At 42.4% G+C, this 121,354-nt stretch overlaps 3 protein-coding genes across 6 annotated transcripts; 2 read left to right on the top strand and 1 right to left on the bottom strand.

Moving 5' to 3' along the window:
- The first annotated feature begins 2,202 nt into the window (after positions 1-2,202).
- On the top strand, positions 2,203-51,655 carry DCP1A (decapping mRNA 1A). 3 transcript variants are annotated; one of them, XM_084840001.1, is made up of 11 exons: positions 2,203-2,344; positions 5,786-5,826; positions 7,314-7,359; positions 8,734-8,861; positions 15,443-15,509; positions 20,832-20,955; positions 31,118-31,228; positions 33,368-34,120; positions 35,097-35,162; positions 36,054-36,272; positions 47,453-51,655. In XM_084840001.1, the coding sequence occupies exons 4-11, from the start codon at positions 8,780-8,782 to the stop codon at positions 47,531-47,533; spliced, it is 1,503 nt and encodes a 500-aa protein (XP_084696127.1). In that variant the 5' UTR covers positions 2,203-2,344; positions 5,786-5,826; positions 7,314-7,359; positions 8,734-8,779; the 3' UTR covers positions 47,534-51,655. The 3 variants fall into 3 exon arrangements, with proteins under 3 accessions (XP_084696127.1, XP_084696126.1, XP_084696128.1); XM_084840000.1 differs by lacking the exon at positions 7,314-7,359; XM_084840002.1 differs by lacking the exon at positions 7,314-7,359 and having other exon boundaries at positions 33,368-33,856; positions 47,453-51,649.
- A 5,138-nt stretch (positions 51,656-56,793) lies between these two features.
- TKT (transketolase) lies at positions 56,794-98,866 on the top strand. The gene is made up of 14 exons (XM_084839999.1): positions 56,794-57,005; positions 67,141-67,258; positions 68,360-68,473; positions 69,455-69,552; positions 75,815-76,006; positions 77,521-77,639; positions 80,547-80,740; positions 83,037-83,201; positions 85,136-85,292; positions 91,159-91,289; positions 93,101-93,184; positions 93,351-93,444; positions 97,653-97,775; positions 98,395-98,866. Exons 1-14 carry the CDS (start codon positions 56,899-56,901, stop codon positions 98,580-98,582), a joined length of 1,884 nt encoding a protein of 627 aa, XP_084696125.1. The 5' UTR covers positions 56,794-56,898; the 3' UTR covers positions 98,583-98,866.
- Positions 98,867-99,727: 861 nt separating this feature from the next.
- On the bottom strand, positions 99,728-120,312 carry LOC146354863 (transmembrane protein 40-like). 2 transcript variants are annotated; one of them, XM_084840003.1, is made up of 11 exons: positions 120,062-120,312; positions 112,080-112,162; positions 109,507-109,563; positions 108,853-108,948; positions 107,588-107,623; positions 104,346-104,378; positions 103,243-103,311; positions 102,328-102,399; positions 102,168-102,242; positions 101,848-101,910; positions 100,551-101,003 (listed from the first exon to the last, which is right to left on the bottom strand). In XM_084840003.1, exons 2-11 carry the CDS (start codon positions 112,099-112,101, stop codon positions 100,984-100,986), a joined length of 543 nt encoding a protein of 180 aa, XP_084696129.1. In that variant the 5' UTR covers positions 112,102-112,162; positions 120,062-120,312; the 3' UTR covers positions 100,551-100,983. The 2 variants fall into 2 exon arrangements, with proteins under 2 accessions (XP_084696130.1, XP_084696129.1); XM_084840004.1 differs by lacking the exon at positions 108,853-108,948 and having other exon boundaries at positions 99,728-101,003; positions 120,062-120,293.
- Between the last annotated feature and the right edge of the window lie 1,042 nt (positions 120,313-121,354).

The following is a 121,354-nucleotide window of genomic DNA, read 5'->3' as shown; positions in this document are numbered from 1 at the left end:
CCCATCAGCCCTGGCTAGGATACCCAATGGTGAGGATGACAGAACTGTAGGCCAAACTATCTGGAGAGCCACAAGTTGCCCACCCTGGGAAGGTAAGTCATTGAAGTAAATGTGGCTTTCTTCTGAATAGATATGTATAGGCTTGTATTATTAGTTGGTCTTGAGCAGGTCACAACAGAGGTGTCAAGTGAGCAGAAAACAAACAGCAGAGGGCACAATCCTATTGGGATAGGCGGCTGCCCCCAAACTCGGAAGCAACCGCCTATCCAATGCGGGGCAGGAGAAGCATGGAGGGGATCATCCCCTCCACGCTTCAGCTGCCCTGCCTTTGCGGCTAGATAGCCAATTTTGGTAGAGCAGGGGAAGCAGCTGCTGGATGACACACAGGATGTGTCATACCGGCATTTCCTCCTTCTTCACCCCGGAATGCGCCCAAGAACACCCCATTTTCACCGTGTCACGCTCCTCTTCCAAGCGCAGAGTGTGGGCCCATTCCAAGCTGCCTGCGAGGCAGCGCAGGAGTGGGGGGAAGGTCGGTTCCCAGAAACTGATGTATCCTATGATCCCGCGCTCCGAGGTTGGTTCCTGGAGAACCGACCTCCCCCCACTTCTGTGCTGCCTCAGAGGCAGAGCGGAACAGCCTCATCCTCCACACTTGCAAAAGAAGCGCGGAGCAGCCAAAAAGGGGCATTCTGGGGCAGGCGGAAATGCCTGTACGACACATCCAATGTGTCATACAGCAGCCTCCTCCCCCGCTCAGCCCTCCCGTGGCTAGACAGCCACAATCAGCTGTCTAGCCGAAAATGCAGGGCAGGATAAGCGTGGAGGGAACTACCGAGTTCGGAGGCAGCTGCCTATCTGAATAGGATTGCGCCTTTAGTTGATTATATTGTATTTTTTGCTTTGGGAGAAGTTGCCAGAAAAGGGGGAAAGGCTATCCCCTGCTGTAATTTTTATGCTTTTCTTCAGGAATCACAGATCCACACCTGGGATGCTTCCCGATGGAGGTCTCCTATGGGAAGACATTGTGTAGCCTTTTCTTTCTTAATGGATTTTCTCTGTAAGAGGAAAGATGGAAACAGCAGTGGGAAAACATGAGAGGTTTACAAGCTGATGACGATGTTGTCTGGATCCCCTTCCTCCCGGGTAAAAGTTTGTAAATAAGGCAAGGTGATGGTGCCATAAAAGCCTTGTCTAGAAGTGCTCTGAGATCTGTTAAGGGCTCTACCCCAGACTTACTCTGGCTTCCTCCCTAAAACCAGAGGGCTGTCCTCCAGCTTCATCAGTCTTTGGTTTCATGCGCTAGCGATCTTATTAGCCTAGCCTACTTTACAGAGTTGTTATAAATCTAAAAATGCAGCTCTCAGCCTCTTGAAGGGAGAAATGTTAATATGACTAATAACTAAATGGAGGGAAAGTCTGAAAACGTCTTTTCACGTGCTTCCAAGCACACTATGCACAAAAACCCAATGTAACACCTGTGGATCCCCCAAATATTTTCATATTTGAAGGTTTTAATCAGTTTTTAAATACTAAAAGTAACAACGCTTAAAACAAACATCCATCCCAATTGTGAGCAGTTCCAAAATACTGAATGACATAAAGCTGCTGCTTCTTTTTTTTACAATATCTCCTGCTTCCTATGCTTGCAACCATCCCCATCATTCATATCCAGTACTTGGGATTCGCAGCTTACCTTTGCTGCTTGTATAGTTGGCAATGTACAGAAGGAGCACCAAATGTAAAAATGGCAGCTTAAGTTGTTATATTTTCTTAAAATACACACAAACGGAACCGCGGAACCACTTTAAAAATAAACTTGGTTCTGCCCTCATAGAAAACTTGTGAAATCTACAACATAACGAACTTAAAAAAAAAATTAATAAACGGGACAGGTTCGGCGCTTCAGGAGAAGCTGATGTTATCGCCGGCAGGGCTGTGGGGCGAAGCTTCTATTTTGGGGTGGCCCATTCGTCTCTGCGACTGGCAAACATCAAAGAGTGAGACCAAAAGCAGAGAAGAGACCAGGCGGGAGCAGCGGACCTTTCGGATCCCTGAAATCCCGCGCGGCGAGGGCGGAACGAAGAGCGCGGGGTGGCCGTTTCCGGCCGGAGGAGGGGGAGCGCTGCACCACGGACTTGCCGCTGTTGGCTCTCCCAGCTCTTTTCTTCCTCTCCGTCGCCGCTGCCGCCGAGATCCCGCATCCAAGATGGAGTCTCTGAGTAAAGCGGGGCAGGAGATGAGCTTGGCGGCCTTAAAGCAGCACGACCCCTACATCACCAGCATCGCCGACGTGACCGGACAGGTGGCCCTGTACCGCTTCAACCCCAAGGCCAACGAGTGGGTGAGTGGCCGGAGCAGGGGAGCCCTTCCACGCCGAGGCGGGCCCCTCGCAGCGCCGTCCGTGTGCCTCCCTCCCGCCCCTTCTCCCAGTTCTCGCACAGCTGCCCCCGCGCCGAAGCCTCCCCTCCGAGGCAGCCGCGCCGCGCCTCTCGCCTCGCCGGGAACAGGCGCACAAACAGACCCCTCCGTGGAGCGCGGGTGCAGGGGGAGGGGCGCTCGTCCCCCCCCCCCCCCAGGACTTGCATCCCTGGCGACCTCCACAGAAATGTTCCGCGGGGAGAAGAAATTGGTCTCAGCCCCGTTGGCGGCCCTGCTCAGAAACACGCCCACCTCCCTTGACTCTCAAGCGGGCAGCTAGCTAGGTACTGTGGGATTATAGTCCGTGTAGATTAGTTTTAGCCTGTAACGCATGTAAACCACTCATAGTAAGTGTTTCTAAAATGGGGGGGGGGGCGCGGCGGTGGTAACTAATAACGAACTTTTCGAAGCCCTGTCATCAGTGCTTTTTTTCAAGCCCAGGAGTGGCTATGGTTGGCCAGTTCACAGATACTGCTCACTGAATGGCCGCTGTTTTAACTTAAATGGACACATGCGCTACTAAGAATGCATGCCAAATAACACTTCATTTAGCATAAAAAGATGACTGGTTTATGCAGATAGTATTACTAAAGTTATTAGCATGTGTGTCTGTCTCTTCACAGACATCACAGAAAATGGTCTTAAAATACACTGCTGTTAATCTTGCTTGCATCTTAGAGTGGGTCTTAATACCTTACTGAAGCTTGCTGTCATCTCCCCCATCCACCCCCTTCCCCATCTGAAATGGCATTCCTGGCAGGAGTTCAGATCTGCATTAGTCATTGCAAGTATGGAATCGGAGAATGGTGGCTAATGTGCTGTTGAAGTTGGTGGGACAATGCTCTTCAGCTACAGGGGTTATAATTATATCCTGCAGGATCATGAAAGCTGAATCAGAAGTTCTTTGGAACCACGTAGGGTTCCAGTCCAACTTGTGCATAAACCTCACCTTCCCCCTCATAGGTCAGACCTGGCCCAATTTTATGGTTTTCCCTCAATTTTTTTGTTTGTGGAATTAGATGTGCATTAGTGTGCGGTAGCTCAAGAGAAACTCAGGTTGTGATTCCCACTCAGCCATAAAGCTTGCTGAGCGACTTTGGTTTCAGTGTAGCCTAACTCACAATCTTCTTGTGGAGATAAAATAGATGGTTTGGGGAAGATGCTGTCCTAAACCAGTGTGGTGGAGTGGTTAGAGTGTTGAACTGGGACTTGGGAGACCCGGGTTCTATTCCCCATGAAGCTCACAGGGTGGCTTTGGGCCAGTGACTGACTCTCAGCCTAACCTACCTCACAGGGTTGTTGTGAGAATAAAATGTAGAGGAGGAGGATTATGTGTACACCACCTTGGGGCAGGATATAAATAATATTATAATAAATGTAAATATAAATGTAACAGATAAATAAGCTCCTTGAAGAAAAGATGGGAATGTTTACTAAACAGAGGGCCTCAACCTACACTGCTTCCTGCTAATCCACATATTTAAGAGGGGCCACTGATGGGCTGGTGAAGGTTATGGAGTCTGCACCTGTTCCCACTTAGGCATGAAATGTATCTTGGGGTGTGTGTGTGGGGGGGGGGTATTTTTTGCTCCCAGGGACACTTCGCACACTTTTGGTTGCAAGTAGCAACACCCAGAACAGGAGTGTGACAAGTTGTCATGCTAAAGTCCATTACTTTGTTCAAGAAGAATGGCAGACTTTTGCCATTCATAGTATATTTCTATTGCCTGTTTCCTGTTCATCTGTTTATCACCAAATCAGAAGTTGATGTACTATCTATTTCAGGAGACAGCATGGCTTAGGCCAGGTGTAGGCAGCTACAAGTCCCATCAGCCCCAGCCAGCATGGCCAGTGGTCAGCAATTATGGGAGGTGTCATTCAAAACATCTGGAGGGCACCAAGTTGCTTACCCTGGCATAGGCAAACTCTGCTCTGACTGTGCAGATAGGATAGACTGGGCTAGTGCTGCTGCTGCTGCTCTCTCCACCTGCCCTTTGCAGGGCACCTTTGCAAACACGTCCTGCAGGAAGGCACCATCCCAGCTGTATTCCCCCCCTCCCTCCCAGTTAATACTGCTGTTCTCAACATTAGCAAGGGAATAAAATGGATATGTAAGAGAGAACTTATTAAAGTATGAAACAATTGTGTTAACTGCCTGCACCACATATTTTAGGGTTCTGTCATTAGAAGCACATTGAGTGAGATTGTAGGCACTTCTCTTCCTAAATGGCTTAGCTGGGACTATAAACCTATCCCCTATAAATCTATTTACTCTCTTGGATCTTCACTGGAGGCTCTACTCTGCATCTCCTTTTCAGAAACTAGGAGGGAGTTATATGGGCCAGGGCCTTTTCTGCTGTCATGTCCAGGCTTTGAGGCTCTCTCCCCCAGGATGCCCCCACCCTCACTTCTTTCCTGTGTAGTGAAAACTTTTTTGTTGTGGGGAGTCTGGGGGGCCGGGTTGGTACTTGTTCCTTGATCTTCCTGCAGATTTATTTTAATTTGTCTCCAGTGATCTGATATTTTGATTTTATTATATTTTGTTTGATTGTTTATTGTAAGCTGTTTGGGATGCTTGTTGCAAGCAGAAAAGGCAGTCTACAAATTCCTAAAATTTTCATGCATGAGCTTTCAGTCCTACACTTTATATTTTTTGAAACTGTCTACCTTTTGATTATTGCATCTCCTGCCTCTCAAATGTACATTGTCCCTACAATGAAATATATCTGAGAGATATATTGTGCTCTCTCAGTTTTGCCAGTATACGCACTTGCTTCTATTTCAGACTTTGATATTAAAGTTTATAGCTTGGGGGCAGAGTCCTGTATGGTAGAGAAGTCCGTAGGCTTTAAAATCAGAGTTGGCAACTTTACAATGACTTTGGCCTGGAATAAAACAGGTTTTCTATATTTATCCTATTTATCAATTGTATGATGTGATGAACACTAAAAGGTCACTTTATCTCTTCCTCGTATGTCTGAAGAAGACTTTAGAAACAGAATTGTGGCTTCAATTTTTTAAATGGCTTTAACATAACTACTATGGTGCAAGTGACTTCAAAGTACATGCAGTTTAACATCCGAATTATGAATATTAATGTTGATGTAGTTTCCTAGACTACTGGCATAATATCAATCTTTTTGACATTCTGGTACAGATGTTAGTATGTTCAATGCAAGCACTTACTTGTTAGCACAACAGGACTTACGAATGAGTGATAACAGTTCTATCCTTTCCTATTCAAATAAATAGGACCTATTAACTGCGCTGTAGCTAGAATATCATTTAAAATGTGAAAAATTATGCTGCAAAGGCTTTAATGCCTAAACTAATTTATTGCTGTAATTTCCTATTGTCTGAATAGGAGAAGACTGACATAGAAGGTACCTTATTTGTCTATAAAAGGTAAGTTTGAGTTAATCTTATTCCGGGGGTCATCTTTGTATTATAGTATTATGTACTGCGAACCCATCTGCTGTTTGAATAAAAGCCTTTCTTTAAGGTGTGTGTTTTTTAAAAAAAGCATAATACTATATTTTCATACATGCATTTCTAAGAAAACAAATCTGGGGTTTCTTTTGAGAAGCAAGCTTTACAGAAAAGGGCTTAAGAGTAACTTTGAATTCCAGGTACAGTTAGTTTCGTATTAACAACCATGTATGTAATTATTTTTTAAACTTTCTTGCCATATTCAAACTAAAAAAACCATCAAACTCTTAGTCTTTTTTTTTTTTAAAAGGAAGATGATCCAGCCCCTCAGTCACTTTAGATTATTCTCTCTGCGCTTTCTCCAGAGATACGATATCCTTCTTGAGATGTGGCAACTAGTACTGTACACTTGAGTCTAAATGGTTTTAATATCTTGCTGTTTTGTTTTATTCTTTTCCAAGTAATCTTTTTTCACGCTAACCTTGCCTCTTCCTTAACTTTAGCGCTCTGTGCTACCCCCTTTCTTTTTATCCTTATTTTCCATTATATACCTGCCTGTGACTTCTTCTCCTCCAAATTTATCTTCCCCAGCTGGCTAAACACTTTCTGTTGTGCATTCTCCCTTGTTGGCGAATTGCCTAGAATTCTCTTCTCCTACAAATCCTTCCTCAAACACAACATTTTCAGTGAAACTTTTTGCTTTTCCTTGGTCCTTAACCCCACCTTAAATATAGCGTATTTGTAATTGCATCTACTTATATTCTTCCCCTGTTGCCAATTCCCCTGCCCCTGTCCCTGTCCCCCTTCCCCTGGTGAGTAGCCAGGGGAGTGCTGTTTAGCATGGGAGTAGTGATAGCAGCAGCTATCATTGTACTTGCTGATAGGCCTTGCTGGAAGTAAACTGCCTGACATATTTTTATGGAATAGTTTAGTGAGACTAGAGTTTGAGCTTAAATCAAATATTTTAAATTATGTAGTTGGTAAACAATAGAGATAATAATCTTGAAACAGGACTTGTAGGAGTTGTTTGAGTGATACAATCGTCTTTAACTTTGGGGAAAACGTTTAGGGGATGGGTTTGTGGTGTTGCTAAGATGCAGGCATTGAAAGTTTAGTTTTAGACAGCAAAATAGACACTTGTGGTCACCAGGTATTGTGACCTGTGGGAGGAGCATTTAGTAAATGCTCCCATCACTGAAGAAGCAGAGTCACTTGTTGTTTACTTAGGCCTATAATACAGAGATATACCTACATCCATTCTTATAGCTGGATCTATTGCAAACAGCAAAGGTTATGATTTAATATGCATGCTTTTTAATCATTCTATCTGATGTTTGAGAGTCTCACCCCGTTTTTCCATTTCTGAACTTGCTAGTCTCTTAATGTACTTGTTGGACATCTAAAGAGGACTCTGGGCTGTCCTTGTATACTTTATTATTTTATTTGTTTAATCAATTTCTTAGCCACCTTTCAAGACCATAGTTTCCCCAAGGCGGCTTACATTTCTTGGTGAGTATAGCCCCCATTTCTGATATGCTGGATTGTTAGTAGAAGACTAGATGGGTGCTTTGTGGTCTATACTGGTTTTGTGTAGCCTTCCAAGCATATTTCTTTGTAGTTAAATTTGATTTCCATGGGACTACATAGATGTATACAATTGTAGGATTCAACTATAACCAAACAGTTTTGTTACACTTTTAAGCTAGCTATGCTTTTAAAACAGTGTTGTAAAACATGTGTTATCTTTTAGGCAACATGAAAAGTATCAATACTTCATCGCAACCTTTTTATAGTTTAGAGAAAATAAATCAAAAACCAAAATCTCTTCATCCTTGTTTACACTGTTACAGTGCCTTTGGGCCTTCTATGCATGCTATTTAATGCTTTAATCATTATTTCAGTTGAATTTTAATTATTTTTGACATGCTAGCTCAGGCTGTTAGTCCATCTGTTATAATATATGCAAAAAACAAAGATGAAATGAATTGAAGTGACCTCTACTGTTTCAGGGCCATAATCAAATGTATTGTCATCACTTAAGTCCTGTTAACTTTATGTTAACTTAATAGGGTAGCATGCTTAAAAGTGTACTATAGTGTAGCCCGAGTCATTTGTCCATTAAATTCCCAAGAAATTCCTTGAATATAATTGCATTCACTGGGGGTGGGTAAACTGTATTACATTACTGAAAAGTAGACATATTGTTGCTATGTTTTTGGTATTTAGATGCAGAGGTACAATAAGATATATTGGGTTGGATCAGAGGTGCTCTTCTGCAAATGGCAGACTTCTTTTTGCATGTAGAAGGGCATTTTTTGACTTTGTAGAAGATCTTCGCACAAGAAAAGAGAATGAAATCCGAAGAATGCTTCTGTTGTGCAAGATGTTGCCAGTGTGGTGTAGTGGCTAGAGTGCTGGACTGGGTGTCAGGAGATCCGGGTTTTAGTCCCCCTCGGCCATGGAAGCTCACTGGATGACTTTGGGCCAGTCACAGACTCTTAGCCCAACCCACTTCACAGGGTTGTTGTTGTGAGGATAAAATGGAGAGGAGGAGGAGGATTATGTACACAGCCTTGGGTTCATTGGAGGAAAAAAAGGCAGGATATAAATGCAATAAAAAAATAAGGTCTCAAAATGTGTACTAACCCATGGCATTGGAAAATCTCTTGCCCAAGGTTTTGTACTAGCCCTTGAACAGCACAAGACTTCCTTCCGCTTGCGCACTTCTGGATTCAATCCCTTGTGTTTTAATTTCAGGCATTGCATGACATTCTGATTCCCCCAAGTTATCATTATGAGTTTGCTATTGATTTTTCTTAAAGCAGGTTGTTATTCATAATATACAGGTACTCAGTTGTCTTGGTTTTTCCCTTGAAATAACAGGTCTGCTTCACCTTATCATGGCTTTACAATTGTGAATCGACTGAACATGCACAACTTGGTTGAGCCTGTAAACAAAGACTTAGAATTTCAACTGCATGAACCCTTTCTTCTGTATAGAAATGTTAATTGTGAGTATAAACTTTAATGTATTATTTCAGAGACACCACTTTTTGAACTGTGCTGCTTAAGCAGTATATGTGCGACATAGCTGTCGCTGTTAAGACTCTGACCATCAGTTTCAGTTCATAGGGTGCCATCCTTCAAGCTGTGTTCTGTTCATACTTACACTGTTAAACAATGTGAATTCCATCTAATATAGTCCAGTTATGATTCTGTTTGAATATCTCCCCTGATCTCTCTGCACCTCTATCTCCATAATCCTAATTGATTGGCTAACAGGAAATAATAGTTGTTGTCTGGTGTGTTGGAATGAGATGATGTCAAAAGCTAGTGAGGTGGGAAAGATGGTTAATCAGTGGAGAGGCAGTGGTGCATGCTCTGCATTCTTTAGAAATGTGTCCTTCAATACACTGCTGTCCAGGACCAATTAGGGCTGGCATGCCAGTCAATTGGCTGGTCAAATTTTGTCAAATATGCAAAGAAGCCATGATGTAGATTATGCTTGAAGAACTGGCCTGCTGCTTATTTAGCACAGGTGCCTTTAAAATCTGACATTCATTTTTTAGTGGTTGCTGTTAGTTTGCTTTATTTCTGTTTTAATTACCAAAAAAAGGGGGGGGGGGAATCTGGGCTAACCCTAGTGTTCCAGAATAAAAGTCAAAAGTTTGGTTCCAACTTTAGTCATACTTGAGTATAGCCAGCAAAATCAATGGGAGTTATGTTAGTCATGACTAGAAGTGATAGGAAAAACTCTTCAGTAAACATTCACATTTATACAAACCTTACCTAACATTGGCTGCTATCATGTGCATGCTTACCTGGGAGTAAACCTTGCTGAACACAGTGGGATTTACTTCTGAGTGAACTTGCATACATAGGATTTATTTAGCTTTCCTTCCAACATTTCTATTCTAGCTTTCTATAAAAATATATTAAAAGTGGGAAAGGGATAACAGCAAATTATAAAACAGTATATACAAAATGATCAAATTTTAATAACTCTTGGATCACAGAGGATTGCACTGTTGCATCATCCAGGCCTGTTTCTTTTCATTCAAGACTTGGATGTGAGACTGAACAAAGGCCAGATTCACACGACCATTTTCTTGCCATCAGTGGTAATGTTTGCGAATGTCTGGCAATGAATTCCAAGCAGAGGGTGATCTTATGAATGGGTGCGGTGTGTATTTGGGTCATCTATCAACATGAACATAGCAAGTCTGATCAGTCACTGTTCTCTCCTTGTCCCAGCGTAGCTGAGAGAGTCAGGCATGTACATTTTTTAGCTACCTTGTTACTTGTTTTAGCAAAATTGGTGTTTTGCTTGATAGCAGTAACAGTAAAATTATTCTTTAAATCTTTTAAAAATCCATTTTAATTATCCAATATGTCAGCCAAGTACTCATTAATGTGCAGTGAGAAAGGTATTTAGGGTGCAATCCTCTACATGTCTATTCAGAAGTAAGCCCCATTGAGTTAATGGGGCTTACGTTCAGGTAAGTGAGTATATGATTGCAGCCTAAGTTAACTTCAAAAGTGCTGGAGAATGCTGGTATGAAATTCCCATGTTTTTGTTAATAATGTAGTGAATATTTTTGTAATACACCAACAATAAGGTTTAGAAGTATTTCTTTGACAATTATGCTAATTAAGGTGATATTTTGTAGTTATGAAGCTACATAATAGGAAGCAATATAAAGCATCTCAATAAAAAATAAGTGACTGCAGGTAAAACGTTTTCTAGTGTCCTATACAGTTGTTAACCACTCCAGAAAGGTTAAAATCTAAGCATCCTGTGTTGAATCATTATAACAAATTCATACATGCTAATGTGATCTAAATAACATCAGAGCTCAGCTTAAAAAAAAAAAAGAATGTGGAACTTACCTCTAAAGGTCTTTAAGAAGTATGCTTCCAAATCCGTTTCACTCACAACTTTCCCTTTGTATCTGATATCTCTGTCTTGATGTATAGAACTAATTTCCATGGTGTTAAATGATGGATGTGGTACACAACTCTGAATTCTGAAATGGGGATAAGGCCTGCACTGTTCCCCGTTCTTTTTGTTTGAGTTCTATTTGCCTTTTTTCCAGTTGAAATGCAGCAACAAAGATTTAGTCCTGCAAGAATCCATGTGAAATGTTGTTACCTTTGTTACAGCAGATTACATCCTAAATATACATCTTTGTAGCCAGGCAGTCTTATTTCTTTATAAAAAAAAAAAATCAAAGTGGGTTCAGCAAATTGAACAAGAGCCACCTGTGGATATCAGCAGTGTTGTCAGAATGGCATGTGTTTGATCGTGGAAGGGGAATGGGTCTTTAGTAACTGCCTTAACACAGCCTTCTCAACCAAGATAAGAAGTGAGACTGTTGTTGCTATTTCTGTAGGGAGAAATGGTAAAATTGCATTTAGGATTTTTATAATGGAGTTTAAGTTGAGGGCAGCCAAACGTGTAGAATAGTGTGGTGCACTGAGCTAATATGTCAGCAGAAGCCCCTTGTTCTGTATTCTGTTGCAAAGTAGTTATCTCTGTTCTGTCTTCGATAGCTAGGTTTGTTTAGGACAAATCCATTAGTAGTTGGCTTTGATATCCACTTTAGACGTATGTTGTCTTTCACCGTGCTGCTAATTCCAGAGTAAAACAAAGGCTTTGCTGCCCTATAGGATAATCAGTTTTTGTATCTCATTGTCCAGCACTCCTTTTTTCCCTTTTAGTAATTACATTAAATTGTCAAGAGCTATCATTATATGCTATACTGCTGTTGATAGTTTTAGCAACCTAGCAATAGATTCAGCACATTTTATTCTTCTTGGAAGTTTTTCCTTGAGCAAGAAAATGTTTGAGGGAATCCCATTTTCTAAATGGCTAATATATATCTTGTTTTGGGGGGCACACCTCTGAACCAGTTTCCTTAATAGACATACTTTTATATTGCAAGGCTCCAACTTGTAATGGCCACATGCTCCAACCTGTAATACTTCACAGTGCATAGGGCAGTATCCTGTTCTACACTACTGCTAATGTAAATTATGTTGCGCTAGCCTAAATGAGCTATAGCACAACACCAATAATGCTTGCTGGCCCAAAGGGTTTTCAGAGTCTGAACATAAGAGCAAGGAGGGAACAGCCTGGCAATGTGAGTTTCTGTGCCATTTACAGTATAATATAACTGTAGTATATAAGGTAAAAGTAAAGGTGTCCCCAGCCAGTCGTGTCCGACTCTAGGGGGGTGGTGCTCATCTCCATTTCTAAGCTGAAGAGCCAGCGCTGTCCGAAGATGCTTCCATGGTCATGTGGCCGGCATGACTGAAGACCGAGGTGCACGGAACGCTGTTACCTTTCCCGCTGAAGCGGTACCTATTTATCTACTTGCAATTTCTTGCTTTCGAACTGCTAGGTTGGCAGGAGCTGGGACTGAAGACGGGAGCTCACTCTGTCATGCGGCACTCAGGCCTCGACCTCCTGTCCTGCCGACCTTCCAGTCTGCAGTTCAGCGTCTTAACCACTAAGCCACCGCGGTCCCTTCATGGTCTAGTATATAGTGATCTGTAATTTCCTTAGTGTCCATGGTCTGGTTATTTCAAATCAATATACTATATTAATCTCCTTTCTGTGTCAGCTCCTTGGCCTATGCGCCTTCTGTCTCTCTAATTTGTCTCTGTACCAGCAGAATCACTGCTTCTGCTGTTCCCAGGTGGTATTTTTCTTAGTCTTTCTTCCTAGTCCCATCAGCCCCTTTGCTCCCTTCACCCATATTCCCTTCAGTCCCCGCATTTTGGCCTACTACCTTCTTTGTCCTCCTTCCTCCAACTGCCCTGTCTTCTGATCCCCGATCTTGTTCATCCTAGGTCTTTTTGCCACTGGACAAGAGGTAGAATGGATGTGTATAGTTAGGAAGATGACAAAGGAATGATTCTAACCATCAGAATAAAAGGGTCAAGAAGCAGCAGTAAGAACCAGACATGGAACAACCGAGTGGTTCAAAATTGGGAAAGGAGTACGACAAGGCTGCATATTGTCGCCCTGCTTAATTAACTTATATGCAGAGTACAAATGCCGGGTTGGATGAATCAGAGGTCGGAATTAAGATTGCTGGGAGAATTATCAACAACCTCCGATATGCAGACGATACCACCCTAATGGCAGAAAGCGAAGAGGATCTAAAGAGCCTCTTGTTGAGAGTGAAAGAGGAGAGTGCAAAAGCTGGTTTGAAACTCAACATTAAAAAAACTAAGATCATGGCATCTGGCCCTATCACTTCCTGGCATATAGAAGGGGAAGAAATGGAAGCAGTGACAGATTTTACTTTCTTGGGCTCCAAGATCACCGCAGACGGTGACTGTAGCCCTGAAATTAAAAGACGCTTGCTCCTTGGGAGGAAAGCTATGGCAAACCTAGACAGCATAGTAAGAAGCAGAGACATCACCTTGCTGACAAAGGTCCGTCTAATCAAAGCTATGGTTTTCCCAGTAGTAATGTATGGCTGTGAGAGCTGGACTATAAGGAAGGCTGAGCGCCGAAGAATTTATGTTTTCGAACTGTGGTGCTGGAGAAGACTCTTACGAGTCCCCTGGACTGCAAAGAGGTCAAATCAGTCCATCCTAAAGGAAATCAACCCTGAGTGCTCATTGGAAGGACAGATACTGAAGCTGAAGCTCAAATATTTTGGCCACCTAATGCGAAGAGAAAACTCCCTGGAAAAGACCCTGATGCTGGGAAAGACTGAAGGCAAAAGGAGAAGGGGACGGCAGAGGATGAGAGGGCTAGATAGCATCACCGATGCAATGAATATGAACTTGAGCACACTCCGGGAGAGAGCGGAGGACAGGAAGGCCTGGCATGCTATGGTCCATGGGGTCACGAAGAGTCGGACACGACTGAACAACAAAATAGATTCCAGGAAAAACTCACAATCTGCCAAACTTCTTGTTTCTTTAGACCCTTTCTTTTTTTCCCCCATGGTGAAATGTAAAGTATACATTTTAAATGTTCATTCACAACTCTTATACAAAATTGCCCTTTTGTGTTCATGTTGTTAACCTCTGAGAGATCATTTTAACACTTTAATCCTCTAAACTGTTAACTGGCTCCTAAGCAATAAAGTGTTTTATAATTATAATGGATGCATAACTGGACTGAGGTTTATGTTTTGGCACTGCTTTTAAGGCTCTGTACTCATTTAAGTGCTCATTTATCTGATTTGCCTGTAATTAATGTGTTAGATTTGGAGCTTTGTACATACAACTGTTTAAGACTAATGTCACGATTGATACTGAGCATATGGAGATAGTTAGCAGTTCAGATTCAGAAGGGGAACAGCCAGAACCGGGGGAGCCATCTTCCTGAGTACTGGCAACATCATAGCTCCCATTTGGATCCCGTGTTGTCATTCCTTTGTAGCCTGAGAGTCGAGATTTGCATCTGTAATGAACCTGTTGATAGTGAATTAAAGGTGTGAGACTGAAGCCTCTCTTCTTGTGTGTGTGCATGAGGAAGGAGGGGGGCCAAGGCAATGTGGCAGCTTGCCAGGAATTTGAAACAAGTCTTGCTGGCTAGCATAACTTAGGGAGGGATGCCCCTCCCTTCCAGTGATGCGGCCCTACATTGACCCTCATGCATCACCAACCGGGTCGACTGTCTGAGCTCCGCCTCTAACTTTTCCCTCTTAGCTCTGCACCTCAGTCTAGCATCCCTCAGGTCACACTCCGCACTCTCCTCCTGGGTTCTCATGGAGGAGGGAAAGCGGGCGGCTTCAGGCCCAACCATCTGGCTGTTAGCATCCTGAGAAGCACGCCTATCCATATCTGAACTCGCTCGGGAAGATGCCTCCCCTGATTCTGGCTGTTCCCCTTCTGAATCTGAACTGCTAACTATCTCCATGTGCTCAGAATCCTGACAACTAAAGCTTTTGCTTGGGAATGTGTTTTTAATATGGTTTGTACATATTAAACTCTTCACCAGCAAGTACAATTCCATAACCAAACATCTGTTTTATTATTTGCTACTCTTCCATGAGTATTGACAATCACCTTCTAGTATTACTCATTCTTGCATAAGTGATTAAGGGAGCAATCCTGTCAAGATCAACAGTCGCCTCCGACCCCAGGAGCAACTGCCTATCCAGTCCAGGGCGGGAGGAGTGGTGAGGATCAGATCTCCTCCTTGCTCCCCCAACCCTGCTTTCGCTGCTAGACAGCCAATTTCGAGCGTGGGAAGTGGCAGCTGGACAACAGATAGGATGTGTCGTACCAGATTTCTGATTTCTCTGCCCTGGAAACGCCCCATTTTCACTGCTTTGCACTGCTCTTACAAGCACGGGGCTGATCCGTGCTGCCTGTGACATGGCACGGGAGGGGGTGGAGGTTGGTTCTCTGCGAACCGACCTTGGACTGCAGGCTCCGAGGTTGGTTCTCGGGGACTGACTTATCCTATGGCTGTCTAGCCACTGACTGGTGGGCATAGGATTGCGCCCTTAAAGTAGTCAATGTATAATTATTGGTTTAAGCTTCAAGTTTCCATTGGTAATTATTTCAATTTTTAAAAATAATCTTGTATTAACCAGTTCCTTTTTTTAATATTTTCAAGTGTCAATTTACAGTATCTGGTTCTATGACAAGAATGACTGTCATCGAATAGCAAAACTCATGGCTAAGTAAGTACCACAGTTTTATCACAACTTTTGTTATTTGTTACTTGGTTTTATAGAAACTCAGGGCAAAACCATGCCTTTTTAGTAATCACACACACGCTTCTTGTGAAAGTACTTGATAACATTTTTTAGCAAACTGTTTAATTTTGTGTTTGGAGCAAAAATGCACAGGCTGCAGTCCTGTACCCACTTTCCTGGAAGAAAGTCCCATTAAACTCGGCAGGGCTTCTTATTGCATGCATATTGGATTTTGCTATTAATGTCATAGGAGTTCTCTTGCAATGCATTATTTTTAAAAAGCATGCTAAAAATCTTAATTTATACATAACTAGTTCACAAACCAAGGGTTTACCGTAAACTGATAATGCTTTTACAGTACTCTAGTTACATAAAACTCTTAAACAGGTGCAATTAGTTACTCAAAATGTGTGATGAGCTTGAAAACTACTGTCTGTCAAGATATAGAATTGCAGTAACACAAGCAACACTCCTGATTCTGTAACGAGCTTTTGACTCTGGTTAAAATTCTGGTTAAGTGCAAACCTAGTTAAAACTGGCAGTAAAGAGTGTGGGGCACATAAGAGGAGCTGTGCTGGATCAGAAGAAAGGCCTATCTAGTCAAGCATCCTGTTTTCACACTGGCCAACCAGAAGCCTATGGGAAGTCCACAAGCAGAACATGGGCACAATAGCATCCTTCTGCTCATGTTCCTGATCATCTGATATTCCAAAATACTACCTCTGATACTGGAGGTAATATATAGCCCTCATAACTAGTAGGCATTTGGTGATAGTTAACTTTCAATTTGTCACCACTATTTGCCTCAGTTCCTCGGACTCCTTTCCTGAAGATATCAATTCAGGCATGGGTATTTGCCCTACGTCTTCTGCGGTGAAGTCAGATGAAAAGAAGGCATTCCACTTTCTGCAGTCTCCTTATCTTCCTTTAGTACCCTTTAACTCCCTTATCATCCAGTAGTTCAACTCTTCCCTAGCTCGTTTCCTGCCTCTGATGTGTTCAAAGATTTTTTTGTTGTTGGTCTTAATATTAGCAATATGCTCCTCAAAATCCTTTTCCAATCCCTATTATCTGCTTGCACAAACTTTTGTGCAAGTTTGTGTTCCTTTTTGTTCTTGTTTGGGCAGGACTTCCATTTTCTGAAGAAAACTTTCTTGTAGGGCTTCCTTGGCAAATGTCCATTTAATCTAATTAGATTTGATAGCACTGTGGTCACTAAGCACTAGCTAAGGATGCCTGTGTACCAGCAAGACTCACTGCTAGTGTGATGGGGAGCTAGTGGTTCTAAAAGCAGCCTCGGAAACAAGCAGAAATACTCGTTTTCAGAACGGGTCGGGTTAGCGGAGCTTGCAGAAGAAACCTCAGCTGACCTGTCTTGATCCAGAAAGAACATTTCTGCTTGTTTCCACGGTTGCTTTTGGAATCGCTAGCTTTCTGTTGGTCGAGTGGTGGGTCCTGCTGGCACAACACATCGAGCTGCTGCATAGTATATTTCCACTCAGTTCAACAACACTGACATTTTGCACTAATTCTTGGGCACCACTTACTCTAGGGCACAGTGTAGGATATCTAGAAATTTTACCTCTTTGTCTTGATGAAACATGCATTTATCCAGTCTGTGTGAGGATAATTGAAGTCACCCATTGCTACAGCACTTTCTCCTTTGGATGCCTGCCTGATTTCATTTTCCATCTCAAGATTGCCCTGAGCCTCCTGATGACTGGGATGGAGGGCATCTTGAGCAACATTTTTTTTTTGGTGTAAAAGCAGAGTATAAATCTAATAATAATAATAATGGTCCTGGTATGGTCACCCACGGTGATTCTTTGGCAGAGTCTGCCCCTTTTGATACTTGTGGCTTTTGACATACAGAGTGGTGCTACCCCAATACATGTGCTGGAGAGAGGATGGGTTGGTGGAAAGGAGTGTATGATCTCATGACTGACTCCCAATCCCTTAACCACAGTAACGATGTTAAGAGCATTATCTGCACTGATCCAGTGATACAGAATCAAAGTAATATACAAGTGATACGAATTAAGAACCTCCGTGCAATCCTTTAACAAAAGTTTGCATCTCTTGATGCAGAAATTGGTGGCTTTATTGCAGAGTATGCACAGCAGCCCCGCTATACCTAGTGTAAATAAGGTTAAATCTCTGAAGATAAAACACAGTTGGGTTTGGCCTCAAACAGCTGAATCAGCAAAGCTCTTAGACTTTTGAGGGTGGCCCGCTCTTTCCCCTCTCCAGGGAATTTAATGTTTTTTGTGGTTTTCAGTTTCTGTGAGCTTTTTATTCTAGACTGGGAAAACATTAATGAAATTATGGAGCTAAGCAATACATACTATGAGGAGTTAATTAGTCCTGGCATCCTTTAAAAAGTAAAGATATGAAATGATTGACATCTTCTGTGATGGTTATGATACCACCTTTTGGCTTTTCCATCAGCTATCTGTTACATAGCTTGATGATTTTGACATGACGTTTCCTGTTCTTAAGGCTCAACTGTGCTTTCACAGCAGTCTTTTAAGACTGCAGCCTCTCCTCATCAATATTATTGAATGTTAGTGTGTGTTAATTCAAGCAGCTTTGAACCTATTTGTTTTGCGTCAGTAGAAATGCTCCGAAGCAATGAGAGGTTAAGGTAAAATAACAGGTCTCCTTTTTATTATTTATTAGCGAACACACCCAGCCTCGCAGGGGTTGGAATACCCCTTAGTTTGATACAGCGAAGTGTTCAAGCAAAGTTACACAGCAGTCAGAGTAGGACATATTGTGCCTGCCCTGTCTGAGTGAAGCCACAGTTGCTGATACCCTAGGCACAGCCCCTGCCATGGTGCCCCCCTGTAGCAAATCTTTCAAGCAAAGCTATCTAGATGGCAGACTTGGACATATTCTGTCCGCCTTGTCTGAGTGAAGCCATGGCATCCCTAGGCATGGCCTCTGTGGTGGTGTACTCATATAGCCCCCTGAGGGATGGGTCCTTTCTTTCCATTCGCCTAAGGGGGTGCAGACGCACAGCAGTAGGGAGAGGGCAGCTGTATAAAGCTGGCCCTTGGAAACTCCCTCCTGGCTTCAAATTGGGTCAACTGCAAAGTATGTCCTGGTTAGGGAACTCTGCCCCTAGTGCCTGAAGATGTTACTGCAGCTTTTCAACCACGTGAACACATTTAAATTAATGAAAATTAATTAATGTGTTTTAACAAGAAAATAAGCATGTGGTGCACACCCCTAGGGTTGCCTTCGTATGCATGCCAAGTTCTACATGTCTAGGTTTCACATTCTTGATGCTATTGTGCTGACAGACACATACATCTTTTATTATTATAGATTTCTTTTAAACTGTATATCCCACCTTTCTATGGAAGCACATACTTAAAGTTATTTTGTTTCAAAACAAAACCAGTATAACAATACAGTCACCTAAAATCTAATACCAGTAGGTAAAAAAAGAAACAGTAAAAAGAAACTAAAAGAATGCACATTGAAATAAAAAAGTCTTAAGTGTGCACTTGAAAGTGGGCCATGAAGAGACCAGACGCACCTCTTGTAATGACTAACCTGTAGTCTCCATATTTCTGCTTCTCTTATCTTGTTCTTACATGCTCTCTCACCCCACCCCCCATGAGAATCATGCTATTCCAGTTATATTTCTGGATCTCCTTGTTGTAATTTATGCAAAAACTTTTCTTCATGTAAAAATACGATTGAAGTTCTGTTCATTCTGGACAAACAATGCATTCTGCCCCTCTGTTCATTGCACTTTGATAAAACATTTTTCCACTGATGGGTAATAAAAGATATTATAGAGGAATCTCCTGCCTTCATTCATTGATGACCCACTTAGGTACTTCTGCACAAATGCAGGGTGCACAGGAAAAGTGACCTGGGTGGCTGAGTGGGTATACCAGCAGCCAAGTGTTAATGAAGGATTCTGTATATTGATTTCAGATTTCTTCAGTATTTGTAAAGCTTGCTATCTTTTGTTAGCGAACTGCTCCTTACCCCTTTCACCATCCTGATTTGGTCATTTCATGGCCTGACTTGGTCACAACGTACAGAACTTAAGGAATAATAAGTCTACAGTATAATATATTCTACATGCTTTTGCAGTTAAGTTGTCTAAAGACTCTACGTAGCGCACATGTTTTTGTGAGGCAAAAAACAGCAATAAATTATTTAAAAATTCAGTTGGATAATGTATAGATCTGTAAGGTGAAACCATGCACAGTATTCATCAATCATGTACTCAATTCAGAAAAATGCTTCTATAGTGATTTTTTCCAGAGAGTTAGCTGCATTAGCCTGTTGCAGAAAAACAACAAAGAGTAGTCATGTGGTACCATTAAAGATGAACAAATATATGATGGCCATGAAAGCCAGTGATGTGGATTTTCTGGAAAAAATTTCCTATCCAAATTAGCGTAACACGCATCAGAAAATGCCCATTTTGCATTGAAAATTCTGATGCCATAAAGAGTGATCTAATTTAGTATGTTTACTAAATACAAGTCAAATAAACAAAACTTAAAAGTACTCATTGGGACTTTTTTGTCCCAATACATCACAAGTATTTGACCTGAAATATTTGCTGAAAAAATTGAAGCACACCTACTATGATTTAAGTGTTATATTATACAGAATTTTTTTCTTGGAATACTTGTAAAAATTAAAAGACAACAGCATGTACTTCTCTTACATTGTTTAAATCTTAAGAAAAAAGCAAAGGTGCTAAAAATTGACACTCCTGGAGGACTCTAAGATTTGTTCAACTACATCCTCAGCCATGCTGACTGGGGATGCTAGGAGTTGTAGTCCAACAGATCTGGAGGGCATCAGGTTGGGGAAGGTACACTAATTAATTTTAGCAACCCAAAGAACTGTGCATGATATGTCGACAATCACTCATTCATTTCAACAGAGTTCAACTTTCTTCCACTAAAGTTGTTTTGGGGTCCTTCAATTTTGCTATCCCTACTTAATTGTTCCGTCTCATGCTGAAACATATATGTATTTCAGTGAGATATATCTATTCTCTCACATACTTGTTAGGGATAATCACCTGAAAAACATTAATTACAACTTTGAAACTGCCAAGCTTGCCTAATATTGTATTTGCTATTGGCATCCATTCATTGTTACTAATAAATTTACAAAATGGAAAAATTTCCACCCTACATCACTGATGAAGCTTATTCCAAAATAAAATGTGTGAGTCTTTAAGGTGCCGCTGTGTTGGATGATGTATGTTGCTACACTGTATAATACATTCTAACCATGTGCATTTTTTCTTCTACTCTGCAATAGAGTGGTGCAAGAAGAAACGCAGAGGTCCCAGCAACTGTTGCAGGATAGAAGAAGTATCAGCAAGATTAATGGTTGCACTGATATCCTAGAGATGCTGAGCAAAGCCAAAGTTGAATACGAACGGGTAAGGAAAGTGTGATTGTGTATTACAAATCTGAGATTGGGCTGTCATTGCATATTTTTCTATGTATTTTAATGGGAGCCAAACTAACTTACACATTTTTAGTTTGTTTAGAAGTGTGTAGGATGGTTATTCCTCAGTGATTCCTTGCTCAATACATTCATTCTCTTTCCAGCATATGAGGTCCTTTTTCTAACAGTAACCACTTGCAAAATGGGGCTGTTTCTTTCTTGTTTCTCTGAGAATAAATGATATCCAGATTTCCATCAGTGTACTGTTTTGTGCTACTGTACATACTTAGGCTTTTAAAAAATAATTTTAATATCGGGTGCTGTCTTTCTGGAAGTTATAAAGGTCAATAGATGTGTTATTTGTGCTGCATACTGTTACTCAAGTTTTGTGTTTCTTCTTTATGAACTTGATCATATTGCTAATAGTCCAGGAGAAGTGGGCAACAATTTGTTGTTGTTCAGTCGTTCAGTTGTGTCCGACTCTTCGTGACCCCATGGACCATAGCACGCCAGGCCTTCCTGTCCTGCGCTCTCTCCTGGAGCGTGCTCAAATTCATATTCATTGCATCCGTGATGCTATCTAGCCCTCTCATCCTCTGCCGTCCCCTTCTCCTTTTGCCTTCAGTCTTTCTCAGCATCAGGGTCTTTTCCAGAGAGTTTTCTCTTCGCATTAGGTGGCCAAAATATTGGAGCTTCAGCTTCATTATCTGTCCTTCCAATGAGCACTCAGGGTTGATTTCCTTCAGGATTGACTGATTTGACCTCCTTGCAGTCCAGGGGACTCCTAAGAGGGACTCCAGCACCACAGTGCGAACGCATCAATTCTTCGGTGCTCAGCCTTCCTTATAGTCCAGCTCTCACAGCCATACATTACTACTGGGAAAACCATAGCTTTGATTAGACGGACCTTTGTCAGCAAGGTGATGTCTCTGCTTCTTACTATGCTGTCTAGGTTTGCCATAGCTTTCCTCCCAAGGAGCAAGCATCTTTTAATTTCATGGCTACAGTCACCGTCTGCGGTGATCTTGGAGCCCAAGAAAATAAAATCTGTCATTGCTTCCATTTCTTCCCCTTCTGTATGCCAGGAAGTGATGGGGCCAGATGCCATTATCTTAGTTTTTTTAATGTTGAGTTTCAAACCAGCTTTTGCACTCTCCTCTTTCACCCTCAACAAGAAGCTCTTTAGATCCTCTTCGCTTTCTGCCATTAGGGTGGTATCATCTGCATATCGGAGGTTGTTGATCTTTCTCCCAGCAATCTTAATTCCGACCTGTGATTCATCCAACCTGGAGTTTCTCATGATGTACTTTGCATATAAGTTAAATAAGCAGGGTGACAATATGCAGCCTTGTCATACTCCTTTCCCAATTTTGAACCAATTGGTTGTTCCATGTCTGGTTCTTACTGTTGCTTCTTGACCCTGGTACAGGTTTCTCAGGAGACAGGTAAGGTGGTCTGGTACTCCCATCACTTTCAGAATTTGCCACAGTTTGTTGTGATCCACACAATCAAAGGCTTTAGTTTAGTCAATGAAGCAGAAATAGACGTTTTTCTGGAATTCTCTTGCTTTCTCCATGATCCAGCGAATGTTGGCGATTTGATCTCTAGTTCCTCTGCCTCTTTGAAACCCAGCTTGTACTTCCGGTAGTTCTCGGTTCGCATACTGCTGAAGCCTAGCTTGTAGGATTTTGACCATCACCTTGCTGGCATGTGAAATGAGCGCAATTGTGCGGTAGTTTGAACACTCTTCGGCATTGCCCTTCTTTGGAATTGGATTGTAAACTGACCTTTTCCAGTCTTGTGGCCACTGTTGAGTGTTCCAAATTTGCTGGTATATTGAGTGCAGAAATTTAACAGCATCATCTTTTAGGATTTTAAATAGCTCAGCTGGAATACTGTCATCTCCGCTAGCTTTGTGGTTACTAATGCTTCCTAAGGCCCACTTGACTTCACTCTCTAGGATGTCCGGCTCAAGTTCAGTGACCACACTATCATGGCTATCAGGGACATTAAGATCTTTTCTGTATAGTTCTTCTGTGTATTCTTTCCACCTCTTCTTAATCTCATCTGCTTCTGTTAGGTCCCTGCCTTCTTTGTCCTTTATCATGCCCGTCTTTGCACAAAACGTTCCCTTGAGATCTCCAATTTTCTTGAAGAGATCTCTAGTCTTTCCCATTCTGTTGTTTTCCTCGATTTCTTTGCATTGTTCATTTAAGAAGGCCTTCTTGTCTCTCCTTGCTATTCTCCAGAACTCTGCATTCAGTTGGATATGTCTTCCCCTTTCTCCCTTGCTTTTCGCTTCCCTTCTTTCGTCAGCTACTTGTAAAGCCTCATCAGACAGCCACTTTGCGTTCTTGCATTTCTTTTTCTTTGGGATGGATTTCATTGCTGCCTCCTGAACAATGTTACGGACCTCCGTCCATAGTTCCTCAGGCACCCTGTCTATCAGGTCTAATCCCTTAAATCTATTCCTCACCTCCACTGTATATTCATCAGGGATATGATTTAGGCCATACCTGAACGGTTTAGAGGTTTTCCCTACGTTCTTCAATTTAAGCCGAAATTTTGCAACAAGAAGCTTATGATCTGAGCCACAGTCAGCTCCAGGTCTTGTTTTTACTGACTGTATGGAGCTTCTCCATCTTTGTCTGCAAAGGACATAATCAATCTGATTTCGATGTTGACCATCTGGTGATGTCCATGTGTAGAGTCGCCTCTTGTGCTGTTGGAAAAGAGTGTTTGCTATGATCAGCGTGTTCTCTTCGCAAAATTCAATTAGCTTTTGTTCTGCTTTATTTTGTACACCAAGGCCATGCCTGCCTGTTATCCCAGTTATTTCTTGACTTCCTACTTTAGCATTCCAATCCCCTATGATAAAGAGGACATCTTTTTTTGGTGTTAGTTCTAGAAGGTGTTGTAGGTCTTCATAGAACCGATCAACCTCAGCTTCTTCGGCCTCAGTGGTTGGGGCATGGACTTGAATTACTGTGATGTTGAATGGTTTGCCTTGGATTCGTACTGAGATCATTTTGTCGTGTTTGAAATTGTACCCCAGTACTGTTTTTCCCACCCTTTTATTGACTATGAGTGCTACTCCATGTCTTCTAAAGGATTTTTGCCCACAGTAATAGATATGATGGTCACCTGAATTAAATTCGCCCATGCCTGCCCATTTTAGTTCGCTGATTCCCAAGATGTCGATGTTCAGTCTTGCCATCTCGTGTTTGACCACCTCCAGCTTACCTTGATTCATTGATCTGACATTCCAGGTTCCTAAACAATATTGTTCTTTACATCATCGGACTTTCTTTTCACCACCAGACACATCCACAGCTGAGTGTCCTTTCGGCTTTGGCCCAGCCGCTTCACTCTTTCTGGCGCTACTTGGAAATACCCTCTGCTCTTCCCCAGTAGTATATTGGACACCTTCCGACCTGAGCACTCATCTTCCGGTGTCATCTCTTTTAGCCTTGTGTTATGTTCCATTGGGTTTTCTTGGCAAGAATACTGGAGTGGGTTTCCATTTCCTTCTCCAGTGGACCACATTTTGTCAGAACTCTCTGTCATGACCTGTCCGTCTTGGGTGGCCCTGCACGGCATAGCTTATGGCTTCACTGAGTTACGCAAGCCCCTTCGCCACAACAAGGCAGTGATCCATGAAGGGGGGGCAACAATTAAGTTCTCAATATTTCTCTGTTCCCTACTGAGTATAGCACAACTTCACATTCTGAAGAAGCTTTCTTACAAACTTTTATGCTACAATGTGGTCTGTTTTCTTTCTCCTTACCCAAACTCACTGAGTGAAATACAATGAGCAGTGAATCATCATCATCAGGGAATGCACTGCAGTCTTAAAATGCTTGAGGGGATGTTGAATCATGAGGCAAACGGCTAAGGGCCTTCAACTACCCTAAACTTTCAACAGCAGTTTTAGGCACACTGATGTTTATCCAACCTAGAATGCCTTTCTGCAACTTAAAAACAAAAAACCCACTATGGCTTGTAAAATGTTGAGATCGGGTGCAATCTGTTTTAGCTCTAATAGTATTGGCTGAAAATCTCACTGTTCTCCTTACAATTATTTTGCCAGTTTGTTTTCCTAGCGAAGTGGGGACATAGTTTATGTGAATATAACATACAGGTGTGTGTTACCCTCAGTGTTTTATGTCTAATAGGTTTAAACTTCCTCATTTTAATACCTATCCCCCATGGTAAGATGTCCAAATAATGTAAAGTTGTCAAATTTTTCCTGTGCCTATTTAAACCCTGCATAGCAAGAAGAAATCCATTACTACCTAAGTTCTTCAACTGTTCAGCAATACCCGCCCCCCCCTCCCAAAGGCATAAGTCACCCATGGTGGGATATCCAGTTCTTAAGAAATGTGAGCATTGTTAACTTGTTGGCTTGGATCCAGTGGCGTTCTGTGGAATGGAACCCCCTGGCAGAACAGATTTTCTCTCCCCCTCCATGCCCCCAGTTTGCTCTGGAGTTCCATTGCGCAAGTGGACATTGGATCCAAGCCTATGCCTGGCAGTACTGCCAGCTCTTGCCTGTCTTTTCCCCCTCTTCCTCCTAAGGTAGACTTACTAAATAAACTAATAGAACTGGAGTCAGATAGAACTAGAGCAGCTTTCCCCAAACTTGTGCCCTCCTGATGTTTTGAACTTCAACTCCCATTAGCCCCAGCCAGCATGACCAGTGGTCAGGAATGCTGGAAGTTATAGTCCAAAACATCTGGAGAGCACCAGATTGGGGAAGGCTGGACTAGAGGTATTGAGCAGGAAAGAATAAGATATATGAAAGAATAAGCACAAATGGTGCTTGCTCACAGCCTTTCCTGTTACAGAGAGGTACATGACAAGGATTTCGCTTCCCCTGTTCCCTTTTTCAGCCTGCGTCTGGAGCCACTGGTTTATGCCTTCCAAAATTTGATACAATAAAAGGCTTAAATTTTGGTGGGATGGATCACAAATTGGCCTTATACATGGATCATAGAATAGTAGGGTTGGAAGGGGCCTATAAGACTGTTGAGTCCAACCCCCTGCTCAGTGCAGGAATCTAAGTCAAAGCATCCCTGACAGATGGCTCTCCAGCTTCATCTTGAATGCCTCCAGTGTGGGAGAGCCCACCACCTCCCCAGGTAATTGGTTCCATTGTTGTATTGCTCTAACAGTCAGGAAGTTTTTCCTGATGTTCAGCTGGAATCTGGCTTCCTATAACTTGAGCCCATTATTCCATGTCCTGCAATCTGGGTTTGATTGAGAAGAGATCCTGCCCTTCCTCTCTGTAACAAATGTGCACATTCTTGATGTGTACCTTTTTGTCTTGAATCCAACCAAAACACCTCCTGCTTTGATAGACCTGATCCAAGAATTTAGCCATATATCAGGCTATTCTATCAAATCAGATTTCATGCTATTGAACCTAAACTCCCCTGGAGACTGTTTTAAAAGCGCCATTGAACTGTGTCCCAAGACCCTTACTTATCTAGGAATTATGGTACCAAAAAGCTTCCTAACAATGGTTTAACAGAACCTCGACTGACTCTACAATGTTAAGGTAAACTTAGATAGGTAGTCTTCCCTTCCCTCAAAACCTCTGGGGTAAAATAGATGTGATTGGAAACATACTACAAGGGTGGCAAATACCTGGGTCCACCTATCTTGGGTTCCTGCTTCTAAATTGCTTATTATTAGGGCCACGTAATCTCCAAGGGCTTCATTGTAGGGACTAGAGTTGATCCGTATGAACATGCCAAACTAACTTTGTGGCATAACCCAAACTTGAGAATAAGTGGAAAGATTTTTATGTGGAAGGACTGGGCAGCTTTTCAGGTTATGACTTTGGACTAACTTCTGGTTAGGGAAGGTGAATTCAAATCATTTCATAATCTGCAAGAGGACTTTGGCTGACCAAACAAGTTGCCTTGTCAGTTTCTGCAACTTAAACATCTGCTGACATCTGTTTTTGGACCAGCTGCTTGTGCAGCATCTGTACCCCCAAACCTCCTGGAAGACTTAGTTGGCTTTCTGGGCCTGCTGAAACTGACAGCCTGTTTGTATCAGTGGTTCTCACATAGATTTAAGGAAGACATATCTCTGTGAGGAGTGGAATAGGGAACTGGAATGTCCCATTCTGTCTAACCAATGGTCTGTGGCATTCCTGGCTCTCAAAAACTCTTCCCTTAACCTGACGATGTGTTTCATTCAACAGAAGTGAATATTCTGGACTTATTGGATGCCATAATGGCTCTACTGCAAATTGTTATCCCTCAATGTGGGGTGGAAATCGGGTCCCTCATTCATATGATGTGGAGATGACCATTTATAAGCTCCTTTTGGGTTGAAGTTTTTGTAACAATTTATTATTGAAAACCGCACTGTATTGTAAAGACAGGCATGTTTTATTAAAACATGTGGAACCCACCACCAGGCCATGAACTATTGTCCATGTGTGCAATAGGAATGGGTAAATGACTCCTACATTAGAAGGAGTATTCAGTGTTTTCCACACAACAATGGATTAATGATTTGTATTCCTTGTCCCTATTTGAGCTGGCTGTGCACTGATGTCAGCGTAAAGGGAACAATGACTGTAGACTAACTGGAAAGCATCCGCCACAGATATACAGAAAGAGAATGCATCTCAAGATGATGGAAAATGTAACTTTCCATGTAAATCTTCCATGTAAATGTAAATCTTCACCAAGGTTGGCCGTAGAATCCCTGTCCAAATGTCTGGAGACGGTGAGTGGCTGGATGGGGAGGAATAAGCTGAAGCTGAACCCTGACAACACCGAGGTACTTTTGGTGGGAGACAAGAGGAGGCTGGGGGATGTTGCCCTGGTGTTGAATGGGGTACGGCTACCTTTGAAAGACCAGGTCCGCAGCTTGGGGGTCATTTTGGACTCCCAGCTGTCCATGGAGGCTCAGATGTCAGCTGTGAGCCGGACAGCGCTGTATCAACTCCATCTGATACGGCGGCTGTGCCCCTTCCTTCCTGACCATCTGCTCCCATCGGTAGTACATGCCCTGGTCTCCTCTCGTTTAGACTACTGTAATGTGCTCTATGTGGGGTTACTCTTGAAGACAGTTCGGAAGCTGCAGCTGGTACAGAACATGGCGGCTCGCCTGATTAAAGGCAGCCGCCGGCGAGATCACATCACTCCAGTGCTGAAGGAGTTGCACTGGTTACCAGTTGTTTTCTGGGCCAAATTCAAGGTGTTGGTTTTGACCTTTAAAACCCTATATGGTTCCAGCCCAGCCTATCTTAAGGAGCGCCTCCAGCAACACCACACAGGCCGCTTAACAAGATCAGCCTTGGATGGCCTTCTCTCTGTCCCATCAGCCAGGACAGCTAGACTGGTGGGGACGAGGGAGAGGGCCTTTTCTGTGGTGGCCCCCACTCTGTGGAACTCCCTCCCTAGGGAACTCCGCCATGCCCCCTCTTTAATGAGCTTCCGCCGTGCATTAAAAACGTGGTTGTTCAGGCAGGCATTTGGGATGGGTTAGGGTATTTTAGAAAACGTTTTTATTGTAGAATTTTTTTGTTTTAAACTGTTTTATTATATGTTGTACATTGCCCAGAGTGGCTGGGTGACTGACCAGATGGGCAATTAATAAATTTAATAAATAAATAAATAAATAAATAAATAAATAAATGTGTTTTCAGTAAAGCCCAACATGTTTTGGCCTTACTGTTTTTAGGGGCCTTGTTCAAGGGTAGGTTTAAAATTGCCTCCTGAGATCTCAGAATGATATATCCCTTCAGCTCAATAGCTGGCAGGTTTCCCTCCTTTTTTGTGTATGTTATTTTATTCATATGGGGATTTGTGAATTTATCACAAATTCAATTTAATTTGTGATTAATTTAAACATTAAACACTGTATGTGTATGAGGAATAAACTGCGGGGAGGTGGAGGGAAGCAGTGGCTTGAATCCGAAGTAGCCCATCTCTGAATGGAAGGGCTTCTTCCATTTGTGGGAATGCCTTCGATCCAGTGGAGGATCCTGATCATGAGATTTTTCATGATTTTCCCCATAGCCTCCTTTGAAACAGTGTGGTAGGTGGCAGAGAGTCATTGCACCCTCTGGAGAAGATTTTCAGGGGGCTTCATGGGAGAGCGATAATCAGTGAAAATTCATGAGTAGGAGTGTTCCATGAGCAGAACTCTGCTCATGGGATTTCTCTATCCAATTTAATAACTTTGAGAAGAAGTACATTATTGCTGCCTCTGCATATTAGGAACAGAGAAAAGCTTCCCCTTCTAAATGTCTTCCTGCCGTACTGGTAAAAACACAGGAGCTGCCTTAAAATTATTTGACAACCTTAAAAATATGACCCACTCTAGAAAATCTGCCTGCTTGTCTGTCGTGTAAAGTCCTCATAAGCCAGGGTTCTGTCTAAATCTGCTTGCCCTCTTGTCCTTTCTCTAGAGGGCTAATATAAATAGTCAGGACAGGTTGAATTAAATCAACTGATTAAAATTTATACACCATTCTATTCACTCAGGGCAGCTTGCATTTATTATACTGCTTCTGCAGCCTGTGGGAGGCAAAGGCTCATACTCCACATGTCTCCCATATTTTGCATAACTCCTCCAGCTATGAAAATATTATCTAAACCACAGTTATCCCCCTTGGTTGTCAAAGATGATGCTCAGTTTCTAAACACGCAGACCTGAAATATAAAGGAAGCAATGTCTGTCTAATCAAGGGTGAATTTTAAAGGCAAGTTTTAGCAATAAACTATTTCTGGTATAGATTTTTGGTGCTCGATATTATTTAACTGTAGATGCTTCCTGCTCTTGCATCATGTTGCCTCTCTTATTCATTCCTCTGTCAATTATCTTGGGCCACTTCACTTAATAATTATAGATGAATTTGCATTTTAGTATTTAATAAAAGAATCTGCCTAGTACATTCCAGATGGATCATAAAGTAATCCTGCTGTGCAGCCCAGATGAGATTACCAGAGTCAGCATGAGAGGGGGCAGAGTGGGAGTGAGAAAAGAGATTTGTAAAGGCCTGAGTGATTTAATCTAGGATTCTAAATCAGCTTAATCCTTCAAGTAGTCTCCATATCCAGTCCATATGTGGAAATGAATGAATTTGGTTATATATTTTTTATGATTAGCAGGTGGATTTTTGTTACAGTTAACTTTTTTCTCCTCTTCAAAAAGAATATAATGCTATCGTAGCCTGGCATTACACAAAATCAAGATATTTTAAGTTTACATTTGTAAACAACAAAATTGTTAGGAATTTAAACCCAAACTGTTAACCACATTGAAAGCTCTGGAAACAGGAGAAGTAGGGGAAATGCTTAAGAGTGAGTGTGGGTGTCAATCCATATGCCGTGCATTTTAAATCTGTAAATGAAAATAAAGCAAAGGCTCTGCTTTATCCACATATTCAGAAAGCACATGAACATATATTTAGAAAGCACATAAAATAGTAATATGGTGACTTGATTTGCTGGTGAACTCTATCTACAGTTGTTGCAGTTGACTTAGTTTCCTTGCATTGATTGATAGCTGTTGATGCTCATACTTGGGATATCTGTGCATAAGGTGGTGTATAGAATTATGGTTCTCCCATTTATGATGAATATATCATAAATGTCACACTCAGAAGATTTAAAGTGGCTGCTCTCTTTAACCATGAAGTTGAATCATCATTTTATCTTAATGCTGTTAGTACATTTGCCTAATGCCTGGAAACACACTGGGCACAAGCTAATTTTATAACTGTTCTATGCATACCTTGGCATGTCGATTGCACATAGGTTCTGTCTCTTCTCCATTCATTAGAGTAACAAATGGCATGGATCATGCATTCTTGTTTAGCAGGTAACAGCTGTATCACTTGAAGCTGGGTAATGCTAGCCATGATCTTTACCCAGCTTTTCATTAAGTCATGCCTCCAGCTTGGCACTATTGTGTCTTATGACATGAACAGGACTATCAAATGATTGTACAGTGTGACAGCATGACATTGTATTGGTGGTGCTGTATGAAAAGCTTGGTGTGGTGAGAATAAGGCAGAGAGCTTGCTGGAGGCTTCTAGAGAGTTGTGAAAGTGTTACAGAAATCCTAACAAGCTCATCCAGTCTGAACTGGAATTAGAGGTATTAATACATTTTATTTTCTAGAATCAGAAGAGCGACTTAATCTGTGGGACACAACAAAGTGCAAATCCTACAAGGACTGAAAATACAGAGACTTCAGAGCATGGATCATCAGCGTTACAAATGCAAGATCATGTATGTCTAACTAAAGCCGAAGTATTACGACATTGATTCACAGTTTTGTTATCTTCATAGCATGTTCTTACAATTGGGACATCATGTTTCCGTTTTCATTCTAAATGTGTAGATCAGCTCTGTGTTGAACCACAAAATGATCTACACCTGCAGAATAATCACATGCCACATCTCTGTTGGGACAGTGCATGTTTACCCTGCTGCTTTGTGTTTTTAATCCCCCCCCCCCCCCCGGTCATTAAACAACAAATCCATTTGGGATAGGGCTAGACTGGAATCTTTCTCTTCAATAGTGCTTTAGCCATACATGCAGCTTCCATTGCTCTGTTGTACGCTTAAACATGGGAAATCTATGTGGGCTGCACAGGTGATTCTGTCCCTGCTGTTAGTTGCCCTTCTGATAATAGAGGGGACATCTGGGGACAACTGCAGGCCATCACCTGTGCAAAAACTGCATGTCTAGTTCAATAACATTCTTGGTGACTTGGGATCATTGATTTTACATGAAATCGTATAATGGACAGCATTGGCTGAGAAGGACATTTGATATTGTCTGGTTTATTAGCTAACTAAGCTAGACCTTGGTACAGAAACAAGACAGAGATCCAAGTAATAAATGATAAATTTAAAAAATGGGTAGCAGAAAATAATATGACGAGCATATCTTGTAGGATTACTGTGAGAACTTCCACCGGCTAGTAGTACCACCCAGTGGGAAAAAGGGAGTGGTGCACAAGTTAATCTTGGAAAATCACCTAGAAATAGGGCTTCAGGGCCAATTTGCCTTGCTTGAACCGCTTGAGAATTTTTTTTGAACAGATTTACACAGGGGGATGTCAGGTGCTTGAGTTTTAAAATTGTTGTGTTTAATCAGAAGTGGTCTCATCAGCCTTTTAGGCTCCTATTGTGGACTGGGAAGCATAGTCCCAGTCACTAGTCTTCAACTGGATATTGAAATGAAGTCAGCACTGCAGGATTCTAAAGTGTTATTCATTTCAGTTATAACAACACAGTTTTTCCAGTCCTGCATGTGACAGCGAACTAACATGCTGGTGTCTTGTGATGTTTGCAACTGCTACATTTGGAGAAGAATTGAAGGCAGATAGTCCCAAGCAGACAGGCAAAGCATTTTAGAGCAGAATGTGTTGAACTTTGTCCCTGATGCCTGCCCTCTGTGCACAAAAAAACCTTGCAGTAATGATGCACATCCCTGCTTCTTCTCCAGCAGGCTGAAGCCCTGCCAGATGTGCACCAAGCCAGGCACAATAACCAAAGACTCTTTCATTGAACATCCAGCAGCTCATTCCTTCCTAAGCCCTTTGTGCAGAGCTTACTCCTACTTCTGGTGTACGAGTTGCTGGCCTGTAAAATCCTGGATAGGAATGGGCCGTTGGAGCAACTTGGGTGGCCAGGACTGGTCTGCTCCTCTGCTGTGTGCCCAGCATGGCAGGGAAGGGCTGGTTAATGTTGTGCAGCATTGCTACATGTGGAGGAACAGGATCAAAGCCAGCATCTGGAACCCAGTGGCTTTTCTGCATACTAATTTGTGTAACATTTTCATTAGTATGATGAGCAGCTCAAGTAGCCAGGGCCATTAGTTGCAGTGTTGTGGACATCTAGGGTGAAGGAACACTTGAACTACTTTTCATTTAATATAACTTTTATTACTATAGCTGTGTTCCAGTTGGATCTTTTTCTATGGCTAACCTGATCATTTGGACTAACACATGGTAGGATGATATTGGTACAAAATGGGCGAAGGAGTATGACTAAAAATAATGAGCCTAAGTGGGCCTGTGGCTCCATCATTTTCTTAGTTTCTCTTTAAATGTATTTGCAGGTGGAAATGTCTTGCAGTTTTAAGCATACAGAGCAGAGAAGCAATATTTTATGGCTGGAATCCAAGAATTGGTTGTTAGTGAACACAATTCCACCATGGCTCACTAACTATGCTCCACATGAGTACAATAATACTATAGACAAAACCTATAGCCCCTTCATAGATAATGCAGTCTTCCGATGCCTCCAAAACTTTTTATTTTTTAGCTGTGCTCTTAACACTTGTTTGTAGAGAAGGTGTACAGGAGACATGTGTGAATATAATATTTTAAATGGAGCTTTTGATCTTTTCTTTTCTAGCCATGTCAATCTATACCTAAACATCTAACTGTGGAAGAATTATTTGGAACTTCGTTACCAAAGGAACACACTACAGTTCCCTATTCCAATCCAGAGAGAACAGAGAAAACTGACATCACGTGCAGGGAGCACAATTTACTCCTACCTTTTTCATTTGAGCAATCAACAGTGATCCATCAGCCTCTGGGAAAATTGGATGGTCCAAACTTCAAAAGTAATTCTTGTACCTTATTGCCACAGGAGTGTGTGCCGCCCTTACTAATTGCCTCTCCTTCAGTTTCACAATCTGAACTAAATAAAATTTCAAACTATACTGTGCCGTTAAGCCCTATCCTTAATTCAGCTATGGCAACAGAAACGCCCTGCGTGCAAATGCTTCAGAGTATGAATACAAACAATAACATAATGCAAGTTATGCAGCAGACTGCCAAGCAAATGTCTCCACTTGTGAATCATCCGTCATCTGATATGAGCCATGGTCCTCAAACTGTAAGTCCTGGTCAAAACCAGTTCTTAACATCTTTGGCTGCAACAAATACAGGAGATGCTTCAAATATACCACTTCCAAATATGGATCTTCTTCAAAAACTCAGGTTGACCCCACAACATGACCAAATGCAGCAGTCACTTAATAAGACCTCAATAGCACCAAACTCTACCCCTGCCATTAGCCAGCTGGCAACCCCAGCTTGTTTCAAGGAATCCCACATCAAGCAACCAGCTGTGACTGGTAAAATGATTCCACCTGTTCAGGTAATTTGTAGGTTACTATATTTGAGTTTCTTTAGCAAAATGAAAACGCTTTTGAAAAAAGTATCTTTAAACAATAAAATCTGCTTGTGGAAGCTTTTGTAGGTCATTGCTGATAAAAGTGGTTCTCATGTTACCACAGTTTGATCTTCCTTGAGTCTAAAAGAGCCAACATAACTTCTGTTTTGATATTGGATAAATGGGACATTTGTCTTAGAAACTGGCTTTGCAAAGGATGATAAGCACCCATACATTCAATGACTGGCATCATAATGCTATTCTGGGCTGGCCTGTTATGTAACTTTAAGGGGTTGGGCATTTGAAGTGTTTATTAAAAGTAATGAATTGATCAGAAATACATGGTCCAACACAAATTATAAAATGTTATGATTGGCTTTGTTACATCTCAAATTTTGTTATAGCCAGTGTTTAGTTCAGTTGATAGACAGCTAGACTCGAATCTAGGAGACCAAGTCCCACCTTTATTCTAGTTTATTTGTATGCTACTTTTCCATACATGCTCTAGCTATGCTCAAAGTGGATTCCAGCAATACAGAAAAAAATTACAGTTGCGAGTCATGGCTGGCTGAGGAATTCTGGGAGTTGTAGAACCTTTTTCTACCAAAGCATGCATGGGATTGTGCCCATTAATCATACACATAGGCTAATCAGAACATCTCACATTAATAAATATACACTAAGATTAAACATTCAAATCGCACTAAGGCCAACAAAGGAGAAATTAAAACATAAAATAAATAAAACTTTGGAAAGAGGAAGTAGAGCGGAGGAATCAAAGCAGTCTTCAGCCTTAACTGACAATTTTGTTTCAGATCCCTTACCATATGTATCTTATTTAGCAAATGAACCATATCATCAAAATGTGTATAAATTGAGTTGGAAAAATGTAAGATAAATGCTGCATACGGGGTGGGGACTCACGTTGATGGGGTGCTTTATTTCTATTTTTAATTCATAGGTTACACAGCAAAGCAAGGAGCCTGAAACATTTCCACATCCCAAAGTGTTGTCAAAGGCAAGCCAAGTATGTATTTAAATTCTCTCATCACTATACTACCTTCACGGAAAAACTGGAGTGTAACATACAGGTTTTTTTCCCCTCTTGGTCAACTTAATAAAAATTGTATTTGAATTTATTTATTTATTTATTGCAAACCTAGCTAAATCTATTCAAAGCAAAATCGAGTTCATCCGTGTTCAGTGCCGTATGTGTCCTAGGATGTTATATTATTATAATGTTAATATATATTGTTAGGATGGTGGTACCCTTCTCCAAATATGCTCATTCTGAAGTCTTCCAGGTCTTGCTAGAATTGAAATGTGTTTAATTGTCAACCTTTCATCCTGCAGCTCTGTAAGACAATATTACAGTTGGCTGTTGCCTATAAATACATTCTTCAAACTTCCTATCTTTTCCAGAGCACATCTTGGCAACTTCTCATTTCTTTACAAGACTTAGGGCTCAGTCCTATATAAGTTTAGACAGAAAAGAAGTCCTACAACTCCCAGCATTCCCTAGCCATGCATGGGAGTTGTAGGACTTTTTTTTCTGTCTAAACATGCATAGGATTGCACCTTAAGTTCATATGCCTTTTATAAGGAAGCCAAGAAGACATCATTTGTAATACCACCAATATTGGAAGCACCAGGTTACATGAGGGGAGCCAGTGAAGCAGCTGTTTTCTATGACAGTATGTCCCTTTCTACCTCAGGTAAAACTGATGTGAGAAGGACCTACATCACTGGTTTCTCCTATGTGACCTTGGACTTCTAATGTTACCATAAAGGGAAGGAGTGACTGCAGTGACTTCCATACTGCTGAAGCAATGTTAGAAGGGGCACTAATATATCTAGCTATTGCTAAAAAGAAATGGTAAAATAATCACTATCTCAATTGCTTCTTTTCCTTTTGTAGGTTGCTTCCCCACAGTTTGCTACAGCTACAACCACAATGGCACCGTCAGTCCTCTTGTCACCTAGTGTGTTCCAGCAGTCAGCTATGAAATCCTCTGAAATTGAAAACAAAGTTGGTTCCTCTTCTCCTCTCACACTTGGAGCAGTGGATGTTCAAACATTACCTCCTACAGTTCTCAGTAGATCTCAGCTTCAAGAAACTTTAATACATCTAATAAAGGTACAGTCAGTGACTTAAAATATGGGCACTTGGTTCAGAATACAGAATAAAAAGCCACCTGCAGTGCTGGTTAACAGGATCAGGTGTCATGAAGAGAGTTGATTATGAGGAACAGTAGATTAATATATCAGATTATGAGCAAATCCTTTTAGCAGTAAAAAGCATCAACTGGAGGACTATTAACAATATTTTTACAATAAAAATATTAATAGCATAAACAAATGTACATAAGAGAAGCTCTGCTGGATCAATTCCAGCTTTCTTTGCCTACAGTGGCCAACCAGATGTCTATGGGAAGCCCACAACTAGGACATGAGTACAATTGCACCTTCCCACACGTATTCCCCAGAGAACATACTGCCTCTGACACTGAGGGTAACACATAGCCATCATGTCTAGTTACCAATGATAGATTTTGTTGTTCAGTCGTTAAGTCGTGTCTGACTCTTTGTGACCCCATGGACCATAGCATGCCAGGCCTTCCTGTCCTCTGCTCTCTCCCCAAGTGTGCTCAAGTTCATATTCATTGCTATCTATGAATGCTATCTAGCCATCTCATCCTCTGCCGTCCCCTTCTCCTTTTGCCTTCAATCTTTCCCAGCATCCCAATCTTTTCCAGTAAGTTTTCTCTTCACATTAGGTGGCCAGAATATTTGAGCTTCAGCTGCAGTATTTGTCCTTTCAGTGAGCAGTCAGGGTTGATTTCCTTTAGGATGGACTGATTTGAGTCCAGGGGACTCGTAAGTGTCTTCTCCAGCACCACAGTTCGAAAGCATCAATTGTTCGGCGCTCAGCCTTCCTTATACTCCAGCTCTCACAGCCATATGTTACTACTGGGAAAACCATAGCTTTTATTAGACGAACCTTTGTCGGCAAGGTGATGTCTCTGCTTCTTACTATGCTGTCTAGGTTTGCCATAGCTTTCCTCCCAAGGAGCAAGCATCTTTTAATTTCATGGCTACAGTCACCATCTGCGGTGATCTTGGAGCCCAAGAAAATAAAATCTGTCACTGCTTCCATTTCTTCCCCTTCTATATGCCAGGAAGTGATGGGGCCAGTTTCACTCATATATATGTAATGGGACAGATATAGACCCAGATTCGAACTTATATACATATATTGGCCCAAGGGGCAGAAGTGTGATAGATTTTATGATCCTCTCACAATCGGCTGTATTCTTTTTCAACAATTTTAAAGTCCTTACTAGACCAGAGAGTGATCACATGCCAATTCACATGTGTCTTTCGTTACCAACTGGAAAAATTCCCCTTGTTTTCGCTTCTGCAAATAATTTAATAACCCAGGGAGAAAAAAGACTGTGTTGGAATGGGAAGCTGCAAGAAGAAATAAACTTATTTCTAGCAACCCCCAAGATGTTATCTTTGAGAGAAGAATTTTTTACTTCCCTGGGAACTTATGGGAAAATAGTGAAAGAACTTAGACCGTTTGTGGTCATCACTACTAAAGCTCCTTTTCCAGGCCTGCACGCTAGTCAAGGCTGGTTTGATAAACGGTGCACTGACCAGAAACATAGGCTGGCAGGAGCAATCAGGAGATTGAGGCAAGAAGACTCCTTAGAAAATTTTACTGTCTACATCAGCTTGCGCAAAGAGTATAAAAATCTCCTGTGCCAGAAAAAGAACGAGTATGTATGACAATCCTGGATGGAGCTAGGGCCGGCAATTCTAGAAAGAGATTCAGCTAGATTCTGGATGTTAGTGAGAAAAGGGACAAGGAAACATCATGGCTCTATTGGTAATCAAATTACTTCCTCACAGTGGCAAGCTCACTTTTCAGTCTTGTTTAGACAGTCTTTTGTTGGGACCCCATCTGATCCCCTTCATGGCAGGGATTTTTTATCTTTCTCTTCCTGCCCTGATTGGGAACCAGTAACCTGGGATGAAGTGCGTGATTTGATTGCCTCCCTGCCTCCTAAAAAGGCCCCTGGAGAGGATATGCTTTGTGGTGAATTTAGATCTAATTGTACTTGGTGGTGCCCAATTCTTGCTAAAATGTTTACTTATATAAACCAGCATGGAAAAATCCCCCAGGGCTGGGAAGTGAGCATTGTTGTTCCTATTCACAAGAGAGGCTCTAAAGCAGATCCAAATAATTTTAGACCAATCAGTCTGCTTAATGTTGTTTCAAAATTATATACTAAATATCTTTTACAAAAATTAGAGTCATGGGCAGCTGAAAACTTGATTTTAGCTGAAGAACAGGCTGGGTTTGCAGAGGGGAAATCTACAATAGACCAGTGTTTTGTTCTCCATCACCTAATACAGAAATATTCTCAGCATGATAGAAAAGAGTTATTTGTTACTTTTGTGGATTTTAGTTCAGCCTTTGACCTTGTAGACAGAGATCGTTTGTGGGGAAAGCTATCCACCACAAACATTGATAGAAGGCTGTTTCTTTTAATCCAGATGCTTCAGTCTGACATTACTCTTAGAGTTAGGCTGGGGGCAAATGGATTGCTATCAGAAAGCATTCCAACTGATAAAGGAGTGCGTCAGGGATGTTTATTGGCCCCTTTTTAATTTTTATATTAATAGCATTGTGCAAGAACTGAGTGATTTGGAATGCTTCCCAGCTTCTATTCAGGATGTTAAACTCTCAGTCCTCCTATATGCGGATGATATCGCAATGATTTCCACTACATTAATTGTTATGCGAAGGCTCTTGAGAAAGTTGAGTACATTTTGCACAAAAGAGCATTTGTGTATTAACTATGCTAAGACTAAAATTGTAGTATTTGGGAAGAAACGGAAAACACATATGTGGAAGTTGGACAATGAATCCATTGAACAAATGAACAACTTTAGATATTTGGGCCTTAATTTCAATGTCCGACTTTCGTGGAGACAACATCTAGATGTAATTAAGCTGAAATCATCCCAGTCTACTCAATCTCTCCTTCAGTTCTCTTGATCACAAGGGGGAAGTTTGGTTGCCCCTGCAGTTGAGATATTTCAGAAGAAGGTAGTTTCACAACTGACATATGGGGCTGAGGTATGGGGATACACGAATGCCTCTATTTTTGAGGTGGTTCAGAACTCTTTTATGAGATCTCTCTTAACTGTCCCCCGGAGCACACCTGGGGCCCTTCTAAGGGCAGAAGTAGGATTGATTTCAGTTAAAACATCTATTCACACTGCTCTCACTTTGTATTGGCTCAAGTTGACCCATATGAGCGATTCCCGCCTTCCAAAAAAATGCTTTCAAGAGCAACTTCAGACCCTATCCCAAAAGTCTTGGGTAAACCTGACCAAACCTATGTTGCAAGCTTATGGAATTGATACTGAGTCCTTTCCTTCTTTCCCTTCTGATAGAGTAAAGCAGAGGCTTAAAGAAAAAAATTATCTTCTAAGTGGATGGATTTGGTTACAATCTCACAAATGCCTTATTCTTGCTGGTACCCATTATATAAGACGTCATTTGGTCTGGAGAGTTACTTTACAACTCTGACTGTGCCTCACTTACGGAAATCATTTACAGCATTGTGTCTACAATGCATGCCTTCTGCCTTCTTGGAGGGAAGATGTGACAATACCCCAGTCCACCAGAGACTCTGTATCTGTGGGTCTGGAGAGGCTGAGGATGTCTCTCATTACTTATTAAGATGCCCTCTCTATGGCCATCCTAGGCATAAATTTCTTGCCATTATTTCCCAGAGCCTCCTAAATAGAACACCTTTAGAACAGATATGTGTCCTTCTTTCTGGCACTGATGCTTTCACCACTGCCCAGGTAGCAAAATTTGCCTTGGCAGCAAGGAAAATACATGCCAAAGCCCAAACAGCCTACTAGGGATGATTCGGTTGGATTTATGAATTTATGTATATATAAATATGTGACTGTACTGTTTTTTCTTTCTTTCTCTCTCTCTTTTTAATGTACATTGTGGTGGCCTATGGCTTTAAGCAATAAAGTATCGTATCAATGGGGTCAGATGCCATGATCTTCGTTTTTTTAATGTCGAGTTTCAAACCAGCTTTTGCACTCTCCACTTTCACCCTCAACAAGAGGCTCTTTAGATCCTCTTCACTTTCTGCCATTAGGGTGGTATCATCTGTGTATCTGAGGTTGTTGGTAATTCCCCCTGCAATCTTAATTCCGACCTGTGATTCATCCAACCCGGCGTTTCTCATGATGTACTCTGCATATAAGTTAAATAAGCAGGGTGACAATATGCAGCCTTGTCGTACTCCTTTCCCAATTTTGAACCAATTGGTTGTTCCATGTCTGGTTCTTACTGTTGCTTCTTGACCCTCGCACAGGTTTCTCAGGAGACAGGTAAGGTGGTCTGGTACTCCCATCACTTTCAGAATTTGCCACAGTTTGTTGTGATCTACACAATCAAAGGCTTTAGCGTAGTCAATGAAGCAGAAATAGACGTTTTTCTGGAATTCTCTTGCTTTCTCCATGATCCAGCGAATGTTGGCGATTTGATCTCTAGTTCTTCTGCCTCTTCGAAACCCAGCTTGTACTTCCGGTAGTTCTCGGTTCACATACTGCTGAAGCCTAGCTTGTAGGATTTTGAGCATCACCTTGCTGGCATGTGAAATGAGCGCAATTGGATGGTAGTTTGAACACTCTTTGGCATTGCCCTTCTTTGGAATTGGAGTGTAAACTGACCTTTTCCAGTCTTGTGGCCACTGTTGAGTGTTCCAAATTTGTTGGCATATTGAGTGCAGCACTTTAACAGCATCATCTTTTAGGATTTTAAATAGCTCAGCTGGAAGACTGTCATCTCCACTAGCTTTGTTGTTAGTAATGCTTCCTAAGGCCCACTTGACTTCACTCTCTAGCATATCCGGCTCAAGTTCAGTGAGCGCACTATCATGGCTAACAGGGACATTCAGATCTTTCCTGTATAGTTCTTCTGTGTATTCTTTCCACCTCTTCTTAATCTCATCTGCTTCTGTTAGGTCCCTGCCTTCTTTGTCCTTTATCATGCCCGTCTTTGCACAAAACGTTCCCTTGAGATCTCCGATTTTCTTGAAAAGGTCTCTAGTCTTTCCCATTCTATTGTTTTCCTTGATTTCTTTGCATTGCTCATTTAAGAAGGCCTTTTTGTCTCTCCTTGCTATTCTCTGGAACTCTGCATTCAGTTGGATATATCTTCCCCTTTCTCCATTGCTTTTTGCTTCCCTTCTTTCCTCAGCTACTTGTAAAGCCTCATCAGACAGCCACTTGGCTTTCTTGCATTTCTTTTTCTTTGGGATGGATTGAGTTGCTGCCTCCTGAACAATGTTACAGACCTCTGTCCATAGTTCCTCAGGCGCTCTGTCTATCAGATCTAATCCCTTAAATCTATTCCTCACCTCCACTGTATATCCATAAGGGATATGATTTAGGTCATACCTGAATGGTTTAGTGGTTTTCCCTACATTCTTCAATTTCAGCCGAAATTTTGCAAGAAGCAGCTCATGATCTGAGCCACAGTCAGCTCCAGGTCTTGTTTTTACTGACTGTATAGAGCTTCTCCATCTTTGGCTCCAAAGTACATAATCAATCTGATTTCGATGTTGACCATCTGGTGATGTCCATGTGTAGAGTCGCCTTTTGTGCTGTTGGAAAAGAGTGTTTGCTATGATCAGTGTGTTCTCTTGGCAGAACTCTATTAGCCTTTGTCCTGCTTCATTTTGTACACCAAGGCCATGCTTGCCTGTTATCCCAGTTATTTCTTGACTTCCTACTTTAGCATTCCAATCCCCTATGATGAAAAGGACATCTTTTTTTGGTGTTAGTTCTAGAAAGTGTTGTAGGTCTTCATAGAATCGATCAACCTCAGCTTCTTCGGCCTCAGTGGTTGGGACATAGACTTGAATTACTGTGATGTTGAATGGTTTGCCTTGGATTCGTACTGAGATCATTCTGTCGTGTTTGAAATTGTACCCCAGTACTGTTTTTCCCACCCTTTTATTGACTATGAGTGCTACTCCATGTCTTCTAAGGGATTCTTGCCCACAGTAATAGATATGATGGTCAACTGAATTAAATTCGCCCATGCCTGCCCATTTTAGTTCGCTGATTCCCAAGATGTCGATGTTCAATCTTGCCATCTCGTGTTTGACCACCTCCAGCTTACCTTGATGCATTGATCTGACATTCCAGGTTCCTAAACAATATTGTTCTTTACATCATCGGATTTTCTTTTCACCACCAGACACATCCACAGCTGAGTGTCCTTTTGGCTTTGGCCCAGCCGCTTCACTCTTTCTGGCGCTACTTGGAAATTCCCTCTGCTCTTCCCCAGAAGTATATTGGACACCTTCTGACCTGAGGGGCTCATCTTCCAGCATCATCTCTTTTAGCCTTGTGTTACGTTCCATTGGGTTTTCTTGGCAAGAATACTGGAGTGGGTTGCCATTCCCTTCTCCAGTGGACCACATTTTGTCAGAAATCTCTGCCATGACCTGTCTATCTTGGGTGGCCCTGCACGGCATAGCTTATGGCTTCACTGAGTTACACAAGCCCCTTCGCCTCAACAAGGCAGTGATCCATGAAGGGGAATGATAGCTTTATCTGCCATAAATTTGTCTAATCCCTTTTTAAAGCTGTCTTAAGTCATTAGCCATCACTACAACTTGTGGTAGCAAATTCTATTCTCTGACTACGTGCTATGTGAAGAAGTACTGTTGCCTGTCCTGAATCTCCCACTATTCAACTTCATTGAATGACCCAGGTTCTAGTATTATGAGAGAAGTAGAAAATTCTCCCTGTCCACTTTTTCCATACCATGAATAATTTTATACACATCTATCATTTGTCCCCTCCCCCTTCTTACTTGCCTTTTTCCTAAGCTTAAAAGCCCAAATGTTGTAATCCTCACAGGGGATAATTTTGGTTGCCCTTTTCTGCACCTCTTCCAGTTCTACAATATCCTTTAAGTGGTGTGACCAGAACAGTGCAGAGTATCCAAGTGTGGTCACACTGTAGTATTATAGCAAGGCACTATGATACTGGCAGTTTTATTTTTCTATTACTTTCATGATCATCTCCAGTGTGGAGTCTGCCTTTTTCACAGCAGTTGAACACTGGGTCAACATTTTCATCGAACTATGCACCACAACCACGCGATCCCTTTCCTGGTCAGTCATCACTAGCTCAGATCCCATATGGATATAGGGATAGCTAGGATTGTTTTCCTCAGTGTGCATCACTTTACATGCGTGTACATTGAAATGCATTTGCTAGTTTAATGTCCATTTCTCTCAGTCTGGAAGAGATCCTTTTGTAGCGCTTTGATACCGCTTTTTGTTTAAACTATCTTAAACAATTTGGTGTCATCACCAAACTTGACCACCTCACCCCAACTCCAGGTTATTTATGAACAAGTTAAAAAGCACTGGTCCCAATACAGATCCTTGGGGGACCGTACTGTTTGTATCCCTCCATTGCAAAACTGTTCATTTATTCCTATTCTTTGCTCCCTGTTCTTTAGCCAGTTACCAATCCATAAGATGACCTCTCCTCTTATTCCATGATTGCCAAGTTTACTCAGGAATCTTTGGGTGAGGGACTCTGTCAAAAGCCCTTTGAAAGTCCAACTATAAAACATCTACTAGATCACCCCTCTCCACATGCATGTTGACATTCTCAAAGTACTCTAAAAAGTTAGTGAGACAGGACATACCTTTACAGAAGCCACATTGATCCTTGTTCAGTATGGGTATCTGCCCTACATCTTCTGCAATGAAGACAGGCATAAAGAATTCATTCAGCTTCTCTGCAATCTCCATATCTTCTTTTAGTACTCCTAAATGGGAGTATTCATAATTTTTTCCTAAACGGAAGTGCTAACTTCAGTGCCCTCTGTCGTGGACAATACTGCAAGTAGCCTGACTTGTGGTTTAGCCATCTCCTATTGGAGATCGAATAGCTCATGATGCAGTCAGTGATGGAAATTAGCTGATGATTAGCCAGTCTTGGGCATGAATGAGAGGTAGTGAACTGATGATATTCCAAGCAAGAATGCCTTGCTGACAGCCTAGTTATACTCCAAGTATATTCAGCTTGGAGTGGGTGTTTTTATCAAATTATACACTAGGAGATTCTGTTGGTGTTCTGGCCATACTGCTGCACAACAGATTGTCCTGCTTAGCTGGTCTTGTAAGGTGGCCAAGTATTTAGGATATATGTTACAAACATGCACTTCAGGAATTCTTAAGACTCCATTACAACCAGGGGTCCGCTGAGCTGATAATGGCTGAAGTGGAACAGTTGATGTCCAAAACCCTTGATCATACTTGTGAATGTTAGCCCAAGCCAGTTGTAATGCAGATCTTATTTAAAAGTATTTGCTGCACGGCCAGTCCTCCCATGAGGTGGGGTGAATCCCCCTCCTTAGGCAGCAGAGCGAGAGGAGCGGCAAATTGTGCACTCCCCATGCATACACCATGAGGGCGGATGCGGCTGGGTGTGTGAGTGATCCGAGGAGCCTCGCTGGCCACTCTCCTGTTGTGGCATTTGTCACAGCGAGAGAGTGGAGCCAGCGGGGCTCTCCAATGCTGCCACTCACCCGGAGATACTATAGTAGGTGCTCTAGAAAGCCCTGCTGGCTCTGCTCTCCCACTGTGGCAACTGTCAGCCACAGCGGGAGAGCGATCACTTTAGCTCTCCAGAGCAGCCACCTGTCCTTTGGCTCGCTCTGAGGATTCTCTCAGAGCGAGCCAGAGGGCAGGCAAGCTTCTTAACGAGCCGTGCCAGCCAGAGAAAACAGCCAGCATGGTTCTGCAGAGGGCTGGCCAGGCCCAAATGTTCTGTGGGGGTCTTTTCTCAGAGCCAGGTATTGTGGGAGGGGTGTCCCTAGATATCGCCTCCATTGAGGGTGGCCAGTGATAGTGGGTGCATAGGGGAGGCACAGCAGCATGTGTGTGTGCTCTCCCACCTCTGGTAATAGGAAAGCTTGCTCTGGCCCTGCTTTGCTGTGGCCATAGTATCTGGACAATGTTGTGTAATCAGGTGGTTCTGACTTGTGAATGCTCCAGACCATTTACATGCAGAGGCGGAATGAAATACTGTCCATGTTCTTAAGAGCTGCTCTGCACCACTGTAACTCTGTCCCTCTCTTGAGAGTGAATTTAATGTGCAAGTTACAAACAGGAAAGGTCAGGTTGGAAGAGCAACAAAAGTATCTGTTCCCTGTACATGAAAATCTCTAGCAAAAGTGGAGATCATAAATCCCCCACCCACACCTTACCATCTTTTCCTCAAGAGTCTGTTCATAAGAAGTTTCAAATATCTTGTCCATCCCCAGTTTATTCTGTTATGGAATATTTGATAGTGCACTTAGCTCAAGCTTCTTAGTCTTTCATATTTGGAAGTTGAAAGCAAGCTGGCTGACTTGGAAAAAAAATTAAGAATGTTTTTGAAATACATCTTCAGCTGCAAGGCTGCTTTGTACATATGTCAATAAATCTAATGAATCACCAAGAGAAATATTACACCTAGAATAGGATTGCATTAGGAGGATTGTTCTGTCCTCTGTGTCATCACCAGGGTCACAAACCTTTGTACTACATCAGTGCACTCTAGTTCTTTCTGCACTGATATCAAGTAAGTCTTGCATACAGAGTACAGATCTAAAAATAACAGGCCATAGAAATATAGTACCCTGGTAATAGAAGTGTTAGGACTAAAACAGACCCATGCTAGGTCATATAATCAGCTTTGTGGCCTGTGTTTTGTTTGTCTTTTTTTTTCTGCACAACCTGCTGTTTCTTTTTTCATGCCAGAACCACAAGTAGAACAAAGAAACTTGCTGACTGTGGAGGGAGAAAAAAAACCCTGTGAACAGAGCTGAGCTGTCAGCAATTTTACTTTGTAATGGAAGTCATGTCACAATTTCAGGTTCCGACATACCTGAGAATGCACTCCAGAATTGCCTTAAACCAAAATGTTTCAAACTTTAGCTTGCCCTCTGTTACCTGCATGTTTAATCTGACCAATGGTTGATCACAACTAGTCTCCCATCAAGAATATTAAAAAGAGTACCCCGGTGATACGTATGATGTATGGGAATCCAAAATGCAAAGGTTGTTGGGCAAAAAATGCACTTCTGAGTAGTGTAATCAGCAGCATGAGGCCCATAAACAACCAAAATAGCTTCTGCAGCTGTTATTTGGCTTAACTCTGATGAATATATTAGTTTAGAATTGGGCAGCCTAGGATATATCCTAGGTATCTTTGTCCAGTGGAGACTCAGCAATATGAATAATGGAGGATGTTATAGAGTTTAATTTGAGACCCAGCGCAACCCGGCAGACGTGGCAGGAACTTGAAAGGTACCCAGGGGTGAACAAGTGGATTGGTAGAGGTTGGGGAAACATTGTGATACCAGCCCAGCTGGGGGTGGAACCCAATGGGCCAGGGCAGAGTATAGAGAAAATGGTCTGCCTAACTCAATCCAGATTACAACTCAGAACACAGAGGCGGAACAGATAACTGAAATGAGCCAAGCCTCACATGTCAAGCCATATGTACACGTCTTGAGATACTGGCTTTTTGTTTCGTTACTTTGGTTTGCCAGGGTTTGTCTGGCAGGCAACTGAACACATAGTTTGTTTCCCTCCTCCTTTGCCCATTCCCTTCTTGTATCCCAAATGCCTTTGTGGTGCTGTAGTACTGACATGTAGAATGGCCGAGGTTTTTTTAATCACTCTTGCCCACTGCCTCTGTAGCCTGGCAAAACAACCCATCAACAAACCATGGGTTCTCTTTCTGGGATGTTTGTGGTTTACAAAGCATGGTTTGCTAGTGTGGCTGGGTTCACAGAATTCAGAACCATCTCACAATTCAACCCATCCCATGTTATGTGCAGACCCAGCTAATATGTGTTACCACAAAATGTGGTGTGCTTGCTTTGCTGCATTTGGGGGACCCTTCTGCTCTAGCTGAGTGGGGCCCTGGACCTCTGCCCCAAAGTCCTGATAGCACCACTGCTAGGCATCATTGGCATACATTTCATTAATCTTTCTCCTTCCTTCCCTTTCCTTCCTCCGCTCTCTCCCCTGCTTTCCCCATACACTCCTGAACTCAGTGATTCTTAGGAACTGTCTTCTTCATTTAACTTGTGCTTCTTATTTCTTGGTTGTAAGAATAGTAATTAAGCAAGAAAGTGATTATTAAGCATTTGTATCATTGGTTTGATTATGTTCTTTTCCCCCCCTTCAGAACGATGCAAAATTTCTTAATACTCTTCATGAAGTCTATTTACAAGTCTTGACCAAGAATACAGACAGCATCAAACTATAACTGAAGTGAATTCAATTCCACTGACCACCTATCTGCTTCAGAAACAATTATGCCTCTTCTGTAAAACTGTAGTATTTTTAAAATAGTTTTTAGTTCTTGAAATCTTAATTTTTAGCCTCCTAGGAGACATTGTTCCTTAGAAGAATTGTATAAATAATGTTCTCAGAAGTGATCTAGGTTTCACTGTGACCGATCACCAGCAGGCTTTTATTTCTGTATGGGGAAAATGGTCTTCATATTAAACAGCACATTATTTTTTTAGCAGTTTTGAATGGTGTAAAAGTGTTTGGTCTGGTTCTCCTCCCCACCCCACCCCACCCCCGCAGTACATACACACATGAAAAAATAGGGCAAATGTGGTTTAAGCTGTGTGTTTGGCAGTAGAGTAAAAATAACACGGATTTTGAAAACAGCTTCTAATTTAAAGGGACATGGAAGGATTGCAGAGAATAATTTTAGGACTTTGGGAGGAAATGAATATGCAGTGTAAAAATTCCGCTTTTAGCCTTACAACTGGATGGCCTTGGGGTGGTATTGACTAACAAATTGGCTCTCATAAATGTGCAGAGCTGATCTATGTGTTCCGTTTTACTAAGACAGAATCCTAACCTGGCTATCAAATATCTCTTTAATGATACCTTTCATGTGTTTTTTGTTTGTTTGTTTGTTAAAGGTACTATTTTTTAACAAAAAGTTTTTTAAACAGCAATGGATGGAACAACATTGTGGTTACTGTACTGTCCTATCCAGGTTAAATGCAAATTTTGGAAGAGGTTTTCCTGTAGAAAGGATCGGCTGGTTCCAGAGAAGTGTGTGTAACTTCATGTATGGTCTTGGCACATGAATAACAAATACAGTCTGACCTCCCCATATATTTTTTTATTTGCAGGGTTTTGTGAGTTATTCTGTGAGTTAAGATGTCATTATATACCTCTGTAAAGATCAAACTTATTCCCAAAGGAAGTCAGACTCTGATCTATTTGTTTGATGTGCTGCTATTGGTCTCTTCGTGACTTGTATTTATTTCATTATGGCATGTGATAGTAGCTAGCAATACTCTAGTGTAACATAAATCTCAATTTATTCAAGCAATAGTAATGTTTAAAGGATAGGTTTGGTTTTTTGTTTTAGTAAGAATGCCTTTGTTTTATATTGTCAAAAGTAATTTGTAATCAATTTAACCAGTGCACTGCTTATTCTTCAAAGCATTGTTAAAATATATGAAGAGCATTGTTTTGGCTCTACATATTACAATAAGTTTCCTGTGCAATCCATTGTGAAATGGGTAGGGTTTGCAAAAAAGCACAGTTGGGCTCTTGTACAAGCCCCATTCGTTCAGTAGAGTTTGCAGTGGAAAAGGTCCTGAAGTAGAATGTACCTGTTAACTCTTAACATTTAAATGTGATAATGATGACAGCATCAATGTCCAGATACTATTTCCAGTTTATCAACCAAGCTTTAATTATTATGACTCCACTACTAATCAGTGTTTTTGATATAAACAGTGTGTTGCTTTTTTAATCAATCAAAATATATACTTCAGTTCGAGTGATTTTTAAGTAGATGTTTTTACGTTTAGCAAACTCTGCCTTCTGAGAGAACCTTTTCAGCCTTTGAACTCAGTGTTTCTAGTTACAATCCTTGTATTTTATATTGGATAAGTGTGCAGAATTCAGGGAAATATGTTAGTAGTAACATGCACATTTGACTAACGTATTGGCTTTAATTGTGAAATTCCAATGCATCTTTTCAGGCTTTCTAGATTTTTGTAGGAAACATGAAAGCTCTCTACTTGTGCGCTGGACCTTTAATAGCACACCAGTGTATGTGTACCAACAAAAAAATGCTTGCTTATCTAAAACAGATATTTTTGGGGAAAGAAACCAAGCCAGTGCAGTACTCTTCAGTATATTTTAAGTGGCTATATTACCTGAACCAAATGTATATTATGCTGTGTTTATGGAAAACCAAGATGAGCAGCCATTAATTATTCTGCATGGAAAGAAGAAAGTCAACCATAAACATAAGATTGGTTATGATAATGCATGTTAGGCATAGTGGTAATGAGTTGAACTTGGTCACAACCTTTGAAGCAAGCATTATATCCAAAGAAAACTATAAAAGGTTCCCTGATATTGAATGTACTGTTAAGATCCTGTGTCTTCAAGCATTAATGAGGAAGGGAATATTGTGTTAAACAGCAGTGACATTTCCAAATATGTTTGTTGCAATACACTTTGTACTCCCATTTACTATTTTGCATTGTAATTCCCTGGAAACCTCAGTTGGTAGCTGGCAGCTTTGAGTTCTGTTGTTAGAAATATGTACAGCATCAAGAAATTATTCTCTCCTTCCAAAGAGAATGTCCTTAGCTAGAAGTTGTAATGAAAGTTTATCTGTTTTTTGACGATAGGTTTGCATTTAATCTTGAATCTTATGTGCATCAATGTTACAACATTTGCGTATGTAGCAGGCTCAAGCTGGGAGAATGGAGGTGCACTACACAGTACAAAGCACCGTTAGCAACGTTCAGCGTACCACGCTGGTGCTCTTATTGCTCGTTGTAATGTGATAAAAAAAAATAATGAAAAACTTTTGAAGAATTGCTTTGAAAAACAGACTTGGCTGCAAAATTAAATCACAGATGTTTACAGAATGTGGAAATCTCTAGACAGCTTTAGTCTGGTTATCCTGACATTTTTTAAAGGCCGAGTTTGGATTTATAGAACAGTTGATTCTTGTTACCTGCATGTGGCAGTAAAACATGCATAGTTAACCAACCTCAGCTATTCATTTGAGCTTTTACTTTGGCAAGGTATTCCCTCTTTCCTGAAAGTAGACCATGTTTTAGACTATATTCCCAAATGAATATCCACTATCTAAGCATGTATTTTTCTGTTGCCTATATGAAGCTTTTAAACAATGCTTAGTATTTGTCTACTCAAAAGTGGTTTTAAAACATGCAGCTTATTCAAGAACTGATTGCTGTTTTGTAGGTATTCACAACACAATATTATTTTAAAGATGTGCCTAATAGCTATATGTAACACACCTTAACAAAAGTTAAATAGTCTGCAAAGACCTAAGGCACAATGTGAAATGGAAGCAGTTTGTGTTAATTTCCTATTTTCACATGAAATTTAATCACGTTTCAAGCATAATGTTTTAATTTTTCCTAGACTTCTGTTTTGCTTGGATTTAGTGTGTTCCTGATACCTATGAATACTATACGTAGGCAAGGATATAATTATTGAAGAACTTTTCGGGAAACATACTTAATATGGAGTGTTCTTGCTGTATCTCCCCACACACACACACACAGCCACCTTTTGTTGGCTACTTGAGTTGCTTAAGCATATCTTAAAGAGGAATGTGTGCAATATATATTTCACCTGTTTTTGACATCTTCACAAAAATGTTAAGATGCAATATCTTCACTTTAAGTTGGAAAAAATTGCAATAATCTTCCCCCTTGTGGTTTGTTTTTGTACCAGTTTAACATTGTGGACACATTGTGGCTCTTTGTTAAAAATGCACACTATAATCAAATGTTTGGGTTTACTGTTTTAATTTGCACTCGCATGCATATTGAGAGTTTGAGGTGCTTCAGATGTTTTGAATTGTAAGTAGCTATGTTTGGGAAAACAATGGACATGATCCTGTCCCTCAGGTGCAGGACCCACCCATGAAGAATTCCCATAAGCTCAATAGAGCCCTGCTTTCCTATTTCTGTGGGCACATAGAAAGTGCAAGGGGCCATTAGGGTTGGACTGGAATGCTCCCATGTTCTCCAACTCTCCTTAACTGCTTAGTGCAAGTCATTTGTGCTCCTATGCACATGTATCGGTGGGACTGCTGGGAATAGGCTATTTTTTCCTGTTGTAATCCTCGATATGTTGATGCCACACCTGCGGTGGACTGGATTATGCTCAGTAGTTTTTGAGGAACTTTTTAACAGTCACCATAATGCATCATTCACATTTCAGTATATGGGTATGTAATTTGTGCCATCTTATTATGTTGGCAAATATTAAGTTATTGCATAAATGTTTAAGAATGAGCATTTTTCATTGAAAATTTTGTATGTTTGCAGATATATTTTTGTAATAAAACTTGAAAGACAAATTTTTCTGTCCTAAAATCTTCTTGGTGGCTGTCAACCTTCTGAAAGAGAGCTAGGAGAGGTATTGAAAATTTAAACATTGGCTTGATAAACACATGTTTAGAAACTGAACAGAACATTTTTGGCCTTTAACACACAACCCTGTCCCTTTTCTTCAGCTTAACCTAACATTTTTAACAAATGCTTTATGAACATAAATCTGTCCTACGCTAAGATAGGAGGAAACATCACTGGAGCTCTTGTGAAACATTCACCTGATAGGCCTTTTGCTTTCTAAAAAGACCATTTGTATTCAAGGCCAAGCAAATGAAGAGCATAATCCACCTGAAACTCAACTTATGCAGTCAGAACCAGGTGTTCTGGGCAAATGAGGCTCCATGGCAGAACCCCAGGTTCTGTGGTCACTACCAATGTCAAAATCATGCCTCTTAAAAAAGAGTAGAGCTAAGGGTATCTACACCTGTGGAGACCGAGTAACCGTTCCGTCTTTCCCAAAGTCAGACTTAATGTGGTAAGAGTAAAAGAAGCAGCATTGGGAAAGCATGGGAGGATTACAAATGGACGATGATGTATAGACCTCACATAAAATGATTGAATGAGCCATGGTGATTCTACAATAAATGTTTGTCTGGGAGCAGCCCTGGTGGTGACCTGAAATTGCAGTAGTGCTGCTTGCACTGTATAAACAAGCAGGCCCCCTTTGGAACTGAAATGCTGGAGAATATACAATACATAGGAAGAAGAGCCAAAACAAGAATACCTGTTATGTTCTTTATGGAAGAACCATTCTAGCCTGTACTTTATAAAAAAGACCATTCAACAGAAGGCCCATGGGTCTTATTTGTGTCCTCTAATGGCAATCTCAAACACATATTGTTTGATATGTGCCCCTGCCCCTCATAAGAACAGATGTGGCCTTACAGGCCTGTTAAAAGTTGGAATAGGAGAATGTTGCTCCTCTTTAAAGCACAAGATGAAGGTGATGCTAGTTTTTTCACCCTGCTGTATCTTAACCATCCATGTTACACAGTCAATATCATTAACGAACGCCCGCCCTGAATACGTGTAATAGTATGCAAGTTCAGAGATACACACATCTAAAGGATCTTTTAACACTGGTTGTAGCATGTCGTGGTACCAATGATGCACACAGACACACAAGTCAATTCCAAAAGAGGATTACTTTATTAAACGTAGAGGATTCAAAAATATGTTGGATCTGAGCCCAAATGGGCTGGACTGTGATTCCAGGAGAGCTGAAGGAGACTGTGGTGAAATGGTGAACTGTTATTTTTGTTATTGTTCAGATTATATTTGTTGCTGGGGTAAACTGTGCTGATGGTAGAAGTACATTGTGATTGGGTTTCTTTGCCGAGTTGGGATTAGTCAGTGGTGTTCTGAGTAGTTATCACAGTTGAAGTTCCAAGAGAGTTGAGTTGGAAGGTGGGCGAGAAAGGAGTTGGATATCTGTGTGTGTGCCGGTTTTATTTTTTTACTTGGCTTTGGTGAGAAAGTGAACCGTTACTGTTACTTAACAAGAAAAGAAACACATTGTTATTGATCCAATGTAACTTAGTGGAGGTCAACACCCACATGAACTGGAGCTGGCAGTTTATACAGCAGCAACATAGTTGCCCTGGTATTCTGGAGGGTACAGACTTAACGGAAAAGAAATACCTCAGTGTTAGACCTCTCACTTCCACAGGGTGAGGTGTCATAGATGGGATTAGGTAAATCAGGGTCCAAAGGCTTTCTGAGTGGAGAAGGAAAGAGGCAGGGAAGAGAACAATGGTGAAATCAAGGACAAAGAAAACCTGTAGCAGTTTGTCTCTTGTTGTTCAGTCGTTAAGTCGTGTCCGAGTCTTCGTGACCCCATGGACCATAGCACGCCAGGCCTTCCCGTCCTCCGCTCTCTCCCGGAGTGTGCTCAAGTTCATATTCATTGCATCGGTGATGCTATCTAGCCATCTCATCCTCTGCCGTCCCCTTCTCCTTTTGCCTTCAGTCTTTCCCAGCATCAGGGTCTTTTCCAGGGAGTTTTCTCTTCGCATTAGGTGGCCAAAATATTTGAGCTTCAGCTTCAAGATCTGTCCTTCCAATGAGCAGTCAAGGTTGATTTCCTTTAGGATGGTCTGATTTGACCTTGCAGTCCAGGGGACTTGTAAGAGAAAAGGGGAGGGCCAGTCCTATTTCCTCTTTGATATTTATTGTGCACAACTGGAATCAGACTTCAAATTACCTTGTGTGTTGCCCAAATCTAGGGGATTTCAGCAACCACAACGGGCGTGGGGCCTGAAGAGGAAACAAGGAGGACCACAGAAACGGAGCCTGGTTAACTAGGGCATGGCTGCACTAAAGTGGCAGGGCTTTCCACCCCAAAACTGGTTAAAAGATGGACCTTATTTCTGCACACACTCACACAATAGAGAAAAGCAGATACAGTGGTGGAGGCTATAGTTTGTATGGAAAAGACCTCTAGAAGATAGGTTAGGTCCTGAAATATGCCTTTCCTGGGATCCTGATGAATTGTCTTGAAGACGGAGCTGAGGTGCAGAGAACTCCAGTGACCGCAGAGGGAAGGACCCTTGAGAAAGGCTGTACGCTGGTCACTTCAATCTCCAAATGTGGAGATTTAGACAGCCAGCACTGGGTGTTCTGGAGAAAACGGTTGAGGAGGCTCCATGACTGAACCCCAGGTTCCCTGGCTTATGGTGCAATCCTATCGATTGCACCCTCAATGATCAGAAGCCCCCGAACTCAGAGGCTTCCGATCATCCAAGGCAGGAGGGACAGGCGGAGTCAATCTTCACCTCCCCAACTTCCTGCCCTGCATTTTTCAGTAAATGGGCTTTTTTGCCCGTCTGCTTCAGTGGTGAAGCAGGCTGGAACAGACTCAGGTTAACTCCTATCCTGGCCTCTCCAGTCCCCTCCTCATCCACCGAAATGTCCCCCTTTCCCCTCTCTCTGAGGTCACTTTTCCAACCTCTGAAGCCAGCAGGTGCAGTTCTTTCCATGCTGGCTGCAAGGGGGTGGGGTGGGGTCTGACTCCCCCTTCGGAGTTTCCTATAGGATACTGCTGTCCCCTCTATCCTCTCAATGTCTAGGGGCCATAGGATTGCTCCCTTAAAGTTATTTTAGCAAAGGAGTGGGAGCCAATGGCCGTAGCCAGGATTCTGGGCTTGTCCCACGCCAAAAGACTGGAGTGTTGCTGATGAACCTTTGGGAACTAACAGAGCTTGACAAGAACCGGGAGCATATGTTGCCAGGGGCTTTGGGAGGGCCAGGAATGTGATTTCAACCATGAAGTGAGGGTCCAAGAGACAATGGGACCAGTGGAGATCTGATGTCCAGGGTTCTTAGTGTTTTTAGACAAAGCCAAACAAAAGGGACAAATACTTTGGCCACCAGGGTGAATATCAGCCTTAGACAAAGTAGACAAAAGAGGAAGAGACAACACTGGCCAGAATGGACAATAGTCTCAATAGGGCAGATTCCTCTGCCCAAACCTACTCAGGACATACTAAGTGATCAAGAATAGAATCTTCCTGTAATTCCCAGAAGTGGGAATGTCTGCCCAACCATCACATTTACCACTAATTATGCAACACCTTGGAGGTATGTGAGTCTGTGCCTGGGGTTTATTCATGATTAATCCTGGTTAATATGCCTAATTAACTGTGAGATGCTCAATCTAGTGTGGCTGATTATATTGCTATAACTTGATCTGAGCACATGACCAGAAATTCCTGGCCTCATGGCATGATGGCTTCGGCCCCTTTAACCATTTCCACTATTAGCAGTATACATGCCCTCCAGGCTTATCTGCAGACAGGGTGCCAGGCTGAACTTCTTAAAATGGTAGCACATAATATCAAATACTGAGACAACATATCTCTCAGGCTTCTGTGCCAAGCAACCAGCCAACCACTTGTATCTGAGTCTGTCCTTGTGTTAATGGAGATGGAGGTGCAGACAGAACTGTGGTAGTGCAAAAAAGTGGGTGATCAGCTACAGTGAGTGGGGGTCTAAAAAGAACACGCTGAGCTACAAATGTAGCCACAATGCTTTTCTGCTGTTAATGTAGCAGTGCTTCTTTTTGAGTCAATAAAAATGTAAAAGTGATATAAACTGTACATCCTTGATCTATTTGCATACCGTAGTACACCGTTGGCGCATGTTGTCTCTGCCCCTCCAATTATTCTGGCAGTGAAAACAGTTTTACTTCCAGCAGCACTGGAGGGGAGGGGGGAGCCAATGTGTTCATAAATCCCCACTTCTAAACCTCTAATGGCCAAAGTTCGAAAGAGAAACATTAGGCAGCTACTGGAGTTTCCTTACAGCAGCTTGAACATTTCTTAAAATTCCAGCACCATAAAAATATAAATGGGGCCCTGCCCCCAAACATTGCGTAAGAGCGCTTCTGTCCAGGGTTCCATATCGCCATCCCATTCCCTCCTAGTCACACACACTTTCCCTCCCCCACATAGTCAGCATCCCATGCCCACTGAGCATGCTGCTTGGGCTGATTTTGTGGGGTGGGGGTCCTCTATTCTGGTTTGGGGGGTCGCGCCCTACCCCAGCTACATTCAATTATTTCATTTCTCCATTGATGTCCGAGTACCTTGGGGACAGTTAAAAACACTTCCCAGTATGAACCAGGACGACACCTCCCAGAATTCCTGACGATTGGCTATACTGGCTGAGGCTGATGGGGGCTGAAGTCCGAACCAGCTGGAGGGCAGGAAGTTGGAGAAGGCTGCACTGGAGCTTGATGTACTTCGTGCAGGCTGCTTCCCGGGCCGCGCCTTTTCTTCCCTTGCTGCCTGAGTGAACGTAGCTCCTCCTAGCTCCTCTCGGGCAAGGAGAGAGCAAAAGGATGCGGCTCCTAGGCCGAAGCGCTGCGCCTCCTTCTCTTCGCACGCCAGCCGGCCTTGGCAGCCGCCGGGCCGAGAGAGAGAGGCGGGAAGCGCGCACCTCCTGGCAGCGCCCGAAGGCGGGGACTTGGCCGGGCGAGCGAAGAGCTTCGCGCCCAGGCAGGCCTCGCCGCCCCTCGCTCCGCCCGCCGCCCGGAGGTAGCTCTGGCGCCTGGCCCCGCCTCGCCGGGCAGGACTTGGCCGAGCGGCTCCGCCCGCCCTCCCTCCGTCGCCGAGGCCAGGCCTGCTCAGTGCCTGCCGCTGCTGCGCCGCGCCGCCCGCTGCCTCCTGTAACGCGACGCCGCCGCCGGCCACGTTCCTGCTTCGCCATGGAGGATTATCACAAGCCCGACCAGCAGACGCTGCAGGCCCTGAAGGACACGGCTAATCGCCTCCGCATCAGCTCCATCAAGGCCACCACCGCGGCCGGCTCCGGGTGAGCCAAGGCGCGCGCGAGGAAGGGAGGCAGGCTCGGGTGGGGGCGAATTCTTCACTGGAGAGGTGCCGGGGCTCCCGCTTGCCGGGGCCACACCCTCTCCTCTGGGAGGCCTGGCATCCCAGATACGAGGGATCTGGCAGTCTTTACCTGGTAGTAAGGGGAAACGCTTTGCACATGCTTAGAAGCATTCGGGTCTCTCCCCCCCCCCCCCCCCCCAACACAGGCGCGCGTTCTGGAGAGGAAATTTGCCTTTGCAGAGAGATTGCGGAGCTGAGCTTTGGCTCAAATTAATTCATGGATGGATGGATGGATGGATGGATGGCGGAGGCAGCGGCAGCCTGTCTGACATGCTCACACCTCAGCCTTCCCCCCACTCCTGTCTGCACTCCATTCCCCCCCCCCCATACTCGGGGCTGGGCGGGGGGGGGCTCTTCTATCGCCTGACATAGTTGTTCCGTGCCGCCGCCACCCCTCCCCGGAGAGATCAAACCGCTTGTGTGGGGCGCTGGAACCTGCCGACCCGGGATCCTGGCCAGGTGATGAGCTGGTAGTCTCTACGTTCCTTGCTATCATCTCTGGCAGATCAAAGCTATATATCCAGGCACCTGAAGGTAGGAGCGCCAAGTTGCTGTCTTGACGAGCAAATGGGGCCCTTATCTGCATTTCGCCCCACTTCGTACACCTGCCTAAGACAGTTGACTAGTCCCCGCTAAAGTCTCCCCGTGATATGACACGAGGAGATGGTCGTGCTTTCACCACCTGGTCGTGCTACAGGCGAGCTGGAAGCTAATGTGTGGAGGAACCCTTGCCGCCCCTCACGTGTTCTTCTGAACTTCTGTGCCCCAGATGGAGCTTGCCCCTTAGCCTTCCGTGTGTGAGCAGCCGGCGAGACGGTTAAGTATTTCTGCAGCAAATCTGTCTGGTGCGTTGAGCCATGTGTCTGTCTTCAAGTTGAACGCCTCAGGGCTGTTGCTTAGACACACTGTGTTTGAGTTTAGTGGGGTGCGTCTCTTAAAGCAATCATTTTGCAGCTAAGCCCAATTACAACTTTTCCAGGGCTGGTGATCTCTCTGGTGAGTGTTAGACCTATATCTGCCACGATACCCATCAGCTATATCCCCTCCCCCCCCAAAGCAAATGAAAAATAGAGCTGAAAGTATGGTGATCTTGAATTGCAAAATGGATTCAAGGCTGCCTTTAGGGTTAAGGCTAGGTTTTGAAATGTCGTTTTGAAAGAACCTTTAGATGCCAAGTATTATGTTTCACAACACCTAGGATGAGCAAACCAGGTTTGGTAATAACCTTATTAAGCTGTCAATTTCAACGGTTTGAACAGATACCTGCTGGTTCCATGTAGTGGAAGGTTTTCTTTGGACAGAAGGTGCAGTCTTTACAATTCAGTTTAGAAAGCCATATGTACAAAAATGTCAAGATAAGGTATATAATCCATGGTAATTCTTCTTGTTCCAATATGCTCTTATAGGCAAATTGAGACTTATGTTTGTTGTTTGCTCATTTGGGAATTGTTAAGATTCCATGGAAGGAACCCCTTTTCAGTGGATGGGAGCCAATAACTGCAGTCCTGTTCCCATTTAGATTTAAGCCCCATTGAACTCATGGGGTGGGCTTGCTTGCTTCCACATAGACATGCCAGGTTTAGATATTAAACCTGGAAGTCACAGTTCAAAATCCCATGTGCTTCAGTCATTTGTAAGCCCACTTGCAAAAGGAAATAAGCATAAGAAAAAAATCACATTGAGTAGGACATAAAAAAAACGAGTAGGAGCTGTAAGATATTGGAGGTGTGTGTGTGTCTGTGTATGCAGAAGGGAAAAGATTTGTTGTATAACAACTTTCTCATCCTGTTGTTTGGTTCAAGAGCTTATTTCTAAAAGAGTGCAAAGTAAACAGCTCTTAAACATTCCAGCCTGCATTTATGTGCAGATATATATTCAAGTAGTGTGTGTAAAAGCATTTGAATAAATGAGGATGGCTTGTAGGACAAGTTGCACTTTACCATAATTCTGTCTGTTTTAATTATTTATGTAGGTTTGAGCAGCTAAAATGAGAGAGATTCAGAAAGCATGAGCATGTTGTATAGACAGCTTATTTTAACACAAGATAGTAAGGTATTGTATAGGTTCTTTATAAATATTTTGATATGATAGAAAGAGAACCCAGGAATGCCAAGCCGATGCACAACGAGAATGAAAAAAATAATTTATGCTTTAGGCCAAATAATTCTTTTTCATTTTGTGCCTGTCAGTCATAACTAATTGTCTGCAGAATTTCAAGTTAGCCAAACTGGGATTATTTGCCAGATGCCCTCAGTCTCAAATGGACAGTTTATTCAGGTTTCTGGACAAGGTTTATTTTAGGCTGTACTGTCTGCAGATTCCAGAGTGAGCCTAGCTTTGGTTGTATTCTATTGATGGGGGGACGGACGGACACCTTTTGGTATTTTTTCATGCAAAAATGAAGCCTTTTTTTCACACTAAGATTTATTTAATCTTCCCCTGACTCTTTTGCCCTCCATCTTCTTAGAACTAGGTTTGGCCAAGGCATTTCTCTTTTTCTTATATAATGGAAAATATTGGTGTGTTCTATAAAGTTTAGTTAAGGTTTAAATTGCTGTATTTTATTTTTAAAAGTTTTATAAAAATGTTATATTTTTGTATGAGGTTGAAATGTTTGTGCATTTCTTTCAGTACTTTTTGCCTGTAATGGTGTCACTGAAGTCTGTTGTGTGAAGATCTTAGGAAAAGGTTATTCTGCACTGAAGCACATTTACGTGGTGTGTTAAAGCCCCACACCCATACCTGCTGTTCTGAGGTCCCTCAGATACAAATCCTCTGACCCAGGCATGGGCAACTTGTGGTCCTCCAGATGCTTTTGCCTGTAACTCCCATCAGCCATCACCATTGGCTATGCTGGCTAAGGCTGATGGTTTTTAAACTTTGTATATTGTATTTTAATATTTTAACTTTTGTAAATCACCCAGAGAGCTTCAGCTATGGGGCAGTATAGAAATATAAGAAATAGTAGTAGTAGTAGTAGTAATAACAACAACAACAACCTCTCCCAGTGGTTTCATGTATATGTTAAATAAATAGCATGGGGAACAAAACAGAACCCTGAGGAACTCCACAGGCCAATTGGCCAGGAAGTCGAACTGAAGTCCCCCAGCACCACCTTCTGGGTTCGCCCCTCCAAGAAGGGAGTCAAGTCCCATCCTAGCAAGGTGGTCCAGAAGGATACCATGGTTGATGGTATTGAAAGCCACTGCGAGGTCCAGCAGAACCAACAGGGACATATTCCCCCTGTCTAGTTCCTGGTGTAGGTCATCCACTAAGGCAACCAAAGCTGTTTCTGTCCCATAACCAGGTCTGAAGCCAGATTGAAATGGATCTAGATAATCTGTCTTATCTAGGAATCCATGGAGGTGGGAGGCCACTATGCTCTCCAATATCTTGCCCAGAAATAGAATATTGGAGACTGGCCTATAATAATCCAATATGGTGGGTTTCGGGGAGGGCTTTTTTAACAGAAGTCTCATCACCTCCTCCTCCTTCAGGCAGGCTGGAACTCTGCCTTGACCAAGGGAGGTATTAACCACTCCACTTACCCACTCAGCCAGTCCACCTCTCGCTGCTTCTATGAGCCAGGAAGGGCAAGGGTCTAGAAGACACATGGTGGCTCTCCCCTCTCCCAGGATCCTGTCCACATCCTCAGGCTGTCCTCATCCTCATTTGTATCCTCAGTACAAATTGAAAAGCATCCAACGATACTGGACAAGCAGGGGCCAAAGTTACATCCATTGGGTCTGTATCAACTATAGCATCCAAGTCAGAGCGGATCTGAGTGATTTCGTATGCAAAGTGCTGAGCAAATTGTTCACAGTGGGCTGCCGAGAGGTTTAAGTTCTCCTTTTGTGGGCTAGTGAATAAAAGACCCCTGACCACTCGAAACAGCTCCACTGGACTGCTATTTGCAGATGCAATAGTGGCAGATTTTTTTGTGTGTGTGCTGCCCGTATTGCCACAGAGTAGGCCTTCAAATAGACTCTAGCCTGTGTTTGATCAGATTCACTCCAGTTTTTCTGCCAATGTTGCTCTAGTCATCTTCTCACACGTCTCATTGCCACCACCTCCCTAGAAAGGGAGGGTGCTGGTGTGGCTCCACTTTGTGAGAGAGGATGCTCAGGAATGATTGTGTCCATGGCCCTGGTCATTTCTCCATTCCAGAGACTGGCCAGGGCTTCGACAGAATCACCTGCTGAGGCAACAGGAAAATCCCCAAGAGCCGTCAGGAAACAATTTGGATCCATCATCCTCCTGGGGTGGACCATTTTAATCGGCCCTCCACCCCTGCAGAGGTTCCGAGTGCCAGCAAGTCTAAACCCCACCAGGTAGTGATCTGTCCGTGACAATGGAACTATAGAGCGTTCCTCCACTCTCAGATCACTATCACCCCATCCAGCACAGAAAACAAGGTCCAGAGTGTGCCCGGCAGCATGGGTGAGGCCAGATACCTTTTGGGACAGACCCATGGTTGTCATGGCGGACATGAAGTCCTGAACCACTCCTGACAGGGCAGCCTCAGCATGGGTGTTGAAATCCCCCAGCACAACAAGCCGAGGGGTCTCCAACACCAACCTCGAGACTACCCCGGCTAGCTCAGGAAGAAACTGTTGAATGTTGAGTGGGGAATAGAATCCCTATTCTGTCTGGGCCACCCACCTTCAAATACACACACTCAAATGCAGCAGACTGTGGGACAGGGCACCTGGTCAGGGGGATCGAATCCCGATAGACCACTGCCACTCCACGTTCCCACCCCCCAGGTCTTGCCTGCTGCTGGACAGAGAACCCTAGAAGGCAGAGCTAAAAGAGATTAACACCCCCAGCTTCATCCAACCAGGTCTCTGTAATACAGGCCAGGTCGGTGTGCTCATTCAAGATCAAGTCCTGGATAGCAGTTGTTTTACCATTCACTGACCTGGCATTCAGCAGCAGCAGTTTCAATGCCGGGTGTCTGTTGCCAGGGCCATCCAGGTTATTTGAGTTGGGGGACAATTTCTCCCAGACAGGGTGCAGAAGGAGCTGATAAAAAGTACAACTGGTTATCATCACCAACTGAACATCCAGCAGCATATGTGGATCCAGGGCTGGTTATACCTAAACTGAACATTTGCTCTGTCGAAGGCATGCACCTCTCTAGAAGCTGCAATCCAAGCTCTTGCCATAATCTCTACTTTATCTGGATTCACCCTCAGTCTTCCCAGCAGAGAATGTAACACATTCTTCAGAGTACTGGGGTTAAATAACTGGAGGCAGTTTGGGCTCCCCAGATGTCCTATGAGTGTGCCTCTGGTTGAGGACAAACAACTTGGATCGGCTTTGGCCACTGCTCTTCTGTACTGCGTCGACTTAAATGAGATTGTGTCATATATTGCCACAACTCTTTCAATGAAGTTCATTGTTATTTAATAGACAACACTTATGAGGAATGAGATAAGATGGAAAAAATGAGGAAATTATTGAAATAAATGCACCTAACCATAAAGCAGAACCATGCGATTCCTTTGAAGGAAGTTGCCTTTCATACTGCCCATGTATTGTTGCATTTGTTGTATTTACAACATCAAGGTGGTTCCTGTTTTATTTTCTAAAGTCAGATTCTCACGAAAGTCAATGGGAGTTCTGTCTGAAGGAGGCCATGAGGATATGAAGTGATAGGCTGGGTAATTAAGAGATGGGAACAATGCAAGAGTCCTGTGTTGTGTGTTAGGATACTTCAATATAAGGACCAATGTTTAAATGGTATTGTACTAATGGCAAGAGGCAGAGATGGAGTACAAACAAATCTAATCCGGGGTGGGCAATTTTTTGCCCTTGAAGGCTGCATGTGGTGGGGGGTTGGGATTTGCATACTGGTGGTGGGCATATCCAGGGGGAGTGTTCTCATGCACATCCCTTCTCTCTCACACAGTAACAGATACACATGCACACAGCCTCCCCCATTCACTCGCACTCTTTCATGCACACACAATACACACACATGTCTCCTCCCCCCTCGCAGCATAGAGAGGTTTAAACATTTCTTCCTTGCACACTGAGATCCCATCATGTATCCTCCCTACCATCTGCTCAGATAATTGGTGCCTTTCCCTGCTCCAGTCAGCTGTGAGGCAGAGGCGGTGGGGAAAGGTGCATGACTTAGATGTGGGAAAGGTGCATAGGCTCTCCCTGCGTGCTTTCCTTCCCATCCCAGTCATACTTGGCTAGACCACCAAGCAGCTGTTTGTGCACCAAGCAGCTGGAGTGCAGTTTAGCTGGGGAGTTGCCAGTCTGTGGTCTGATCCCTCCCCAGCTATCCCTGGGCCTAATACTAATCTTCACATGAGCCATGGGTTCCCCAAGGGTTGTTTAACACTTGCACAACCCACCCCAGCCTGGTTTGGATGACACAATCCGCAGTGTGGTTTGAATATTGAAAATGGGCCCCAGCATGCGCCACTGCCCACTGTGGCTTAAATAAGCCACGGTGGGCTATTTGTTTGTGTGAACAAGCCCAATGTTTCCCATTCCTTTTGGCCATTTTTACCTTTGCATAATATCCCCCTGCACCTGGTGCATTTTTGCTTAGTTAACTATACATGCTGAGCCAGCATTTTTGTACTGCAGCTCTGTTTGTTTTGGGTGGGTAAAAAGAGCTTTTGTGTTTAACGCAAACAGTTTGACCAGACCAGAACTAATAGAATCTGACTATTGACAGAAGAGAGGTTTTATTTTTTTCAAAGGTAAAAACGACAACTAGCTACTGTAGTTTTGGAGGAATACTTTATTTGTAAGATGAGCTACAAGAAGGTCTAGTCTTTAGAAATAAGCTACAGTTTTATAGTTTGTGTTTGCATAGTGTTCACAATGTCAGCATTCCTTTAGAAAAAGAAAGCACTGTCAGTATTCAGTTTGCCTTTTTGTTATTGGGAATGCCTCTTGCAAATTTATAGGAAAGAAAATAGATAAATTGCAGACTGAACCTTTGTAAGTCCATAGTTTTAATAGAAAAAAAATGTCATAAATTGAGTTTCAGATTTTAGAGCATAGCTTGTCTTGTAAACTAGATTCCAGTTATGGATGGAATCTGATATGTAGTTAATATACTCTGCTAAGAGTTGCTATTACAGTACCTCAGTTCATTTTGAAATAATTGTTCAGGGCTTTTGCACAAGTCTCATTAAAATTAGTGGAAATTGCATAGCAGCAATGCTTAGTGTTTTTTTGGAACATCAGTATTTTGCAATCAAATCCTAAATCTGGAAGACCGTTCCAATGAATTTAATGGGACTTGTTTCTCAGTAACCAAGGCTGTAATTTTAAGCACACTTGATATTTTTCCCATGTGGAGTAAGTACCCCAATTTTTAAATATTTCCTTTGCTTATTAAGGCAACTTTAATCCAGTGTTATAGTGTGGTGTTTTTAAAATGTTAACAAAATTATAGGAGTCCTCTACCAGGATCAAACAACATTCTGAATATTGGGTAATATCCGGTGTTAATCCTATGTAGAGTAAAACCATGGAAATGAATGAGACTTAAGTTAGTCATAGGACTAACACTGGATATTACCCATTGATCTGAGAATGTCCAGAGGGCTTGCCATGTTGGTCTGTTGTGGCAAAAACAACAAAGAATCTTGTGCATCTGGCGATGTGGAGTCTAGTCCAAGAAAGCTTATGCCATAACAAGCATGTTAAAGGTGCCAGAAGGCATTGTTGTAACTGAGAGTGGTTTTTGTTAGATCATTTTGCTGCAAAATGTTTTAAATAAATGTTTCCTTTTTCAAATGTTGGTTTATTCTGTCTTTAATTTTTTTATTTCTACATATCCACCAATAGGTTTTTTAAAACTTTTCCCCCAGAGCAGCAGTTCTTTAGAGAGATGGTTAAGTATAAAGTTTATAAGATTTAAGGAATGAAAGCCTTAAGCAAGCATGTAAAGTTTATTGATTAACTGCCATGTATAAATATTTACTAATACATGTTTGAGTTGTGGCTTTAAATCTAATTATTTTAATTCCTAGTGTGCAAAATACTTACCATAGGATGGACACTAACTTTTACCCCCAAATGTTTTTAAAGTATTTGCATGTGTTTAAGAAATTGTTAATGAGAGTGCTGTTTCTGAAGGGATTTCTAGTAGGGAGCAATATTTAATTGGCACTTTTGATCATAAACACATGATGTAGACTTAACTTCTATCAATGTCACACAACGTTCATATCCTGTGTTTGGATTTATGGTATTAAAATGCTAACATGCATGGGAAATGGAAAATACTATGTGCCCTCCAAACAAGTGGACGTTTACTCTCTAAACAGGGTTTCTGTTTTTTAACTAAAGCAGTTGCACCATAATGTGTTAATTGCTATTACAAGCTGACCTGCATTTGTTCCACTGAATCATTGCAACATGTTACTGATGGTTTTTAACTGGTAACTATTTGAAACTGTATGTAATCCTGTGTTGCAGGCTCAGGAAGTTGCTCAGGCCTGAGCAATTTTACTCTAATGCTGCAGTCCTAAACGGACTTAATAGGGAGTCAGCATCATTTAATTGAGCCTGTTATGTTAAAAAAAAACTTAATTAAATTATATATTCTTAATTAAATCTGGTTCTGAAAACCAGAGGCCCTGTTTATGAGCTTCTGTTATAGAGGGATGTATATAATGTTAGGTTAACTTAAGTCCCATTCATTTCAATCAGTCTACTTTATGTAGGACTAACACTGGATACAACTCATAGTCTATAAGTAATTGTATGTTTCAATTCAGGCTGTATTTCCATAAAATTTGGCTTTGGAGGCACAATAAATCACAGTGTACAATAATGTTTGCTTTCTTAGTTTCTGAGAAAAAGGGTAATGGTAGCATTACCCTTTATGCAAAGTAGATAATTGTGCATAATATTTTTTAAAAGAGGATTAGACACCAGGGAATCCCTAGAAAATTTACATTATTAGTTTTCCATGTTGAAAGTTCAGGGTAGGCTGCAAAGTAAAGGATATGACAAATTAAACAAATAAAAACGGTGGTGTGAAGAGCAATGCATAGAGCCCTACTCGAACAATTAAAAGCCAGGGATTTTGCAAACCTCTCACATACATTAACTCTGCTTTTGCTGTCTGGTACACAAGCACATGTTAAGAGGGTGTTATTGGTTGATCTTAAAGATCACTTTGGGATATATGGGAGGAGAAAGCAAACTCTTTGACATTTTGGTTCTAAGCCATGTAGGATTTATGCTGCATTAAACAAAATCACACTTGCTTCAAGTCCTGGGATTGCCCATAATTTATAATCCAGAATCGGAAATGGCACAAGCCCTGTCTGTTCCTTTTGGTAATGGTATGTTCCCTGTTTGTTCCTTTTGGTCTGGCATGATTATTCTGGAAACCAACTGGAACAGATCTAGAAAATTCTAGATAAGGTGCTCCTTCATAGTGTCACTGAAATCCCTGTGGCAAGTCTTATTGAACTAGAGCATCTACACTCACATGTTTTCTCCAGTCTCTCTTGTGTGTGAGAGAGAGACTCACCAATATCATAATGCACAAAATTGTATTTGGAAAATAGGTTGGCAGACTCACCTTTCTATTTTAATGGCCTGTAGATTTTTTTTAAGTGTTCAGTAGATGACATTTAAAACTTAATGTCTAGCCAGATAAGTGCTTTTTTAAGCCCCTTAAATTATGTAAGCTATGGGCGATGATCCATTTTTGCAAAATACCTAAATATTGTCAGGGCATCCACCAGGTGAAGAAATCTCCTTGTGTCCTCTACAGGAGATAAAGCTTTTCTCTAATAATATAAGTGAATAGAAAACTGCTTCAAATGTTTGTTCTGTAGACTCCAGCTGGTTCTGGTGACGTTCCTTGATAGCAGGATGCACAAACTGTTCTGTCACTAAAGCCTTCATTTTAACATCCATTTGGATTGTTAAAGGAGTTCTTGTATATGCTTCTAATGGCATATTTTCCAGTGGAAGGTGGGCATGCTGGTATTTCAGTGATAGGAATGTGACCTGACAAGGGGCTGTAGTTGTAACATTCCATGTGCTTTGATTTGCAGCCACCCTACATCATGTTGCAGTGCTGCAGAAATTATGTCTGTGCTGTTTTTTCATACCATGAAGTATAAACCGCAGGATCCCAGAAATCCCAACAATGACCGGTTTGTTCTCTCTAAGGTAAGAGCTAGATCTTTTCATGCGGTGCCCTCTAAGATGATCTTCCAAGGGTTAGCTCTGATTGAATACTCAAGCAGATTCCTCGTGAATCTTGGTAACAGAGAAAAAAATATAATCAGCAGAGTTTTTATATAAAAACATGAAATGATAATGTCTTTGGCATGAGAATGCTTTTGCCTTGTTAAGGCTTTGGGCCAAATGCAGAGAAAGTCAGTCATGCTTCAGTCCCACTGAAGTTAGTAGACAAGTTAGATGTTCCATTAATTTCAATCAAACTTTGGTTTGACTAATGTTCTTGGGATTTGGGCCTTTCCCCCCATCTCCATCTCTACACACAGTGAAATCAGGATTGGTCCTAGCTTCTATGCTTACTGAGTATAGAAATAAGTGAACGACTGAGTCAGGAGGCCCCATGGGCTGTATATTGCAGGGTCCATGTGATCCTGTGTGCATATAAATGCAAGATATCCTGCTTTGTTGATTTGCTTGCCCTCCTGATATGTGGAGCACAAGAGGGAGAAAGTAGGTAGAGTCTCTTGGTTTTGAATTCAAGATCTTTTCCTTTGCAATTGTAGATATTAATTAATTTCCCTAATTCCCTTACTAAATTATGTAAGCTTGTCTGCTCTTGCCCTCCTTCTTGTTTTTCTGTTCCTATTTTTGAGATGTCTGCCATGCTGTTCCCTGCTCTGGAATAGCCAATCCCATTTTCTGTTAAGCCACTTTCCATTTCTCTTGCTACTTGTTTTCTGTACCCTTTCACACCTCCTAAATCCTGTTGTCTCCTAGTAAGACCCCTCAACAGGGACTGTGCCACCTCTGTTTGCTAGTATCTAGCACAGCCTTCCCAATCCCAGTGCCCTCCAAATGTTTTGGACTACAACTCCCAGAAATCCTGGTCATAAGCATGTTAGCTGGGGCTAGCTGGTAGGAGTTGAAGTCCAAAACATCTGGAGGGCATTAGACTGGGTAAGGCTGACCTTAGCAGGTTGTTCTCAGTAATTAAATGCTACATGTGACATTACATTTTTCACCCCTTTGCATGCCATATGGCCCCTTTCCTAAGATGTTCTATAAATGTTAATCTTTTTCTTCTTCTAGGGTCATGCAGCACCAATCTTGTACGCAGTCTGGGCTGAGGCAGGCTTCATCCCTGAATCAGAATTGTTAAACCTGAGGAAAATTGATTCCATTTTGGAAGGCCATCCTGTGCCAGTGAGTGTTTCCACAAACACAGGCTTTCCTTATGAGAAATACATGCATCTTTTTCAGTAGTTTTCTATGTCCTCTGCATAGTAACAAAACCCATGAGGTTGACGAAAATGAAATGGAATGAAATGAAATAAAATGAAGAAGGAATTTTCAGTGAAAGAAAGCAAACAAAAATATGACTTTACATTTTAATAGGGCATTCTACACCTTTAGTTCAGGGCTGGGCAACTTGTGGCCATACAGATGTTTTGGCCCACAACTCTCATGATTCTTCACTATTGGCTATACTGGCTAGGGCTGATGGGAGTTGTAGGCCAAAACATCTGAAGGGCCAAACGTTGCTCACCCTGCTTTCATTTACTGCATGCTAATGATCGCTATAGTAGTAAAACAGACTTCTTTTTATGAAGCTCCAGCATATCTCTCTTATCTCAGAAAATGTAGGGGGTGTTGATTTATCCACGCATGTAAACAGACTCTATCCTCCTCCTCAGAAGCCCATGGAAGTTGCACTTGAGTTTGGTGAGGGCAAACACAGGGACAGTTTCCTAGTCCAGCCTTCCCCAACCTGGTACCTTCCAGATGTTTTGGACTACAACTCTCAGCATTTATGACCATTGGCCATGATGTCTGTAACTGATGGCAGTTAAAGGTGAAAACATCTGGAGGGCACCAGGCCAAAGAAGGCTGGCCTAGTCTTTGATCTGTTTTGTCTTTGGAAGGTTGTTAGGCACAGCCATTTTGTGTTACTTCAAATAGTTGTGTTTGCAATGTTCAGACAATCCTGATTGTACTTGGGGGATCCATTCTTAATTCATTGGAATCCAGTAATATGACCAATGCAACAGGTGCCATCTAATGGCAGAAAACACAGCTACAAATGTTTTGGGCATGCTTGTGTACGAAGGATTGAAGCCTTCGTATTTGTGAAGTAGGCACTCTTTCTCTTTCTTTTTAAACATACTGTTGCCTTCTTGTTTTTAGAAACAAGCATTCACCGATGTAGCTACTGGATCGCTTGGCCAAGGATTGGGTGCTGCATGTGGTATGGCCTACACTGGGAAATACTTTGATAAAGCCAGGTAAATTTTCTTGAACAAGTTTAGCCCTTCTAGATTGCATTTGGGGAAAACAATAAAGATATGCCATCAGATTGCCATCTGATCAATAACACTATTTCTTTGCACAATCAGCTTTCAATTTCAAATGTCACTTTTGAGATTGCAGACAGTGGCTGTGTTCTTAATAAGATGAGATATGAACAATGCTTTTGACTGTATACATAGCCTCTTACCTTCTCCCTTCATACGAGAGAACTAACAATCTAGAAAGTGAGGACTTTCAAATAATCATTATAGTTATTTGATTCATTCAAACTGGAAAACTATGGTTAACGGCTTCAAAACAAGCCAGGATATGAAGCCAATGTCAAACCATGGCTTCATATTCTGGATTGTTTTGAAGCCATTAATCATAGTTTCTTGTTTCAGACGAAATAGGAAAATATAATTGATTGAAGAGTTCCTAGTTTGTTCACTGCTGCTATGAAGGGAGTAGCCAAGGGGCTGTATACATGCCCAGACTGCTCATTCATCATATTCATCATATTTACTAAGCTGAGATAGGATCTTCCAAACCAGTCCTGTGTTTGGAAGATGTTTCTGCTGTTAAAGTAATTACAGAATGAAGAAATGCCAAATCTGGTCAACGACCCTTGAACTACAATGATAGATTGTTCTGTGTGTGTACACATATGTCATTCCATACTTCTGTAGGAATAATGTTAGCATTAAGAGGAAGGTGACTTGCACGAAAGCAGTCTCTGGTCTTTAGTTTGCACGAAGCAAATTTTGTTCAAAGGTTGTTATGGCAACACAGCACTGTAGAACAGAAGTGGGTGGCAGAGGATATAATGCAGAAGCATCCTGTTGTGCAACCCTTAGATTGCTCAAGGGGGAATAGCATTTGGCCATAAACCCAGCATCTGAATGACAGTCCTGTTGAAGTTGGCATGAAAATCTTCATGTGGTGTAAAAGAAAAATAGATATCCAAAGGCATGTCTGTGTTGGGGAAGTTGATGTATTTTTATGACAGTTTTAGTGCATGAAAATGTAGGTTGTGGAGTAAATGTAATTTTAAATAGTATACTTCACTTGCTTGAAATAATTTCTGTGTACAGTGATTAGCTGATCTTAATGCAGCCCGGCAGGTGGCATTTGTAGAAAAACTTCCTCTGTTTGCCATTGGTACATGCTGGCTATTTGCGTGGGATGCTTTAGAGGAGCCAGGATTTTGTGAAATTGTAATTTAGCTAAATGAGTAATCAGGTTTGCAGATTACTATAATAGCACAACCTGCTCTCATCGGTATTTATTTTTTATTTCTGCTGCCACCTTGCTGTCTTTTCATTTCTGCTGCCATCTTGTTTCACCCTGCCCTTCAGTGTATCTAATTTGCATACTGATGTTTGGGCACGTAGACAAATCTGCCCAGAAATAATGCAGCCATCTGTAAAACCTTTGGAAAAGTGGGTAATGCATTAAAGCTAAATGGGAAAAACCTGTCACTTGGTGTTTGCTTTGATTCAGAAACACTTAAGATTGGGAGAAGGTCATCAAGTCCATCTCGGTTTGGCAACTTTTAAAAATTTCATCCTCCTCCTCCTGAACCTCTTGGGCTTTTCCCATGAGATGCTGTGATGAGCATATTACCTTCACCCATTAAATTTCAACCTGTCTGACATAGGAGTACTGCCAGAAAAACATGGCAACTGTCTTTGTGGTGTAGGTGTAGTGCTAAATTTTGAAGTGCGTCGTGATGGTTTCCATAGCCATACCCCTAAGGAGAGTCCAAGAATTCAGGCAGCTTTGTTGATCTGTACCAACAAACCAGTACCAGCAGTTTTCATCTCCACCAGGAGCAGAAATTTTGTAACGCTAATGGGTCTTAATGGCCCATTCGAGACCAAGCCAATATATTGTTGTCAGGGAAATTAATTTCCTCACACTTATTATTAGAATTGCAGCTAAGCTCAGAGGGAACAGAGACCTCTGAAGGGGTGGCAGATGAGGTCAGCATCTCTGCTAATAAAAAAGGGCTGGCACTGCATCCCTGTGAGCCCTGGCTCCACTACACCACTACCCGAGACTCAAAGTGAGGCTTACTTCACACATCAGCTCTCTCCAGCCCCTGCTATCCCCTCCAATAAACATCATAATCCATGTATCACTTTGTGTCACAGGCAGAGAAAAAAACAAACTATGCCATATCGGGATATCCTCGGAACAGATACTTCCAGATGACTCATCCCAATAAATCCATTTGCTACATTAGAAGGCAAACCTGGGGGGAATATTTTTCCCCAACCTTAAATACAACAATTTATTGACCTTTGAGCATTAGAAAAACAATTTACCATCTTCCCAAAAAGCAGGGCTGTGTCACAATTAAAGACATGTTAGTTGATTGATCGTATGGGGTCTAATCAATTTATATCTACACATTTGCATAGGAATAAACAATAAGTCAGATATTGTCTTAAATGCCAGCACATGTTGCAACAGAAGAGACATTTCATCCTCTGTCAGAGAGAAGGGGGGGTGCCTCTTCTGATGCCTGTAGTTAAGTGCTTATTAAAAACATAATTCAACTTAAAAATTCCATATTGCTTGATTAGCCATGGGTACTGAAAAGATTTTAAATTGGGGAATACCAAATGTCTTGGAAGGTTGGGAGGAACCTTTTTGGCTGCAATAGGTCACAATTGAAGGCCAAACTAGATATGGCACTAAATGCATAACTTTGAGATTGTATTTATTTTAATTTCCACTTTGACATGTAATAGCTGCTGCAAAGCAATGGGATCAGAAATTTTGGTTAGGAGCCTGGGTAAGAGAAATGGATAGGAAGCTTCCATTGGCTCCAGTGGGAGCTTTCCACCAGGGTGGCTGGAGCAGAAGAGGAAAGGCTTAAACGGTCCCTCTCTGTGTGCTGTGGTCCTGATCATCTACCCCCTCTCCCCACAACAGCAGTGAAAATTGTTTTTCAAGCATTGAGTATCACATCTACTTTGGCCCTGAGATATAGCAGTTTTTACACTTGGGCTCCAAATATCCATAGTGGACGGCTAGCAAACCTTTGCCTCTGACTGAATGGATTAAATCAAATGTGCCATTTCTCTGAAATGAGAATGCTGTGCTCTGTTCATGTGTGGAAATACTGACCCAACTGGTGATATTGAAATGAGGAAGTACGCAGCCCTTGTTAAGTAAGATCTGTCGTGCTTCCTCAATGATCTTGCTGAGTCACAGTGACTGTGTTTAAACAGGCATGTTCCTTCCAGCATTACAGAACGATTCCTTGTTAGAGCACCTTCTTTCTCAAGGTTATATATTTTTCTACAGTTATTTGAACTAATGAATCACAGCCTCTCTCATTTAGATTACTTAAAGGTGAGAAGTTGCTTTTTTAAAAAAGGGAATAAAAATGTGTTTGTGATTACTCTTGATGCTCTTAAAAGTTCTTCAGATATTTTAGAGTGTGCATAGGCACACATTGTCAGGCCTCTTAATAACTGCAGTAGCATACAGGGACAAAAGAAGGTAACTCAGTGAGCTGCCCTCAGAGACCTTGAATATGATTCTTAATAGCCTGCAGAGTAGAGCTGAATCATATTTGACTGCAGACCCATCTTATTTATTTATTTATTTATTTATTTTTATTACATTTATATCCTGCCTTTTTTCATCCTTAAGGAACCCAAGGCAGCGTACATAATCCGCCTCCTCCTCCATTTCATCCTCACAAAAACCCAGTGAGGTGGGTTGGGCTGAGAGTCTGTGACTGGCCCAAAGTCACCCAGTGAGCTTCCATGGCCAAGTGGGGACTAGAACCTGGATCTCCCGACTCCCAGTCCAACACTCTAGCCACTGCACCACACTGGCTCTCGTCTTGGTGTTAAAGTTGTGTGAAGCCAAACAGCAGTTGTCCTCTCAGGGCACATTTATGTTACAAAACTAAAGCCAATTTTAAGCTGAGTTAATTCTCATAAAATCTCTCATTTAATTTTGTAAGGGTGCTGTGGAACCTGGCAGAGAGTGCTCTATTCCCATCAGTGGAACAAGAACATAAGAAGAGCCGTGCTGGATCAGACCAAATCCATACCTAGTCCAGCATAATTTTTCCCATAGTGGCTAAGCAGATGCCTGCAGGGAGCCCACAAGCAGAACATGGGGCAACAGCACCCTCCTCCTCATGCTCCCCAGCAACTGGTATTCAGAGGCATGCTGCCTCTGACCCTGGAGGTAATACATAGCATCATGGCTCATAGCCATTGATAGCCTTATCCTCCATGAATTTGTCTAACCCCTTTTAAAGCCATCCAGGCTAATGGCTGTTACCACATCTTATGGCAATGGATTCTACAGGTTTATTATGCCCTCTATAAAGAAATACTTCCCTAAAAGAAGAACAATTCCCAAGTTGCCTTGGGAGGACAACCCATGACACCTAAAGCAGTTTCAGTTTGCAGTGTGAGCACGACCTTGGAACAGGAGTGCAGAACCTTTTTGAGCCTGAGGGTCAGATTGCCACCTGGGAAACTTCCCAGGGGTCATATGCCAGCAGTGGGCATGGTCACCTCACTCTCTCACACCATTCACACAGGCACACTCACCCTTCATGCACAGGCGTGCACACACACACACACACCATCTACATTGCAGATACACTCACGCATTGCATTCATACACACCATTTGGAAGAGATCTAAAGTTTTCTTTCTCCTTTTTTTTGAAAATGAATTTTTCCTTGTTTTAAGTTTGGTTTTCTTAGGCTCTTTTATGATTTTTTCCAAAAAAAACATTTGCTGGACTACTCTTCAAAATCAAGATTAGTGTTCACTTTTAAGGAGCTCAGTATTGTGCTGCCTGAACTCAGACAGAAATAACCTGAAATATCTCAAAGCCTCTCTCTCTCTCTCTGTCTCTCCACACACACACACACACACACACATATATACACTGTATGTATACACACACACACACACACATACAGAGAAAGAGAGAGAGAGAGCGCACACAGTTTGGAAACACAGTTCTGTTCAGGCATTCTTGAAAAGGTGTAAGTAAACACACATGTGGATTAGTACCACATAGCCCTGCCCCTGATGTTACCACCTCAGCCATCCACATATATGTCTGGAGGGGGCCTATACATGTTCAGCTGTACGTGAGCCAGAACCCCATGCTATGAGCATTCCGGCTGTCATGGAGGCCTGTGTGTGTCCACGCATAGCCCCCGTCCCTCCACATGTTGGCATTGTATGTGTGGATGCCTGGAGTAGTGATATCACTTACACAATGTTGGGGTTGGGTTTATGTGGTTCATCCTTGCCCACACATCCCTTAAGCCTTTTCAGGAATGCCTGAATAGGGCTTATAACAGCATGGTGAAGCAGGGGCTGTGGCTCAGTGGTAGAGCACCTGCTTTGCTTGCAGAAGGCCCTGGGTTCAATCCCTGGCATCTCCAGGCAGGGCTAGAAGAATTCCTGCCTGAAACCCTGGAGAGCTACTGCCAGTCAGTGTCAGCAATACTGGCCTAGATGAACCCATGGTCTGATTCAGTATAAGGCAGCTTCCTATGAATTACTTCTGGCTGATGCAGTGAACTGTAGCCAACTCTTAGGTGGATCTACTGCCTAAAGTGAATGTGATGGCAGCAGATCTGTGCTCAAACCCAGTTTTTTTGCAGTCACATAGAAAGCTGGGTTGGTGTTCATGTCTGATTTTAAGAGCAAAAGGAGTTATATGCTGAACGCTCCTCCTCCCATGGCTGACCTCCCTTCAGTCTGTTACCTGAGCTCCTTCCCTCCCCAGCCAGATTCTGATACCATAAGAAAGCCTGGCTGCGATGCAAGTGCCTGACGTGGTGGACTTTAGGGAGATAACTCATGGGAGCACCTGTTCAGCATCCTGTACCCTTGCTCCCCTTTTGGTCTTATGGTCAGACTATCCCCTTGCACTTTCTATGTGATGGGGCAGGTCAGTGTTTAAAGACACGGAACTGTTGCTCTCTCATCTAGTTTGGCTATGTAATAAAGATGCAGCAGGAATGGTAAAAAGTAGGGGGAAGTTTTTAAAAACTGCTTTGGATGGCTGAAGCATATGGTAGGCTTTGGAGAAGAAGTAAGAAAATCCACAGCATTGGTGGTCTGTATAGGAAGATATCATCTGAAGCAGTTGTCCATGAGTACCATGTTGTATAGACTTAACTGGAGAAGTATTTTTATTCCTTCAGTCATTTAGGATGTTAAATTTAACCTCTTATTTTTGTTTGATATACAGCTATCGAGTGTATTGTGTCCTTGGGGATGGAGAATTATCTGAAGGCTCTGTTTGGGAGGCAATGGCCTTTGCTGGCTTCTACAAACTGGATAATTTGGTTGCTATTCTTGATATTAACCGATTGGGACAAAGTGACCCTGCTCCTCTGCAACATCATGTTGAAATCTACCAAAAACGTTGTGAAGCCTTTGGGTGTGTATATGATTATATGAGATAATTTGATGTCAAATTGATTTTATCTATTTGGTTTTTAATTGTCTAGTTGTTTGCAGTCATGTGAGCGTTTACATTGTTTTTGACATATGTGCTAAACATTACCTTTCTGGCTTTTGAAATTTGTGGCATTTGGGGTTATTGACTACTTTTTAGCTCATTCATGCGCCCTGATGCTGGGAAAGACTGAAGGCAAAAGGAGAAGGGGACGGCAGAGGATGAGATGGCTAGATAGCATCACCGATGCAATGAATATGGACTTGAGCACGCTCCGGGAGAGAGCGCAGGACAGGAAGGCCTGGCGTGCTGTGGTCCACGGGGTCACGAAGAGTCGGACACGACTGAACGACTGAACAACAAAACTCGCATGACTGTTGCCTAAACTTCAGGAAGGATCTATTGTTATACTGTACTGAGGAAGGTTATTTGCCCTAAACAAATATCGAATCCCTTGTGTGATCATTATTTTACTGAGGTGGCTAAGTGACGTGAAGGTGGTTGATAATCTTTACATTTGAGCACACAAATACTTACGACATGGGTGTTGAGCCTCTGGCCCAAGAGCCAAATCTGGCCTACTTGGGGTTCTAATCTGTCCCTGTCTTTCATTACTGGCAGTAAGAGCTTTAAGCTACAGGATGCTGGTATTTTTTGTATTTCAGCCCCACCCTTTGGCTCCACCCAGTCTCGCCTTCAGCCCCACCCTCCACTGGAATTCTGTCCGTCCCCCCCTCGAGCTTTTCTCAAATTGAATCAACCCTTGGGTTAAAAGAGGTTCAACACCCCTGACTTAGAAAATATTTGCCTTTGGGTCCTTGGTTCTAAGCAGACATTCTTGCTTAGTTGTTATCCACTGTATTATTCATTTTAAAGAGGTTCGATTGAATATGTTAGTAACTAAAATGTACTGTTCAGCATGCCATTAGTTCATGCTAAGGCTACAGTCCCCAGTATGCATATTTTGTAAGCAAGTTTCTCTAGAATGACTAGTTTAATTCAAATGACAGCATTCTTTTTAGTCAACTTAGTGCTACATTTATTGATTTATCATGTCTAGCTGGGATCCAGAGAACCACATGATGAGCTCCACGATGCATCCATGAGAATTTGGGGCTTATGTTTCACAATCAGCAGCTCTCCATGCCAAATGGCAAACCACCTCTGAAACGGAGGAGTCATTCTAGAGCAAATTGTGGTATGGCATTAGGGATCTGCTGTTCAAAGAAAAATATGTAAAAAAAAATCCGATTGGGTGTGCCCAAGTCCTCTGGTGTTTTTATAGGAGCTCTTTGGATCCTGGCCACTCTGAACATCTCACAAGAAGAATACCCTAGCAAACCACTTAAATCTATTTATAATGGATAACTATACATATAGCTTTGTGCTTAATATTCTATACACGCTTGTATGGTGCTTATTTGGCTGGCAGCTTGGACAGAAGGCTTTACTTCTGTAAATCCTTTTAAAGCTAATCTGTTTGTTTGCGTTCCTAGCTGGCACGCTATTGTTGTTGATGGCCACAGCGTGGAGGAACTGTGCAAAGCCTTTGGCCAGGCTAAACACCAACCAACTGCGATTATTGCCAAGACTTTTAAAGGCAGAGGAATAACAGGTGATGTCAAGTGGCAAACTCCTCACAATCAAGCTACTTGTTTGTTAATCATAGGTCTAGCAACTTGAATTAAAAGATAATTATAATAAGCAATCAGATAGCACTTTAGAGTGTTCAAGGCACTTTGCATACATCATCTTGTAATCTTTATAGCAACCCTGCAAGGTTGATCAGTATTGTTCCCATAGCGCAGATGGGGATCTGAGGCTGAGAGAGTTGTATGCCTAAGGCCACCAAGTGACTTCAAGGTAGATGTGAGGTTTAAAGCAGGAATTTCCTAATTTGTAACTTTGTCTTTTAACCACCTTGGATTGTATCCAGTTAGCCCCTCTCACTGATGGAATGGCTTCTGTTAGCGGAACGGGAAGGGGAGCAATCGCCCCCTGCACACCCTCAAAATCTGTGCCAGTGGGTTGGGGAAACTGCCTGGAGCAGGTTTAGAGGGGGGAACAAAGGAAAAATCCTGTATCATGGCAGTCCGCTCACGTGATGTTGGATTTCACGCTGTGCTACACCAGCTATTAGAAAATTCCAAAACCAGTTCCTTAAATAGGAAATGGCTTTTTCTCCCCAAAAGGCTTCAAAATGAACCTTTAATATGAATATGATTAATAATCTCCTTGAAATTAGTTCTTTATTGAAGTCGAAGTGCCTGTTTTTACAATTCTGCATTGCAGTTGTCAGTAATGGCAGGATGGCTGATGCTTTATCAGGTTGCATGATGGCTTGTAGTGGGAGAATACTTGAGCTGAACTCTAGACTTTTCCTTTTTGCAGTGAGCCTTAGCTGTGTAGCCCTTTGCTATATTATTTGCATGCAGGTGCCTCAGTGCTTAAATAACAGCCTTCCCCACAAATTACATAAAATGTGAGTGAATGTGGGAATAGAATATTAAACAGAAGTAGTAAAAACCTATTCTTAAGGCTTGTTGTAAAGCTCTTTGTACAAAAAGCTTTATTGTACAATAGAATATGCTACCAAATGACATGAATTTTGCTATGAGATTTATTTTAAAAGCTGAATAAAATAGGAGGGTTGAATTCAAGGACAATGGGGGGAGAAGAATGGGCTAGCATAAAGGAGTATGCCTGTATATACATTCCCATACACAAGGGAATGGTTACAATCCACATATAAACCCATAAGGAAAAGTGGGATGTGCAGTATTCAAATCATAGATAAATGTGCTGCTCTGAGCATAATTTCGAAATTTTAAAGTGGGTTCAATAGCTGTTAAATTTTTATTAGATGCTCACTCCTGAGTGTATTCTATGGTATCAGATATTTATATTAAATTAATTTTGAGTTAGCCTTCAAAACATCTCTTGTGCTCTTCTTGATTGACCCACCTTATGTAATCTGCCATGTTTCAGTACACTATAGACAGCAATAGTCTTCTCTGCCCTCCATTATGAACTGCAAAGTGTCACAGCTGGCACGACATATCAGACATTTCATTAGCCAAACAAGAGAGATCTTTGCGCTTGCCCTGCCTTCTTGGTGGTTTGTGCCCATTAAAAATTAAACAATGCACAGGCACGTTGGCTGAGTGTGGATGTGCGCAAAGATATGAGTTCCTTTCTGCTCAGGTGCAGCTCAGAAGAAAACACAATGAATATCAAGTCTCTTAGTGCTGGACACTCATGTACGAACTGTGGGTTTGTGCCGCCACACATTTACCCCGCATTTTTTCCTTCCCCACTACGTTACATTTTTAATCTTGTGCATCCATCAGCTGGCTTAAGCCTTTTCAAAAATAGCTAAATAAACTTAGGATATTTGTCATTTTTCAGGAACAAATGCTGCCACTCTGTGAGACTTCTGTATGGCGAAAAGAATCCAGTATTTAGATCCTGTTACTGTGAGAGCTCAGTCTGTCTGATGCTCTTTCCTGAAGCAGAGAGAAGTTTCGTGCTTGCACAGAGTGCCTGCTTACTCAGGTCCTTAATTATAGAATACCTAGCATGTCATTATTGCAGTCAAGTTATTGATTTGCTGACTTGATTTATTCATCTATTTAGACATATAGCCCACCCTGTTCCAAGGGTTCAGGGTTGGTAGCAGTATTGCATAAATAAAATATGATAGTACATGTTGCAAAGGTTCACATTCTATAAACTGCAGTAGGGGGGGGCTGCAGGGCCGCATGTTGCTCACCCCTGCTATAAAGAGTACTGAGAGGCCAAGGCGGGAGAACAACCAAACATATATGTCATCATTGAATGGATGCAGATGAGTGCTCATATTGAAGTTGTATTGGGATTCTAGTGGGGCAGGCATCAAAGGAGATCACACTAGAAATAAGATGTTGAAAAGATGAAGGGAAGAATTACAAGGCCAGTACTTCCATTTTTGATTGATTCAGAATTAAATTAATTAAAATTAAATTTTAAAATAATCAAGTGTTGCATTTTTATCTTGCCCTTCCTCCAAGGAGCTCAGGGCATGCTTCTCCCTCCCCTGCTTCCCAATTTTATCCTCACAGCTCCCTTGTGAGGTAGGTCCAGTTTGAATGATAGTGACTGGCCCACGATCTCCCAGTGAACTTCATGGCGAAGTGGGGATAAGGCAGGTATCCCTGGCCCTAGTCTAACACTCTTAGCACTGACTCAACTTTGGATAATGTAGCTGGCACACAATTGGAAGGAAGAAGGAATTGGGCTTGTAGGAGGATAAGGGTAGAGATTACCAGGGGGGTTGTCCAGCAAGGAAAAGAATGGAATAACAGGAATGAGGCAGGCTGTGGCAGTGAACAGAGGCATTGTTAGCCCACACATGATAGGCAGATCAACGTATTTATAAAGTAAGGTAATTGTGTTATGGCATTAACTCAGACATTGAAAATCATTTGCAAAATGGATTGTGCTTTAACTTCTTGCTTTTTGAATTGTTTATAATATTCCACAGGTATTGAGGACAAGGAAAACTGGCATGGCAAGCCTCTTCCCAAAAACATGGCAGAGCAAGTCATTCATGAGATTGATGACAAAATCCAGAACAAGAAAAAGCTTTCTCCAGCAATTCCACAAGAAGATGCCCCAGTTGTTAATATCAAGAACATTAAGATGCCATCACCCCCAAACTACAAGATGGGAGAGAAGGTACTATGGGCTTTCCCAGAAGTGATACTTTGCTCAGATGTTACTGTCCTTTCTAAGGACAGCAAATTTTATGGAGCTAATTAATGGGAATAAACAGTTTTCACCCTGGAATCCTGTCAAGCGCCTTCCCCAACCTAGTGCCCTCCAGATGCATAGAACTGCAATTCCCATCATTCCCAGATGAATCCAGGTTCAACATACCTGGAGGGCATCAGGTTGCGGAAGGCTGCTGTGAAGTATTCTGCATGACACTTAGAGCTTTTCTGCACGAGCCTTTTATTGTGTGCTCATGATTGCTCACTCACAGTAGTTTGTGGGGCCTTTACACGATGTCGTCATCTTCCAGGGCATCTCCCATGCTTTGTGACCATTATCATGGTTTTTTACTTAATGGGGAAAGTGTGGTATTTTTTCTCAGTGGCCTCTATACTGCCATAGAAATCTTGTGTAATTGCATAATTTCGCTATACAACAGCCCCATCTATTGGTTGTATAACGAAACATATAGAAAGGCAGAGAAAGAAAGAAAAATGGGGGGAAAATGTGTAAAGGAGCCAATCTTAATCCCACAAAGGATCTGGAAGCAGATGCCTCAGTAAAGGTCTGGGTTAAAAGCTTCATGTAGGTCCACCCTTAGAACCTGTGGAGTTCCAATTACAATTCATTTTTATGGTAGCAGAATGCCCACTGAAAACACCAGACCTTTTGCGAGAACAATGAAATGTTTTTTCCTGAAACATGGGTCTAAAAGTGATCTTGTACACATCAGTCTCAAAGCAAAAACTCCTCCTTGGAATTAGCACTTTGTCTGTTAAAGAGGCTAGGCCAGGATTCTGGAGAGAGAGGAACTTCTAAGGTAAAAGCCAAAACTGAGACCCGTGGACCTCACACACAATGTGTGCTCAGGATGTCTGCAGATGAAATCTGCAAGTCCCTGCTTTGGGCATTATTTGAATAGCTTCAGACATATATGTTACTTTTGAACATCCAAACCATTCCTGAAGATAACGACAGAAATGTGGTGAGAATTTCAGACAAGACATTACCTGGATGGTGTGCCGCAAACATTGTCTTTTTTTTTAGGCTGATGAAAGTGAAGATATGAGTGTGTAAAAACTGGAAGGGGCATGTCCTAATAACAACTGCATACTAGCTTCCCATTTCTAGACCTGGATAAGAGTTCTTATTCCTTTTAGAAAGAACCAGATTAGAATTGGCCTGTCCAGCTTCTCTCACTCTGGTGGTAAAGTAATATGAGCTCTGGGCAGCATGCATAGGGCTAAACTAAGGATGGGATGTGTGTGAGCATACCCTGAAGCACCCCCAGCCACATCAGACCTTTGCAAGTTGAGTGTGAAGATCTGTATAGGGGCTTGTAAGTGCATTCAGCTGAATGTGCAAAGGTCTGTGACATAGACAGGGATGTGGGACGCTTGGGGGCATGGTGCACATGCCCACACACATCCCGTATCCAGTTTAGCTTTGTGTGTGTTGCAGGTGAATGCCTGCACAAAGCTATGGCTTCTCAGTAGGCTTCTTCACCTGAAACGACACAAAGCAAGCTGCCATTCCAGGTGGCTGAACTGGCACAGCACGAGGGACACAGAAGGTCATCTCTCTGCCTCTTCAACTTTGAAGAGCCTGACTATGAAAACCTTATTAGAACTCTTGGAAGATGCCAGAGTAAACCAAGTTTGGCCTGGATAAAGCTGAGAGAGACTCCTGGAAGAATGGTTTCGTTTTTCCACTTAACTCTAGGGATGCAATGGATAGGGAAGCTTTGGAGTTTTGTATTTAGCTATGGATAGCAGTGAGTTCACTGTGTCTTTATGGGGAGGATCTGGTTTCTCTTGCCAGTTTCCTCTATGACCTACCCCTAAGTCTTCCTGTTTCAGCATCCTTGACAGCTACAGGTGTGCAGACAGTTGTACCAGCACAACCTTTAAAAGCTTGTACAGTGGCGTCGCAAGGATGTTTCAGGGATGCTGCAGGGAGATCTGACAGCACAAATGTTTAGGATCAGGGTACGAAATATTTGAAATGTTGACCATTATAAATGCCATAGTAGAAACCTGTAGTAGATATTGCTGTATCTGTATGCCTCAAAATACAGAGAAGGGTTAAGAGATTGCTTGAATCTTTTCAATGTGATATTGGCCATTTGGATTTTTTTTTTAATTTGAAGGTTTTATTTCGAAAATTTGTAGTTACCTATTTTATAGAAGTATGTAATATGTAGTTATATGTTTTATAGAATAATGAAGATGGTGCATCGATGTCACTTTCCTTTTCACAGTTTGCTACCCGCAAGGCTTATGGCTTGGCTCTTGCAAAACTGGGTCATGCCTGTGACCGTGTGGTCGCTTTGGATGGGGATACAAAAAATTCTACTTTCTCCGAGCTGTTCAAAAAAGAACACCCCAGCCGTTTCATTGAGTGCTACATTGCTGAACAAAACATGGTAAGTTCTTGTGTGGCATGCAGCGTTCTGAACTACAGAAAGAAGTAGGCTTGTCAGATAAACCCTGGCTTCCATGATTAAACTATTGTCACTGCCCTACTTTATAAATAAAGTGACTGGAGTTCAGCAGCATAGTGGTAACCTTTGAAGTGCAGGTGCTCATCATGGCTGTGTTCATACCCACACACCCCAGGGAGAGTCCAAGAGTGCAGGGAGATGTGTTGATCCATATCGACAAACCAGTGACAGGAATTTTCATCTGCTAGGAGCAGGTCTTTTGTAGAGCTAATGGGTCTTAATTCCCCACTGAAGACCAAGCCACTCCAAAATACTTTGTATACAGTAGGGAACAATATATTGTTGCTGGGAAAAATCACACACACACCCTGCCCCCAGCTACTGTGAAGATTGCAACTAAGCTCAGGGGGAACAGGGAATTCTCAGGAAGTGGCAGATGACGCAGCATCCCCACTAATCAAAAAGCGCCAGTGCTGTATCCCTATGAGCCCTGGCTGAACTACACACTGCTAGAGTTGTTCGGTGCAGTACAACAAGCAATGGTCAGCTTGATTCAAGGGCCTAAGACAAAAGGTTACACTTCATAGTGCCATCAGCCCAACAGTCTTGTCGCCACACCTCTTTCCCTCCCATCACATTGGCAGTGCTCTCAATCCTATGCCTTCATTCCCTCAGGCCTTGCTTCTCTCCCTATAGAGTTGCTAGAAACCCTCTACTTTAGAACTCTGTAGATTAGGTTGCTGCCACCATGGCCATCACTTCTGATTTCTTGAGCTTGAGCAAATGTCTGTAGCACCTTTAAGTTGATTTAAATTGATTTATCCTACTTTAAGTAGGAGGGTCACTTTAAAAAAAAAAAAAAACTTCTAGTCTTTCACTGGAGTTGCTTATAAAAGGTCAATCAATTGATTAAAAATAATTTTTAATTGGAATTGATTAAAAAGGAATAGATAAGAGGATTCTCAAGTATTTTGTGTGCTGAGAAGTAGCTTTTTAGGAGAAAGATGTTGATTTCTTGAGCTTCTAGTGTGGTGCCAAGGTAAGTTAGGGCCACTTGCTGAGAATGGCTGGAGGCTGTGTTACAGTTTGTTACGGTGTGGATCCTTTTGAGCAGATGCCTCGATATGCACAGATATTACAGGAAGAAAGAATGTTGCTAAATACACCCAACCTGCAGACTGATGAGTATGTTCAAAGCCAGAAACAACTCATGTTCTGCAAGACAACTCTGATGAAGCTATGAATTATATTAATACAGCTATGAATTTCTTCCTCCTCCCCCAACCACTCCATTATTCAAAAGTGTGGTGTTGTGGTTAGAGCATCAAACTAAGAGCCTACTCAGCCATGAAACTTGCCAGCTGATCTTGGGTCAGTCTCTCTGTCTCTCTCTCTCAGCCTAACATACTTCACAGGGTTGCTGTAAGGATAAAATAGGGAAGGGGAAGAAGCACTGCTCTGCGCTCCTTGGAGGATGGACAGGGTATAAATGTATCTAGCTTAGTGGTTAAGACGCTGAACTGCAGACTGGAAGGTCGGCAGGTCAGCAGGTCGAGACCCGAGTGCCGCGTGATGGAGTGAGCTCCCGTCTTCAGTCCCAGCTCCTGCCAACCTAGCAGTTCGAAAGCAAGAAATTGCAAGTAGATAAATAGGTGCCGCCTTGGCGGGAAAGGTAACAGCGTTCCGTGCACCTCGGTGTTCAGTCATGCCGGCCACATGGACACGGAAGCGTCTTCGGACAGCGCTGGCTCTTCGGCTTAGAAACGGGGATGAGCACCGCACCCTAGAGTCGGACATGACTGGTTGGGGACACCTTTACCTTTTATCTATCTAAATCATTTATATACCTCAGAATATGGCATCTATTATGCTAGAATTGTTTCATTTCTTTTCCCGCTCCCTCTTCCTCATCACAGGTGAGTGTTGGAGTTGGTTGTGCCACCCGTGACAGAAACATTGTCTTTGCTAGCACCTTTGCCACGTTTTACACCAGGGCATATGATCAAATCCGTATGGCAGCCATTTCTGAGAGCAACATCAATCTCTGTGGATCTCACTGTGGTGTATCCATTGGTAAGCCTAAATTTTTTCACCTGATTGCCTAAGTTCTCCCAGAGGTTAAAAACCAGTGTATGCACACATCTGACTCATAAAGCAAAGATGTGTGACTCATATTTAGTTCTGTATGAATTTAAAACAAATATTCAAATCTCTCCGTTTTATCCATTGATCATGTAAGGCCTTCGCGAAAGTTACTTCCATATATTTTAGGAATCTCTTTTTTCTTCTTCTTTAAATTATTACCAGAGTAAACAAATTTTACTCTTCTAGCTTTTTATTTGATATTATCAATTGTGTAATACAATAATGATATGTGTTGTATTCTTCCATATTTAATAGTCTTTAATCATAGCAGCATCATTTGAGTACATAGAAAACCAGGAATATATAGTACTGGCTTTTGCAAAACACATTTTACTGGCTTCTGAATGTAAGAACATAAGAGCTATGCAGGATTAGACCAAAGGCCTATCTAGTCTATTATTCTGTTCACACAGTGGCCAACCAGATGCCTATGGAAAGCCCACGAGTGCAATAGCACCCTCCCGCTTGTGTTCCCCAGCAACTGCTATTGAGAGCCAGACCGCCTCTAATATTACTGGTTATAAAATACAGTATCATTACTAGTAGCTATTGATTAATAGCCTTATCCTCTATGAATTTGCTGCTCCTAGACCCACTTCCTTCTGGAAATAGCATTAGAGGCCATTTCCATGCATCTGTCAGTATAATTTCATGGTCTTATTAAAACACTAGCTATTAGGAAATCAAGGCAGCCTTAGGAACTGCAGGGACAGCTGAAAGCCAGAACAGTGTGAGCAGCCAGTTCACACACATGGGTGGGGCCAGCTGTACTGAGAGTGTCCCATCTCCGGGGCCCAAAGAGGACTGCTGCGGTGAGGACTGTGTGATTGAGTCTATCGCCACGTATGAAGTAGCTTTGGTTATTTTTCCTTCTTGGAGATGATCTAGGCATGGAAGAAAGCTGGTCTGTACTCCCGTATAAAGTGTGGCTCAAGAGATCATATAGTTAATAAAGTTACAAGCATGTGGATTAGGCAGCCCCTGTGTATGAACTGGCTGCCCATCTGTTTATTCACTGCGTGTGTGTGTTTACGAGGAGTGTGGGGAACTCTTGTGCACCATTAGTGTATGGTGGCCGACTCTTATTTGTGACTCATTAGCTTTGTCACAGATTTTAAGAGAACAGTTGAATTGTTAGGAAGGCTATTGAGAAATGGCTGACCCTCCTTCATAGGGAAATGGTGTCTTTTTATGAAATGCTAAGTAAAGAACAACTGAAAAAAGCTTAATAATAAATACTTAAGAATTTTGAGATGGAAATAAGTAGAAAATAGTGATTGTATTAAAGAGAAGAAACAAGCAGGTTCACAATGAATTCTGGGTATGAAAGCGTATGAAAACCTATTGGCAAAGTGCCCTGATCGTATCCAAAGAAAGAATGCTGGATTGTAAAACTCTTGTCACTTGGGTCACAGACTTATTTGAGTAATGAAGAAGTGTGAAACTGTATTATTCAAGGTCAAAAATGTATTTAAAGTTTTCACTTATCAATTAATGAGCAAGAAATATAGTATGAGGTATAAACATAAAAGGTTGATATATAGCTATCTTTGTATGTGTATTGATTGAACACCGCTAAAACCATTTTTGGTGTAGATAACTAGCCAAAGGCTTCCTAAATATTGGGAATATACACTCAGTAAAGTCCACAATTTGTAACAGCTTCCTTCCACCTGTGTGTATGAATTGCCCCTGAGCACACACCCAAATGGCAAACAGTAGTGCTGTAGAGAGTCCACCTGCAGTACTGTCTTTCTTTTCAAGCCTTAGAGGTCTACCAACTAGCCCTTTAAGGGCACAATCCTATGCATGTTTAGACTGAGAAAAGGCCTATAACTCCCAGCATGCCCCAGCCAGCTGGCTGGGGCATGCTGGGAGTTGTAGGCCTTTTCTCTGTCTAAACATGCATAGGATTGCGCCCTAAAGCTACAAGTGGGAGCCCCTGAGCCACTGGCTCAGTGCTGCCCTGCGTTTAAGTCTGTGTGCTACTCTGAGACAGGCCTAGGCAGTGTGACGTCGCGCTGCATGCTTGTCATTCCTCCTTCTCCTTTAAGGGCTTCTGTCACTACATGCACAACCTGCTGTAGTGGCAGCATGCTGATGATTACTGCTGTGTCCACTGAGTTCCCAGGGCTCATGGAAATGAGGCCTATAAAATTGCTAGTCCTTTGACTGAAGTGTACTTTTCAGACAACAGATTTCTAGATCCACCTACCATAGGCAGTTCATGTATTCATCAGAGACAAATAAAGAGAGTTTTAGATATATCGAAGAGTGTTCCAGCATGTGCTAGAAATCGCCGTTTATTCTTGTTTGGTTTCAGATAACCTTAACACTACCATTGTGTTAACGTACAGGGTGCTCTGGCTATACCCAGGAAAAGCAAAATAGCGAAGAATTATTTTTTTAAAAGCTTGTATTGCTATGTAGATAACATGAATTCTCTTTTGTCTGACAGACATCAGCATAAGTCAGTCTTGGCCTCCATATCCACATCTTTGGAGGCAACATTGATCCTCTGTCGCTTATGGGTGGGATATGTAATGGAACAATGGTATCATACTTATAGCTGATTATAATTGCAAGCCATTTATTGTAAAACAAAATCCTCTCAAAACAGGGAATTAAAATCTGAGCTTGGTGAAGCTGAGTGGGAGTTTCCTTATTGGCTCAATGCTGCACACAAGGTTTGAATTGCAAATGTTGACAGCAAAGCCTGAACAGCCTGGCGCTAGGTCAAGAATGTTCATTTTGAGCTTTGCTTGCTAGCCTTTCAGTGCTACGGTATTTCAGTATTGCTTGCTCTCATCATCAGCTGTGGATTGTTCCTAATGCCGCTTGCCAGTTGTGCTTTTCCTCAAAGGAAGGCCTAATTTCCACTCACTTCTTCTCCAGCAATAATGCACATCTATTTTAAATGCAGGTGCCTGCATATTTCAGTGCACAGAGGAGAACCTATTCTGTCAGTATTTGCAGGATGGCACGTGTGCTTTGTTTCTGCACATGCTCAGACTTCATTTCAGTAGAATTCTTGTAGCCGTCATGATAAAAACTATAAGAAGGCCATCATCAGATTCTGTTATTAGGTGATTAGAAATGTAATAAATAAATAAATAAACCTCTGACATTTTCAGGGATGACATTTCCTTCTATTTGTTGTACCATTTCTGTAGCACTCCTTACATCAGGGGGTGGCAATGTGTGGCCCTCCAGATGTTGTTGGACTACAACTCCCATCATCCCTAGCCAGTCTAGCCAGTGGTGAGGGGAGTTGCAGTCCAACAACATCTGGAGGGCCACAGATTCCCCATCCCTGCCTTACATCTTCTGTAGCAAATGTACTGAAACAGGAAGCCGTCGTTTGTTTGTTTAAACCCTTTAGATCTCCTTGTGCTTCATTTCTTGAAGCAGGCAATTCACACGCCATGAATGTTTATTGTGAACAAGTCAGTATGCTGGTGCATGCTGTTCAGTCACTCCTGCTTGGCTTCTTCTGCAAGTGGGAGTGGCTAAACAAACTGTAGACCTCCCATCCATGGTGTTAAGAAATCCTTTCTTCCTTTTGAGATTTAGCTGCTTGTGACAAGCTCCATTTCATCAGGCAGGGCTGGCACGCACTTGTTCAAACCACCTGTGTGCATTATCGTAGGTTCTTCTAGTCTCCAGACCTTCAAGGTCAGAGCTGAAGTTTTGCCAAAATTAGATTGACTGATTTTCAGCTGAAAGCTTTTCACTCCCCTCTCCCTTCCAGGAAGCCAAGGAACTTACCCAGCCTGATAGTGATTGGTTATGGAGGCTCACCTCACACTTGTCATGGACCTGGGGCAGGGTATAAAGCTAGGGGGGATCCTGTTGCTATTTGGTCTTCGATCTTCATTCTGGTATTTGTTTTGATCTTCAGTTTTTGTCTGCTAACTTTCTTTTGGGCCTGTGAACTTTTGGATCCTGAATTGGATCCTGTCTTACGGGAAGACCCTTACTTCAGTAAAGAATAAGATAGGTATTGCTTTATTGTTTTTGCGTGCAGCATTGTTCCAAAAAGTTTCTTTGTTTTTTCAAAGGATTTTTCTCATTGCTTTGGGTTTTCTCTGATATTGGTACACCTTTTTACCCTTTTCCTCCATCTGTTTCAGAGTTTGTGTGTGCTTTATTCCACTTAAGCCTCAGTACTAAATTCAGAGCCTTCTGTTTGGTGTTGCTACTGTTTAAATTTTAGGCTTGGGGGCTTGAAATAGAGGGTGTCAGCTTGTCATCCAATATCTATGTAGGGTGTCACACCTATATCTGTACCCCAAATGTGTCCTGAAGGGTCTGAGTATCCCCTGGCTCAGACTGAGGTGGATGTAAAAGGGGTGGTGGGCAATTACTACTGGGTAAATTGTTTTCCTGCTGCCCACACTGCAGGACGTTGGGAATTTGGGTAACACCTCTCTTAATCCCCTGCTTCCTTCACACATGCTGTGTTTATCATGATGCTGAAACCAGGAACTCTGGCCTGCCTCTCCCCAGACAAGTCAGAGTTCCTGGTTTGCATATCACAATAAATAAACCCCAGACAGAGACCCAGTTCACATGTAACAGTGACAAATCATGGGTTAATTAACTCACAGTTTGCCACAGTGCATACTGGGTGTGTGCCACCGCCATTTCACATATGCAACCTCTGATTGGGCTGATCAGAGGTTCTTCCATGTCATCCAGGCACTATAGGTTAATTCTGGGTTAAACCATTAGTTGTTAGGTTAGCTGTGGATTCTTTAACCCACAGTTATCGCATAGTGTCCAGGTTCAGATGACACAGAGCAACCTCCAATCAGCCTGGTGCAGGTTGGGTAGGTGAAATGGCAGCAGCATGTGCCCATAATTAACCCATGATTTGCTGCCTTTATGTGCAAACAGTCCCATGGGTCCAAAGTTTGTTTAGCTGCTGCCACTTCCAGCAGGAGCAATTGAATGTGCAGCAGTACACCAGCTCATTCTTTAGACATTCAAGCATGACTATGTTACAAATCAGTTCAAGCTGAGAGCTTCAGCTATTGGGGGTTATAGAAATGTAATAAGTGGAAGCTACCAAAAAGACTAACAACCTACTGACAAGAGTTACTCCAATTTCCACCAACAGCACACAAGTGCATCTGCAGCTGTTCCTAACATATTCTCTGGAGGAAAGACCTGGAACTAGGGCTGTGCCACCTACTGCTATGCTCACACCAACATACCCTAGTTATATTGCATCTCTGTGTGCATTGTAATTGCAACCTGTTTTGAGAGCCAATCTTTGCTGAAAAGTGGGGCATAAATAGAATACCAGTGTTGCCGTGAGTTTTATGTTCCTTGTGCCCTATGGCCAGGGTGGGGCAGTCTGATGGAATCCTGAATTCGTCTGTGCTCCACATAGGATTGGGGAACACCTAATGTTGCCTCATGCATTTTTCCTTTTGGCTACACCATGTAAAAGTGTGTTTTTATTTTTTATCTTGAACTCGTGTGTGTATCTATTCCTAGTTCCTTTTGCTTCCTTTTCCTTTTGCCTCTGTGTTGTTGTTTTAGTTACTGTTTACAGCTACATTTTCCTTGATTTTTCTTTATAACCCTAGTTTTCTTTCTTTTTAGTTTCCTTCTATCTTCTTTCTTTGCTATTTAGAGGGTTCCAAGTTTGAGAAGATGGTAGGTAGCCCTCCATGTTATGTGAGTGCCTTATATTTACTTTCATTGACTTTTGCTAAAAGAAGTATACACAGGAGGAATTTGTTCAATTTTTCTACTGATATCTTCCTCCAATTCTCTCTTCTAGGTGAAGATGGGCCTTCACAGATGGGTCTGGAAGATTTGTGCATGTTTCGTGCCATTCCCAATACAACTGTATTTTACCCTAGTGATGCTGTAGCCACTGAAAAGGCAGTGGAATTGGCTGCAAATACAAAGGTCTGCAACTCTTCTTGAATATGCTTGCTTTCAAGGTTAAAAGTGACCAACTTCCCTTTTAAGAGCCTTTCAAACTATGCAAAGATTTATTATTGTGACCTGATGGGTTGAAAAGAATGCTTAGAAGACAGAATGTTGGAATTGCTGAACAACTGCTAGAGGAGAAAAGAGTTAGCTTGGTCTGTTTGGATCCCAGTTACTGAGAATACATAAAAGTTTAACTGCTGGTCAGGGGACACCTTTGCCTCCATTTTTTGGAAGACATAAGCCCTGTTCACATGTTGAATCTGCATACATTGAGCAGGGAGCTAGATCATGCCTGTTAGCCCTGATCTCAGTGCATTCAGGCAAGCCTCTGAACAGAGCCTACATGCAAAAGCGCATTGCCTCTGTATGTCCCCAGCTTCTGTTATTTGCAGTCTGTACCGTACATTTTTGGAAGGAGCCTCTTCCCCACTCACATTTTGGTGTGTTGCAATTTACTCCAGGAATCTTCAATTTAACGTAGTTCCCTATTACATCTAAACGGGGAAACAATGGTTTACCATGTTTGGGGCAAACCAGGATCTTAAACCATAGTTTGAAGTTGGTTAAGCATCCTGGCTTGTTCTGAGACTCTTAGCCATAGGTTCCAACTCCAGACTTAATGAGAAAAAAATGATTAATTGAAGACTCCCTGCTTTTTTGTAGTGCACCAAGGAGGCAAGGGGTGCCATGAGGACAGAGTGCATAGGCAAAGAGCTAATACATATCCCAGCTTCATCTTATTAAATTGAGATATGATTGTCTGAACACAGTTGTGGTCTGAATAGAGCTATGGTCCAGTCTCTTTGGCCCATTACGTAGTGTAGGTTGAACCTTTCACAAGGGATAGTATAAAAACATGCTATGATCATGCTGCAGATCTAAAGCCAAGATTTCACACTTGACAACACATCCTTTAGGCTTGTTCAGGCCCAGTGGTTTCTCCTCCTGCACTCTCATCTTAAGTTTTGTTCGGTTTTTGCCAGTGGCAGGGGGGCGGGGGAAGATGCTGTTCAACTACAATGATCTTCATCCCATAGAAACCATTTATCTTGTCCTGACAACTTTTAGAAGGTTATACATGACCTTAGAAGGTTTTACATAAGCTGTAAAATCAGAATTCCTTGAAAAATATTCAGGCCAGTGAGTGTTCTTCACTTCTACAGCTTAATTATGTACAATGGAATCTAGTGTGTAGTAATAGGTGGCAAACTAGGAATTTCAAATGAAATTGTGTGTTCCACCCAAAGCAAACTAATTTTGTGGTGGTAACTAAAAGTCAATGCAAATGGGAAACAAGTATTAATGTCACTGAACAAAATTTGTAAGATACCAAGTTTTTGCTTGCATGTGCCTGGGACTGCACCATTTCTGAATGCTGATTTGAGATTGAATGTTCAAATGTTTCTCCTTGGTTAAAAAGATAAAATAAAAAAATTCTTGCATGTTGAAAACTAGCACATCAAGGGTAAGAATAGGGTAGAGCCCTTTTTGCTCACCTCTTACCTTTCCATAATTAGGGAGTCTTTGAGCATTCAGTTCTCTACCTGCATTCTAAAGTGGCACAGTCCCCTAAAGACTAGATAATGTGCTTTTTCTGAATATATATCAACTCTTGGATCCAAGTAAACAAGTTTTACAGTTGAGAAGCAGGTCAAATAAACTAATTTTTGTGTTTGAATTTTTGGATTTGATTACAAATATTTGTTTGTTTTGATTGGTTTCAGAGTTTAATTTCATGGGTTAAAATTGCCTTAAAATCTATGCCATGTTCATTTTTAAAACAGGGCATATGTTTCATAAGGACCAGTCGCCCAGAAAATACTGTGATTTATGGCAGCAATGAGGACTTCCATGTTGGACAAGCCAAGGTGAGTCGTACCATCTTAACGTCACCAAAAGGAATTAACTACAGAAATGTTGTCATTAAATATTGTGACTTCAACTAGCTTCACATTAGAGTGTGTGTGTGTGTGTGTGTGTAGATCTCTCATTTTGTGTTTAAACTATCTCTAATGTTTTGTTTAATGTTGTCAGGTGGTGTTCAAGAGCAAGGATGACCAGGTTACGGTTATTGGAGCAGGAGTAACCCTGCATGAGGCACTAGCTGCAGCTGAGCAACTGAAGAAAGGTGACTCTACTGAACTGCCTTGAGAAATGTATTCCAGCCAAGGAAGAATCTTAGGACCAATATTCTGGCTGGGTGGGAAATATGGGAGTTGAGGTCCAACACATCTGGAATGCGCCAGGTTGGGGAAAGTTGTACTATCCTTTGTCCTGGAGCTTGGGCAATAGGAGTTCAGAAGCCACTTCATCCTTAGCAATGTAGCCCTGGTGTCAATGCAACACTCCCAGACTTATAACCCAAATTAAGGCTGCATTCATGTGGTCCCTGGGAGGATTTTTTGGATCTCCTCCAATAGCAGAGGTGGGGGGAGGGACACCCAGCCACGCAAGCTGGTGAAGGAGCTTCTCTATCAGAACTCCAACATCGGAGAACACAAAAAGGAGACATTTGGTGGACGTGCCAGATGTTAAATAAATAAAAATAATGTTATGGATCCATAGGATCCAAAGCTCTCCCATGCCCCCAACATGCATCCAGAACTGGAGCTAGCATGGTTCATTTCCTTCCCCTTGTAATCAATTGGAGGTAAACATTAAAGAAGAAAGGAAACAGCAGAAAAAAACAAATAAAAAGGATTTTTTTTAAAGCCACAACCCTCACTTCCCAGCATGAGCTGCCAGGACATTGGAAAAGACAGCTCCTCGCTCTCCCATAGAATTGCTCTCTAAAAGTTTGGGAGCATGATATGGATTTGCATGATCCCCCCTTTTCCTCCCCCTCCTCTCCCTTATGAACTTCCCCCTCTTTTTCATGGTTTGTTTTGACAATGGTGTAATGTTATGTCTCTTGTTGTTGTTGTTGTTCAGTCGATATGTCATGTCCGACTCTTCGTGACCCCATGGATCATAGCACGCCAGGCCTTCCTGTCCTCCACTCTCTCCCGGAGTGTGCCCAAGTTCATATTCATTGCATCGGTGATGCTATCTAGCCATCTCATCCTCTGCCGTCCCCTTCTCCTTTTGCCTTCAATCTTTCCCAGCATCAGGGTCTTTTCCAGGGAGTTTTCTCTTCACATTAGGTGGCCAAAATATTTCAGCTTCAGCTTCAGTATCTGTCCTTCCCATGAGCAGTCAGGGTTGATTTCCTTTAGGATGGACTGATTTGACCTCCTTGCAGTCCAGGGGACTCGTAAGAGTCTTCTCCAGCACCACAGTTCGAAAGCATCAATTCTTGGGCGCTCGGCCTTCCTTACAGTCCAGCTCTCACAGCCATATGTTACTACTGGGAAAACCATAGCTTTTATTATATGAACCTTGGTCGGCAAGTTGATGTCTCTGCTTCTTACTCTGCTGTCTAAGTTGTCCATAGTTTTCCTCCCAAGGAGCAAGCGTCTTTTAATTTCATGGCTACAGTCACCGTCTGCGGTGATCTTGGAGCCCAAGAAAATAAAATCTGTCACTGCTTCCATTTCTTCCCCTTCTATCCTTTAGCCTTGTGATATGTTCCATGGGGTTTTCTTGGCAAGAATACTGGAGTGGGTTGCCATTTCCTTCTCCAGTGGACCACATTTTGTCAGAACTCTCCGCCATGACCTATCCATCTTGGGTGGCCCTGCACGGCCTAGCTTATCGGTTCATGGAGTTACGCAAGCCCCTTCGCCACAACAAGGCAGTGATCCATGAAGGGGGTTATGTCTCTACCAGCCCTAATAATTACTAGCAGTAACTAAATTTCTTTTTATCTGGGCTTTGTAAGCCAAACCATGGTTTCAAACTTACAAGGCCACCTTGGTTAGTAGCACCAATGCAGACTAAATGCTACTCCTGTATGATGTAAATGATCATAGGAGGGAAGGCGAGAGGTAATCCACAGTATACTCCTGATCTCCTAGCTGAGCCTTCTCCAACCTGGTGCCCTCCAGATCTGTTGGGACTTCAACTCCCATCAACCCCAGCCAGTGTGGCCAATGGCCAGGAATGCTGGGGGTTGTAGTCCAAAACTTCTGGAAGGCACCCGGTTGGGGAAGGCTGTCCTAGCCATAGTTAGCAGATCTGGAGTGTTGCATCTACATGGGGCTGCACTGGATAGCCTTGCACGAGTCAATCTGGATCTAAGTACGCCATCTGAATAAGGGAAATAATGATAATTTGCTTCATGAAGGATGACATATCATGTATCCTGAAATACATGGATAGGATGCACTATATATTACTACATTCAGTTGTGTATGACATATCTGGCAGTAGTTCATTGATTCCAGTCATAACTCATTTGCAGCTTGAAATGTGTGTGCTTTGCTATTCACTTCACTATGGACCTCAGCCCTCTGGTAGCTGAAAGGTGCTAAGTCATGTTTGTGTCTGAGTGCTTTGACATTCTCCAGCATAACAGCAAATGACCTTTAGTGGAATGAGGAACTCTCATCATTGAAAAGCCCACAAGGCAATACCCTAATTAGAAGAAGAGATTGCAAAACATAGTATTAAGAATGTTATGCAATTATTGCACTGGATAAATTAGCAGACAGCTCTGCTTTTAGAAGACTGAAGCTTTAATGATGACCTTGTGATATCTTGATCTTTAGATATGCCATAAGCTAGCTTCTTAGGGTTAAATTCTTCATTGGATCTGGATAGTTCATTTTCCACACTTGCCTTTAAGTTGTAATAGAACATCAGAAGTGCGAGAGGCCGATTCCTGACCGAATCTGACCGATTCCTGACCTGGCGAAGAATTCATATAGCATTTCACCATTCCAAACATAATAAGGTGAAAGCTATCCAGTTGAACGTTTGTCCCTTGGCATTGCCAAAGGCTTGCATAAATTAGGCCATGTTTGCGACACCTCTGTTTCTGCTCTGATGAATTATGATAGACTTTAGTCCTTTACAAATTAATTACTGTGTGGAGGCAGAATGACCCAGCACTGACACCACCCCAGCAGGCATGTAAAACCAGAATCTGTTGATCCTGCTGGGTTGCTGTTTAGGTTTCCCAACCCAGAGCCACAATTCAGTCTGTGAAACTAGTGTATATCTGTCCCAGACAAAACACTATTTTCGACATGCCTTTAGATCTGACTGCTGATAATGGAGCCGGGGGGGGGGGGAGTGGCAGGAAAGAAGGGTCGGCTTACACATGGAAAGACATAATTTGATTTGTCATTGCCTGATAACTCTACATTTCATGAGTGACAGCTGAATGTGTGAACTGACTCCAGTGCAAAGTATTGCATTTGAAGTGACTCTAGGCATTTCTACCTGTGGTTTCAAATCTCTGATTACCCATTCACACATGAAAGGTGCCCCTTGATGTTGTAGTCATCAAGTGACAGACATGTATTTGTGGACCTATGCATTAGTACAAAGTCACTTCTTGGTTATACTTCCAGGCAACACCAAATGCCCAAAAGACTTTCAAGTGACTACTAGTGACACTTTAGTTCTTTCCCAGTAGGTTGAAGTAGCCATTACAAATAATATATAGGATCAGCACTTGGCTAAAAATGTAGCGTTTATATTAAAGTATCTGGACAATAACAAACATTGCATTGTGGTGGTTATTAGGCTGGTAATGTGGAAGTGGGAGCTGTGGGTACGCTTACTATAGGACAAGGATGAGGAAGTATGGCCCTTCACATGTTATTGGACGGTCTGTCACTTGATGACTACAACATCAGTGGGCACCTTTCATATGTGAATGGGTAATCAGAGATCTGAAACCACAGGCAGAAATAACTCCCATCATCCCCCACCATTGGCTATGGTGTCTAGGACTGATGGGAGTTGCAGCCCAACAACATCTGGAGGGCTGGACGTTCCCCATCCCTGTTCTAGGGAATGAAGAAGGCATGGCTTACACAGAGTTAACTGTAAGCTTGTTTTAACCTTGTTCTAGGCATTCTTAGAACCAGATATTCAGTAGTTCCCAAGAGCCCCATGGAGGTGCTTTAATCAGTGTGTTTATGTGAAATGGTTGTATGTAATTGTGCTGTACCACCAGTGGGAAGAAATGGGAATTGCAGGTGGAATGTATTTCCCCCTCCCCCTGCAGCCCCCCATCTACTCTCTAAGGTTGGAGGATCCTCCAGAGCAGACTTGGGGCACATGTGAGGGGCTGCAGGGGGGAGGACAGGGATGTCCTGCCATATGAGTGGACTTCTGCTCACATGAGAGGTTGGATCCAATCCTGTGTGTTTTTGGGGAATTAGCATTGCACTTAAATGAGCCACGTGCTCTATGTATCATCATGTGTCTACTACTCTTTTCCAGAAAAAATTTCCATCAGAGTGATTGACCCATTTACCATCAAACCTCTGGATAAGAAAACTATACTTGAAAATGCAAGAGCAACCAAAGGCAGAATTATCACTGTGGAAGACCATTACTATGAAGGTAGGGCAACTTACCTGGAATATATTCAGTAAGCAAATACATCAGCACTGATCATTCCCCAATCTCTGTTCTTCAGTTCTGCTTACACCTTGTACAACACCCATACAAATGGGGAGGGGGCTTCTCAAATGAGAATCCCAGCTTGAGCCAGTTTTGCAGGTGCAGCATTTCAGCATTTCTGTGTTGCATGTGTGTTTCTCACTGTCTTGTGTGGAGCTACCAGCAATTCTTTTTTTACAGGAAGCAAATTAATCCTAAGGGCTGAGACAAAAGATGCTATTTCATGAATATCTGGGTGGAAGTCCACTGAATCCTCTTGACCGCTTGAGCCAGAGAAAGCTTTCTCTTCATGCTCAGCTCCTCTGCTCTCCTGTTGTCCTACTGAATGGATTCTTGGAGATCATCTCTGGAGATTGGGGTTCTAAAGCACTAATCATGTTCTTAAAAAGAAAAACTCTTTAGGGAAAAGCCTGTCATAGAACAAGCAGCTCTGTAACCTTCCCGATCCCTCTAAACTGTCCAATTGTTTTTCTTTTTAAATAGCTGCTTTAATCTGCTTACCAAGAAATAAAACCTGTTAGTCTCGACTTATCATCTGTCATATATCATCTTTCCTTAGGTGGAATTGGAGAAGCCGTCTCCGCTGCTGTGGTGGGAGAGCCGGGGATCACAGTTGCTCGCTTGGCCGTGTCTCACATACCAAGAAGTGGAAAGCCAGCTGAGCTGCTTAGGATGTTTGGCATTGATAAGGAAGGCATCATCCAGGCTGTGAAAGGGGCGGTGACCAAATCAAGAAATGCAGAATAGTTTGCATCATATACCCACTGTGTTATACTAGAGAGCAGTGTTTGTGGGTTTTGTTTTTATTTTTTTTAAAGCAGTACTGTAACTTTCAAACATGTGCTTAAAACTATATGCAGAGAGTTTTAATGAAAGAGAATTCTAATAAAAGTAAAAGCTTTGGGAGAAAAATGATGTTTGATCATTTTGCCAGCAAGGATTTTGTACCGTTATAAAGGAACATATGGAAAGCGCATGCTGAGAAGCCAGTGGCAGAAGGCATAAAACCAATATATCCAAGTTGTCTGTTCTACCCCGGCTTCCTCCGCACTTTGTATATAAAATTGCCATACTTTAATGTCATCATTCAGCATGCCCAAATGCCTTAATTCTTCTTTCTTCTCCAAACAATTCTGGAATGGTAGGTTATGCTGAGTGATTTTTCTCTAGTCCATACAGTGAGTTTCACGGCTGACTACAAGGACTGAATGTGGTGGTTGTCTTGCATCCGAGCCCACTTCCCATGGCGCCACACTAGCCCCAAGAACTGCTTTTGAATTGTTTCTGCTTCCTGTCATGTGCAGCTTTGACTTTTGGTCCAGCTTTGTCTCCCACCTTACCCACATGTATTGCATTTTGAAGAATTCACATACACCAGCTTGTTCCAAAGTATTTCCCATCTCAATGATACAGGAAAGTGTTCTCTAATGAAAATTTCAGTTCAACTTCCTCCTTCCTACACCAGGTTCAGGTAACACATGTCGGTTTATTTTCACCCAAGAATAAGGAGGGCCTGTCATTTCTTCCATGGCCTGGCTCCCCTCCTACGTTCGACCTGCCTCTGCCTCTGTTCTCCCTTTCCTACTTGCACTCACCCTCAGCATCGCCTAAATGCTGGGAGAAACAAACAATTGTCTGTTGATTTAGAAAGACTAAGGGCCACCTCTGTTCCCTGGAAATGCCTGCTTGAAAACAATGCTGACTGAGCAGGAATATCTGGGCATGGGCCCTGGCTCAGCCCTCACTCCTTTCCAGCAAACAGTAACCACGTACAGGGTTTCCTTAAGCTTTTCTGAGTTTTATGATCTATTATTAGCCTGTTCAACCATCTATGCTTAGAGCAAGTTTGAGCAAGCAATCTCAAGTGTATGGAGAAATCATACAAAGGTGAGCAGAGTGGACAGGAGTATATTTATTCATTATACTTATATCCTGTTCTGTGTCTCAGGAGTTCAGAACAGCTTGCATATTGTTTCCAGATGGTCTCCCATCCAGGGCCAGACCTGCTTAGCTTCAGCACATTTGTGTCTGAAGATGTGTAGCGGCTGTGGGAAGGCTTCCAAGCACAGCTTCTATTGCCCTCAGAATGGTTAACCACTAGTCTTCACCAATGGCTATACAGCTGGTGTTCCTCAACCAGAACAGCTGAGTTTTGGCAAGCCCTAGGCAGGCATGGATCTGTTTTTTGGTGGTTGGATCTACTTTTAGAACAGGGATGGGCACCTTGTGGCTTTCCAGATGTTTTGGCCTACAACTCCCATCAGCCCTAGCCAATGGTGACATCAGTTGTAGGCTAAAACATCCGGAAGGCCACAAGTTGCCCACCCCTGCTTTAGAAGCTCATCACTTTTTCCTAATGAAACCTGGGATAAGGAGCGTGAGAACTTTCCCAACCTAAAAAAGAAGGTTGGCAAGCAACCATTTCACCATTCAACACACCTTTGTCCTCTTACACAGATGAAACTTCAGGGCCTGCCCTGTCCTGTGCAAGAAAACACAGTGCAGCCTGTTTCCTCAGAAGTAAGTCCTAATGAGTTCAGTGGTGTTTACTGACAAGTAAATATGCATAGTGGCTCGCACTAAGTGCAGTGGGATAAAATGACGTTCTGCACCATCTGTTCTGAGCCAGACGTTTGATTCTGAAATGAGCTATGTGATGCTTGAAGAGGTGGGGTCATTTAGAAACAAAATGTACATACTCTATACATAGAATCTGCTAGTTGCCACATTAATAGTACCATTTCATATTTATTAAAATAGCCTTAATTCATTTTAAAACAGACATTATACAGTCTTCATTCAGGCCAGCAGGCAATGCAGCAAAACCAAAGTAAAAAGCCATTGTCCCCGTACGCTGGCATTATGGGAATTGCAGTCCAACATATGAGGACAGCACCAGGTTGGGAAAGGCTGGCCTAGCCCCCTTGAGCCTCTGCTCGCTGGGTAAGGAGGGCTGCCTCCAGGAACACTTGGAGCAGTCTCCATCTGGTGGCCGCATTGCATAAACTGACATTTCCTCCTGGGCAAGTCAGGGCTTAAGAATCAGAGCTGTGGGGATATTAAGAGTGCTAACAATTGATGTCGTGTTTGTGAAACCTGGTGCATGGTGTAAAAAGTCATTTTGTTAGGCTCTCATGAAATCTTCCATTTAGTTAACCTTTCTGAAACCTATACAATGAAAACAAAAAGAAAAACCCATCAGTAAGGTTTTCAAACACCTGCTAATGTTGTTTTGCTTTGTTTGGTTTTGAAATTCAAAGCACTTTCAAAAGGGAGAAAGATACCAAACAAAACGAGCCAGTGACAAATTGGGAGCTAAGTAATCCATGATTTGCTGGGACACTTGCTATGCACAAGCCATTTTTGCTCTCTGTATACAACCTCTGGTCAGTGTGATCGGAGGTTGTCAGCATGATGGGCAAACTCTAAGGCTTAAACAACCCAGAGGCTAACCCAAAACAAACCATGGGTTAACAGCTGGGTTGTTTAGCTCTTACACAGCACATCAGTCTGGGTTTGCATGTCATGCTGACAACCTCTGATCGCACTGATCAGAGGTTGCTTACAGAATCTGGAAGAGACTTTCAGGCAGCGTGTGTCCCTGTGAATTGTGGGTTAAATAATCCACACTAAGCTGCTGTGACGTGTGAGCCTGTGTCAACCTTTTAATGTAGCAATACACACACACACACACACACACCATCCTACTACACTTGCATAGTTAATTCAGGAAAATAGGACAGGAGAAATCTTCTACTGGCTATTACTTCCCATCCATCCCTGCTTTTTCTGCTCCTTTAGCCTGCTACACATTTACACTGGCACTTAGTGGGATCTTGGCTGTGCACATGTGACATGCAGATCTGAGGATTCTAGGAGCTGCTTTGAGACATATCACTAGCACTGTCTCTCCTCAGGATGAGACAAAAGCTTTTCTAAAATTAATTGCAGTATATCTGTGCTCAAAAGCTACATGGGGCTTTATACTGACACAGTAAGAGTGTAGTATTACCAGGCATTTTGACTCTCTGAAACAGGGGGATAAAACTTTCCAGGACACTTCGAATGCGGTACACTATTGGAAAACAAAAGATAGGTGGTTATGGACACAGCAACAAAAGCAAGAAAGCAGTGGGCAGGCATTGTGGTATCTCCATCTTAAGCACATGACTGTTTTGAGTGATCAAACCAGTACTACGTAAACCCCATTGAACACAATGCAATTTGATTTGGAGTAGTTGCACATAGGACTAAACTATAAAATGTGAAGCCATAGATGTAAATATGAAGCAGCTTTTGCTATCGACTAAGGTACACACACAAAATGCTTACCTAGGCCAAAATATATTCCAGTTGTTTCTAAGGCTGCAAAGGTCATCAAGCCAATACCAAGAGAAATGTACCAATCTAAAAAGATACATATTTGTTGTATATTAAAGTTTGTTCCCGGTTTTGTCCCCAATTAAATCAATACATTGCAATGTTGACTTACCATTATATTTATAATAGCAAACTAATAAGGTTCCAATGGCAAAACAAAGAATGACAAAATGGAAGAATTCATCTGAAATGAGAAAGCAAAAACACAGACTCAAACTCAAAGGAATTATTTCCAAATTTTCTGACACTAGTGAAGACCTTCAGCTTTTGGACTATGTGTGAGAGAGACCAGATTATTCACATAGTTTAGATAGCAGCCAGTATATTTACTAGCTGCACTCAGCATAAATATGTACACTTTCCAGATGCATTATGCACCTTTAGATTTGAGTAATACAGAGCTTGAGTCAGCAACCTGCTTAGTCATATACATTATTTAAAATTTTGGAGTATGCCTTACATAATCCAGACAGGTAGAGATGCTGAGTTATGAGCATATTCAGAGATTAACTTGTTAAGAAGAATATAGCATATTTACTGAGAACTTTCAGTCTGGATGTCCAAGATGTGGAGTTTAACTATGATTATCTGATGTGCCTGATCTCGTCTTATCTCGGAAGCTAAGCAGGGTCAGCCCTGGTTAGTACTTGGATGGGAGTCCGCCTGGTAATCAGGCTTCTTGCAATTGAGCAGGGGGTTGGACTCAATGGTCTTGTAGGCCCCTTCCAACCCCATGGTTCTATGATTCTATTTAGTGTTGAGGAAAAGGCACTCTGCTCATGTTCTCATGTATGATTTCACTCTTACTTCGCAATCTAGGACAACCCTAGCATTTAAAACTGATGGGTTGGATCCGGATTTAGTCATACTTAGTGCAGACCCATTGAAATCAGTAGGACTTAAGTTAGTTTTCAGTGGGTTCATTCTAAGTGCGACTAAATCTGGATCCAACCCAGTCTCTGGGGTTGAGCCCTGGATCATATTGAGCAATGTTTGTGATTACATTTGTGGTCTCTTAAATACTTACCATCTTTTCGTATACCTGGTATACACCATCTTGGGTGGAGAGGCAAGTGGCTGGCACCATTTCCATACACTATGGGAAATTAAACTTGAATTAAAGGAATAGTCTGACAAACCCCTTTATCCAAGGAATGGCCTGAAGCTGGAAAATAACAATTTAGCCAATCGGTTATTTTAGGGCATTTCCAAATGGATGGCTCCTAACACTACCAAACAAAAGACATAGTGTGGCTCTAACATTTTCCTCCTCAACAGGTTTGTGTGTGTGTGTGTTGTAGGAAGAAAAAGGATGGAACAAGCAGTAGGAGAACAAGGGAAGGTTACAAGTAGAAGACAACATCATCTGGACTTCCCATAAAATTCCATGAATGAGGCTAGTTGATTGTACATTGACTGCCTCATCTGATACAGTACTGGGTAGGAACTAAATTTCCCAGATCAGTCCAGGACTGAGCACAGATGTCACATGCCATTCCTCACCTAATTCCAAAAGACCCTCTTCTAGCCCTTTGGGTCCTACCTTTGTTTTGGCTCCAATATCCCAGTTACTCTCTACATATCTTTCCCCCAAGCATTAAGATGGCTACTTTAGGCTAACTTCAGGAAAGGAAAATGGAGGAAGGGAATCGGGGGGATCTGGTATAAAGAAGCATACTGAGATTGGAAGATAAGAGGTTGGATCCAGATTTAGTCATACAGAGAGGACCCTTCCTCTCAAAACAGAGCCTGGATCCAGCTCCATATGGGAGTCAATCAACAGTGCTCCACCGACTTCTTTGGAAAAAGGGGGAGGGGTTGCAATAAGGACAACCACTGACGGAGGGAGCCCTTCTGTATTCCCTGCGGCTGCACCAGCGACTGGGGGCGAGCCAGGTCCATCCGGTTACTCCAAAAATTAGCCAGTATATGGGGCACATGGGATATGGTGTTTTTGCTTTCACATTTGATGTCCTTTCTGAAAGTCGATAACGAGCCAGGACATGGAAGATGGTGCAATATTTAAGCTTTCCTACCCCAGCGGATAACTAGAGTAATACATGAGAAGGAAAAGGTACAAGTTATATAGGTAGAAAACCCACAAATGTTTAATCTGTCATTTATATTTACCAGCTGCAGGTGTCTCTTCTTTCCTCATACCCTCTGAAAAAGAACAAGATTTACAGCAAGAAAGACAGACCGCAAAAGGGCTTCAATTATACATGTCATACTCATTACAACACCAGGATGTGTGACTACGTGTGGCTCTTCCCCTCAGAAATAAACATTTCAGCCTTGTAAAAAGTTACTTTCTCCACTCACCAGGGTTTCCTGACGATAATTCATTAACCAGAACAGCTGAATTGTCTTAAACATGCACAAACGTTTGGTTTGGTGACCACGTGAGGGAGGCATGAGAAACTTGAAACATCAAAAAGGCAGCAAAAGTAGATACAAAACAAAACAGGAAGCCTACAGTTACAAAAACATAACTTGATGCCAGAGTGCAGGGGCGTTTCCAGGTGAGGCTTTTATTTCTCCATCAGCCTGCCTCATTCACAGCTGTTTATGGCGGGGTCCAGATGACATTGTCATCTTCCACTTGTGACCAGCCTATAGTTTCTTACCGCTTCTTCCTTTTTCCTTAATGTAGAAAATCCATTAAGGAGAAAAAGATGGAACAGCTGCATAACACCTTCCAATTGCTAACACTAAGAACCCTACATTTGGGAGCACCCTAAGAAAATACAAACCCCCCAAAGGCCGTAAAAAATATCTAGCGCCTTTGTTCAGGCATACCTTTTCTTTAAATTGCTTGATATACCCACATCCCTTCAATTAACATATTTGGGGCCCTAACCCTTAAATTAAAGACTTCAGCAATTCATGGAACGAGAATTGCCGGATGTACAAGCTGGGTTTCGAAAAGGCAGAGGAACTAGAGACCAAATTGCCAATATCTGCTGGATAATGGAGAAAGCCAGGGAGTTTCAGAAAAACATCTATTTCTGTTTTACTGACTATTCTAAAGCCTTTGACTGTGTGGATCATAACAAATTGTGGCAAGTTCTTGGTGGTATGGGGATACCAAGTTATCTTGTCTGCCTCCTGAGGAATCTGTATAACGACCAAGTAGCAACGGTAAGAACAGACCACGGAACAATGGACTGGTTTAAGATTGGGAAAGGAATATGGCAGGGTTGTATACTCTCACCCTACCTATTCAACTTGTATGCAGAACACATCATGCGATGTGCTGGGCCTGATGAAGCCAAGGCTGGAGTTAAAATCGCTGGAAGAAACATTAACAATCTCAGATATGCAGATGATACCACTTTGATGGCTGAAAGCGAGGAGGAGCTGAGGAACCTCATGATGAAGGTGAAAGAAGAAACTGCAAAAGCTGGGTTGCAGTTAAACCTCAAAAAAACCAAGATTATAGCAACCAGCTTGATTGATAACTGGCAAATAGAGGGAGAAAACGTGGAGGCAGTGACAGATTTTGTCTTTCTAGGCGCAAAGATTACTGCAGATGCTGACTGCAGCCAGGAAATCAGAAGACCTTTACTTCTTGGGAGGAGAGCAATGACAAATCTTGATAAAATAGCGAAGAGCAGAGACATCACACTGACAACAAAGGTCCGCATAGTGAAAGCAATGGTATTCCCCGTAGTAACCTATGGCTGCGAGAGCTGGACCATAAGGAAGGCTGAGCGAAGGAAGATAGATGCTTTTGAACTGTGGTGCTGGAGGAAAATTCTGAGAGTGCCTTGGACTGCAAGAAGATCAAACCAGTCCATACTCCAGGAAATAAAGCCAGACTGCTCACTTGAGGGAATGATATGAAAGGCAAAACTGAAGTACTTTGGCCACATCATGAGAAGACAGGATACCCTGGAGAAGATGCTGATGCTAGGGAAAGTGGAAGGCAAAAGAAAGAGGGGCCGACCAAGGGCAAGATGGATGGATGGTATTCTGGAGGTGACAGACTTGACCTTGGGGGAGCTGGGGATGGCGGCGGCTGACAGGAAGCTCTGGTGTGGGCTGGTCCATGAAGTCACGAAGAGTAGGAAGCGACTGACCAAATAAACAACAACAAACCCTTAAATCAAGGTGGCTGCGCACATTACGTGGCAGCAAATAAGTTTTCCCAACACATGTTCATATGGCAGTGAGTCCTGGCCAATACTGGCTCCCTAGCATATGTCTCCTTATGATTCCTGCATGCAGTGGTAAATGCTCCTGGAGTACACGTGTCACTTTTATGTGTACATAGAAAAATATTTTGTACATGCAAAAAAAACAACAAGTAATGCAGTCTCCTGTCTTTAACTTATTTGGGTTGGGTAGTCCTATTCAGATGTTAAGAAAGGGGTCAAAACAAACACACTCTAGCCCCACCCTCTGCCACCATGTTCTTTGCTCTCTACTAGTGGAGGGGAGCTTTGTGAAGAGGAGAGTCTCCTGTACCCATGAAGGCTCTTGGCTAGAGCGCTCCCTCTCCTTGTGTGTTGTTTTTAACGCCTTTCTGAAAAGGGCTTTTCCATTAAGTAGTTCTACAATCAGTGGCGAATGTGGATTTTCTATTCTTTCTAGAATTCTCACAGCATTTGACCTGGTACTGAACTTAGTGATAAATTATGAGAGTGTGTGTGGATTATTATTATTATTATTATTTTTAATGACAGAACTCCATAACATTTTGTTATGGAACCCCATATGTTAGTGCCCACTTCTCTTAGGATGTAATCCTGTACTGAAGGCCCACCAGCAGAGGGGCTACAGGGCTTGATGGAAGCCTCGCTACATGGCCACCATGATGGCACAACACCCCAGATGTACCAGCGGAATTGCTGTGATGGGTGGAGAACAGGCCTTTCCCTACCAAGGCCTTTCTGTTTCAAACTGAACTTCCCAGAGGCTTTTCTTTTTTCATTAAACAACAGCAGCAGCAGGACTTTGTTATACATGTTTATCGTAGTCAGACCCTGGGTCAATACCAAGCTGCGGAGAATTGTGATCTGTGCGGTGCCATGGGTTGGCATCCGTTGGGCACCTGCTGAGGCCTGCACCCCAGTAGAGGGCCCAATGCTGATCTCCTGGGCCTGCTGTTCCTCCTCTGTGCTGTTGCTGCTTGCCCATTTGCCTTAAGCGAGCAGTGAGAAGACCACGGTGCGGAAACAGTAACCCCCATGTGCCTTGTTCTCTCTCTCTCTCTCTCTCTCTCTCTCTGAGGTGGTGCCAATTGTGTCCAGAGGAGAGGTGAGAAAATGGGCAGTGGGTACAGAGGTGGCCCCCCCTCAGAGCATCTTGCCCAAGGGCCTCCAAGGTCTGGAATGAATCAGCACTGGTTGCAATGTTAGATCACTTACCTGTTTCATGGTATGGAATTACTTCTTTGGGTTGATCTAAAAATGACGTGCAGACACAGAATAGATAAAATTACTGTTTGTTAGTTTACATTTCTGACGCACTCAAATTTATGTTGGTGTAAAAGCAGGGAAGCTTTTTCAAATGAAAAATATTTGGGAAATGACAACAGGATCTTTATATGAAGAAAATTGTACCACCAGAAACACCTGTTTTACACGGTCAAAACCGGAAAAATCTTCAAGGGGCAAGTCCTCAGGAGGAGAGGGGCAGAAATGTAATACATTTCCTGTGGAACGCTGCTGAAGAGCTCAGCACCCTGCTTGTGGAGCCTGTTGCTAGAAAAAGGCTAATTTGAGACAAAGAAGTGGGTGCAAAGTAGCAGCAAACTGGGGCTGCAGAGTGGCTTACTCTGGAGATTCTGGGAAGGGGAGCACTGGATGTATGTCTGGGCTGTAGGGGTGATATCTCTGATGCCCTCTTTTGACCCCACCCAAATCACTGAAAAAGGTGAGTGCCGTTTGTGGTGGATGGCTGGGCCAAGGTAAAATGTTTGTGAAAGCTCCCTCTGTTTCAGCTTAGTACATCTGAACTCAGCCATTGGGGTTATGGGAAGGTTAAGATGGAAAAATGCTGCTATTTCCACAAGGGGGCTGATGAGCTCTCCGGGGACAACAGTCCAAGCCAAGGCTGGGTTATGTGTGGCCCACTGCTGAACCACCTGCCGCTTCCTCGTCCACCTCCTCCTGCCCCATGGTGTGTACACACCATCTAGATCAGCTACCTGCTGCTGGCTGGGGGGGAAGGGAGCAGTAGGCCAACACGTCTGGGGGGCACTAGGTGTGAAGGCTGATGAAGAACCAAGAAAATGTTTCTTGAGGCAGGACTCCCTTCCCCAAACGTCCCAGCACACCATTATCACTGGCCTTTGCCTCCAGGTACAGAGACTGAGCAGCTATTGCGCTGTGTACCCGTCTTTGACTTTAAGATAAAAGTATCCTGTTCTTATCTTGCGTTCAAGTTAAAACTTGACAGTGGGTTCCTCACTGAAGGCTGGCGCTTGAGATAGTTCCCAAGTCTTGTCAGGTTGAAGACCAATGCTCTAAACCAGCCTTCCCCAAGCTGGTGCCCTCCAGATGTTTTAGACTTCACCTCCCATCAGCCCCAGCCAGCATGGCCAATGGTCAGCAGTCCTAGGAGTCATACTCCAAAACATAGGGAAGGCTGCTTGAAACCCATGTCCCTCAAGAAATAAAGGCATAATGACCTTGCAACTGACTCTCTGTGGGAAGCTCTGCAAAAGAACTTTCATTCTCACTTCCTTCTTGTGATTCGGTTCTTTTACCTCGTTTTTGTTTCCTGCCTGTTAAATTATAGAGATAAAATAACATCAAGGATTTACTTACTGTATTGATGATGAACCACTGAGGAAGGAGGGTATTATTTACACAACTATACACACCTGCTAAGAACGGAGCTGATGCATGAGCACCTAAACACTATTGTCACAAGTGAATCACACTGCCAGTGTGCCAAATGCTACAATTCCCATTTGACATTGGCTTTATATAAGTGGCTGTACTTATCATTATCACACAAGATAATGTGTGATAATGTGTGACAGCCAAAAGCAGGCTGTCAACGTACAGGCTTGTCCTAAACTACTTAGGACTTTGGTTCAGAAATAGCACCCCAGCCCCTCCGCAAATGCTTACAGAAAAATAAGCAGAAACAAAATGGGTGTCTATTTCTTTAAAAATGTCACTTTGGCACAGCCAAGAACACAAAATATATAAAGCTTGCCTTCCATATGGGAATGATGCTTAGGGGGGATGGGTGGTGGTGGTTAATTTACCAACACAATAATTTCTGTTTGACCCAACACAACATACTAGTTTAGCCCCCCTCCCCTTTACATTACCTTGCTGTTTTGCTGTAGGAACTGAAGCAGAGGAATTTGAGTTATTCATTGCTGTGCCTGTAAAAACAAAAAGGAAAAGTAGCTGTATTAGATCAGAAGAAAAGTTCCAAAATCCATAGTTGGCCAATTAAAGTAATAAAATAGTGTGCGTGTTTTCAAAAGTTGAAGGGACTTTTCTTATTCTAAAATATTGTCCCTTGTTTCCAAACATCATAGTCCCATGGAACTGAATTGAAGTAGACACTACAACTCCAGAGGATCCAGTCCCTTTGAGAGCCTGACTGATACATCTCTTGTGGCCTGAAGTGCACAAAAGGAACCAGTCCAATTGTTTTAGACATGGAAGAGAGGAACTGTGAATTGTATTAGCCCTCACAAAAAGAATGTCTTTGAAACTTTACACTGTAGGTCATTAGACTCTAATAGATCCTTTCTAACCAAACCAGAAATAGACCTAATAGTTATGAGAATCATATTCCCCCAGCACCAATTCTGTGCACTTATATTATCTAGTATATCATGACATCACATGAGCATCCTATGATTTTCAAATAAAGTTGCTATAAAGCAACATATCAAGTGACATGCGAAGGGCTAGGGGAAAAACACTTTGGATTATCTGATATGTTGCTAGCTAGACAATTAAACCTTATTTTAAATATATTTTCTTTCTTTTTAATTTTATATAGAGATTTCTATCCCACCCTTCTAGTGCCCATGCACCACTTAGAGGGGCTTACAACAATTTAAAACTGTAATAAAACAATATATTTAGTAAAAATACAAAAAAATATAAAAGACAAAGTAAAATATGAAGGCCAGAGACCACAGTTAACATATAACTTTAAATAAAACATCAGTACTTAAAAAAACAAAAAGCTGCTGGAATAAAATGTCTTTACTAGGCAGCAAAAGCCAGTCAGAGAGGGGGCCACCAGAACTTCATGGTTCAATGTATACCACAATATTGGTGCAGCCACTAAGAAGGCCCTGTCTGGATAGTAATTATATTTGTCTAGCAAATATGTCATTAATATCTTAGAAGCAGTATTGATAAATGGTATGTGAGAATGGTTATAAAAGCATATTAAATATGCCCTGAAGACATTCTTGTTTCAATCCACCTTTGATGTGGGTAGGGTTGGTTTAACTGTTCTCATTTTGGAGTAATTTGGATTGGCAGCTAAGCTCATGTTTTGATGTTTGATGTGTTTTATCCTGATTTTTTTAACTGTTAGGGTAATCGGTTATTTTAACATTGTTATTGGAATTAATAATTGGAAGATGTATTGTATTATTTCTTGATTGTGAGCCACTTTGAGAAATTTTTAGTTTTGAAAAGTGACATTAAAAACTCTTAAAGAAATAGGGAAAAATAATTTGACAGTGAAAGGGAAAGTTGATGGCATCTTATTTACATGGAAGATAATACGTAGTAATGGCTATGAAATCTCAGTATTAGAGAGCTTTTGTACACAAGGCACTTATTGTGTGCTCATCATTCCTTATGGTTGTTTATGGGTTCTTTACATGACATCATAACCATTCAGTTTTACTTCTGTTTTTTAAGAGCACTTTCCTGACTTTTTTTAGTGCAGAGAATATGGAGTATTATTTCTAAAAGCAAAAGAAAACATATTTTCCTACTTGTGTAACTGCATTATTCCACTATAGCACAGTGCTACCTAGAGGTTATATAGGGGAAAAGCAGAAAAGGAAAGGCTCTTTGTGTACAGCTCTGCTCTCAATTCTGCAACAAAACCAAAAGTAGATACAGCAGATTACAGCAGATTAACAGTGTCATTTAGAAAAGATAATTAAGTCTTAAGTGAGAATTTAAAGATACATATTTTCAATCCTTATGTATCTATTCACTTGCACACTGTACAATTTTCAAAACAATAGGCTTCCAGAAAAATGACAGTTAATCTGTGTAGCAACTAATTTATTGTGTTGCCTACGCTTTCATAGACAAAAGCCAAATTAATGTTAATATTAATATCAATATTAATATTAATATCAATATTAATATTAATATTAACAGGCTATTAAAATTGGATTAAAGACACACTTAAGTTAAAGACTTAGACTGCACTGAATTATTATTTTCCCCTATAGTTCTTTTTGTATGCAGCCATAAGTGCCATTTTCATTTGACAGCAGGCTGATCAAGGCAGCAATCCTATATCTTTTGACCTGGAAGTAAGTCCCACTGAATTCAGTGGGACATCTGAGTAGACATTGCACTGTTAAGCAAGCTTCCTTTTTTGTATTGACTTTTGTGATCAAGTGGTCTTAGACTGTCTGAAGTGCATTATGGCGTCTATGGTTGATGCCTGTTGGACATGCTGGCTTGTGGTTTGTCCTGCAAGCATTGATTGTGGAGTCCTTCCGAGACCTACTTCCATTTGATTCCCCCTATATGGTGATTGCAGAAAGTCATTGTGGAAAACTACTTCTCTGAAATGATTAAATATGCCTTAAACTAAATTCCATACCCGCAAGTAAATGACTGTCATCTGCCTGAAAGAAAACAATGCAGAGTAGTTGGGGGGGAAAAAACACCAACTGACCTGTAAAGTTACTATTTATCATTGACTCTTTGGTAGCTGCGCTGTTCTGTTAGCCTTTCTGTTTCAAAGATGAACTGTGCTGCCTGAAAGACAAAAGGGAAATATGAATGGTTTATGTATTCATTTTAGTACTTATTAATAATACTTATACACCACTTAATGTAATAAAATCTCTCAGCGGTTTACATAGAAATACTAAAAATCACATTTAAAATACACTATGAAAAACTATTTCAACTACAATAACAATAAAAAGCAATACAAGGAAGAGTTGGTGATGTAACTTTGCCAGAACAATGACTACTGGGTGTACCTCACTCATGATATCACTCATGCACCGTCACAATCCAGTGTTAGGTAACCGAGATCAACTTTCTCAGGCAACTTGATTCACAACAGTAGGAGCAGTTTCAATGCATTGCAGTGTTGTTGGACAAATTAATATCTTTGAGCAAGCAAGACTGCTGGGAGCGAAAGGGCTTGATAGGTCAGCCAAAAATGGCAGCAGTCAAATTCAGAAGAGAAGAGCGGGAGCGGCAACTTAAGGTTCCTGCCAGCATCATGGTAAGCAAAGACAAAATAACCATTTTAAAATATATTCCTGGATTATAATTGATTTGGGTTTCTTCATTCTGAAGTTCAGTTGTTCCTGGTTAAGAAGAGATGGAGGGGGCAATCCTATGGGGATAGGCGGCTGCCTCTGAACACAGAAGTGACCGCCTATCCAATGCAGGGCCAGCAGAGCGCAGAGGGGATCTTCACCTCCGCGCTCCGGCCGCCCTGCATTTGCGGCTAGACGGCCAATTTCGGCTGTCTTGCAGCAGTGCTTCGGAGTGGCAGGGGCAGCCGGATGACATAGGAAGCGTTGTACCAGCCCTTCTGAGGTCCCCTCCCCTCCCCTCATAAGAGCAGTTGTTCCATGCTGCTCTTATGAGCGCAGAGCCCAAGACCATCTGCACCGCCTACAAGGTGGCAGGGGTGGGAGACGATTTTCTGGGAATTGTCCTTGGAGCATGGGCTCCGAGGTCAGTTCCTGAAAACTGACGAATCCTATGGCTGTCTAGTTGCTGTCTAGCGGCCATAGGATTGCACCCTTGAAGAATTTCAGAGCAAGACCAGTCTCTAGTAAAGTTGTCACATCTTAGGTTTCACCCAAAGCTTCAGGGTGTGAGACTCCTTCTCAGGTCTCCATAGAAGGTGTTAAATCCCAGGGCAAGGGGACAAGCTACTTTGCCATGGCCCATTCTCTTACTTTTTAAAGTTTAAGCCAACTTATTTTCAGCATGTTTGTCCATTCTCAGTATTGATTTCTGTGGGAGGGAATGGGGCTGTTAACACAACACGCTAACCCACACTCAGTGATTGAGTGTTGTTTGTTTGTTGAACCATGGGTTAGCGTGCTGTCTGAACCTAGGACATTTTCATCAGGGTTGTTAATGTGGATTATTTTTCTTAAAGAAGCCACCTTGAGAACCCATGGTTTGTTGTTAGGTTGTTCAGGGTGGTTAACAAGTCACATTTCATGGTTAACAAGCCACGCTGCAGACATTCAGACAACACGTTAACCCACATTCAACAAACAACCCATGACTCAACAACAGCCACACTCAACCACTGAATGTGGGTTAGCATGTTGTCTGAATGGCCTCAGTGACTGTGTACAAGAAACACATATTGGAAACACATGGAAAAGGGCAACGTCGCTGCACTAGGAGCCAGCTGGAAGAAAAGGCTTGCAATCTCTTTTGAAGAAAAATAACTAGGTGTTACCTGGCTTTAGTCCCTGCACCAATGACAGGGCTGGCCTACTATTGGCTATTGGAGAGCACTCTTCATGCGCTTCATTTGGTCTTTAGGCAGCAACTTTCCTGAATTCATTATTGGCCTTTCCCAACCCCAATTCCATGGGTAATTAAACATTAGAGCATACATACAATACTAGCCAAATCTTAAGATCAGGAAAATAAACTGTCAGAACAACAACTGGAAGACCAAACATCGCCTCCAACACCAACCAGGCAAACTTGTTTTTAGCAATGTAATTGAAAGACTGGAGGGTTCCACAGTTCAGAACTCTAAACACCATGAGACAGAGTGACACACACTCCTTGGCCTGTCCTTGTTGTATGTCTTCATTAACAGGGAGACAACTTTTTTGCCCCCAAGGGCCACGTGAGCCGGTGGATGGGTGGTTGGAGGCTGCATGCCAGTGTACATAATAGGAGCAAATGATGGGTTGGGCCAATGTACTCCGCACCCCATCTCACACTCAAATACACACACACACTCATGGGGAGAGGAGGGTTGTTGTTCACCGCCTTTCACATTGCAATCATGCCTGCGTTTTCCCCAGCCCACCAAACAGCTTAAATAAATATTTCTCCTCTCCTTTCCTACCTTCTCCTACCTATCACAAGTTTCACTGTCTCTTTACTAACTCTCTGCTCCAGTTCACTAATCCTACAGTGAATGGTTATGTCCCCTTAAGACTCAAAATCCCTGAGGGGAGGCTACAGGGAAAAAAACTCAGGCCTGACACACTTGGAAGCAAGATGGGATGGCAAATGATTGTGGTCACATTTGCATCTAGACTTTTTAGCACACTAAATAAGTATAGATGCATATGAGCAACACATTATTGCACATTTATTTTATGTGAAAGGCTGGATGGTACCTAATCATTGATTCAAACTTTTATGTCCTGATTTCAGGCCCATAGGAGATAGCATGCAAGTACATCTTCTGATCTGCTGCCTCAGCTGTTATTGGCGTCATGTGCAGATCACGTGGGCAAATTGAGAGTAAGAATGAGAGGTGCAAAGGGCTTCTCCATATGGAGCTTTTATCCTGCTATGGAGATTGGTTACTCACAGATGTTTGTGGGCCCTTTAGATGACATTGTCAACCTCCAGGGCGTTTCCCACACTAAGAATGCAATCCTATGCAAGTTTAGACAGAAATAAGTCCTACAATTCCCAGCATGCCCCAGCCCCATGGGAATTTTTTCATTTAAACGTGCATAGGATTGCACTCTAAATGACCTTTATTCCATTTTTTAAAAGATCAGAGATAATAAGCTATCAAATTACCGTGCTTGAGTTCTGCTTGAGTTCCCTCATGAAAACCCGCAGTAAGAGGAGCTAGACCACAGCGCCATCTAGCAGTTGTATAATTAAACATATTGAAGACTCAGATAAGGGGGAATGGGGAGGGGGGACAGGAAGCATGTGTAAAGGGAGTCTACTGCGATCCTGCATTTAAAATGGAAGCAGAAAGACGCATTTTAAATGTGGGATTTTAGGCTGGTGTAGAGATGCTCATGGTATAATGGAGCTAGAGAAGAAGGAGGGAGAAATTTCCTTAATTTGTTTAATTAATTATCTAATTTTTAAATTGACATTTCCAAAGTGGCTTATAAACAAAACAAAACAACACAAAACCAGGATTAAACAAAGAAAAACATTAAAAATATGAATAAAGTTGGTGGAATATACCATAGAACAACATCTCTAAAATCAATTGAAGACCTAGGCAAATAAAAGAACTCTTAGCCCAGCACCTAAAACTAATCAGAGCTGGCACCAACCAACCAAGCAGCCCTGAGAGGGCATTTCAAAGTCCCTGGAAAGGACTTTAAACCACCTGCCACCTGCCTATCCTTTCACAGCAGAGGTACCCAGAAGAGGGCCTCTGATGCAGACCTTATCACATAGGCAGGATTCATGTGGCATAGGGCGGTCCTTAAGGTACTCCAGTCCTGAGCTAAACATGGCTTTAAAGGTTATAATCAGACTTTGAATTGTGCCCAGATCAAACGGGATTCAAGCTGTTTCAACACTGGCAAGATCCATCAGTACTCCTGTTCCTGTGTTCTGCGCCAATTGCAGTGTCCGGATAGCCTTCAAAGGCATCCCCATCAGTGATTTGTCTAATTTGGGGGTGCCATTTTGCACCCTGTCCCAATATGGGGAGAGTTGGGGGCTGAAAAAAAATAATGGGGGGGCTTACCTCTATTTTCCCCCTTCCTTTAAACCAGGGGTGAGCAACTTGTAGCTCCCAAGGTGATTCGGCCTGGAGCTTCCAGGATCATTCACCATTGGCTATGTTGGCTAGGGCTGATGGGAGTTGTAATCCAAAACATCTGGAGGGCCACAAGTTGCCCACCCCTGGTTTAAAAAGATGCCAGCCTTGTTGGTAGCTTCAGCAGCAGGAGTGGCACTCTGGCCACCACCACCATCACCACCATGCTTTCTCCCGGAGTGTCCCAGGAGTGATGTACAGCTTCATGCCACACATCCCATATTTGGAACAGGACGTCCAAACTGGAAGCCTGATCCCTAAGGGGAAGTGCAACACTGTCCAGAACAGGTTGAATGCCACCTCATCAGTCAGGAAAAGAGGAAGTTGTTTTATGCCAAGTTAGACTAATGGTTCAGCAAGCCCAGAACTGTGTACTCTTGAATCACAGTGGCTCCCCAGGGTGTCTCCAGGTTTTCTTACATACTACCTCCTCCCTCACCTTAACTAGAGATCCCAGAGACTGAACCTAGGACTTTCTGCATGCACTCTACCACTGAGCTATGATCCCGTCCAAAGAAGCCACATACCAACAACACCTCGGTCTTATCTGGACTGAGCATCAGTTTATTAGCTCTCATCCAAACCATGCCACTGGACATCTGTGTAGCATATCTACCATCCCAGTTGCATTAGATTAAAAGGAGAGATAGAGGTGGGCATCATCAGCATGCTTATGACACATCATGCCAAGTACCCAGATGACCTCATTCATTGGTTTCATATAGATATTAAACAATATTTGGGGGGTGGGGAGATAGGACCCCTGCAGTCCTGAACATCTGGTCCAGAAGGATTCCATGGTTGCCAGTATCTGAAGGTACTGAGGGGTCCAGGAGAATTAGCAGGGCCACACTCTCAGTCCTCCTAACATGAGCATAGGTCCTCCAGCAGGGCAATCAAGGCAGGTTCACTGGCAAAACCGGGGTGGAAGTCAAATTGAAATGGATCCAGATAATCAGCGTCATCTAAGAATATACCACAGCCCCCACTCACGCAAACACCTTGCCCCAAAGGAGAAGATTGCCACCTGCTGATTGTTATCACCATCTTCTGGATCCATTTAGACAGGAGGATCAAAAATTGAAATAGGGCCACTTGTAGGGCTATCTTATGGCAATTATATGCTGTGTCTGCTGGCCTTCTGATGAGATGCTTGTTCTTGGAGGACTGATCTGCAGAGGCACCATCTACTCTGTTGAACTTTCACTCCCCAACACTAAGGTCCCGCCCCCTCCCTTGGGATGATCTTTGTGCTTACTCTGTAACAGCCTTCTCCAGTTTGGTGCCTTCCAGTTGTGTTGGACTACAACTGCTATCATGCCTACCCAGTACTGCTCATCACATCAGGAGGGCACCAGGTTGGGATAGGCTGCCCTGTAGCTATAGCAGACATTATATAGTATGCACATTCATGCTCTGTGTATGTGCTTCCCAAATGCTGATACGACTCAGAGGAACACGTTTATACTCACAGTGTACACATTCAGAAAGAACCTGAATAAATATGAGGTGGCAACTGCATGTACTTCTGTATGCTCATACTCATGTATGCACATTCTTTGGGTATGCATATGTTGATGTGAATTGTTGAACATGTGCTAACTGCATACCCATTCACAATGTTTGCTTCTAAAGCATACAGATAGTAATAGAAGTACAATAGATCAATTTGTTTGCCGAGCATACGTGGTTGGTCACTAGCTTTTAAGTGATTAATTTGAAAGAGATGGAAACTGAGACTCACTCATTGAAACTTTTTTTTTTTAAACCTCCTTGAAACACAGAAAACATAACAGAAACTTGCTTCACAACAGACACACCTTTGCAAGCATGATCACCCCATGGAAAAGCAGACATGGTGAAAAAAGGGCCACCAGTGTGGTGTAGTGGTTTGATTGCTGGAATAGGAATGAAGAGACCCAGGGTTTAAATCCACAGTCAGCCGTTAATCACTGGATGACCAGTCACCCTTTCTCAGGCTAATCTACCTCACAAAGTTGTTGTGAGGATGCAGTGGTGGTGGTAGTGGAAAGAACCTTGTACAACACCCTGCCCCGCCTGATATTTTATGTTATTTATTTAGATCCTTGGATATTTTTTCTTAAACAGGGAGGCTGACATGCTGCAAAGCAAAATGCTGGTCCCTAGCCCCATCTTTATTTCCCAGAATGCCTCTGGGCCCCACGTGGCATTCTTGGCTAAGTTACTTGTTTCTGAGCTTCATCAATTTGTGCAGAAAACAGTGGTTTCCAAAGAGTGGTTTTGTATTTTGGAGCTGAGATCCCACCTCTAGCTTGTATTTGTTCTTGGGTAAATTTCCTTTCTTTTAGCCTCACCAGTTTGCCTTCTAGGAAATGGGTGGTTTGTGACTAGCCGTGCTCACTGAGGTGGCCATTTTGTGACAGCACCTATGACACATTCTCAAAATTCCAGATGTGCCCACTGACCCAAAATGTTTGGGGTCCCCTGATCAAATATTTTTCCTTATTGCTCAGGACCGGCTCCAGGTCAGAGGGAACTTTTTACAAAATGCTCAGAGGTGAGTCTCTCCAATAGTGATGCCCCTGCTCTCAGACACCGATTTGTTCACTCCCCTGTCTCCCTGGTTACTCCCTGGGCCATAGGTTCATTTGGTGGCCCTGGCGGGCTCTGGTAAGCCACCTGCCATTTTAACTTCCCAAAATATTTCATAGTTACACTATATTGGCTGCTCTGGCGGGCACTGTGGAAAATTTAAAATGGCAGCTGGTTTCCCAGGCACTGCTGACAGACAAGCCCATAGCCAAGGGACTAGGTGCACCCAGAATCAGCACCAGTGGACCCTGCTGGGCTGCTTGGGTCCTGTCAGCTGCCTGAAGATGCCGGTGCTATTGCAGGCCCTATTACAGGTAATAGCTCACTATACCTGATTTCTGATCAGTATCCCAAAGCAATCAGATCCTGTCCAACCCACCAGCAGCAACTAGGGAGTGATCTACTCACACGGATTTACTTCTGTGTCCTATTATTTTCCCTCCCTAGAATTCACTTTCATATTTAGTCCTAATTCTGCCTTGGCTTTCATTCTTGGCTATGGCCGAGCTTTGTCATCCAGAAAAATACATAAGAGTAGTAATGGAAAGGATATTAAAAAATAAGTCCTCGGGGGGATGCCAAGGGGTGCGTCAGGAGAGTTGTGGGATCAGGCCGCATGATGTCAGTTGAAGGGGATCTCAGAAGTGTCATCCCTTGAAATGCTCACTGCACTGTTGATTTGGGGTAAATCTACACCACAAATTTAAACCTACTAAAAGTGCAATCCTATGCATGTTTAGACAGAAAAAAGTCCTACAGCTCCCAGCATTCCCAGGCAGCCATTCCCCAGCCATTGCAACCTAAAAGTGGTTTAAGTGTCATAGATTTCCCCTGAAGCCCTGGAAATTTTATCTTTGTGATGACAGTGGAAATTTTGTGTTAAAGATCACTGTCCCTTCTCTCCCTAGACTACAAATCCCATGGTCTCTTGGCTGAGAGCAATTAGCATTAAATCAATTTAAAGCCTGGTTAAATCTGTAGCACAGAGACATACCATAAACGTTGCTGCTAACTTAAACAGCTCGTGAAAATCACAGAAAAAAAGTTTCTACTGTGCCTTAGTTACTTTCATTGGAAACCAGCACAAATAACTTTGAAACCCCTCCTTAAGCAAACGTTTGGAAATCATATTTCATATCTAACACAAAGATTACCAACCCAAGCATCATCCAATAATGGCCATTTAAAGACAAAGCCAGCAAGGGTTTAACCAAGAAGAATCAAACGCGTTGGTCAAATGAAATATAGGGAGGGTTCTATCTTTAACAGTGGCCTACAAATCATTCTAAATAAGTTTGAAACATAGAACACACTAACAAGGCACTTACCCTACAATGGTCAGACTTTCAGAACAGCCCTGTTGTTTTCAGCTAACACACCAGGGGTTAGTCAGGATCTAACCCACAAGTAAATTAACGCTTTTCTGAAATAGTAACACAGAAGAATATAAAACGTTCAGAGGCGACTCTCAGAAACAAGACTTTCTGGTCTGTTGAGCTGCGCTCCTCTTTCTCCTGCTATGAAACATCCTATCAGATGACATCACTCCACAGGCTGTGTTACTAATTGCTGCAAAAGCTGCATGCTAAGGGTTCATGCTAATTTCATTTAAACCTAGCTGTTTCGTAATAATGCATTGGTACATTCGACTAAGGTTACCTTTTCCTGCTTGTGGTAAGAAGGATCTTACACAAAACATGACTTTCCCCAAATTGTACTAAGAAGCTGAAAGTAATCGCTGGGAGGTTTTTAAACGTCTTCCTCTGAACTGGAGTTGTGGGCTTGCATAGGGCTAAGAATTCTGATCCTTCTGTTGTCTGGAAATTTAGACCCTCCAAGATGTTGACTATCTAAAATCCGTCTCAGGCCATCTATTTAGTTAGATCTATTTAGTTTAAATGTATGTTTTTGTTGAGAATACAGATAATGCATTTCCATATAGCTGGTATATAAGTTCATACTTTGGAGACCAACCTTTTCTTCTTTGGAAGTCAGGAGGAAGTTTGCTACTTAATTGAATGGGAGCCTTCGGAAATCTTATTTCATATCCTTCCTTGTCCCTCCCCAGCAATCAGCAAAGTGCTGTCTGGGAAATGGGAGGTTAAAAATGAGGATTGTGTTCTAATTTAGCTCATAGCTCCACGTCTTGCCTAGTTTGGTGTGACACGCATAATTGCTTCTAATACTTTGGCATTCACAGCATGCAGTTCTTTGCAACTTCAGAGCAGGGAGCAGCAACACAGCTGTAGGTGTTAAGTTTATCCAACCTGCCCTTTGTAGGAATATATGCCTTTCAACAGAGGAGACAAGGATTATGGAGGGCCAGTGGCACTGCTAGGGCCAAAATCCAGAGACCCAAAACCCAGGAGGGGCCCAGATGACCACCAAGAGAGCAACATGTGATGAGGACAGCAGAAACAAATTCCACGCTATTCCTGTAGTCCAGATGATGCTATGACTTCAGTGGGTTTAATGTGTAAAACTGCACACGCTCAGGATATATTATTTTTATCAGGGCTGGCAAACAGTTCAGTTGTTCTAATATATCTGGAATGTAGGAGCAGTTTGTAAAGCATGGAAAGGCAATTGTGGCTGTTGCAGTTCCCTCTAGGAGGAGTATG

The sequence above is a fragment of the Heloderma suspectum genome, chromosome 2, assembly GCF_057233095.1.
Source record: "Heloderma suspectum isolate Gila_16-S chromosome 2, 16-S_ref, whole genome shotgun sequence".
NCBI lineage: Eukaryota > Metazoa > Chordata > Lepidosauria > Squamata > Helodermatidae > Heloderma > Heloderma suspectum.
The sequence above is the reverse complement of the archived record's forward strand: the minus strand, read 5'-3'. Positions and strand labels throughout refer to the sequence as shown.

Coding starts and splice junctions, on each gene's coding strand:
- DCP1A (XM_084840000.1), top strand. CDS start 2,210: ATGGAGTCTCTGAGTAAAGCGGGGCAGGAGATGAGCTTGGCGGCCTTA. Junction 8,862..15,442: donor TCTGTATAGAAATGTTAATT/GTGAGTATAAAC, acceptor AATATTTTCAAG/TGTCAATTTACAGTATCTGG. Junction 34,121..35,096: donor AAATGATTCCACCTGTTCAG/GTAATTTGTAGG, acceptor TTTAATTCATAG/GTTACACAGCAAAGCAAGGA.
- TKT (XM_084839999.1), top strand. CDS start 56,899: ATGGAGGATTATCACAAGCCCGACCAGCAGACGCTGCAGGCCCTGAAG. Junction 76,007..77,520: donor AAACGTTGTGAAGCCTTTGG/GTGTGTATATGA, acceptor TTGCGTTCCTAG/CTGGCACGCTATTGTTGTTG. Junction 83,202..85,135: donor ACATTGCTGAACAAAACATG/GTAAGTTCTTGT, acceptor TCCTCATCACAG/GTGAGTGTTGGAGTTGGTTG.
- LOC146354863 (XM_084840003.1), bottom strand. CDS start 112,101: ATGATAAATAGTAACTTTACAG. Junction 109,564..112,079: donor GATAAATAGTAACTTTACAG/GTCAGTTGGTGT, acceptor TTGTTTTTACAG/GCACAGCAATGAATAACTCA. Junction 102,243..102,327: donor TTGCTATTATAAATATAATG/GTAAGTCAACAT, acceptor GTATCTTTTTAG/ATTGGTACATTTCTCTTGGT.